General features: G+C 40.5%; 1 protein-coding gene across 1 annotated transcript; it reads left to right on the forward strand.

Annotated features, from left to right (window-relative positions):
- The first annotated feature begins 44,236 nt into the window (after positions 1–44,236).
- Positions 44,237–96,766, forward strand: FAM199X (family with sequence similarity 199, X-linked). The gene is made up of 6 exons (XM_081115341.1): positions 44,237–44,708; positions 56,477–56,696; positions 90,023–90,172; positions 90,418–90,579; positions 91,956–92,216; positions 94,261–96,766. Exons 1-6 carry the CDS (start codon positions 44,512–44,514, stop codon positions 94,429–94,431), a joined length of 1,161 nt encoding a protein of 386 aa, XP_080971467.1. The 5' UTR covers positions 44,237–44,511; the 3' UTR covers positions 94,432–96,766.
- Positions 96,767–144,179: the final 47,413 nt, after the last annotated feature.

A 144,179-nucleotide genomic window follows, 5' to 3' on the forward strand; every position in this document is an offset into this window, starting at 1 on the left:
GAGCTACACCTGGGTAGGTGAGGGTGAGGGCTATGGGATGTGGTGTGTCACACCTGGGCAGGTGTAGCTGAGGGCTATGGGATGTGGTGGGCCATACCTGGGCAGGTGCTGATGAGGGATCTGGGGTGTGATGGGCCACACCTGGGCAGGTCCCAGTGAGAGCTATGGGCTGGAGTTGGCCACACCTGGGTAATTTGATAACTTTGTATGGTGCAGGAATGTTATAAATATCACAGCCTTTTTCCTGTGTCAGTTACTGACTCTTATTCACTGCCTCATATTCATTGTGGAATATGGCACCTCAATTAATCTCCTCTTCTCCATCCCAAGTTTTTTCATTATTTTACATGACTTCAAGTTCCACATTTTTATTCATCCAACAACTGGCCTCTTATTCCCTTGATCATCTTATCTCCAATGACCTTCTTTCTTGGTCATACCTTGAACTTAGTAATCACCTATAACTCTTTACGCTTGAAACACTAAACTTTAGTCTACTACTGTCTCTCCAGCCCATTCTCTCTCTTATTCTCACTGCACCAACACTTCAACCTTATCAAGACCTCCTTGATCCTTCCATTTTTCTCCCAGCTCAGCTTCCTATTTAGTCTACAACTTCTAATTAATCACTTCAACCTCTCTGAGCAATATTCTCATCAAACCTCGTCCCCAAGATATCAGTTCTGAATCCACTCAAGTGTCACTGAATTCAAGGAGTTCACAGTTTGGGGTGTTCTATTAAAGAATGAGTCATAGTTATCATTAGGTGGTTTTATTTACTTGCAACCAGTAAAGGAGACAGGGTATTAACATCCAAAGTGTTGTTTCCCCATAGGAAGGTTCGGCCATTGCTTATATGCACTATTTGGTTAACTACATGTTGATTTCTTCTTTGCAATTGGCTAAACTTAAGTTGGGTTCTGGTCAAACTCATCTGATTACAACTGCATCTGCAGAATAGTACATTTTAACATTTGGCAAGAATAGCATTTAATAAGAACTGCCAAGACTCCTGTCCTCTCTAACAATTCCACCTGAGATTTTTCAGTCCTCATTCTTGAGGGAATGAGGATGAGGGGCATACTTCTGTAACTGCTTCCTGCTGAACATGGACAGCATACATCTTTGAGTTAGAGGAGTGAAATTATCTGGCTGTCTGGCTTAACGTCTTGGGATCCCCTGGTTCAGAAGTGGGGAATGTCCAGCCCTTGGATAAGGCCCGTGAAATCATTTGGACTGGCCCTGCCAAGGCATTAGGGGTAAGTTAATGTTTGACCAAATATAGCAGGATAATTTTTATTTGATAATTTTGTATGGCCCAGGAATGTTATATCCAAATGGCCTTTGGCAGAAAAAGGTTACCCACCCCTGACCTAGATTCTGAGATTCCTGAAAACAGAAGTGATATAGCATCTTGAGGTCAGACAGAGGTTCACAGCCAAGGCATTAGGGGCAAGTTAATGTTTGACCAAATATAGCAGGATAATTTTTATTTGATAATTTTGTATGGCCCAGGAATGTTATAAATATCCAAATGGCCTTTGGCAGAAAAAGGTTACCCACCCCTGACCTAGATTCTGAGATTCCTGAAAACAGAAGTAATATAGCATCTTGAGGTCAGACAGAGGTTCACAGTACTGTAAATTTGGTTCCTTGGTCTCACTGGATGATACAGCTGGCTTCACTTAAGAGTTTTGTATCCAGGAAGCTATATCTTGTAGTTTAAAAGAAGAATGAGTTTGCTAATAACACCAAATGAGGACCTATACATATTGGGTTCAGTTGATCTTGCAGGGATCCTGATTTCCAGGTTTTTAAATATACCCAGTTTCCTAGATTAATGAGTGTAGCTTAGTGTGAGCAAAATCATATTAGCATATTTATTTAAGTTTTCAGTTACCTTTCCTCATTGGATGCCAAAAATCACATGTAAGATTATAGCTGTGAGAGATCCTAGGAATGGGAAAAAACAAGTTATATTGGGGAGGGCCAATTTTACTGAGTTCCTCTTGCCAACCCCAAAATTGCCCCCATGATTTAAACTACTTCAGCAATATAAGTCCTATTCCTCTTTTCCCCTTCTTTATAATTGAGATATAGGCTTTGATTGGGGTGTTTCAGCAAAGATAGAAATAGTATTCTATATTGAGTTTGCTTAGGCCAAATCCAAAGGTTATTTTGCCCTCTTTTTAACATTATGTGTAAAGCAGTTCCTCTGGTATGGCAGCACCAGTTCCATTTTAAAGTGGCTCCAGTTATATTACTGCTTATATTTTTCCCTCTGTTGATCAAGATCTTTCCTTGAAATAATTGTTCCGTTCTCAGAAAGCAGTACCAGTTATTCACTTAACCAAAGTGACAACCAAAGATTTTGCAGACAAACACAGAAAGTCAAATAGTTGTTAAAGCTTAAACTTTAATTTTAGTAACAACCCCAAATCAAATTTATGAATCATTTTATAACTTCTAGAAATATAGTTTGATTGGCAAATATATTTTATAATTTTAGAAGCATGTATTTCCTTAATATAGCATAACACATTTTTATTAGCAGACCCAAACATCTTTAGTTTTTCTGAATTAAAAAGCCAAAGTAGCCCTAACCGGTTTGGCTCAGTGGATAGAGCACGCCAGCCTGTGGACTAAAGGATCCCAGGTTCGATTCCGGTCAAGGGCATGTACCTTGGTTTCAGGCACATCCCCAGTGGGGAGTATGCAGGAGGCAGCTGATCGATGTTTCTCTCTCATCGATGTTTCTAATTCTCTATCCCTCTCCCTTCCTCTCTGTAAAAAACCAATAATATATATATAAAATTAAATAAATAAAAAGCCAAAGTAGGTAACAGAGATAGTCATGAACTTATTTTTGTTAACTGAGTTAAAACCTGAGAAACTTAAATCAGTTTTTGCATTAACTAATTTCCTAGACCATGTGATCCTGAAAAAACATGTTATATTTCTTTTTGTTTTGTTTTGTTAATCCTCACCTGAGGATATTTTTCCATTGATTTTTAGAGAGTGGAAGGGAGGGGGAGAGACACAGAAAGAGGAACATCGATGTGAAAAAGACACATTGATTGGCTACATCCTGCATAAGCCCTGACCAGAGCCAGGGATTGAGCCTGAAACTGAGGTATGTGCCCTTGACCGGAATTGAACCTGGGACCCTTCAGTCCATGGGCCCACGCTCTATCCACTGAGCCAAACTCGCTAGGGCTATATTTCTTAATTTATGTAAGTGCTTAATTTCTTTAAGTCAAATAAACACAGCTCTTTTTATTAAAAAACACAATTTTAATAATTTCCTCTGGGGGTAGACAAACACACACAGACAGACAAAACCAGAGACCTGAAGTTTTCATTTAAAATTTCCTTTAGCCATGAGACAGGTATGGAAAAACCAGTTGGAATAAGTCAAGTCTATTTGCTAATCAAATCTAGTACCCAGCTCTAAATTGAGGCAAAACAAGTTTCAAGTGTTGTCACTGGTAAAGGGGTTCTTGCCCCACCTCACTTCAAGACATGCATCAAGAAAGGAAGCAAAACAGTTTCAAAGAAGAGCTTTACTGAAAACAAGGTAGAGGGAACAGAGAAAGGGAGGAAGCTTGATGCATCAAGGAAGCACACACTAATGAAAAATATGGCTCTCTGAACTGCTGCTGGTGTCTGGCTTATACAGGGCTGGGTTCTTCATGCCAGTGCAGAGGTTTCTTGGCTTTCCAGGTTCCTGCCATGGGCTGGTATCTACCGTGCAAGTGCAGAGTCTAGCTCTTTGCTTTCCAGGTTCCTGTGGTGGGCTGCTACCAACCAGCAGAAATGCAGAGTGGAGCTCTTTGGGGAGTGTCTGAAGAGAAACTTTAAACATATCTAGGAGAGGCTTAAAAAAAATAACTGAAGCCCTGGCTGGTTTTGCTCAGTGGATAGAGCGTCAGCCTGTGGACTGAAGGGTCCCAGGTTAGATTCCAGTTGAGGGCACATGCCCCAGTTGTGGGCTCGATCCTCAGTAGGGGGCATGCAAGGGGCAGCCCACAATGATTCCCTCTCATCACTGATGTTTTTTTTTTCTCTCTACCCCTCCCTTCCTCTCTGAAATCAATAAAAATATATTTAAAAAATAATTGAAGAACATTCCCATCCATTTAAGAGAGGGACAACCTGTCTCATTCCTCCGTGGGAGATTTGATCCTTCTTAATATTAAAGGATAAGGGCCAAAAGTCTCTTCTAAAATTACTTCCTGATGAGGAGTGCAGGTAGTCCTAAATCAGTTCAAGGTGCTGGCCTTTTAAGAGGAGCAGGTGGGTCTCTAGCAGCCTGTGTGTCACTCAGCCCCAATCCACACTGGTTTTTACAGTCTGTAGTTCGTATTGCCCATAGGGAATTCTTTCCCCAGCTTTGTGACCCTGGTCTGGGGTTTGGTGTGGGGCTGGGATCCCTAGCTCCTCCGGGCAGCCTCTACAGAGGCGATCTCCCTCCCAATTAAAAAAGCAGCACATCTGGGTGCCAGACCAGCCCATTCCACGCCTCTGCACCTCCTACCAGTCTCAGTGTGCTTTCTTCTTTACCTCTCTAGTTGTAGTACTTCCATTCAGCCAGATTTCTTGCGGTTCTGGATGGTAGTTGTTGTGTATTTTAGTTGTAATTTTGATGTGGTTGTGGGAGGCAGCAAGTACAGGCTATGCTGCCATCTTAGTTCTCTCTTAATTAGAAATCTTAACTCTTAGGAACCTTAATTTCTAGTGACAACTAAAAGGTAAGCAGTTAGTATTCTTTAGCTTGATACCTTCCAAACACATTGAATAATTTCTAAAAATATATTTCCACATAACACAATTTTTAATGTGGTGGTACAAGACATGTTTACTAATGGACTCAAATATCTCTAGTTTCTCTATAATACACAGAAAGTAGGTAAACCTATGTCCAGTAATTAATATTTCATTATTTCATCTTATTTGGAAATGGTCTAGATCAGGGGTGGGCAAACTTTTTGACTCGAGGGCCACAATGGGTTCTTAAACTGGACCAGAGGGCCGGAACAAAAGCATGGATGGAGTGTTTGTGTGAACTAATATAAATTCAAAGTAAACATCATTACATAAAAGGGTGTGGTCTTTTTTTTTTTTTAGTTTTATTCATTTCAAACGGGCCAGATCCGCCCCGCGGGCCGTAGTTTGCCCACGGCTGGTCTAGATACTCGATGAATATCCATTATTTCATTTAGCTAGCAAATCTTTATTTTTAAAATTTATTTTCTAAAATATATTTTTATTGATTTTAGAGAAGGAGGGAGAGGGAGAGAGAAATAGAAACATTAATGATGAGAGAATCATTGATTGGCTGGCTACCTCCCATATGACCCCCATTGGGGATCGAGCCCACAACCCCGGCATGTACCCTTGACCAGAACAGAGCCCGGGAACCTTCAGTCCACAGACCAACGCTCTATCCACTGAGCAATACTGGCTATGGCTAGATAACAAATCTTTAAAGTTTCAAGTTACCAAAGAAATTTATAAAAACCTCTTAAATACAATTATTGCTGGAGTTAACCTAAAAGAAACTTTTCATCCCACTTACATTTACTTAATTAACTTGCTCCTAACAAGTTTAGATTACTTATGAAAATTTTAGCATACCAAGTTATTTTTCTTGCTGACAAATTTTGTAACAAAGATAGCATGAACTCATTTAACAATTAAACTCAGGTAGAATAAAAGTATTATTTAATGCTGATTATTTTAAAGATATGTCTATTTAATTAAACCAAACTCAACCAGCTCAAATCATGTGATTCTGAAAAGCATTTGGGTTCGCCTACTTACTAATTTAAGATTTTGTTCAGATGACCAAAGTTTTATATGCTGCAAGAAGTTTTAAACGCCATGTAAAATATATAATCAATCATAGAATGCATTCCATTTGTTATCCATGCAGGGGAGCTTTTGGGGTGCTGCAAGGATAAGAATTTTCTGAGGGTCCCATGAGAGGATGGGGCTTTGTGGAAAGCTTTATTGATGACATAAAATTAAGGGGGTTCCCTTCAAGATCCCATCCATGTCCATCTTGCCATGGAAAAAGTCCAAACTTGTTTTCAGCAGGCCCAGAATTAAGGCCACTGCCCACAGTTCCTACTCTATATTAAAGTATAGTATAGTACAGCATGCAGATAACTTAGCTTCTGTTCCCAGCTGCAGTCCATTGCATGTGGGTTCCACATGGCCATGAGCCATGTAGCAGTTTAAGGCCACATGGCTATGGAGATAGAACAGGTGAACACACGGGTGAGTGGGGTCACGGAGCAAGAGAGAACCAAAGTGAACAAGCAAGCAAGAGGGAGAACAAGAGAGAGGGAACTCTTTGGGATTTTCTTTCCAATATTTTGCATGCTTCGATGAAGTGAACCCCCTAGCCCAGTGGTCGGCAAACTGCAGCTCACGAGCCACATGCGGCTCTTTGGCCCCCTGAGTGTGGCTCTTCCACAAAATACCACATGCGGGCACGCATGTACAGTGCAATTGAAACTTCGTGGCCCATGCGCAGAAGTCGGTATTTTGTGGAAGAGCCACACTCGAGGGGCCAAAGAGCCGCATGTAGCTTGTGAGCCACAGTTTGCGGACCACTGCCCTAGCCAATCCTTTGTTCCTTAGGCGACTGACAGGCACCTGGGACACCCTGACTTTACTGCACATGTCCTCATCTCCCCCTGCTCTCCAGACAAACCAGTACTAGAGGGGGGTTGGGAGGGGTATTAATCCCCTTGGAGGAACAATGCTGTGATTCCCTGGGGTGTGAAGCTGTGGCTTCCCCGTGAAACAAACAGGCTTATGGTTCCCAGGTAACCATGCTTACAATGTCTGACTTCCCCTTTGCTCTCTTCCTGTTATTAATATTAATAAACCAGGTAATTATGACAATAACACATTGTCTCCATGAGACCTGACAAACACACACAACAGAAAATGGAAAGTGGGTGTGCACATAAAGTTGAAAAGCTCAGAAGGCAAGAAGAGTGGCTTCAGAAAGCCTGAATTTAAGGTGGCAGATTTTCCTAGAGGAGGATGGCACTGGGACAGAGCCTGAGCAAAATAGGGCTGCTGCCAGGAGACAAAGAAGATGGGGAAGTGGAAGAAGCCTCAGATGTCATTTTACCCGTGCTTGATACTCAAATGGGGGCAAACTTGCAAAAAGGAGAGGGCTTCTTCCCCTTCAGGGTAGCTGCAGCAAATAAGTCATGGTAAGGAGATAGAAGGAAGCTAGGTAGATAGGGGTGGGGCCATGGGAAAGGAAGTTGAACCCAGAACCCAACTAGGTGAAGTTACTAAGGCACCCCAACTGGATGGGGAAGGAAGGGCACTCACGAGAGAGGGATGAACTTTAAAATGTATGGATATTGCTAAGACAGCCAGCATGCAGATAACCAATCACAAGGCAGTAAGGCATATAAACCAATCCAAAGGATATTGCTAAGACAGAATTCTTTGAAAAGACCAATTAGGAGTGAGCAAGACTACCTACCCCCTAAATAAAAGGCACACACTTCCTCTCGCTCTCTCTCTTCTCCCTGACATTCAAGGGGTTCCTGACATTCATTTCTGTGATGTGGGAGTACATCCCTGCATCCATATGGTTTATGGCCATGTGGGCCTCCACACATAGACTATTAGACTTTAATTAGCTTGGATACTAAACCACTCCCGACTGAAACATGGAAAGGAAGATCCAGACATTGGCCTGCTCTTGGAACCCCAGCTACATCTTTTCTAGGACTAGCTTCTTCCAATAAATTTTGCTCCCATTCATTGTTTTTGTCCATAGCTTCATTTTTCAATTTTTGCAAGACAAGAACTCATACGCAAACAACATCCACATTTTTTGGTATCAATAGGACAAGCTCTGACTGGGAACTGAACTTTGGCTGCTATAGTTAAATCATTTAAAACAAATATTATCACCAAACAACATATCTCACTCATAACCAAACATAGAACACTTTCAGATTTAATTTGCCAGCTCTAGGCCAAATTGAAAACCAGTTTAAAGTTAACAAAATTCCATGGTCAGGTTGAGATGAAGACTCAACAAATAACAGATACAATTCCAGTAATCAATTGCCTAATTTTCTCATTGTAAAATGAAAGCACTGCTGGTCAGTTATGCCTGGCCAGAGTTGAACACTGCAGATTCATCCCTGGAATAATCAGTCCAAACAGAACCTGGAGAGACAACCACTGGCCAGAGGTCACTGAACCATAGGTGGAAAGCTCACTCATAGCTAAACTACAGAAATTGTATCGCCATGTAAAATTTAAAGGGGGTGACTCGCCGCAGGGATGTAGGACTGGGAACAAAAACAGAAATGACCTGTGAGACAAAGGGGAGTTCCCTGTCCAAGGTCAGAAACTGGGAAGCTAGAAGAAATGGAAAGAATCAAGTGACTCCCAGACAGACAAGACAGCTTGAGGCAACAAGATGATCTGTAGCGCCAATGGGATAAGAAGATTTGAAAATCTGGCCCACTAAAAGGGGCTGGCTGGAAGGCTAATCGGAAATAGGAGAGCACTCCAACTAAGGGCAGAGTGTCAGGTGAAGGCTGCAGGGACAGAACAGAAGTGGGATGTTAGGGAGGCACCCCTAATTGCCCACAAGGTGCGCCACTGAGAGAAACCAGTCGGGTGAGGTCAGAGGAAAAGGGAATGGGATGACTAAGTCCATCCATTTCAGAGAGGCTCAGCCTGTCTCAGTGTAACCAAACTTATTAAGAGAATCTCTCAAAGCCTTTCCCCTAAGACAGTGGTCGGCAAACTGCGGCTCGCGAACCACATGCGGCTCTTTGGCCCCTTGAGTGTGGCTCTTCCACAAAATACCGACTTCTGCGCATGGGCCATGAAGTTTCAATCGCACTGTACATTCAGAGATTGTCACCTGAGGATGTCTTGGGTTGCCCTATAGGTGTTCCTCAACCCGCCAGCATTAAACCTAGGTCAGGCCCTGAATCTAGCTTCCCAAAGACACTTCCTGCCTGATCAACCTAATTAAAGTGACTACAGAGCCTGACTCACCTCCTTTCTGAAGTGCTCAATAAAACACGTTCAGGTGGCCATCACACTTCTGTCAAGTGTGCCAAGCAGCCATTCCAGTGGTCAATACCAACCTGGAGTTTCCTATAGAACAGATCCTCCCTCTAGTGGAGAAGCAGACAAGCAAGCCCACAAGGAAGTTGCTGCCACTGACAGTTTCACCAAGGGTCCATGCCAGGCAGAAAGTTCCTTTTAGGAGAGTCCCATATGAGTTTGCCAGATTAGTTACCAAAATCAAGGGAGCCGCTGCTTGGAGCCTTCTATTCAAGAATGAGAAGTGGTTATTGTTACATAGTTTTATTTACTTGAACTAGTTTGGGAATTCACATCCAGAGCTCTGTCTCCCTTAAGGGAGGTTTTAGCAATTGAATTTGAGTTTCCCATAGCTGACACATTTACATCTGAGACAAACAAGGCAAATATAGCAAGCTGCATCTGGTTGCTATATTTTAACATTTAGCAATAACAGAATTTAATAAGAACTGCCCAAACTCTTCTTATCTAACACAAAGATTGTCTTCTCTATCTTATGCCATGGCTTCTAAGCCTTAATAAAGAAAGCCTGACATTTTTAAAGATCCAGGGAGGGATGAAACTTTAGAGGTTGAAGTATCCCAGTACCCTTGTGTCCATTATCAGACCCTCCACTGAAGTTCTAGATCTCATCCCTTTCCTTTTCAGAGACTTCACACATCAGCCATCTCCCTCTCTCCCTTCCTTCTTTTTTAATAAATTTTTATTGATTTCAGAAAGGGAGAGGGAGAGAGAGATAAAAATATCAATGATGACAGAAAATCATTGATCGGCTGCCTCCTGCATGCCCCCAACTGGGGATTGAGCCCACAACCCAGGCATGTGCCCTAACTGGGAATCGAACCCTGACCTCCTGATTCATAGGTCCACTCAACCACTGAGCCATGCCAGCTGGGCAAGCCATCTCCTCTTTCTTCTGCATCTTCAACCTTCTTTCTCATAGCTCTTCCTCATTAGCATATAAACATTCTCAAGTCTTTACCATCTTTAAAGAAACCCTCCTTCAATCTTATGAGACCTTCCAGCTGCCATCTGATCTTTCCCTTTCCAAGCTTATTGGAAGTGTAACATACATTTACAGTCTCTATTACTTAAATGCCCAATGTTCCAGTTATTATTGCTATGTAATAAACTAGCCCAAAACTTGGGGCTGACAACAATAACCATTTTATTATATTCATGACTGCATTGGTGAAAAATTTGGGCAAGGCTCTCTGGACAATTCTTTTGTCCCATGTGGCATCTACTAGTAGTCACTCTAGGCCCGTGGTCGCCAAACTGCGGCTCTTTGGCCCCTTGAGTGTGGCTCTTCCTAAGCCTTAGGAGTACCCTAATTAAGTTAATAACAATGTACCTACCTATATAGTTTAAGTTTAAAAAATTTGGCTCTCAAAAGAAATTTCAATCGTTGTACTGTTGATATTTGGCTCTGTTGACTAATGAGTTTGCCGACCACTGCTCTAGGCTGATCTGGAGGGTCAAAGATGGTTTCCTTCATGTCTGAGACCTTAGTGGGGATGTCTAGAACAGTGGGTGTAGCTAGGCTGCTCTCCCTTTCCATGTCATCTCATGATCTCTCCATGTGGTCTCTCTAGCAGGTGATCAGATTTTTTTACATGATTGCTCAGGACTCCAAAAAAAAAAAAAAAAACCAAAAAAAAAAAAACAAACAAAAAAAACAAGGCAAAAGTTGCAAGGTAACTTGACTTCACTTCCCTGCATTCTATAAGTTAAACTTATTTACAGGGCCCACCATATTCAAGAATGGGGGCTACATAAGACATGATTATTGGGAGGAATGGTTAATAGGAGCCACATATTAAAGTCTATCACACCACGTACATATCAAACCACTGAATCTGGCAACACTCTTTGCTATTCCACTGAAATTACAATCTCTGAGGTAAAAACCTCTTAGTTGTTAAATCCAATGCATGCTTTTCAATGCTTACTTTGCTTGTTTTTTCTGCTGAATTGGACCCTATTAACCAATTCCTTGCTGAAACTCTCCTTTGGTGGCTTCTGTATACCAACTTTCCTGGTTTGTCTTTCACTTTTCTGGCTGCTTCTCAATATTCTAAGTGACTCATTTATTATGCTCTCCCCTTAACTACTGGGCTTTGTTATCAGTTCTATTCTTACTCTGTACACTTTGAACTTCGAGAAGGAATATATCTGCTAAGAAGGACTCCTCATGGTTAACTGGGCACAAATTCATAACTAGAGTCTAACAGCCATTGCTGACAGAGGCCTCTCACACACACTGCATATCAGGGGAAAGCCACAGACCAGTGGCCAAACCTCCTGCACTGACTTCCAGTTGAGCCAACCCTTATAAGGAGTTCCTGAAATTGTATTTTGCCAATAGGCTGAGATCTGCCTTGTCCAGTAGAGAAATGCATGATTATATCCTCATTTGTGTCTTTACTGACCAATAAGAGTAGCTTCAGAACCAACCAGGACACACAATTCTGACCAATAAGGACAGTACTATTTGAACCAATCAAACTGAAAATTTGGATTTATCATTTGCATAGAAATGTACCAATCAGGGACCATGATGGGCACTTCTCTATATAAGTGGGCCTCCCCTTTATCTCAGGGGAGAGCACTTTTGTTTTCCCCCATTTGCAAACTGTTCACCTGAATGAATTTTCTCCTTTTACTACATCCCAGACTGGGGACTCCTGTTGGCATTATATTGGTGACAGCAAACTTTTGCTGACATGCTATCTGGTTATATCATCTACACCTCATCTATCACTTATCTACGGTGATTCCTTGGTATAGATCTCCATCCAAGATCTTTCTCCAGTCATTCAGATTCATATGAACTGACTGGCTGTCCCACAGGTACCCAAACATGGCCACAGCTGAATTCATGTTCTCCCTTAAACTTGCTCTTTCTTATGTTCTCTATCCTGTACTGATCATCCTTCCAGATGCCGAGACAGAAACTTGGAAGTCATCCTTAACTCTACCCTCTCTCTAATCCGCCCCTCCCATATGTGTCACTAATCTCTGACAATTCAACCTGCTAAAAAGCTTTTCAATTTATCCAGTCCTGTCCATACCAGATACTAGGTCAGGAAGAAGACTGGTAGGGGTCTTGGCCTGTCATTCTAATCTATAAATTGTATAGAAATTACAGTTTGCTGTAATAAACACAAATAATGTCTTTTCTTAAAAAAAAGCAGAAGTGACCAAGAGATGACAAGATGAGGGATATTACACTGAAGCTCCTCATGAGAAGAGGCACTCAGGTTGGTGGCAGCAAAATTCTGCCTGTCCCAGAGTGAAGTTATATCAGCTCATGGGAAAGCCCAAGTGGGGGACTATTAAGCTTCTCATATCCACAAACTTGTCATCCTAAAACTACAGTACATTTAACTTATCTGTTCATAAAAACTGCCTTCCTCAAGCCACATCATCGGGAGCTGATGTCCAGATGCTGGGTAAATTTTCTTACTACCCTTACTAGAACATTCTTGCTACAATGGCCACAGGTTACATAATAGGGAATAGACAGGTTCTGGATTCCAGTAAATGACCAAGTAGCTTCTATCAAACTGACTTTCCTTCAAATATAGCAACAATATATTCTGTAAAAAAATACTTTTAAAAAACTACCTGAAAGTATTAACAAACAACCCGAAGCAGGCAGAAACTGGAAGAGAACCTACATGAAAAAACAGAATTAGAACTAGGTGAGAGTCCCATTTTTAAGGCAAGCCCCAATCAATGATGTGAAGGGTGGGTAAAACTGAATCTTTACCAAAGAACAGATTTCAGGGTTTCAGCTGCTGAAACATGTAGAGGGAAAATCCTGGAATGGAGAGATCCTGACAGGGGGAACCCTAAATTCTGTGTATAAACTGTCCAAATCTCTGGCCAACCTCTGTACTATACGTGCAGAGACCAGTCCCCAGGCAGCTCATATAAAACTGAAAGAACTGAACAGAAAGTTCAGCTGCTGCTTACCACAGGGCAGACTGAATATGGAATTTGAATTCTGTCAAGAATTCGAACAAACAAAAAAATCCATAATTTTCAGAGGGACATAATAGAATTCAGAATCTTTATAACATGTCCTCTACAATGTCCATGAGACAAATCAAAATGATTGGACATATCAGAAACAACAACAAAAAATGTCACCCATACAAAAGAAAAAACACAATCAATGAAGACTGGCCACATAATAACCTAGATTTTGGAAATAGCAGACAGGAGTTTTTTGTGTTTTTTTTTTAATATATATTTTTATTGATTTCAGAGAGGAAGGGAGAGGGCCAGAGAGATAGAAACACCAATGGTGAGAGAGAATCATAGATCGGCTGCTTCCTGCACACCCCACACCAGGAATTGAGCCTGCAACCTAGGCATATGGCCTGACCAGGAATCAAACCATTACCTCCTGGCTCATAGGTCGATGCTCAACCACTGAGCCACGCCAGCTGGGCAGCAGACAGGAGTTTTTAAGGAGCTATTATAAACCATGCCCAAGGTCATAAATGAAAATATGCTCATAATGACTAGTGACCAGTTGCATTCCATCCAGGTAAAGATGACCAGCCTATAGATATGGGCAACTGATTCAAGGTCTAAAAGACACATGGCAAGCCTAGCCAGGAGTTACAATACCTACTTACATTGCCTTAGTTCAGACTTTCAGTTTCTCATGTAGACTATTAAAAGTCTCATATATTGTATCCCTGCTTTGGCTTGGTATTTACTATTACCACCCACCAAACACACACACATTCAGACACTAAACTTATCTACTTTGATTCTAGAATTAACTTTTAGAACACAGCTTTAATCAGGACTTTATTTATTGCAAATAACAGAAATACAACTTTAATTTGAGCAAAAGAGGAAATTTATTGGAAGACTCACATAACATAGGAAGGGCAAGGATATAGTTGGGCCTCAAGAGCAAGTAAGGCCAGAGACTTAAACACCAACAGGAATATACTGCTCATCCTGCATAGTGACTGCATTATCTCAAATAAGCTTTCTTCTGTGGAAGGAAGCAGTTCCAGGCCACACATCTCCCAACTGTGCAACAAAAGTGGAACACAATATTCCTTCCAGTTAAGTTAGAAAAAAATTGAAAAGAAGGATTTTGATTGCTCTGATTTAGATCACATGTCCACATATCAACCAAAGAAATCCACTGTGGTTAGAGAGATGGGGTACTATAATTGAAAGCCCCCATTAGAACTACATGGCTGGACAGGAGAGAAGCCACACTCCCCAAAAAACAGAGGGTTTGTTACCATGCAAAAGGAAAGATGCTGGATAAACAAACAATAAAGGTCTAATAGATTTCATGTATTCTCTACCTCAATTAGTGGTGACCTCATCCTTCAGGCAATCACCCATCGCACAGCCCTAGAATTTCTCTTATTTTTTTTTAAATATATTTTATTGATTTTTTACAGAGAGGAAGGGAGAAAGATAGAGAGTCAGAAACATCGATGAGAGAGAAACATCGATCAGCTGCCTCCTGCACATCCCCCACTGGGGATGTGCCCGCAACCCAGGTACATGCCCTTGACTGGAATCGAACCTGGGACCCCCCAGTCCGCAAGCCGATGCTCTATCCACTGAGCCAAACCGGTTTCGGTATAGAATTTCTCTTAAAGCAGAGACTATTAGTTGCCCCCAATGTCTGTTTTCCTCTTCCCTCCACCTGGCATTTTGCTGCTTGGAGCACATATGTGATGGCTGGAGCTCTATCTTGTACCACAAGGACAAGTGTCACACTGTGGAGATGATAGGACATCTTAAGCTCTTCAGAGTTTTAACATGAAAGAGAAATAATTTTCTATCCTGTTTAATCCACTGTTATTCTGGATGTATGAAAACTCACAATTGAACCTAATCCTGACCCCGCCTTACTCCCCACCTCTAATCAAGGCAAAACAATAAGAGCGGCATTCAGTGAAACAGGTTACAATGGGTTAGAGCCAACCAACTGGGCTTGAATCTCGGCTCTGACACTTGAATCTAGCTTTGTGATTCTCAGCAAATTGCTTTTCCTCTTTTGTATCTGAGCTTCCTCATCCATTAAATGGTGATAATAATATTTATCTATCCTCTAGGTCAGTGGTCGGCAAACTGCGGCTCGCGAGCCACATGCAGCTCTTTGGCCCCTTGGGTATGGCTCTTCCACAAAATACCACATGCGGGTGCGCATGTACAGTGCAATTGAAACTTTGTGGCCCATGCGCAGAAGTCGGTATTTTGTGGAAGAGCCACACTCGAGGGGCCAAAGAGCCGCATGTGGCTCACGAGCCGCAGTTTGCCAACCACTGCTCTAGGTTGGTTGTGAGAATTTACATAAGATAATTCATGAAAGCACTGAGAAAATAGTGCCTGGCACATAATAAACGCTCAATGAGTGTTAGCTACCATTTTCAATGTCTGCCAATTTTATTACTAAAGACCTTGGTAGGCAGTCCCTACCTCCACAGCCCAAGTCCCACTTTATTCCACTCCAATTAGTCCTACCTTCAATCACATTCCTCCACAGCATTCTCCACAATGCCTCAGCCTGTGGCACCACACTCTCCTGATTTTCTTCCAATCTTCGGGCTCTTCCTTTTCCATTTTTTCTCATGGGCTTCTCATTCTCCAACCCCTTAGTAAGTGGCAAGGTTCCCTCCTTAATCCACTCCCTATTTCACTTCATGTCCAGTGATGGCATCTACTGGCAGGTTTTCAAGTTCCAACTACATGTTGTGACTCCCAGATAGTCACTGATGACCACTTGCCTGAGCTCTGGTCTCAAACATCCTGATGGATAGTACCTCCTGAAGACCACATACACACAACCTAGCATGTCCAAAATGGAACTCATCTTCTCCATCCCAAACTTGCTTCTCCTCTTTACTCTGAATCTATTGGTGGCACCACCATAACCCAAGCGAGAAACCTGGAACACTTTACTCTCTCTCATTCTCTACATCTAAGAAATTGCCAAATCCTGCCAAATTTACATCCTCAGTAGCTCTCCAATCTGTCTTCTCTCCATATGCACTGCCATTGCCCTGGTCTGGCTTTCTCATCTTCTATAACATAGTCATTCTTTCCACAATAGTCTCCTTTGCCTCCAGTCTGTCATGCCTACAACCTGAGTTAACCTATCTATAGTGCAAATCAGACCATGCCACTGCACTGCTTGAAACTCTTCACTGGTTTCCATTGCCTAGCCAGACAAAATTACTCCTTTCCCTATTGTTGTTAAATACCTCTCAAATACCAGGGACTATGCTAGGTATTAGGATTACAATCTTGACCATGAAATGGCCCCTGACTTTCAGGAATTTGTCATTTATCTGGGAAGACAGATACCTAACTACATACTAATAACATAATGTGATAGATCCTGTGATAGATATATTCACAGAGCATTACAGGAGCACAAGACTGAGTTCCTTGAGTGTCTTCCTAATCTTTGTATCCCCAACATCTGCTATCCAGTCTGATTCAATGGAGAATTGTTATTTAAAACAATGATGATCTTCTCTGATCCTTAGTTATTCTCTATGTAAAATGGCTCACAGCTCACTTATCAAATATGCCTTGTTTGAATTCTGAATTGAATAAACCAAATGTAGTTTTTAAAGATGAGTCAACCAGGTAAATTTGAACACTAGACATTTCATAACATTAAGGTATTACTGCTAGGGTTGTTTTTTTTTTAGTGTTATAATGATACTGTGGTGTGTTTAAAAAGTCCTTATCTTTTATAGGTATGTAAGAAAGTATGTAAAAGTAAAATGGTTCAGTGAAATATTACCTGGGATTTACCTGAAAACAATCCAGTGGTGTTGGGTGGGAGTATAGCTGAAACCAGACTGGGCACATCTATGTTATTAACTGCCAAAGCTGGATAATGAAGAAAATAATTGATAAAATTAATCTCTCAGAGTTTTGTGGCAATTCAATGTCATGATTACATACAACTAGAGGTCCAGTGCACAAATTTATGCACCCTGAAAGGAACTGTGGGCCATGAGCCTGTGGTGGGCACAGGGGCGGGTTTCAGCCCATCCTCCTCACCCCTGCCCGGCCTCTCCCACCATGGCCCCTGCTCCCGCCTCCGCAGCTCCCATGCACTGATAGCACAGAGGGATTGGGACCAGCACCAGCAGTGAGTGCTGGTGGCATCTGTTGCACTGATCACCTCTCAGGAGCAGGGGGAAGTGGAGAAGCCCTCAGGGGTGATCAGGGATGGCAGCACCCGATGCCGGGCGCTGGCATTGGGTACGAGCAGTGGCTCCCACGCCAGCTTCAGGTGTGAGTGGGGCTGTTGCTGGCAGCGGGTATAAGAGGTGGCTCCGGCCCCAATCGCCCCTCAGAAGCAGGGGGCAGTGGAGAAGCCCTGATCAGGGCTGGTAGCTGCCGTTCACACCCGGTGACAGCCACGATGCCCAGCAATCGGGGCCAGCACTGGGAGCTGGCAGTGAGTGTGAGTGGTGGGCAGGACCATGGCACATGGGAGCAATGAATTTTCAGTAACCACCAGAGACTTGCCCCGATGACAGTGACAGGTGCCCCACCTTGGTCTGGTGCCCCTGCTCACCTGCTCCACCATCCCACCGCGGCCGACGCCCGCCATGTTCCGCACTCTGCCACCTGCTGCCAACGCCTGCCATGTTCCGCGCGCACCACCTGCTGATCAGCACACATCATAACGACTGGTTGTTTGGTTGTTCCGGTGTTCTGCTGTTTGGTCTATTTGCATATTAGAGTTTGATATATATAGATTACTGATATAGTGTCTGTTATCTCAGAAATGTTAGTTTTGTTTCTCCCTTCATTCCTTTAACTCCAACCATGGAGACATAGCAAGAGAAACAGTAGGTCAGTGGTATGGGGATTAGAAGGCCACATAATGACCTGGTAAAGAGAGGGTAGCTAGAGTGCTACATGCATCGCAAGCAGCATTGGGTAGTGCTGGCAGTGCTCCAAGACCAGTGGTTAAAAGGAAAAGACGAGAAACCAGGATGGCGGCATAGGTAAACACCGGAAATTGCTGCCTCACACAACCACTTCAAAAATACAACTAAAAGACAAAACGGACATCATCCAGAACCACAGGAAGGCTGGCTGAGTGGAAATTCTACAACTAGAAGGAAAGAGAAAAGCACACTGAGACTCAGAGGAGGTGCGGAAGTAAAGTGCAGAGGTACGGAGGTGCACGTGGAAAGGGCTGGCAACTGAGGACATGGTTGTCTTTTTCAATCAGGAGGGAGTCTCAAGCTCCCGACTGCTCTGGACTCCAGTTCCGGGCGAGTCTCTGGGGACCCAGACTCATACGGGGAGAAACTGAACTGTCTGGCACCGTGCAGAACTCGAGGGCAGCTTTCTCTCAGAGGTGCTTGCAGCGATTACTGGGACACTGAGACAAGGGGCCTCTTAGGGTAGGGCTGAGGATCATCCATAGCTGTTTGCTCTGCCCTGTTGATTCCCTGAGACCCCACACCACCCAAGCTGTGCACAGAGGCTTTTGCATATGAAAGCCCTGGCCCTTTGCAATCTAAAATTACCTAACAAACTGCAGCTGGGTCAGAGAGACCCAGAACTTCCAAAAGAAGGTCCAAGGACCCACAGCAGCTTGCATGGTTTCACAGCTGGGCCTCATCTAGTTACCTCCAAACCCCAAACAAAGAAGAGGAATCTGCAGATCTCTCCATAGCTCCTGCTGGGTAGCCTCAGGAAGAGGCTAAATTAGCACCTCCTTAGAGATCCAAGAGCCAGAGTATCCAGTGGTCAGAGTGGGACCATCAGATTTCAACTCCTCAGGTCCATAAGGGACACACTCAGGGGGCAGACTCAGTGAGCACCAAAGCCCCAGTGAAGCAAGTCTTGCCCCAGAAGGGTGTCTCCAGCACAGAAGTTCTCCCACTGTAGAGACAGCTGATTCTCACTGCCAATTGGCCTGGAGGTCAATTCCTCCCAGTGATACCTACAACAATCAAGGCATAACTACAACAAGACTGTGCACAAAGCCCACAACAGGGTTCACCAAGAGTGTCCACCTCAGGTAATTGGGGCGGCTGAGCCACTGGGCCCTATAGGACACCTAGCACACAAAGCCACTCTATCAACACAGGGAAGCAGCCAAAATATGGAGACAAAGAAACAGGTCACAAATGACAGAAATGGAGGAAAGCAAACTACTGGATATAGAGTTCAAAATCACGGTTATAAGGTTTTTCAAGAATTTTCTAGAAACCGCCAATAAATTTAGTGAGACCCTCAAGAAATCTAGTGAGACCCTCGAGGATATGAAAAAGGATCAACTAGAAATTAAGCATACACTGACTGAAATAAAGAATATTATACAGAGTTCCAACAGCAGACTAGCGGATCGCAAGAATCAAGTCAAAGATTTGAAATACGAAGAAGCAAAAAACACCCAACCGGTAAAACAAAAAGCAAAAAGAATCCAAAAATATGAAGATAGTGTAAGGATCCTCTGGGACAACTTCAAGCGTACCAACATCCGAATTATGGGGGTGCCAGAAGAAGAGAGAGAACAAGATATTGAAAACCTATTTGAAGAAATAATGACAGAAAACTTCCTCTACCTGGTGAAAGAAATAGACTTACAAGTCCAGGAAGCACAGAGAACCCCAAACAAAAGGAATCCAAAGAGGACCACACCAAGACACATCATAATTAAAATGCCAAGAGCAAAAGACTGAGAATCTTAAAAGCAGCAAGAGAAAAAAAGTCAGTTACCTACAAGGGAGTACCCATACGACTGTCAGCTGATTTCTCAACAGAAACTATGCAGGCCAGAAGGGAGTGGCAAGAAATATTCAAAGTGATGAATAGCAAGAACCTACAACCAAGATTACTTTATCCAGCAAAGCTATCATTCAGAATTGAAGGTCAGATAAAGAGCTTCACGGATAAGAAAAAGCTAAAGGAGTTCATCACCACCAAACCAGTATTATATGAAATGCTGAAAGGTATCCTTTAGGAAGAGGAAGAAGAAGAAAAAGGTAAAGATACAAATTATGAACAACAAATACACATCTACCAACAAATGAATCTAAAAATCAAGTGAATAAATAATCTGATGAACAGAATAAACTGGTGAATATAATAGAATCAGGAGCATAGAAAGGGAGTGGACTGACTATTCTCAGGGTGTGGGGGAGGGGTGTGGGGGGAGGGGTGTGGGGGGTGCGGGAAGAGACTGGACAAAAATCGTGCACCTATGGATGAGGACAGTGTGTGGGGGGGTAAGGGCAGAGGGTGGGGTGGGAACCAGGTGGAGGGGAGCTATGAGGGGGAAAAAGCGGAACAACTGTAATAATCTGAACAATAAAGATTTAATTTTTTAAAAAAGAGAAAGACATCACAGCTTGACCTTTTGTGGAGAGGAAAGAAAAACTGCCTCAGACATAAATATGAACTCTTGACTGGAAAGGACTGGTCTTTTTCTGCTGCTTGAATCCCTTTGCAATACTTCCACCTGGTGACCTCTCTAGCATCACTTTACCTTGTTCTTGGATACAGTGTGATTTCAGTTCTGACTGCTTTGAGAGTTCTGGGAACAGCCCCTCTCAACAAAATGCTCCCTGAATTTCTCAAAGTTGACCATATCATATCATATTCCTCATGTCCTGCTAAGTGCCTCATACTCAAGCTCTGTTATAGCACCTCTCACTGTATTAGGATTGCATACCTGTGGGCATTCATTCATTCACCCAACAAACTCAATTTATGAGTGTTGTACCTAAGACAGACAGTGAGTTAGGCATGGGAAACACAACAGTGAACAAAACTAGCTAAACATATAAACAGAAAATTAAACATGTAAACAGAGAATTAAAATAGCTACCTTCCCACCCACTAGAAAAGAAGTCGTTATTATAATATTTAATATTTGGCCCAGCTGATGTGGCTCAATAGTTGAGCTTCAACCTATGAACCAGGAGGTCATGGTTTGATTCCTGGTCAGGGCACATGCCTGAGTTGTGGGCTTGATCCCCAGTGTGGGGCATGCAGGAGGCAGCCAATCAATAATTCTTTTTCATCATTGATGTTTCTATCTCTCCCTTCCTCTCTGAAATATATATATATTAGTAGCCCGGTGCACGAAATTTGTGCACATTAAAAGGGAATTAATTGCACTAACCAATTTTGCTCAGTGGATAGAGCCTGCGGATTTAAGGGCCTCAGGTTCAATTCCGGTCAAGGGCATATACCTTGGTTGTGGGGACATCCCCAGTGGGGAGGGTGCAGGAGGCAGCTGATCGATGTTTCTCTTTCATCGATGTTTCTAACTCTCTATCCCTCTCCCTTCCCAAAACAACCAATAAGAACATGTGAAGGTAACCAATCAGGACAGTGCTATCTGGACCAATCACACTGTGCTAATTTGAATTCCTCATTTACATAAAATAGACAAATCTGGGACCAAGGCAGGACTTCCTCAATAAAAAATGGACTTTTCCTTTGTCTCCATAGAGTGTACTTTTGGTTTCCACCAGAGGCTAATTTCCCAGGTTTGCAAACTGTTCATCTGAATAAAGTTTCTCCTTTTATCATACCCCAGACTGGGGACTCCTGTTGGCATTAGATTGGTGACAGTGACCTTTTGTTGACAGAGATTACTCTGATCAAGAACTTGACTCCATCTCTCTGAATATCACCTAGCCTTTGGGGAGTCTCTGCTGGATCCCTGCCTCTATTGCAACCATGAACCCTCTGCCCCCAAAGTGAGTGACCTCACTTTAATATTATGTCACAAATATAAACAAAAAACTCCATATGATTCTTTCTAACATGATGGATCCATGCTGGCATTTCTAAGAAGATGCTACCAAATTCTAAGTGTGCACAGAACAGAAATAAAGCAATTACAGGAAGTACTCAAAAACAGTTTCAATTATGACCGTGCCTACAAGGTTTCCAGGCTTTGTACATGTTGGTATCTGGATTTGTGGCTAGACTCACAGATTAAAAATATGGCTGCCCTGTGGTGAGTACTTACACTGTGCGAGGCACTGTGCTTGGCACTACTGGAGCATTATTTCATGTAATCTTCTCACCAAACCTGTGAGGCAGGTAGATTTTCCCATTTCACAGATAAAGATTATTGGGCCAGAGAGCTTAAGTAAAGTGCCCAGGGTCATACAGCTAATAAAAATATAAGCAGAAAATATGGGATTTGAACTTAAGTAGTTTGATATTAGAATCTGAGTTCTTGACCTTATAATATACTGCTTCCTCCATTATTATTTTTAATATATTTTTATTTATTTCAGAGATGAAGGGAGAGAGAGAGGGAGGGAGGGAGAGGGAGAGGGAGAGGGGGAGAGAGAGAGAGAGATTATGAGATAGAAACATCAATGATAGAGAAAATCATCAATCGGCCACCTCCTGCACACCCACTACTGGGGATTGAGCCCGCAACCCAGGCATGTGTCCTTAACCATCGAATCTGGGACTCTTCAGTTCACAGGCCGATGGTCTATCCACTGAGCCAAACCAACTAAGGCTCTCCCATTATTTTTTTTATCATTGCCTAGTCTCTGGCTTTCTGATAAGCCTGGCATTTATTTTTGCAGTGGCCAGTGAGAGAAATTAATTACAGATATCTCACTGGGTAGCGTTAAATGTAAATGCTTCCTACTCGCCACCTATTTTCTTTTCTTTTGTTAATCTTCACCAGAGAACATTTTTTTCCATTGATTTTTTTAGAGCGAATGGAAGGGAAGAGAAAGAAAGAGAAACATTGATGTGAGAGAGACACATTGACTGGTTGCCTCCCACATACGACCTAGCCTACAATCGAGATATGTGTCCTTGACCAGAATTGAACCCAAGACCTTCAGTCCACAGGCCAGTGCTCAAACCACTAGGGCTCACCACCAATTTTCTTCAACTAACCAATACATACACATTCTTGCAGGACCAGGTCAAATCCCATGCCTCTTACAGAAAGCTTTCCCTGATTTCTCAAGCCCACCACTCAATGGATCATTCAACAAATGTTTGTTTCCCCATCTATAATAATAAAAGCATAATATGCTAATTCGACCAGAAATCCTTCTGGATGAAGCTGGGGCTGTGAGGCAAGCCCAGATCCTGGGTGCCTGCCGGTGGCTGGATAGAAGCCCGGGTCCCCGGTGTCAGAGGGAAGCCAGTGCTGGCAGCCGAGGGAAAGAAGACCTACTCTTGCAAAAATTTCATGCCATAGGGCCTCTAGTTTTTAATATTGTTCTCTTCCAAATTCCTTCTAAAGCAAAGGTCCAAGTCCAACAGACTTTCTGGGGAATACATTGAACAGTAATGGGGAGCTGGTAGCCCTTTGCTGGAGAAGAAATTTGTCTCAAATATATCTCCAGGTTTTCAGGGGTCTATGAGCACAGAAAGAAATAGCCTAGTTAAGGAAACACAAAGAAACAAACAAAAACAAAAGACAAAACAAAACAACAATCAAAAAAACTCATGATCTCACTGTCTGCCTATACTAAAGTTGTCACCCACTGGCCTATTAATGATCACAGATCAGCCTCAGTTCCAGGACCATCTTTTAGAGTCCTGAAGACACAGGAATAAGCCACCTTCAGCATTTTCATTAGTCCAAATCCTGACCACTGCTAAGAAGTTCTGACCCAAATATCTGCACACCAGGGTTGTTATTTTATATGGTAATCTGATGGCACTCTAAATGGAATAAAAATATATGAGTAGGGGCTTTCAGAATGGAACAGTAAGAACCTCTGAAGATCTGCTCTTCCCAAACAGTAATGAAAACACAGGGAAAAAAGTGTTAAAATGTTTTCAGAACTTTGGGTAGGATCCAAGAGTTTGCAACAATCCAAGCAGTATTTACTAAGCAAAGATCTTGCTTAGATTTGTGGGGCCTTTTAACTTGCCCTATTCCCATTCCCCTCTCTTCTGCTCAGTGGTAGTCTTTAAAATCAACAGCCTAGTACCCATGGTAAACTATGAAAACCAGCCACCCAGCAGTCACTGGAGGAGACAGAAGAGCTTGGAACTCCTAAAAACCTCCCACCCCAGGGCACTGTCACTACATGATCTGTGAGCTCTCCAAACTTTGTTTTTAGTAAAATATTAAAACAACTAAAATAAAACTCCTGAAAACACTCTCCTAGGTAAAATTCCTTAATTTCCTCAGGTCTGTTCTCTAACACCTATTTGTTACACATGTGGGTGACATGAACATTTCCCCTCCAGACTTCTGATAGTGCATACACAAGGGTCTGTTTTTAAAAATGTAGTAATAATAACAACAACAGATATAATAATATCTAACATTGGAACAATACTTACTGTTTTCCAGGCACCACCCTAAGTGCTTTATCTGTATTAACTCTGTAAATCCCCCTAAAAACCCTCTATTTTACAGATGAGGAAGTTGAGGCACAGAGAACTTAAACAACTTTCTTAGGTTCATCAAAGCCTATAGCGTGTGGAGCCCAGACTACAACACAGGCAGTCTTGCTCCAGAGTCTGTGCTCTTGATCTGGGCAAGAGCCCCTTACCTCCTCAGGTGGAGGGGTTCTTATAAAGCATGTGACTTAGGACTAGCCTGAGGCTAAAGTGACTTTCCTACCCCCACTCCCTCTGCCCAAGATTTTAAATCTTAAAAACTGTACCTTCAGCCCTGGCAGGTGTGGTTCAGTTGGTTGGGCATTGTCCCATGCACCAAAGAGTTGCCAGTTTGATTCCTAGTCAGGGCACAAGCCCTGGTTTCAGGATCGATCCCTGCTTGGGGGGTGTGCAGGAGGCAGCAGATCAATGTCTCACTTTCACACAAATGTTTCTCTCTCTCTTTCCCTCTCCCTTTCTCTCTCTCTAAAAATCAATTTATTTTTTTCAGCCAAGTCTTTAACAAAATTTTTTATTAATATATATATTACATAATTATTATGTGTCCTCATCCCCCTACTACCCCCTAAACCCCCTACCTATGCCCTCACCCCCTTATTGTCTGTGTCCATTGGTTAGGCTTATATGCATGCATACAAGTCCTTTGGTTGATCTCTAAAAATCAATTTAAAAATCTTTCAAAAACAAAATGTATCTCAGGTTAATTTTCTTATACAGACATACCTTGAAGATATTGTGGGTTTGGTTCCAGACCACCACAGTAAAGCAAGTAGTAATGTTTTTGTTGGTGGGCCTTGCCTTCAGTTTGCAAAAATGCAACATCTGTGCAATGCAATAAAGTGAAGCATAATAAAGTGAGGTATGCCTGTATATATTTGTTCAAATCCCTTTGGCCCAGGGATGGGAGTCAGGAAGAAAGACTGGAGTGGAGCTAAAGAAAGGATATCTCCTTCACAACCCAATAAGGCAAGGGGGAAAAAGACCACCATGCTAAGGGAGAAACAATTCTTATGGGTGGGCAGGGAATTCCCTTAGTGAAGCCTGAGGTAGGAGTTACCAGGATGATGATCACAGGCCAGTGAGTCCAGGAGCTAAAAGCTATGTGGGCTTTTTCATCCTAATTCTTGTTTTTCAGCCACATCCATGGCCTCCATTACCTGGGGTCAACTGCACCAAGACAGCAGGGCCTCTTGGGCAAACTTAGACCCCAGGCACGGTGTCCTGTGTGATGCTAGAGAGCAATAAAAAGCCACTTTAGTAATGACCTCTGCTTTATTTTAATAAAACATTTTCCCAAGAAAGTTTTTACACAAAACAAAGACATTTCATGCCCAGCACATCACATTTTTCTTTTATCAGAACACTAATGCAAGAGTTCAGTGGGAGCTGCCTCACAATCCTCAGAACTGCTAGCAAGGAAGAAAAGTGGTACAAGAGAGCAGTGGAAAAACACAAGAAAACAAAACAAAACAGGGTTTTCTGGCTTTCTCCTTTCATGCATGGAGGGAATGCATGAAATAAGAACTTGTAATAAGTAAACAATATACACACTCCTAAAGGTGGTTGTTACCATCCTTGTGCATAAATGGCTATTTACATCCATCACTTATTGTTCCAATAATCATTTATTGAGTCCCTACTATGTGTCAGGCACTGTTCTAGGTACTGGGGATACAACAGTGAACCAAACAGATAAAATGTTTTGTCCTCATGAAATATACTACTTTCACCTGCTCTTTCTTTTTCTTCTTCCTCTCTTTTTTCTACTTTATCTGGTGGAGAACATCAAGCTGTGATAAAGGAGACTGTGCTCTGGCCAGTGTGGCTCAGTTCACCGGTTCAATTCCTGGTCAGGTCACATGCCCAGGTTGTGGGCTCGATCCCTGGTCAGGGTATGTGCGGGAGATAGCAGATAGATCTTTCTCTTTCTCTCTTTCTCTCTCTCTCTCTCTCTCTCTCTCTCTCTCTCTCTCTCTCTCCTCTCTCTCCCTCTCCTCCCTCCCTCCCTCCCTCCCTCCGTTTTCTTCTTTCTCTAAAAATCAATTAAAAAGGATGAAGCTCCTATTTCCAACACATTATTGGAAATATTATTGTGTTTTCCTCCAACCTCATACAATGAAATAGACTGCAGGGGTCCTCAAACTACGGCTCGTGGGCCACATGCAAATACAAATATTGTATTTGTTCCCATTTTGTTTTTTTACTTCAAAATAAGACATGTGCAGTGTGCACAGGAATTTGTTCATAGTTTTTTTTAAAACTATAGTCTGGCCCTCCAACGGTCTGAGGGACAGTGAACTGGCCCCCTGTTTAAAAAGTTTGAGGACCTCTGAAATAGAGGAGAGTAAACATCTCTAACTCTCTGGTTACTAAGTACTGTTACCAAGGAAGATTGAAGAGCTAACTGTCTTCACAGATAGTTTCAACACTTAACACCATCAGTGTCTTATGTAAACACCTCAAATAAGGCATAGTGAGGCAAGCCTTCATATAACCACAGTAAAGTAGAAATTATTTTTAATAAATAACTCAAGATAATTTACTGGAAATGATTAGCAGGATTTCCTCAAAGGATTGTTAGCATTGGCAACTGGAATATTAAATTTTGCTATTCACTGATTAATTTGCCAGTGTTAATATGACTACTTTTTCCTTAGAAAAAAACCACACTCCTATCAGTTTTAACCAAGATGTTCAGTTAAAGAAATAATTAAGTAGTTCAAGATCTTATTTTTAAAGAAAGTGTAATTACGTGCAAAAGTTTCATATAGTATACTAGGTGACTTCTCTTTCCACTCCTTCCTCTTCTGTCTACTTCTGTCCACATTGCAGTTTCTGGCACCAAAGAGCCCAGCAACATCAAAGCTAAATGCTTTGCACTAGCCTGTTTTTCCTTTACCAACTACTTGTCTTTCTGTTCCTATTACTCCATTCCTTTTGTGTTAATCAAACTTCCTACCTCTGTTTGGGCTACTATTGCTTTGTAATAAACCAGTCCCAAACTCAGTAGCATAAAACAGTCATTATACTTTGCTCTCAGGTTATGTGCTTCAGAAACTCAGACAGGGTATAGCAGGGATGGCTTGTGTCTGTCTGCTTCATGATGTCTGGAGCATCAGCTGGGAAGACTCAACAGCTGGGGACTTTAATCATCTAGAGCAGCGGTTGACAACCAGTGGTCTGTGGACCACTGGTGGTCCATGAGGTCCAAAAGGTTGGCGACCACTGATCTAGAGGTGTCTTCATTCACAGGTCTCCTGGTTGATGTTGGCTATTAGCTGGAACATCATCTAAGGCTGCTGTCCAGAGGACCTGGGATCTCTCAAATAGCAGCTTCAGGGTAGTCGGACTTCTTATATGGTAGCTCCAGACTTTAAAGGTCAATGTCCCTGTGAGAAGGCTAACCCGTATTTTGTATAACTACTGTTTGAAATTCTCTGCTATTTAGATAGTCCCTTATTCTGTAAAAGTCAACTCTGCTATTTTTTAAACAGCCCCTTATTCTGAAAAAATAACTTTGCTTTCTAGCCTGCTTGAGTAATAAGGAAGATAAACTTAGCTGTCTGACCTTGTAGGCCAGAGACTACATACACCCATACTCTCCTGCCATGCCAGATGTATTTTTTAATTGAATAGAACTGTACTGTTTTCAAGGCCACAAGCTTCCAGTGAGATAACTACTAAGCACACATAGGGCTGGTTCTTTAATAAAAAGAAAACTTCTGCTTTTTGCTCTACTCAGAATTTGAAAGACATTTTTCTCTGAGCCCACCGGTGTATAATAAAGTGGAACTCCATCTCTCTAAGCATTGCTTGGTTTTCTCCGGTCTTCTGCAACACCTGCAGATAAAACAGAAGCTGCACTGCCTCTTATGGTATAGCCTCAGAAGTCAGAGTCTCATTTCTCCCAAGATTTTAATACAACTAAAATCTTCTCAGATTCAAAGCAGAGGGGACATCAGCCACACTCCCCAGTGGAAGGGTGACAAGGTCACATGATAGAGAGTGTGGGATGAAAGATACTGTTGTCGCCATCTTTGAAAAATACAATCTGCTACATTATCCCATATACTTCTCTTGGCTTAAGGATACTCTGATCTGATTTTTAAAATGAAAAACAATCCCAGGAGAACACTATTTTTACTGAGGTTCCTAAGTTCTATTAGAGAGTAACCAGATGATTTCATCCACATCCAACCCCCAATATTTCCTGTTTAGCACATCTCACTATTTCTCTGCTATATATATGGCTTCTGGCAGAAAGGGAATTTGGTCTCCTATGGGCTATTAGACCCAGTATTGATCGCTCTGGGAAAAGCAGCCACTGACATATGGGAGCTTATCTGGTCCTCACAGTTAGGCCTTGGTGTTGGTGTTCTACTGATAAACATAAACAATTTCACAGACCATCAACATCAGACAAGGCCACTATGTGACCACAGTGACCAAGACAAAAGTAATACCACTGCACAGTCATATTTGAAAAGAGACAAAAGATAAACTTTGACCAAACCACAAAAATAACCAACCATCCTCCTATCCTGGCTAACAGATACTGCTGCTACTTTACCAATTAGCCCTCTTCTAGTCTATCTTCCTTCTAGATAAGATTCATGAAGATACCCAATCATAGAATTACCTCCTATGTATATTGTTATTTCCTAACAGAATCCAATCCAGAGCAAAGCCTTGCTTCTTTAAACCCTCTCCCAAATCACCTATATATGTCCCAACCCTATAATAAATCATTTCTAACACCTTTGAGATCCCCGACCCCCACCCCCACCCCCGCCAGTTCCCCATGGCGTGCATTCTCCTACATGCACTGAGTAATCTACCCTACTTGTTCAACCACAGGTATATGCCTAGTGGTCTTTGGTTAGAGGGCATTTAAAACTCCTCCAAGGACCTTGAAATTAGAGAACACATTTCTGCTGAGGTCAGTTCTGATCTCCCGAACTCAAACTTCCGGTCAGAGTTTGTGTTTGGCTCTTTCATAATGCAGTTTTGAAAGACAACTACATGAATTCCTTAGACCTCCAGAAGTTATTAAAGTACCCCTATTGTTAAATATATTTATATATACACATATATACATATTTATGTAACATTAGGTCTTCTAGGTTTCCTTATCACCTTAAGTGCAGACAGATTACTGTAATAACAGCGGCCATAGCTGCCCTGTCTCCAACATGGTCACAAGACCCAAGGGTAACCTGACTGTATGTATATAGGCACTTAAGTTTCTGCTGTGGGAAAAGCAATAGTTATGCACTAGACCAGTGGTCGGCAAACTGCAGCTCGCGAGCCACATGTGGCTCTTTGGCCCCTTGAGTGTGGCTCTTCCACAAAATACCACATGCGGGCGCACATGTACAGGGTGATCGAAACTTTGTGGCCCATGCACAGAAGTCAGTATTTTGTGGAAGAGCCACACTCAAGGGGCCAAAGAGCCGCATGTGGCTCGCAAGCCGCAGTTTGCTGACCACTGCACTAGACAACTGGCTCATAAGTTGCAGATACCATATGCCGGAATATATTTCTGCCTCCTCCTCCTAGAGCAGTGGTTCTCAACCTTCCTAATGCCGCGACCCTTTAATACAGTTCCTCATGTTGCGGTGACCCCCAACCATAAAATTATTTTTGTTGCTACTTCATAACTGTAATTTTGCTACTGTTATGAATCGTAATGTAAATATCTGATATACAGGATGTATTTTCATTGTTACAAATTGAACATAATTAAAGCATAGTGATTAATCACAAAAACAATATGTAATTATATATGTGTTTCCCGATGGTCTTAGGCGACCCCTGTGAAAGGGTCGTTCAACCCCCAAAGGGGTCACAACCCACAGGTTGAGAACTGCTGTCCTAAAGAGTTCTTCATTTTTCTCTAATCTTATTTGCAAAGAAAAAAAATGTGACATTATGATAATTACTCACTTTCCCTCTCCTTTACAGTTCTCACTCACTTGATGCAAGAACTCTCATCCTCAGAAAAACTGTTTCATAAGATATTATTGTTTATGTTCATCAGGAGAACATCATAGCCTTGTGGTTAGCTGCCAGGCCTGAAACCCCACTCTACTTCAAGTTAGAGCCACATACTGATCTAAAGCTGTTTAGAGAATCAGCTGTTGCAAGCAAGAACTGTGGATTGGAAACAATCCTGTCTGCATTTGAATTCTGGCGTGATAATGTGTTCGTTGCTCTGACACATATGGCCCCAAATTCTCTTTAGCATCCACCAGTTTGCTCTCAGGGTCTGTGAGTTATTGTGTTTTCATGCAAGAAAATTAAATCATTCCTACTTAGAAATCACTTAGTGATGAATAGTTCAAATATTGGTTTTCTTTCCTTTTATCTCCTCACAGTTCATATAAAATTATCCTGCTTGTAAGACTAAGGACAGATTAGGTAGAGATGAGGACTGGTATGGAGGAGAGGAATCAGAGCCCAAGTATAAGTGAGAGGCTCACCAACTTGCAAAATTTGATTAATATTCAAGTGTCATGTGTGGGAGTGTCAATGGGGTCAGGACATGCTATCCCAAAATATTAAACCTTGACATACTGAATATTTTAGGCTGAGGGAGTTTGAGAAAATGGCAGGAGCAGGAAGACCACCTGCCCTCATTCTCTCTTGAAACAGGTCATAAAACCTTCATATGAGAGTTGCCCTCCCTATACCTAGAAGAAAGGAGCATTTTATCTCTGTAGACAAAGGGACACCTAGATGAATCCTAACAAACAGGCCTTGCTAAGTTTTCTCCAGCTTACTACACTTGCCTCATATTCCTTTACCTCTCCTATTCCTCTCATGACTGTCTGTCCACTCTTCATCAAACCTAGCATAAAATAATCAGGTCTGTTTCTTTGAGTCTTTATTTCTTTATGAAGACTCCTGTGTCACATAAAACATTCAATACATCTGTTTTTCTCTCCTGTTAACCTGTCTTTGTCACTTTAATTTTCACATCCAAGTCTGGGACCCTAAGAATATCAAGGAAAATGTTTTCCTCCCCTATAGTGTTCTGCTGACTCCCTTGGAATGTGGATCTGACAGATCTTTAGATTTCTGAAACATCTAGAGCACTGGTCATCCTAGCATCTTGATGGTCCCTGAAAAGGCTCAAAATAGACCCAGACCAGTTTGTTTGAACTTTTTTGTGTGTGTGCTAATATCTGCATGTTTGTTTTTTGGGTTTTATTTGTTTTGTTTTGTAACTGGCCTGGAGAAAGATTTGAAATCCAACATTGACAGGGGTCTAGAATGATTAGTGACATTTCTGAAAATGTATCCTGGTCTTTTTTGGGTTTATGGAAGGCTTTGGAGGGTAGGTAGAACTGTGAACTGCCACTTTCCAGGAGACTGTTGAGGCTAATCCCTAAAGGAAGGCTCTGAGTTAAACCTTGGCACAGTAAGATTTCTGTTTTCCTCTGTGCTCTAAAGTTAATAAACCAATTATTTCTTCTGAGAAGGAGGGTTTTTATTGGAGGTGGAAAAAAACTACTCATCACACTTTCTCAATTCTAACTTCTTATACTAATTTTTCTTTGTCAAATAGATTTTCATAACTGTTTTACATTTTTAAATTTCAAACAATTTTTATCAGAAATGATAAATGACACAAGTGGGGTATGAGTTCCACTATAAACAACTAGCTACTTGTATATAACTGAGCAAGACATCTGAAAAGAAAATAGGTAATTTGTTTTTTAAACAATTTATGGTAGGAGGAACTCAGAAACCTATGAGTGAAGAAAAAAAAAACCCTGCCTTTTTTTTTTTTTTAGTTCAGGAAGTTTCATGTTTGCTCCTCCATTCAAAATATATAAAAAACAAAGCCATTTTATTTCATATCTACTGTGACTTAATTCAGGTACAGCTAACCTTTAAGAGTTTGCCTAGTCTTTAGAGATGTCCTTTCTAGTTTACTAATGTCAGTTGTGTTTAGACCAGTAGTCCCAGACCCAGTGGTATTAGCATCAACTGAGAACCTGTTTGAAATGTAAATCCGGGGGACTACCCAAACCTGTTGAATCAGCAACTTCGTGAGTAAGGCCCAGCAATGTTTTTAAACAAGCCCTCCAGCTGATTCTGATGCACAGGAAAATTTGAGAACCACTGACTTAGACTGTCTGCTACACTGTTGTTTCTCTGGTAAACACAGCAGCAGGTTTGATGATTCAGATGCTTGAAAATATTGCTTAGGGCCTAACCGGTTTGGCTCAGTGGATAGAGCGTCGGCCTGCGGACTGAAGGGTCCCAGGTTCGATTCCGGTCAAGGGCATGTACCTTGGTTGCGGGCACATACCCAGTAGGGGGTGTGCAGGAGGCAGCTGATCGATGTTTCTCTCTCATCGATGTTTCTAACTCTCTATCCCTCTCCCTTCTTCTCTGTTAAAAATCAATAAATTTTAAAAAAAGAAAATATTGCTTAGAATTCCAGGTGGATACACAATTCCCTGCTGTGAATTGAGTTTTCTGTAAAACCAAATAGTGGCACAGAAGTGTTTCAAATGCTTAAGCCAAAGAGTCCTTGGGTCCTACTCGGTAGAGCTTGTGGGTTCCATGCCAAGGGAAGGCCTTGCTCTCAAATAAGCCTCTTTTTTATATATATATATATATATATATATATATATATATATATATTAATTTCAAAGGGGAAGGGAGAGGGAGAGAGAGAGAGAAACATCAATGATGAGAATTACTGATTGGCTGCCTTCTGCATGCCCCCTACTGGGGATCAAGCCCACAACCTAAGTGAATGCTCAACCACTGAACCACCCTGGATGGGCAAGTCTGACTCTTTAGCAGGGGTCCTGGAGATGTCACTGTGGTGAACAAATACTCTCACTAGGAATAAACTAGTCTGGGCTACTCAGTTCTCCAGGTAACTGCACCTGAGCTAAGCAGGGAGAGAACATACCTGGGAGAAAATTGCACATAATTTTGCCCTGCTTATTTTATCTTCAAAATATATGTCAAATCACCCTATCAAAGACCATCCCAGAGCACACATTCAGATGACTTTGGCGGTCCCTGGTAGGTTTGTTAATGACACTTGATGTATTATCTCTATCTCCTTGCATTGTAATTGCCTGTTTCCAAATGCATGTAGTAACTAACAGGCTGTAAACGTCAAGGATAAAGGTTAATTTCTTTTCTCATCTAGTGCCTCTATTTCAGTACCCAGCACAGAGCAGGTATTTGGTAATTTGTTAAAGGGAATTAATCAATCCATCAAAGAGGGTGGTGGTGGTGGTGGTGGTAGAGGGATTGAGAAAAAAAGAAAAAACTCATGGACACGACAACAGTGTGGTGATTGCCCAGGGGGCGGGGGGGAGCGGGGAAGGTGCAGGAAGGTATAGAGCAGTGGTTCTCAACCTTGGCTGTACATTAGAATCACCTGGGAATCTTTTTAAAATTCTGATTTCTGGGCCTCATCCTCCGGAAATTCTGTTTCTTTGTTACTAATGTTGTGGCCCCACCTCATAACAAAGAAACAGAATTTCCGGAGGATGAGGCCCAGAAATCAGGACTTAAAAAAGATTCTCAGGTGATTCTAATGTGCAACCAAGGTTGAGAACCACTGGTATAGGGGGTATAAATAGTGATGAACGAGACTTGACTTGGAGTGGTAAACATACAATACAGTGTACAGATGTGTTGCTGAATTGGTACACGAAGCCTGTATAATTTTGTTAATCAGTGTCACCCCAATATGTGCAATTAATTTTTTTAAAAAAATTAAAAGAATCTTAAACCAAGGGCTCGATAAAATCATCCCATATAGTATGATTCATATGAACTGCTGCCCAACCGACAACATATTTTCACTCCCCTGACGTTACTCTTCATTTATCTGTTCGCTGCATCCCATATGCCCAAACAAGCAGAAAAGTCACAAATGTCAACAATACCTACACAACATAGTTGTATTCCCCATTCCGTCACCAACGTCATCAACTCTCGCCCTTAAGTCCTTCAGTCTGTCAGTTCCCAGTACTCCTCATCCCCTCTTACTTCCGTTCCCCTCTCCCCGCTCCGCTGGAGGAAAGAGGAGCTAATGGAGCTTACGCGTTCAAAGAAGTGCTACAAACCTCTGCCTCGACTGCTCTCTCAGCGGCTGCCCATAGCTCCTGTCTTGCGGCGACAGTGGCCAGACCCTAGCCTGCGGGTGAATTTTACTTAGGGTCGGTCATAATGGAGATGCACACCAGATAGTTCCCAGACGTCCACGTACAACGTAGCTCCCACAATCCTCTTCGCCTCAGCTCTCGAACACCCGGTATTAACCCCTTCACGCCCATCGACCTTGCATGCAGACTGCTTGGTGCAAAGATCCAGGTCACTCATCGGTTGAAAGACACAAAAGACCGTGGCTATCTTCTTAACCATAGCCACCTATTGAACCTTTCCTTTTCTCAATTGGCTTGTACGTTGACTAATCATTTTTAAATAGGAGCTTAATTTGTTACGTACATTAACATGAACAGTTCATAATGATGCCTTAAGCTTCCAGATCAAACCAAACTCTAAATTTGCAGTTTCTGACTGTTCACCTTGAACCTGTGCCTCTTCTACCCTCCATTCCCATCATCTTTTGGTTCCCGTCTATTTTACCGCATACATCAATGGTTAAGAGCAGACTTTGTAAACTTGACTTTCTGGGTTTGAATCTCTATCACTATTCAATTGTGGAATCTTAGGCAAGTGATTTAAGCATGTGATTCCTTGGCTTCTTCAGCTTCAAAGTTCCCGAATTGGTTCCTGACAAGTCCATTTGTATGCAAATAAAGAATCCAAGTCTGCATAGCCTGATTAACCTGAATAGCACTGTCCTGTTTGGTTGATTTTCCCGTTGTGATTGGTTATTATAGAGTCGCTCTGATTTTTTCAGTATAGATGCAAATGATGATATAGCTGCACAGTTTTGATTGGACAGGGCAGACCTCAGTCCTAATGGTTGAAATATAATACCAGTTACTCTTTTGTGTCACTTCAGCCAACAGATACAGGGTGCTGGAGGATGGCAGCTCAGTCAGTGGCCTTTCCCTGAAATGCAGTGTGCTTTTAAAAATTTACATGTGAGAAGTACCTAGGACATGGCCTGTCACAGAGTTAAGTAGTATATTGAAACAAATTATAATTATTGACTTCGATGGAGCTGTCTTCTCAGCTAAGACCTTTTAGATAATAAATAAATGATAATAATGGTTACCATTTTTGAGCACTATATTAAGTACTCTAAACCTATTTTTTGTAGTTGTTGTTGTTTTATCTTCACAATTACTGGTGGTAGTTACAAGTATTATCCTTCCCTCCCCTCCTGTCCTCTATTTTTCTAAAGCATCTAAGAAAATTCAGATCAGTCAGATAGCAGATAACTCAATAACTTGCTCATGGTTACAGAGCTAGTAACAAATAGAACCAAGACTTAAATGCAGCTATGTCTTGGCCCTTCTCAAATATCACTGACAAAACAGACATCAATTCTTTTCCATTGTGCTTTTTTCTAAGAGTTGCCCCATTATCCATGCAGGAAAGCGGAAGAAAGGCAGCAGGCAATAAAGTAAGGGTCTCTCTCCCTTGAAGGCTGGCAGCAACAGAGATGAATAAAATAGCAATCAAAATAACCAGCTCTTTATTGTGCCCCACTGTGCCACACAGGCCCCATTACTGCCTATATTGCCAAGGCCACCAGAGATGAAGGTGCAGGAGCCTCACCTCACCCCATCATTCTGCAGAGTTTGTATATTATCAAAGATTTTGCTAAAATTATTTTTGCTTGTTTTATAATAGCACCAAGAGACTCTTTAATATACTATCCCAACTCCAGCCAAAATGGTAGTAATTTCCACATTAACAGTCCATAGAATCAGGTATTTCTACCTCAGCCCAAGAGCAAAAGGAAATCTCCTCTTTCAAAGATTAAAATAAATAAAAAATAACTTCCTTTCCCTCAGAGCCTATAGTACCCAGGGTCTTGTTAGTCTTGCTGCAGAACCACATACTGCCACTTCCTAACTTATCCTCAGGCAATCCCCAATGGTGTTTTCAGGAGAAAGGCTGGTGATGGTAAACCAAGCACTGCTTTGTTCCCTGTATCACTTTTGTAGTTCCCTGATTGTTTTCACTTCCTCTCTGCACTTCAGAATACACTATCCTGCACACCTCTGGGCTTGAATTGCAGAAGAATCAACATCTTGTAACCCCCCATCCCCCAACAATAGCACACATGTCTGGGCTTGATCTTACTTTAAAGTGGATAAGCTAAAAAAGAAAAAGGAAAGATAAACATAAGAAGACTATTTACTTAATTTCCCCATATTTCTAGCTGTCAAACTTAGAAATGTCAACATAATGGTAGCTGTGAGAAGTTCAGTTCCAGAGGCCAGGAAAGATAAAAATCCTTGTGCAAAGCAAAAGTGTTGACAGAGGAAAAACAGCAGACATGAGTGTCTTTACCGCCAGTAGAAATAAACAAGGGGAAGGGAGGTTTGAGTGAAGATCTCAGACACAAACAAAAGATCCTGCCTTTACAGCTCCTTTCACCCTAAGCCCTTTATCGCCATTCCAAAGACTGGATCTGTCTAAATTCTCCCCACCAACCTGGTTCTTTCACTGATGGGCAAAAGTCATGGAAGCCACCACCAGCTGTTAATACTTAGCAAAAAAAGTAGGCGAAGAAAGAGGCTATTCCTAAATCCAATGTTAGAAAGGGAGCTGTGTTCCCAACATCCCTAGTTGCTTTCATAACATATTTTTAGAAAACAAATCACACATAATTTAAGTGTTGAAGTTCTGCAGTGCTTTCTATAGTATGCTTTGGTTTCTTAAGGGCTGATCTGGGGTCTTAATGCCCTTGATAGTGCTTCTCTACTGTAGTGTGCATACATTTCTGTACCCTGTTTAGGTCTCCTTTACAAGGCAGATAGACCCACCCCTCAGCAGATAGGAATGCTAGCTGCAAACTACAGCTACTCTCTTCTCTGGATAATTGTACTCTACAGACTAAGAGCTTTAGTTCTCTACAACATTCCCACTCCCCATACAGCCCTGCAACCTGCAATAGATGCCTGACTGATGATGAGGGTACATAATGCCAGCCAACTTGCCTCAGTGGACCAATTCTGTCATGCAAGTCCTACTCTAGCACTTCTTAGGTCAAGCTAAAGCTGGTCTCCAACTAGCTTAGTGTTTTTCCCCTGTTTCCCTCATTCCTCAAACATAGGACCCAAACATATCTTAAAACCAATTTTTGAGTATAGTATTTGAATACATTCCTTTTGTAATTATTCATTATTTTTATTTATTTACAAATAATTATTTGTATGTCATAATTTATTATTTTAATTATTTAAAAGCTGTTATCTAGCAGAATATATTGATTATATCTTCCCTCCCCCAAAAATCAGATTATAGAGGGTCTATTAATTGGTTGCTTTTGATTTCCCCAATGTAAGTGAAATACACATTCTCTATTTCATAAGAAAATATCATTAATTAAGTGTTTCTACTGATGTGAGAAATGTTGGTTGTTTCTGAAAAAAAAAACACACAACTTTTAACAGTCAAATAAATCACAATATTTATAGTTGTTGTGTGGTAATTTAGTTGCGTTCATGACTGTCAGTATTTGCTTAACACACATGTATACTGGAGAGGAGAAATTACTTTCCTAACTTATCTGTAACAATGGTTAAATGAAGGTTTAGTAAGAACAATTGAAGAATGGTGAATAATCTATTCATTTAAAAATTTAAAGTACTTAAACATTAGGATAGATAAAATTACACAGGGGAACATATACGTTATTTTCTTTTCAGAAATAAGAAGAAAATTATATGAGAGCAATATGTAAATTTTATTATAATAGAGATTGACATTTCTCAAAAATTTTTTTGGCCATGAGCCCTTAAGAGTTTTCATAGTCTCCTAAGACTAATGTCACATCATCCATTGCTAATCAAAAATGTTTTCTAAGTCCATGATCTATTTTTAAAAATTTACTATTTTGCCACAGAAATTATATGGAATTTCACTACTACAGTGTTTCATCTAAAATACGCATCTTGCCCTAGCTGATTTAGCTCAGTGGATAGAGCCTCAGTCTGCAGACTGAAGGGTCTTGGGTTCGATTCCAGTCAAGGGCACATTCTGGGGTTGTGGGCTTGATCCCCAGTAGGGGGCATGCATAAGGCAGCCAATCAATGATTCTCTCTCATCATTGATGTTTCTCTCTCTCTCTCTCTCTCTCTCTCTCTCTCTCTCTCCCTTCCTCTCTGAAATCAATAAAAATATATTAAAATATCCATATTTCCCAGCTTAGTAGATAGCTACTCATATTCTAAAAGCCCAGGTTAAATGTCACTCCCTTTGTGAATTTCACCACAACCGGCAGCACTCATCCTTTTCTTTTATGTGTGCTCGTACGTCTTTATAAATACCTCTTTTAGACCTCGTATCTCACTGTATTATAATTATATGTTGCATGGATTAGCAATTGTGTTTAGCTGTCATTAAGAACCCATTATTTTGCTATCACATACAAGAAATCCAAAAGTAGGCAATTCAACAATGTTATGGTGGCTTCTTTTATTTTTCTGCTGTTTTGCAAGATCAAGCTCTGCCTTCCTAGTTCAAGTTTTCCTCAGTGTAACATTATTGCTAAAGCTCTAGCCATCACATCCATACCTGGGGGAGAATGAGTAAGAAGGTAATGTAAAAGGGCCCCAGAGGAACCATTACTCCTACTCCCCCACACAAGTGCATGCATGTATACACACAGACAAAACTATGAAGCTTTCTAGGAAGCCCAACCCAACAACTACCACCCACATACCATTGTCATTTATTTATTTATTTATTTATTTATATCTTTTTAAAAAATCTTTAATTTCTTTATTGATTAAGGTACTACATATGTGACCTCATCCCCCCATAACTCCCACCACCACCACTCATGCTCTCATCCCCCTGTTGTTTGTGTCCATTGGTTGGGCTTATATGCATGCATACAAGTGCTTTGGTTGATCTCTCCCCCTTACCCCTACCCTCCCCTACTTTCCCTCTGAGGTTTGAAAGTATTACATATTAGAGGCCTGGTGCATGAGATTCATGCACTTGGGGGGGGGTGTCCTTCAGCCCAGCTTGTGCCCTCTCACTGTCCAGGACCCCTAGGGGGATGTCCGTCTGCCTGCAGTCAGACATCCCTCTCGCAGTTCAGGGCTCTGGCAGTCTGGGACCCCTTGCTCCTTAACGCCCGCCTGCAGCAGAGGGCTTCTTGCTGAGTGGCGCTCCCCCTGTGGGAGCACACTGACCACCAGGGGGCAGCTCCTGTGTTGAGCATCTGCCCCCTGGTGGTCAGTGCATGTAATAGCAACCGGTTGTTTCACCATTCTGTGGATTTGCACATTAGGCTTTTATTATAAAGGATGTCCCCCCTTTTCCCCATCAACCCCCTCTAGCCCACCCCACCCCCCACCCCAGGCCCTCACCACCTCATGGGTTATGCATATATGCATACAAGGTCTTTGGTTGATTACCTCCCACCCACCCACCCTCTACCACCTTCCCTTCAAGATTCCACACTCTGTTCCATGCTTCCATGTCTCTGGGTCCACTCTGTTCATCAGTTTATTTTGTTAATGAGATTCCACATATGAGTGAGATCATGGGATACTTGTCTCTCTCTGATTACATTGTCCTATATTTAGTCACACGGGCACCCTTATCTGAAAGGAAGGCTGGGAAATTATTGTTTTCATCTGGGTACATAGCTACCTCCCAATAAAATAAGGTTTTGTTACTTAGACATAACTGGGAGAAAGGGTATGTGATATTCAAACAACAATGCCTATCCTGCCCCACAACCCATTTTATCTGTTACTTTACTAAGACTATTAATTCCTGGAAGGTTTAGCATATGTCACATTCATTTTGTATTTCCAGGGTCTAGAATAGTACAAGACACTCAACGATTTGCTGTTTATTTCCTTTGCCTGCAATATGAAGGGTTAATCTGTGTAATCTGCCTAGATAAAAAAGATTCCATGTTTTATCACAATAATTTTCTGTGCTTTATGTTGACTTTATTATATCCTTAATTTAAAAAACACACACAAAACTTCCTCACTTACCAAAGAGCAATGGTTCTTGATCATCACGTTACCTTTTATTTTTAAATGTGTTGTTTCTTTCTGTAAATAGCGAGTTTCTCATCACCAACTGTCCTGTTTTAAGTGTTCAAATATCCTGACAATTTTTTATTATTTTTCCATCCTAAGATTGAATCCACATGTAAAAAGAAATTATTTTCAGGTTATCTTTGGCACCTAAAGCTATTTTTGAGGTTTTCCAGAGGTCCTGGAGAGCCTTTTCCTTCACCTTATAAAAAGAGAGGTACTAAACAGAACAGAATACCTAGAAATTGACCCAAACCATTATGTTCAATTAATATTTGACAAAGGAAGCAAGAGCATACAATGGAGTAAAGGCAGTCTCTTCAATAAATGGTATTGGGAAAACTGGACAGATACATGCAAAAAAATGAAACTAGACCACCAACTTACACCATACACAAAAATAAACTCAAAATGGATAAAGGACTTAAACGTAAGATGGGAAACCATAAAAATATTAGAGGAATCCACGGGCAGCAAAATCTCAGACATCTCTTGTAGCAATATGTTTACCGATACATCTCCTAGGACCTAGGACAGTGATGGCAAACCTATGACATGCGTGTCAGAGGTGACACACGAACTCATTTGTTTTGGTTGATTTTTCTTTGTTAAATGGCATTTTAATATATAAAATAAATATCAAAAATATAAGTCTTTGTTTTATTATGGTTGCAAATATCAAAAAAATTCTATATGTGACACGGCACCAGTGTTGTTAGGGTTTTTCAAAATGCTGACACGCTGAGCTCAAAAGGTTCGCCATCACTGACCTAGAACAATGGAAACTAAAGAGAAAATAAATAGGACTGCATGAAAATAAAAATCTTCTGCACAGCAAAAGAAACCATCAACAAAATAACAAGAGAGCCCACTTCATGGAAGAACATATTTGCCAATAATACATCCAATAAGGGGTTAATTTCCAGAATATATAGGGAACTTGTACAACTTAAAAGGAAGATAAACAATCCAATTAAAAATGGACAAAGGACCTAAATAGACACTTCTCCAAAGTGGACATACAGAGGCCAAGAGGCATATGAAAAAATGCTCAAAGTCACTAATTATTCAAGAGATACAAATCAAAATGACAATGAGATACCACCTCACACCTGTCAGAATGGCTATCAGTAACAAATCAACAAATGACAAGTGTTAGTGGATGTGGAGAAGAGGGAACCCTAGTACACTGCTGGTGGGAATGCAGACTGGTGCAGCCTTGTGGAAAACAGTATGGAGTTTCCTCAAAAAATTAAAAATGGAACTCCCATTTGATCCAGTGATCCCACTTCTAGGAATATATCCTAAGAAATCAGAAACACCAATCAGAAAGGATATATGCACCCCTATGTTCATAGCAGAGCAATTTACAATAGCTACGATTTGGAAATAGCCTAAGTGCCCATTAGCAGATGAGTGGATAAAAAAGTTGTTGTACATTTACACAACAGAATACTTCACAGATGTAAAAACAAAAGAACTCTTACCATTCGCAACAGCATGGATTGACCTGGAGAGCAGTATGCTAAGCGAAATAAGCCAGTTAGAGAAAGATAAGTATCACATGATCTCACTTATATGTGGAATATAATGAACAACACAAACTGATTAACAAAAATAGATCCAGAGACATAGAAGCATCAAACACAGTCGAATCTCAGCGGGAAGGAAGGGGAGGATGGGTGGGTGGGAAGAGATCAACCAATGAATTTGTGTGCATATATGAATAACCCATGGTGAAGACCTGGGGAGGGGGGCCAGCTGGAAGAGGTCAATGGGGGAAAAAGAGGACATATGTAATACTTTCAACAATAAAGATTTAAAAAGAGAGATACTAGAAACTGTGTTTATTCTGTTAGGTTGATGATTTGCATGGGAAGCTGTCCGATCAGAAGAAATGATCGGCCTTCCCGAGATTAAGTATATCTGATGATTTATTGAGAGATTATGTGTGCCCTTACTGTAAATGGATGGCCTCTGGCGCCATTTCAAACGCCAATAAGAATCCCAATTTGGGGTGTGGTGGAGAAGGAAACTTGATTTAGTGTGAACAGCTTGACAGTAACATAGCATGGCTGTGAAACAGCACTGCAGTAGAACGCCTCCATAACGTTACAGCGTGGCTGCTGTGAAAACAGCATGGCCTCTAAAGCCAGGGAGAAGTCTGTAGCGCTTCAGCTTCAGCAACTCAATTACAATCTTCAGTCTTCAGGGGAAAGCACTCTAAAGATCCTGGGGGGAGCTGGCTATACAGAAAGAAGTCCCGCCCTCTGGTCCCTGATTGGTCAAAATAGAGCTTCTCTGATTGGTCAAACTGCAAAGCTCTGATTGGATGGGGAAAGCCACAGTCCTATTGGTTGAAATAGGATTCCAGGAACTCCTTTATAAGGACTAGCTCAGCGGGCAGAAAGAAAGTGCAGGCAGGAAGTTTAGTGGTGCCCAGTCAGGCAGTGTAGCACAGAGCCTTCTCTGCGAAGTACAATTTGAGTGGGAGGCCCCTGTGCAGAAATGGCTGCGAGGCTCTGCTTAAAAAAAAAAAAAAAAGTCGTAGCCCAGATCACCATCAGGAGCCATTCTTAGATCTCAGGGTTCATACACTTTTATATGGAAATGTGCTTCTTTTTACAAAATAGATAATTTTGAAAATTGTGTTCAGTTGGCAAAATAAGAAATTGGCATCTTGTTTTTTCCTCTGAATATTTTTAAAAATGTATGCACCTAAGATCTGGAACCCCTTGTCTAGAATACAGATAAAAGGAAGAAAGAACAGTATGTTACACCTAGTAAATTGATTTGACTTTAACAAGGAAAGCGCCCTTTTTACGAGAACATTGGCAGGAATACCTGTCTCCTTTGAGAGTCAGGGAAGACTTCACAGAGAAGGTAACGATTTAGCTGGGGCTTTAAGGATTAACAAGGAAGAAATGGCAGGGCATTCCAAGCAGAATACATAATGCAAACCACAGCACAGAGCACAAAAGAGCTCTACGTGTTCAGCAGCTCTGAGTACCCTGGAGGCTGTTGCCTGTAATTCTCAGGGTTTGGTGAGAATATAGGCAGGGACGATTTTTCCCTGCTTAGCTCATTTTCCCTAAAGCGCATTGCACAGTGCTGGGCACACATCTGCAGGAGCTCAATAAATACTGTTGAATTGGGACAGGGTGATCGAGTGTGCTGGGAACCAGGGTATCAGGATTCTTTCTCACACAACCACAGTGTTACCTTGGCCAAGTCCCTTTTCGAAGGCCTGTGCCTGCGGGTGCCAAGTGGAGGAGGGCGTTGGCCTGAACTGCTGGGCCTTTTAGCGCCTGGAATCCCTGATTGGCCACAGGGAGGGCAGGGTGGGCAGTGCGGCTGCGGCTGTGACTGCGGCTGCGGTGCGGCTTGCGGAGGTTCAGTTCCTCCTCCGCTCCAGCAGGGGGCGCGGGGAGCGGCTTCCGGCTGCCCTTCTAGTCCCGGCCGGCGCTGGGCGGACTGCAGCAGTTAGGGGCGGCAAGCGCAGTGGGCGGGCCTGGCGGCGGCGGTGCTGCGCTGACGAGGCCGGGCTGAATAGCAGCGGCACCGGCGACTGAGGCGGCTGCGGAAGCCACAGGGGAACCGACTCGGGGGCCAGAGGGTTGTGGCCGGGAGCAGCCTCCTCGTGCGGCGCCGCACTCCCGGGGCAGCGGCGGGCGTTTAGCCCTCAGGTGAACTGCGGCGGGCACACCCAGGCGCGGCGGCGACGGCGGACAGTTTAGAGTGGGGGCAGGGGCGGACGTGGGAGCAGACCGGGACCAGAGAGGTAGCCCGCGCTCGGCCATCTCCAGCCATGTCTGACGAGGCGTCGGCCACCACTTCGTACGAGAAGTTTCTGACCCCTGAGGAACCCTTCCCGCTTCTGGGACCCCCTCGCGGGGTGGGCACCTGCCCGAGCGAGGAGCCGGGCTGCCTGGACATCAGTGACTTCGGCTGCCAGCTGTCCTCTTGCCATCGTACCGACCCGCTCCTCCGCTTCCACACTAACAGGTATGAACCACGGCCGGGGACAGGGTTGACTGCCCACATCCCTGCCTCAAGTCTGGGACCTCTGGTTCGCCCCCGAGCTTCGCGCTCCGCCCAGGGTCTGCACTTCCATTCGCCCCTCCCCCATCTTTCTCTGCGATTAGTGTGCTTGCCCGGGCCCCTTCCCGCTTCCCCTCCCGCTTTTCACCCCTGCCCTTCCGATTTTCCTTGGCCGGCATTTTACTCTCCCCATTCATCTTCTGATTGTAGCTGCTCCTCCTTCTCTCTCCCTCCCCCCCATCTGTCCCTTGAGAATCCCAGACCCCCACCTTTGATTTTTAGCTGCTCCCCTGTTTCCTTTCACCCGCAAACGTTTAACCCCTTCCATTTCTGACAAGTGGGTTTCAGGTTTCAGATGGCGCAAAATTAATCCCCGGATCTTTTGAAAGGTGGCACTTTTAAAGCTATCTTATTTTTCCCAATTTTCAACCTGTCTCACAACTATATTTCCCCCCACCCCCCATTTTGTAGTGAAGCTCTAGGAAACCAGACAGTTTTTTTCTCTCTCCTTTATGAACTCTTTGCCTTCGCGCTTTAGGCCCTTCCAAAATGTATAAGCTTAAATCTGGAAGATTCCTTCATGCAGCACACGCCTTGATTTGCTCCCCGGTGGAAGGATGGAACGAGGCTTTGGAAAGGCTTGCTTAATACAAATTTATTCAGGGGGTGCGTCCTTTAACTAGTTTTATTAGAAAAGAGTACTTTGGAGAATTCTCTAAAGCAAGCATTTAAGTATTATACGGAATGTGGGGGATTTGAAGATGTTTTACACGTGGCCCCGACCTTTGATATAGGTGGATGTTTGAGATACATACACAAAGGCCTGGGAGGGTGTGTGGAGAAAAAGGAGAGGAGTTCAGCTATAGAAAATACTGGAGTTGAATTAAGGAGTCTAGTTTTGATTTCTGATGCAGTTTATAATATGAGCATGAAAAATCCTTTCACATTTTAATGTCTTTTGTATGTTCCTGGCCATCTCTTAAAACAGTCTACAGATTTACTGAGCTTCTACCAGATACAAGGAATGTATTGGTATAAAACATGATTCTTACCTAAAAGAAAGTTATCTGGAAGCAGGGTACTATAGTTAAGCAATCATCCAGAACATCAGTACAACGTAATTGAAAAGGAAATGCTGGTAAACTGAGGCCCAGAGGGAAAAGACTGAGTTCAAGGTCATAAAACTGAGTTAGGCAAAACTAGGGTCACTCTTTTGGAGCCAGTGCTAAAACTTGGAACAGAGTTATTGGCTCCAGTGTAATAAATGGTTGTTAGAGTTTCTTAGACTAACTCACAGAAGCCTATTTAACCCATGCAGTAACTTTAACATTAATATCACATATGCATGAAATCTAGTGTGCTTAGAATTTTGGGCATTCTAAAATAGTGTGAAATAATACTTTTGGACATATTTGCATTTTGCAACATTGGATCAAGTTAAATACACGGAAAAGTGAAATGATTTCAGAATTATCTTGCTCTGATAATGAGGGCAAGGGAATGTAGGGACAGAGGCTGAGGGCAAGCACTGCCAAAATGGACTGGGGTGATGGGGGAGTGAAGCAAGGAGAACAGTACATTCCCTACAGCTTTCTCCTCCCCATTTTTTCCTTGTGTTTTTCTATCCCTTTTCTTAGAGACCATGGTAAAAGCAAGGTTGTTTTGCAGAATGGGGCAGTGAAGATGGAGGGGGAAGTTCCTGTTCAGCCCTACTTTTTCCAAATCAAGCATTTTTTTCCCTAGTTACTGCCTGCTTTTTAAAAACCTCCCTCTCATCCCCTGCTTTTTGCAAGGCTTGGAATGGCAGTAGGAGATCTAATATATCTTTCTCCGTATTCTTTTCAGCAGAGATTAGGGAAAGCAGAATTAGCAATACTTACAGCAGATGATGTTTCTGCCTTGGGCTACCTTACTTTTTAAATCTTTTCTCCTTCTTGAATGTTCTGCCTTCTTACCCCTCCCAATGATGGTGTTTGAGAGGACCATATGCTTCCAGTCATTTCTTTTCAGGGAGAAGCAAACAGCTAAATCATATAGATTGGTAAAGTTTAGGAAGTTCTTTTATTTTGGAGTTTTATGTGTCACTTTTTTTATTCTCATCACATCATTCACCAATTTGAGCAACAATCCAAAAAACATATCTGTATAGTTGAGTACAGATATTCTGCTTTGGGTTTAGTCATTATAAAAAAAATTTTATTGAAAGTAGAAAGCATGTCAGTGGGTAGACACTTGATTTACCTTTATTTTGCTTCTTTCTTGTCGCCTGATAAAAAAAACTGGAGAGTGTTTAAATAATGTTGTTGATAAGGGCCTTAGGATGATGACATTTCTACGCCTGTTCATTTATTGGATTCTGGGCACCATTACTTATGATCCCTAAGGTTGAATGTTTGTAGTGTTCATGTTAGAGTCACCTGTTATTTAGGTTCTTGTGTCACTGGTCTAAGTTTAGTGGAAAGTAACACATAAACACAGCCAGTTTCCTAAGAATTTATACTTTTCTAGTAGTATGTTAGGATTTTATGGCTAAGTGGGGTTTGTCTGGAATTTTGGGAGAATAAAATAAATTTCAAAAAACAAATATTTTTAAATCAAATGTCATGGAATACACACACACACACACACACACGTGTGTGTGTGTGTGTGTGTGTGTATATATATATATATATATATATATAGTGTTAAAGACATGTTTTTGGTTTTGGGGACAGCATTTTTCTGATGTAGTTGTGGGTTTTGTCTTAGCAGTTGTCCACCACAACCTCTACTATCAAAAAGGATGTCATTTAGCAAAGTACATTAGTACTTTGACATTGAGAATTTGTGAAAGGCCTGTGGGAGGACAGTGCCTCACATGCTATTGGCAGGATAGGAAATGAACTGTTGTATAAAGCAGTTATCAGTTATGTGAACTTAGAGCCTTGTTTTTAGTCACAGTAACCAGAAAAACCCCAAGACTACTGTGCACTTTTTGTATCACCCGTAGTTTTCCTATCTCAATATAGAAATAGAGGTGCAGAAGAGCTGTGAGTTGCAGGTGGGAGAACCATGTTCCATGAACAGAGAGAGGCAAGAGGAATTTGGTTTGGGGACTTGAGACAAGTTAAAAATGGGGCTAAGGCTTTAGAGAACTATCCAGGCCAGAAATGTAGATTTGGGAGCAATCAGAATAGAAATTCCAGTAGCGTGACACGAGTGGAACTGTGGGTTACAAAGGTTGAGACAGAAGATGAAACTTTTCAATAAATTTAGGGAAAGGAAGGAGAGGAGATTTGGTAATATTTGAAAGACTAAAGCGAAGATTTTTTTGGCTTTGTTTAGTTTTTCTTTTCCAGGAATAGAGATTTTAGCTCCTTAGGAGCAGCTCACAGGAAAGAGAAATTGAAAAGAAAAATGAGTATGGTAGGAGACGGATGAGATGAACTCAGAAGCCAAAGTGGAAGAAATAGCCCTAAAAATGACCTGGAATTTTTTTTATTTTCAAGACTGTAGAGGGGGTAGGAGGGATGTGTAATGATCCCAAGGCAATTGAGGTCACTTAGAGGAGAGTTAGGGGGGGTTGTACCATCTTCTCTAACTTGTGACTTGGGCTCCAGAGGAGTAGCCCAGGTCAGGGTTGCTCTATGGGGGATTCTGGCATGGAGTTAGTGATGAATACTCATTATATTAGGGGATTGTACCCTGGGAATGAATGGCATAGATTTGGAATGACTTTCATTAGCCTCACAGTAGGACTTACTCCACAGTGCTCATTGACTGGATTTTCATCCTGAGAGGTAATGATTAGGTCTACCTCTAAAATGTGTATATGGTTCACCTGCTTTTCTGAATTTTACCAAAATGCCATTGAAAGTCCTTTGTGTATTCTTAGTGAAAAAGTCTTGCAGATAAATTTTCTTGGCTTTATTGTTTTTTAAATTAAAAGTTGGGCAGCAAACCTAGTTGTTGAGTTAAATCCCATTTTATTGAGATTCTTTTCCACGTCTTTCTTTTACGGTGTGGAGAAAGTCTCCTTTGTGAATAATTTTATGGTTATAGGTAGGCTATCAGTTTTAGGTAGCTTTCTCTTGGAATAATGTAAAGGCTTTATAAACTTGAATGGTTCACTGCTGAGTGCATGCATACAGTGATCATTTGTTACACATTTAAAACTGACAGAACAGTCTTAAAGAATCACACAAATGTTTATTATGAAAGCTCATGATAGAAGATTGTGGGCATATACAAAACTGTATATAATACCTTTTGTAATACTTTAAGCAATAAAACAATTAAAAAAATAAATTAAATTAAAAAAAAAACCTATAGACCAGTGGCCGGCAAATTGTGGCTCGCGAGCCACATGAGGCTCTTTGGCCCCTTGAGTGTGGCTCTTCCACAAAATACCACGTGCGGGCACACATGTACAGTGCGATTGAAACTTCGTGGCCCATGCGCAGAAGTCGGTATTTTGTGGAAGAGCCACACTCAAGGGGCCAAAGCCGCATGTGGCTCGCGAGCCGCAGTTTGCAGACCACTGGTATAGACCATTTGTGATACTTTTCACTAAAGATAACTTAACATTTTGATGTGACTTTTAATGTTCTTTTTATGTACAAATATAATTTTTTATTTTTATTTTTTCTTTATTGATTAAGGTATTACATATGTGTCCTTATCCCCCCATTGCCCCCCCCCCCAAACCTGTTCATGCCCTCACCCCCCTGGTGTCTGTGTCCATTGGTTAGGCTTATATGCATGCATACAAGTCCTTTGGTTGATCTCTCCCCCTTACCCCCACCCTCCCCTACCTTTCCTCTGAGGTTTAAGCATCTGATTGATGCTTCTCTGTCTCTGGATCTGTTTTTGTTCATCAGTTTATGTTGTTCATTATAATCCACAAATGAATGAAATCATGTGATATTTATCTTTCTCTGACTTAGGATGAGGCCAAATATATCATTTGTGACCAGGTTATTTGCACTTATATTAATATATATATTTTTATTGATTTTTTACAGAGAGGAAGGGAGAGAGAGATAGTCAGAAACATCGATGAGAGAGAAACATCGATCAGCCGCCTCCTGCACACCCCCCACTGGGGATGTGCCCACAACCAACCTACATGTCCTTGACTGGAATCGAACCTGGGACCCTTCAGTCCGCAGGCCGACGCTCTATCCACAGAGCCAAACCGGTTACGGCTATTTGCAGTTATATTGTGAATGTTTTCCTTTTCAGTAAATAGTCGGAAAATAAGATTTTTTAATGGTTATAAAAACACCTATTTAATTGTTCACCATGCTTGGAGTAATTTATTTTCCCTTTTTTGGCTATTGTAATACTGTTTAGACATGTTTGCACATACATCTTGTTTCAAAATTTCTATTTGGGAAAGGGGATAGATTCCTAGATAACTGAGTCAAAAGGAATGACCATTTTTTCTTTTTTGAAATTAATTTCTTATTGCTTAAAGTACTCCATATGTCTCCTTTTCCCCCTATCATCCCCTCCCTGGCCACTCCCACCCCCCAGGATAAGCCCCCACTGCCCCAGTGTCCATGTCCATTGATTATGCTAATATGCGTGCATACAAGTCCTTTAGTTGATCTCTTACATCCCTCCCACACCCTCCCCTGCCTTCCCTCTGAGGTTGGACAGTACCTTCTGTGCTTCTCTGTCTCTGGATCCATTTTTGTTCATCAGTCTATGTTGTTCATCATATTCCACAAATGAGTGAGAAAATATATATATATATATATATTCTATCTCTGTTTCACTGATACAAAATGCTTTATCTTTAGCTCAGTGGAAAAGATGCCATAGAATTTGCTGGATTGCCTGAATTTTGTAAATTAAGAACTTTGGAATTAAGGTTAGTCATACAAAATAAGAGGGAGGAGTTAAAAAATGAAAAATACAATTCAAGAAAAAACTGGATTTAATGAATGAGAAACAACCTAATCAGAGGTAAATAACAGGCTTTTCTTCAGAAGTCATTATTTTAGTACCTTATTAGTATCTGATATACTAAACCATTATTTTAAGAATTAATTCCCTAGGGTGCTGCCAAAGCAATGAAGATTATCTCGTTACTAGTATACAGCTACTGGAAATTTACAAAACATATTTGTAGATTTCAAGACCCAAAAAGAAAAAAGAAAGAAATTATAACCCTGCAACAAATATTATTACAAAGGAAATGTGAATATCCTTAATGCATAAAGAACTCTTTAAAAAATCAATAAGGAAAACATTAACACAGAGAAAAACGCTGTAGCAAAATAGCTAATAAATATTTTTAATTTTGATCTTTCCAGTAATCAAAGAATTAAAAATTGATGTAAAAATATTTTCTCCCATCAGGTAAAAATTTTAAAAATGGAAATTCCAGTGCTGCTAAAGTTGTGGTAAAATGAACACTTTCATATACTGCTTTGGGGAATGTAAATCAGTGCAGCCTTTCAGAATGGTATTTAACTAAGTATACTATGGTCTTTAAAGTGTTTATATTCTGTGACTCAGTACTTTCCTTCCATGTAATCTATCCTGAGAGATTATATATTTGGTTAAATAATTATAAACAAAATGTTTTATCTCAGTATTATTTGTAATACCAAAAAAATGGAACAGCTTAAGTATATATTACTGAAGGAATAAGATTAAATAAACTATGATACATTTAATCAATGGGATATTGTATAGGCTCTCAAATGTTTTCAAGTAATATACATGGGGATATGTTCACTATATAATGTTAAGTGAAAGAAAGCTGGTTATTAAAATGTATGCAGAATGTTGACTCTGAAAAAAATATATATTCATGCAGAAAAAGTACCAAAATATTATGGACTAGAGCATCGGTGGGGTCCCTCGGCCTGGCCTGTGGGGATCAGGTCGAAACTGGCACTCCAACATCCTCTAAGGGGTCCCAGATTGCGAGAGAGCGGTTCTCAGGTGACATACCCTGGAATCGGGCTCCCTCCTCTCTGGTTCCAGGTCCATCACCCGAGAACCACAGTTGCCAAGTCACCGCAGTTCAGCAGCTCCTGCATTGAGCGTCTGCCCCCTGGTGATTATTGCTTATCATAGCTACGGGTTGGATAGTTGGGTGGTCGCTTAGGCTCTTAGACTAGAGGCCTGGTGCACAAAAATTTGTGCACTCGGGGGTGAGCGGGGGTCTCTCAGCCCGGCCTGTGCCCTCTTGCAGTCTGGGACCCCTCGGGAGATAACGACCTGCTGGCTTAGGCCTGCTCCCGGGTGGCAGAGGGCAGGCCTAATCCCTAGGTGCAGCCCCTGGTCGGGCTCAGAGCAGGGCCGATTGGGGAGTTGGGGCGCCGCCCCCTGTCTTGCACAGAGCAGGGCAGATTGGGAGGTTGCGATGCCACACTCAGTCACGCTCAGGGTAGGGCCAATTGGGGGGTTGGGGCACTGCCCCCTGTCACACTCAAGGCAGGGTGGATGGGGAGGTTGCGGCGCCACCCCCTGTCACGCACAGAGCAGGGCCAATCAGGGGGTTGGTGAGCTCCCCCCTGTCACGCACAGAGCAGGGTCGATCAGGGGGTTGGTGAGCTCCCCCCTGTCACGCACAGAGCAGGGCCCATCAGGGGGTTGAGGAGCTCCCCCCGTCACTCACAGAGTAGGGCCAAAAGGGGAGTTGTTGCACCGCCCCCTGTCACACACAGAGCAGGGCGGATCAGGGGGTTGGGGCGCCGCCCTCTATCACCCACAGAGCAGGGCCGATCAGAGGGTTGGAGCGCCGCCACTGCCACACTCAGGGCTGGGCCGATGGGGAGGTTATGGCTCTACCCCGTCACACACAGAGCAGGGCCCGTGGGGTGGGGGGGTTGGGGCGCCACACCCTGTCACACACAGAGCCGCAGGGCAATCAGGGGGTTGGGGAGCTCCCCCCTATCAGGCACAAAGCAGGGCCGATCAGGGGGTTGGGGTGCCTTCCCCTGTCAGGAACAGAGCAGGGCAGATAGGGAGGTTGTGGCCCCGCCCCCTGTCACACACAGTGCCACAGGGCTATCAGGGGGTTTGGGCGCTGCCCCGTCACGCTGATCCCGGTGCCGGGAGGCCTCGCGGCTCCACTGATCCTGGTGCTGGGAGGCATATTACCCTTTTACTATATAGGATAGAGGCCTGGTGCACGTGTGGGGGCCGGCTGGTTTGCCCTGAAGGGTGTCCTGGATCAGGGTGGGGGTCCCCACTGGGGTGCCTGTCCAGCCTGGGTGAGGGGATGATGGCTGTTTGCAGCTGGTCACACACCCTTCAGGGTGGGCGTCCCCACTGGGGTGCCTAGCCAGTCTGGGTGAGGGGCTGAGGGCTGTTTTCAGGCTGGCGGGTGACTGAAGCTCTCAACTGCTCCTTTTTTTCTTTTTTTTTTTTTTTTATTCTGGGCCAGCTTTAGCTCTGAGGTTCCAGCTCTTAGGCCTCTGCTGCTGAAAACAGGTATCTGGTTTGTTTCGGTTCTATACTCGAAACTCTGTATCAATTCCAGCTCTGAGATCCCGGCTCCCTGAAAGCAGGTTTCTGGGGTTTTGTTTAGCTTCTATATTTGTAACATAGTTGCTTAGAGTTGCAGCTCAGAGGCCAGCAAGGCAGGCGGGGAACGTTGGAGTCCTCCGTCACTGAAGCAAGCAAGCCTCATGTTCAGTTTAAGCTGCCTGGCTGCTGGCCGCCATCTTGGCTGGCAGTTAATTTGCATATCGCCCTGATTAGCCAATGGGAAGGGTAGCGGTCGTACGCCAATTACCATGTTTCTCTTTTATTAGATAGGATTAGTTAATGCTGGGTATTATCCTATATAATAAAAGCTTAATATGCTAATTGCTCAGTTGTTAGTTCAGCCAATCAAAGTGTAATATGCTAATAATATATTAAGGCTGCTCAGATGCTCCAACTGGTAGGTTAGCTTGCTGCTGGGGTCCGGCTGATCGGGACTGAGTGAGACAGGTCGGACATGCCCTGGAGCCCTGCCATGGTCCCTCTCCAGCTGGCCAACCTCCCGCATCCCTCCCCGCTCCAGTCGTGCACTAGTGGGATCCCTCGGCCTGGCCTGCACCCTCTCGCAATCTGGGACCCCTCGGGGGATGTTGGAGAGCCGGTTTTGGCCTGCTCCCGCAGGCCAGACTGAGGGACCCCACTGGTGTACGAATTCGTGCACCGGATCCCTAGCTGGTTATAAGCAACACTTTTTTAAAAAGACTTTTATAGATTTTAGAGAGGAAGGGAGAGGGAGAGAGATAGAAACATCAATGATGAGGGAGAATCATGGATTGGCTGCCTCCTGCATGCCCCCCACTGGGGATCAAACCCGAAACCTGGGCATGTGCCCTGACTGGGAATTGAACTGTGACCTCCTGGTTCATGGGTTGACTCTAAACCACTGAGCCACTCCGGCTAGGCATATAAGAAACACTTTTGAGCTTCTACCTGTGTACTTTGTTGGTGCTTTTCTCTGCCCTGCATTGGCTACCGTCTTCCTTTAATGATAATAATAGCTGCCATGTATTGAGCACTTTTTATGTCTGCTAAGCGTTTTGTATGCATTTTTCACCATAGCTGCATTTAAAAAATAAGGACACAGGCTTGGAGAGGGTGTGTTTTGCTTAAAATCAAACAGCAGGCAAGTGACAGAGCAAGAATTTAAACTCAGTTTGACTCCAGAGCTTACTCATAACCAGTATGCAATATGTTTTGCTTATGGATGAAGGTTTTACTTTATCCCTAACTTAAATGCATTTTTTCTTTTAAAATACTGTATTATAAAAATTTTCAGACAGATACATAGTTAGAGACTAATGTAATGTACCCAATATATCCATCACCCAGTGTAATAGTTATTCACATATGGCAGTGTGCTTTATCAATACACCTACTCATTTATCAATCCCTTCCTTATGTTGAGACAAATTCCTGACATATTTCATTCATAAATATTTTAATACTAGAGGCCCAGTGCACGAAATTAGTGCACTTGGGGGAGGGGCGTGTCCCTCAGCCCGGCCTGTGCCCTCTCACAGTCTGGGAGCCCCATGATTGATTGCCCCAAAGAGGTAGGCCTTGCCTACCTGGCCAGGGCTCCTTGATGGATTGCCCCAAAGAGGGAGGCCCTGCCCACCCGGACGGGACTCCGCAATGGATCACCCCCATAGAGGGCGGCCCTGGCCACCCATCACAGCGCCACCGTGGGGTAGCCTGGGCCTCCCTTTTTGGGGCGATTGATCGCGCCCCACAGAGGGAGGCCCCACCCACTTGCTGCAGCCCTCTGGTCAGTGGCCTGGGCCTCCCTCTTTGGGGCAATCGTGGAGCCCCCCGATTGATTGATCGCCCCACCCACCGGTGGCCTGGGCTTCCCTCTGCAGGGCGATCATGCGATCAATTGTGCCCCGCAGAGGGAAGCCCTGTTCACCTGCTGCAGCCAACCAGTCAGTGGCCTGGTCCCCCTCTTTGGGCGATCATGGAGCAATGGCCGGGCTCCTGACCAGTTGCATCACACCCACCTTGGCTGGCCTGTTTCCAGTGGGTGTCATAGCATGGTCATCTGGAAGGTTGTCCAGAGGGTTGTTCTGCTGTTCGGTTGTTTGGTCGATTTGCATATTATGCTTTTATTATAGACTAGAGGCCTGGTGCACGGAATTTGTGCACGGGAGGGGGGGGCGCGGGGAGGCGTCACTCAGCCCATCCTGCCCCTTCTCACAGTCTGGGAGCCCTCAGAGGATGTCCTACTGATGGCTTAAGCCCGTTCCCCACAGGGAGTGGGCCTAAGCCGCAGTCTGGCCTCCCTCTGCGGGAGGTGACCGGCCGATGAGAGGAAGGCACCGCCCCCATCATGCCTCTGCTGCTGCCACTGCCGGCCATGAGGCTGCCTGAGCTTTGGCCATCGCAGCCACTGCGGCTTGCCTGAGCCTCACCTGGCCCTCATTACCTGAGCCTCGGGCCCTCAAAATGGCAGTGGCCATCAGCGGCTTGCCTGAGCTCTGTGCCGGCCCTGGGCAAGCGGCAGTGGCCATTGGCAGCTTGCCTGAGCCACGGACTGGCCCTGGGCATGCGGCAGCAGCCATTGGGAGTGCTCATAGCCACTGCCGCCATGTGGGGAGTACAGGCAGCCCTCTGCCAGGCCCTGCCTTCCCCGCCCCCATCTCCACTGCTGCTTGCCTGAGCCCTGGGCCAGCCCTGGGCAAGCGGCAGTGGCCATCAGTGGCTTGCTGGAGCCCCAGGCTGGCCCTGGGCAAGCGGCAGCAGCCATCGGGAGTGCTTACAGCCGCTGCTGCCATGTGGGAAGTACAGGCCGCCCTCTGCCGGGTCCCACCTCCCCTGCTGCTGTCCCCACTGCCACTTGCCCAGGGCTGGCCCCGGGCAAATGGCAGCGGCTATTGGTGGCTTGCCAGAGCCCTGGGTCGGCCCTGGCAAGCGGCAGCAGCCATCGGCGGCTTGCCGGAGCCCCGGATCGGCCCTGGGCAAGTGGCAGCCACCATCGCATCCCCAATGCTGCAATCCCTGCCCACCCGCTGTGCACGCAGCCTGTTGATCGGTCGTTACTGTGATGACATCCCAACCAATTTGAATATTACCCTATTATTAAATAGATGCAGCCTTAAAAGATAAGGGCTCTTTTGAAAATAACCACAATGTCATTATCATACCTAAAATATACCCCCATTCCTCATAAATCTATTATTAATATCTTTAAATTGGGTAGATTCTGTAATTCCTGTTGTGATTTCTTTTGTTCCTTTTTTTAGGTGGAACTTAACTTCTTGTGGAACAAGTGTTGCCAGCTCAGAATGCAGTGAGGAGCTGTTTTCATCAGTTTCTGTTGGAGATCAAGATGATTGCTATTCCCTGTTAGATGATCAAGACTTCACTTCTTTTGATTTATTTCCTGAGGGGAGTGTCTGCAGTGATGTCTCTTCTTCTATTAGCACATACTGGGATTGGTCAGACAGTGAGTTTGAATGGCAGGTAGGTTTTTTTCCCCTTAAATTGCCATCATTACTTCCTAAGTAGAAGTATGAATTTCTGTTGTGATATTTTCATCTCTACCTCAAAACAAATTTCTCCAGTGTTTATCCAATCATACAGATTCTCTGACAACATTAAGAATTAGATAAAATATGTATCCTATATTTTTGCTGATGTACCTTTTAGGCTTCTGATGCTGCTAATATCCTTTTGTAGATTTTCAAGTAATTTAATACTTGTAAGATGTTCCCATTATTATGTATCTTCAGTACCTTTCTATGCATGAATCTAGCCAATTTACTCTTCCTACATTATAATAGCTTTCATGTCCTTATAGGCATAGTATCCTTATATCAGGGTCATGTTATATATCTAAGGTCACAAATCACTATTATCATAATACATAATTTTGAATCATGTTATCAGAAATATAATTTCTCATTTTGCATTCTCTTTGTAGAGTTGCTTTTTTCCTGGTAGTGTTTTTTTTTTTTTCTCCTTGTAAAATGGCTTTGTGGCAAATTGTTTGGAAATGATGCCTGTGATAATGAGTACAATCTATCAGAAAATGTAGGTTGTGCTATCGCAGCATCCATTTTCTGATTGTAAAAGACAATAATGTTTAAAGAAGCTTTCCTTACATACTGCACATGTTATATTCAACAGATAACTTGAATGCTTAATGTGTTTGAAAGCCATCTAAATACTTGAAGTTATTCCAAAGAGGAATGAAATATTACTTTTTTTCAAACAAATTTTTATTAAAATAATATAGGATGACATAAAATTAAAACTTAAGAGTTTCCAATTTCAATTCTGCTGTGGTTAGCACTTTTAAGAGCTTGTGCAGATACAAGTACGTTTGCATAGCATTAAATCATACTTCAGCCACTGTTTGAACCTGTGCTTTTTTCAACTAACATATATCAATCTTTCTGATAGCTGCATCATAATTTAATAAATTTCCTAATAATGGATATTTAGATTGGTTTCAGTTTTTTTGTTATAAAAAATGCTACATTGAAATTTAAGAATTTTTGAAGAGGACAGAAAAAATCCACAACTGTGTTTTTATGTTTTATACTAGAGGTCCAGTGCATGAAAATTCATGCACTGGAGTGGGGGTTCCTTCAGCCCGGCCTGCTCTCTCACAGCCCGGGAGCCCTCAGGGGCAGGAGGCAACCCGGCGATCAGGGGAAGGCAACGCCCCCATCACACCTCTGCTGCTACCACTGCCGGCAGTGCAAGCCTTAGCCAGCCCTGGTTACCTGAGCCTCGGGCGGCCGGGCAGCCGACATCTGAGGCTTATGTGCGCCTCGGCCGTTGGCTGGGAAGCCAACATCTGAGGTTTGTCTGCACTTCGGGCCGGTCTTGGGCAGCTGGGGGGCTGAGGGAACTGTAGGCCTCCGGAGGCATGCATGCGGCAAGGTCCTAGGGGGGCTGAGGGGACTGGGCGCTGCCATCTTTGAGGGCGTGACAGTCAATTAGCATTCCCTCCTTATTGGCTGTGGGTGCCACCATCTTTGAGGGTGGGGGAGTCAATTAACATATTCCCTCATTGGCTGTGGGTGTCACCATCTTTGCGACGGCATGAGGGTCAATTAGCATATTCCCTCTTTATTAGATAGGATAATTTCAAAGGCTTCTATTTTATATATATTTATAAGTGTGATTTGGATGAAAATTATAATTTTTTAAACTTAAAAATTGAGACAAAACTCACCATTTAAATAATTTACAGTGTGTATTTCAGCAATTTTTAATATATTCCCAATGTTTTGCAGTCATCACCACCAATTCTAGAACATTTCCATCACCCCAAAAAGAAATCCATACCTCTTAAGAGATTGTCCAATTCCCCCAGGCCTCATCACCTAGCATTCACTAATCTTTCTCTATGGACTTGCCTTTCTGAATATTTCATATAAATGGACTCAGATATGTAGCCTTTTGTTTCTGAATTCTTTTACTTACGTGTTTTCATGGTTCGTCCGTATTGTAGCATGTAACTACTTCATTTCTATCTTAGTCAGCTCAAGTTGCTATAACAAATACCATAGCCTGGGTGGCTTAAACAACAAACATTTATTTCTGCAGTTCTGGAGGCTAGAAGACTGAGATCAGAATGCCAACATAGTTAGGTTCTGGTGAGAGCCCTCTTTCTGGTTTGCAGATGGCTTCCTTTTTCTGTCTTCATGTGGTAGGGGGAGAGAGAAAAGCGTGTCAGAGCACAAGTAAGCTGTGATCTCTTTATCCCTTTATAAAGTCACCATTCCCATCATGGGCACTCCACCCTCGTGAATTATATAAACCTAGTTACTTCCCAAAACCCCACCTTCAAATAGTATCACATTTGTGATTAGGGCTTCAAGATACAGAGTTTGAGGGGAGGCACACAAACATTTAGTCCATAGCAATTTCTTTCTATGGTTGAATTTCTTTCTGTGGCTGATTGTATGGATATACCACATTTTGTTTATCCATTCATCAGCTGATGGACATTTGAGTTGTTTCTACATTTGGGCTGCTATGAACATTCAGATACAAGTTTTTATATTGATGTATATTTTTAATTCTCTTAGATATACACTTAGGAGTGCAGTTGCTGAGTCATGTGATGACTATGTTTAACTTTTTGAGGAACTGCCAAAATGTTTTCCAAAGTGGCTGTACTATTTTACATTTTTGCCAGTAATACATTCATGTCCCACTTGACAAGGATATGTTTTGAGAAATGCATTGTAAGGTGATTTTGTTGTGTGGACATCATAGAGTGCACTTACACAAACCTAGATGGACCTGGTATAACCTACTACACACCTAGGCCAATGGCTGGCAAACTGGGGCTCGCGAGCCACATGCGGCTCTTTGGCCCCTTGAGTGTGGCTCTTCCACAAAATACCACATGCAGACACGCACGTAGTGTGATTGAAACTTAGTGGCCCATGCACAGAAGTCAGTTTTCGGCCCGGGCGAGTTTATTTTGAAGAAGTGGGGGGTGTCAGTCCTTCGGGCGACGGGAGATGCCGCCGGCGCAGGCGAGCCTCGGGATATGCAGTGCAGGAGAGGCTTGTGCGATTCATGCATGAGTTGAATGAGCCAGTCAGTCATCAGTCTCATTGTGCAGTGGTTAGTGTTAGTTGTGTCCGCAAATTGTGCGCGGGTGACAAAAGTACCTACTCGAAGCATAAAGTCACCTGTATTTTTTCAACCAGCTGCAAATCCTACAGGTATTTTTGTCATCAATTTAAGAATAGACGAAACAAGTATACAAGACGAGTGTGGATGGGAGAGTTGGAAGGGGTCGACCTCAACGAACGTGCCTCAATCAGATTGAGGACGTTTTTAGCAAAGGCCAGCTTAGGAGTACCCTAATTAAGTTAATAACAATGTACCTACCTATATAGTTTAAGTTTAAAAAATTTGGCTCTCAAAAGAAATTTCAATCGTTGTACTGTTGATATTTGGCTCTGTTGACTAATGAGTTTGCTGACCACTGACCTAGGCTATGTGGGACAGCCTATTCCTCCTAGGCTACAAGCCTATAAAACATTTTACTTTATAAAACAACACAAGATTAAATCCACCAAAGACAAAATAATGCAATCAAGACGCATGATAGACACAAGATGATAGACACATATTACTGCTGCTGGAGTAATATGACACACTGTTTGACAGCACCCTTTTTTAAAAACTGTATAGTTTTTATTTATTTCAGAGAGGAAGGGACAAGGAGAGAGATAGAAATATCAATGATGAAAAAGAATCATCAAATGGCTGCCTCCTGCATGCCCCCCACTGGGGATCAAGCCCGCAGCCCTGGCATGTGCCCTGACTGGGAATCGAACCGGACTTCCTGGTTCATAGATTGACACTCAACCACTGAGCCCCGTGGGCTGGGCGACAACAAATTTTTTTTAACAAACTTTTTTTAATAAGTAGCAAGTACTCTAAAATTCTATATAATAAACGGCTAATATCCAAATCAACCAAACAGCGGGACAACTGGTTGCTATGATGCGCACTGACCATCAGGGGGAAGATGCTCAATGCAGGAGCTGTCCACTGGTGGTGAGTGCACTCCCACAGGGTGAACTTCACTCAGCCAGAAGCTGGGCTCACAGCTGGGAAGCTCAGCGGTGATGGCAGGAGCCTCTCCTGCCTCCATGGCAGTGCTAAGGATGGTCAGTGCGTGTCATAGCGACCAGTTGTTCTGCTGTTTGGTCGATTTGCATATTACCCTTTTATTATACAGGATGGGACTACCCTCACTGAAACATAATGTGGCACATGACTATATGAAAATTCCAATTTCTCTACATCCTTGGAGAAAACACTTGGTATTGTTTGTCTTTGGGTATAGCCATCCTATTGTAAAGTGGTATCTCATTGTGTTTTTTTTTAATATATTTTATTGTTTTTTTACAGAGAGGAAGGGAGAGAGATAGAGAGTTAGAAACATCGATCAGCTGCCTCCTGCACATCTCCTACTGCAGATGTGCCCGCAACCCAGGTACATGCCCTTCACCGGAATCGAACCTGAGACCTTTCAGTCCGTAGGCCGATGGTCTATCCACTGAGCCAAACCGGTTTCGGCTCTCATTGTGGTTTTAATTTGTATTTCCTTAATGACTAATGATGTTGAGCATCCTTTCATATGCTTATTGGCCATTTGTATATCTTTTTGGAAAAATGTATATGCAAACCTGTTGTCCTTTTTTAAATTTTTATTTTTTATTGTTTTATATAAAGTTTTACATATGTCTCCTTCCCCCCCCCCCCCCCCCCATTGACCCCTACTCAGCCATTCCCATCCCAAGCAAGCCCCCAGGGCCACAGTGTCTGTGTCCATTGGTTATGCTAATATGCATGCATACAATTCTTTTGGTTGCTCTCTAACTCCACCCACCTCCCCTGCCGTTTGTCTCTGGATCTATTTTTGTTCATCAAATTATGTTATCATTATATGCCACATATATGTCAGATCATGTATATTTATCTTTCTCCAACTGGTTTATTTTGCTTAGCATAATGCTTTCCAGTTCCATCCATGCTGTTGCAAATGGTAAAAGTTCCTTCTTTTTTATAGTGGGATAATATTCCATTGTGTACATGACCACAATTTTTTAATCCATTCATCTGCTGACGGGCACTTAGGTTGTTTCCAAATCTTAGCTATTGTAAATTGTGCTGCTATGAACATAGGGGTACATATATCCTTTATGATTGGTGTTTCTGGTTTCTTGGGATATATTCCTAGAAGTGGGATCACTGAGTTAAATGGGAGTTCCATTTTTAATTTTTGAGGAAACTCCATACTGCCTTCCACAGTGGCTTCCCCAGTCTGCATTCCCACCAGCAGTGCACAAGGATTCCTTTTTCTCCATATCCTGGCCAGCACTTGTTTGTTGATTTGTTGATGATAGCCATTCTGACAGGTGTGAGATGGTATCTCATTGTTGTTTTGATTTGCATCTCTCAGATGATTAGTGACTTTGAGCATGTTTTCCTATGTCTCTCTGCCTTCTGTATGTCCTCTTTTGAAAAATGTCTGTATAGATCAGCCGTGGGCAAACTATGGCCCGCAGGCTGGATCCGGCCCGTTTGAAATGAATAAAACTAAAAAAAAAAGACCTTACCCTTTTATGTAATGATGTTTACTTTGAATTTATATTAGTTCACACAAACACTCCATCCATACTTTTGTTCCGGCCCTCCGGTCCAGTTTAAGAACCCATTGTGGCCCTCGAGTCAAAAAGTTTGCCCACCCCTGGTATAGATCCTTTGCCCATTTTTTGATTGGATTGTTTACTTTCCTTTTGTTAAGTTGTATGAGTTCTCTGTAAATTTTGGAGATTAAACCATTATGTGAAATAGCATTAACAAATATGTTCTCCCATGCAGTGGGATTTCTTGTTGTTTTGTTGATCATTTCTTTCGCTGTGCAGAAGCTGTTTATTTTGATGTAGTCCAATTTGTTTATTTTCTCCTTAGTCTCTATTGCCCTAGGACAGTGATGGCGAACCTATGACACACGTGTCAGAGGTGACACATGAACTCATTTTTTTGGTTGATTTTTTTTTTTGTTAAATGGCATTTAAATATATAAAATAAATATCAAAATTGTAAATCTTTGTTTTACTATGGTTGCAAATATCAAAAAATTTCTATATGTGACACAGCACCAGAGTTAAGTTAGGGTTTTTCAAAATGCTGACACGCTGAGCTCAAAAGGTCGCCATCACTGCCCTAAGAGCTGTATCGGTAAAGATATTGCTACGACATATGTCTGCTATTTTGCTGCGTATGGAGTTTTGTAGGATTTTTATGGTTTCCTGTCTTACATTTAAGTCCTTTAGCCATTTTGAGTTTGTTTTTGTGTATGGTGTAATTTGGTGATCTAGTTTTATTTTTTTGCATGTATCTGACCAAATTTCCCAGCACCATTTATTGAAGAGACTATCTTTACTCCATTGTATGCTCTTGCTTCCTTTGTCAAATATTAATTGAGCATAATGGCTTGGGTCAATTTCTGGGTTCTCTGTTCTGCTCCATTGGTCTATATGTCTGTTCTTGTGCCAGCACCAGGCAGTTTCGAGAACCGTGATTTGGTAATATAGCTTGATATCTGGTAATGTGATCCCTCCAACTTTTTTCTTCTTAGGATTGCTGTGGCTATTCAGGGTCTTTTTTTTTTTATTCCCGATGAATTTTTGGATAGTTTATTCTAAATTTTTGAAATATGCAATTGGTATTTTAATAGGGATTGCATTGAATCTGTAGATTGCTTTGGGTAGTATGGACATTTTAATGATGTTGAGTCTACCAATCCCTGAACATAGTATGTTCTTCCATTTGTTTATGTCTTCCTCTATCTCTTTTTTCAATGTCCTGTAGTTTTCCGGGTACAGGTCTTTTACCTCCTTAGTTAAATTTATTCCGAGGTATCTTAATTTTTTTGGTGCTATGGTAAATAGGATTGTTTTTTAATTTTTCTTTCAGTAAGTTCATTATTGGTGTATAAAAAAGCTATAGGTTTCTCGGTGTGAATTTTGTATCCTGCTACATTGCCAAATTCATTTATTAGGTCTAGTAGTTTTTTGATGGAGTCTTTGGGTTTTTCTATGTATAGTATCATGTCATTTGCGAATAAGGACAATTTTACTTCTTTTCCAATTTGGATGCCTTTTGTGTCTTCTTGTTTGATCGCTCTGGCTACCACATCCAGTACTATATTGAATAGGAGTGGTGAGAGTGGGCATCCCTGTCTTGGTCTTAGGGGAAATGAATTTAATTTTTGCCCATTGAGTATGATGTTGGCTGTAGGTTTGTCATATAAGGCTTTTATTATGTTGAGGTATGATCCCTCTTTTCCCACTTTGCTGAGAGTTTTTATGAAGAAAACATGTTGGATTTTGTCATGCTTTTTCTGCATTGATTGATATGATTATGTGATCTTTGTCTCTCAATTTGTTTATGTGATGTATTACATTTATTGATTTGCGGATGTTGTACCATCCTTGCATCCCTGGGATAAATCCTACTTGGTCATGGTGTATGATCTTTCTAATGTAATCCTGAATTCGTTTTGCTAGAATTTTGTTGAGGATTTTAGCATCTATGTTCATCAAGGATATTGGCCTGTACTTCTCTTTTTTTGTGGTGTCTTTATCTGGTTTTAGGATTAGGGTACTGCTGGCTTCATAGAAAGAGCTTGGAAGTGTTCCTTCCTCTTGAATTTTTTGGAATAGTCTAAGGAGGATAGGTTTCAGTTCTTCTTGGAATGCATGGTAGAACTACCATGTAAAGCCGTCTGGACTAGGGCTTTTGCTTGCTGGAAGATTTTTGGTCACTGATTCAGTTTCTTTGGTAGTTATCAGCCTATTCAGGTTTTTTTTTAATTATTCTTGATTGAGTTTTGGGAGTTTGTATTTTTCTAAGAATATGTCCATTTCATCTATGTTGTCCATTTTGTTGGAATAGAGTTGTTGATAGTATTTTTTCATAATCGTTTGTATTTCTATGGGATCAGTTGTTAGTTCACCTCTTTCATTTCTGATTTTGTTTATTTGGGTCCTTTCTCTTTGCTTCTTGGTGAGCCTGGCTTGAGGTTCATCCATCTTGTTTATCCTTTCAAAGAACCAGCTCTCGGTTTTTGATCTTGTGTATTGTTTTTTTGGTCTCTGTTGTTTATTTCTGCTCTGATATTTATTATTTCCTTCCTTCTGCTTACTCTGGGTTTTTACTCTAGGCTTTTCTTGTTACTCTAACTCTTTGAGTTGTAGGGTTAGATAATTTATTACCATTTTTCCTTGTGTTTTTTGAGGTAGGCCTATAGAGCTATGAAATTCCCTCTCAAGACTGCTTTCACTGTGTCCCATAGATTTTGGATTGTTGTGTTTTCATTTTCATTTGTAGCCATGATGCTTTTTATTTCTTCTTTGATCTCTTTGATAACCCAATCATTGTTTAATAGCATGCTGTTTAGCCTCCTGGTGTTTGGTTTATTTCATAGTTTTTATTGTAGTTTATTTCTAATTTTATGCCATTGTGATCTGAGAAGATGCTTGATATGATTTTTGACTTCTTTAGTTTGAAGAGACTTTGCTTGTGTGCCAATATGCGGTTTATCTTTGAAAATGACCCATGTGGACTTGAGAAGAACGTATATTCTGTGGCTTTGGTGCTATGGTAAGCATCACATTCTGAAGATGTCAGTTATTCCATCTGATCTAGTGAGTCATTTAGGATTGATGTTTCTTTCTTGATTTTTTGTTTAGAGGATTTGTCCAGTGGTGTTAGTGGGCTATTACAGTCCCCTAGTATGACTGTATTACTGTCAATCTCCCCCTTGATATCTTCCAGAAGATTTTTTATGTATTTGTGCTCCTGTATTGCATGCATATATGTTTACCAGAGTTATATCTTCTTGTTGAATTATTTCTTTTAGCATTATGAAGTTTTCTTCCTTATCTCTTGTTATGGCCTTCACTTTGAGGTCTAATTTGTCAGATATAAGTATTGCTCCCCTGCTTTTTTTTTTCATTTCCATTTTCCTGATAAAAACCTTTCTCCATCCCTTCCCCATCTGTCTGTGTGAGTCCTTTGTTCTGAGGTGGGTCTCCTGTAGACGGAGGATATATGGGACAAGTTTTCCTATGCAATCAGCTACCCTATGTCTTTTGATTGGGGCATTTAATCCATTTACATTTAAAGTTATTGATAGGTACTTGTCGCCATTTTTATTCTTTATGCCTGTGTTCCTTTTTCCCTTCCTTTTATTCTTTTTATAACAGATCCTTTAGCATTTCTTGCATTGCTGGCTTGGTGGTAATAAACTCCCTTAGTCCTTTTTTTGTTTGTTTATGAAGCTGTTGATTTCACCCTCAACTTTGATTGATAGCCTTTCTGGGTACAGTGTTCTTTGATTCAGACCCTTCCTTTGCATGACTTTTTATATTTCATTCCATTCCCTTCTAGCCTGATGTGTTTCTGTTGAGAAATCCATCGCTAGTCTGATGGGAGATCCCTTGTAGGTAACTTTCTGTCTCTCTTTGGCAGCCTTTAGGATTCTTACTTTGTTGTTGGTGTTTACCAATGTAATTATGATGTGTCTTGTTGGCTTTTTTGGGTTCATCTTGATTGGGACTCTGGGCTTCTTGGACTTGTGTGAGTTTTTTCTTCCCTATATCAGAGAAGTTTTCAGTCATTATTTCTTCAAATAGGTTTTCTAATCCTTGTTCAGCTTCCTCTCCTTATGCCCCCCCTATTATGCAGATGTTGTTTCCTTTCATGTTGTCCCAAAGTTCTCTTCGGCTCTCCTCCTGTTTTTTAAGCTCAAATTGTTTATTTGAGATTATTCTTATTTCTTGAGGTAGCCTTGTATGCTATAAATTTGCCTCTTAGGACTGCTTTCACTTATCACATACATTTTGGGTTGTGTTTTCATTTTTATTTGTCTCAAGTTATCTTTTCATTTCTGTTTTGATCTCATTATTTACGCATTAATTGTTTATTACCATGTTATTTAGCCTCTTTGTATGTTTTTTAGGTTTATATTTTTTTCCTTGTCAATGAATTTTGTTTTTATACCATGGTGGTCAAAGAAGATGCTTGATATAATTTGTCTGTTTAAATTTATTGAAACTTTTGTTGCTTAACATGTGGTTTTTCCTGAAAAATATTTCATGTTCACCTGAAAGGGATGCATATTCTGTGGCTTTCAGGTGAAATGCTCTGAAAATTTCAATCAAATCTTAATATGTCATTTAAGGCTACTCTTTGATTGTTTTTTTTGATTTTGTTTTTGTTTAAATATATTTTATTGATTTTTTTACAGAGAGGAAGGGAGAGGGAAGGAGAGTTAGAAACATCGATGAGAGAGAAACATTGATCAGCTGCCTCCTGCACACCTCCTACTGGGGATGTGCCCGCAACCAAGGTACACGCCCTTGACTGGAATCGAACCTGGGACCTTTCAGTCCGCAGGCCGACGCGCTATCCACGGAGCCAAACTGGTTAGGGCTACGCTTTCATTGTTGGTGGTCAGTGCATGTCATAGCGAGCGTTTGAGCATCATTAGCATATCATAGGCATATTACGCTTTGATTGTTTGAACATCCGACTGGTCGACTGGACACTTAGCATATTAGGCTTTTATTATATAGGTAACCAGACAGGCATGAGGTGATATCTCATTGTGGTTTTAATCTACATCTCTCTGATGATTAGTGATGCTGAGCATTTTTTCATATGTCTATTGGCCATCGGTATGTTCTCTTTGGAGAAGTGTCTATTTAGGTCCTTTGCCCATTTTTTAATTGGATTGTTTGTCTTCCTTTTGTTGAGTAGTATAATACGTTCTTTATATATTTTGGAAATTAATACCTTATAAGATGTATCATTGGTAAATATAAGGTTTCCCCAAAAAATGTATACAAACTTTGATTACAAAGTCAGTGTTTAATAACATACAGTTGATTTTCAGAATTTAAGAGAATCTACAGAAATGAATAATTTTTTTGTCAATGCCTGTTTTCAAACTGATGACTGTTCTGGCCCAGGCACTGCTGATAATGTGAAGCAAACATCCAAAGCATTTTGTTTGGTATTTGTGCATCCTTAATTCTACCACTGTTTTGTACTATAAACTTTATCTTTTATGTACCCGCCCCCCTAAAAGTCTAGTGGATACATTTTCTGTGTTCAAATCTTAGTCTGGATTCACCTATTATTTCAAAACAGTCAAACCTAAAAAGTGAAAATCAAGTGAGTTATCAGCTATTAAAATGTATATATACTTTGCCAAAACCGGTTTGGCTCAGTGGATAGAGCATCGGCCTGCGGACTGAAGGGTCCCAGGTTCGATTCCGGTCAAGGGCATGTACCTTGGTTGCGGGCATATCCCAGGAAATGTGCAGGAGGCAGCTGGCCGATGTTTCTCTCTCATCGATGTTTCTAACTCTCTATCTCTGTCCCTTCCTCTCTGTAAAAAATCAATAAAATATACTTTAAAAAAACAACAACAACAACAAAAAAAACCTTTTAAAAATGTATATATACTTTGAATAAATATAAAGGCAGTGCTTGTACTTCAACTGCATTTTTGAACTTCCAGTAGCATTTTAGGATATATTCCTTTGTTCAAAGCTTATTCGGGCTGAAAAGAAAGAAACATCAGTTGAGCTACCAGCTGTTAAAGTGTGTATACAGATTTTTGGGTCACTGCTGTGACCTGCACGGCGAGGTTCAGGATCTGAAGGAGGGGCCGACACACAAATTAGAATTCTAAACAAAAATATGAATTATTAAGGGGTGGGGGACAGATGGAGCCTCTTTCTTGAAGTGACACACAGAGTCCTGGCTTAGTCCTCTTTTATTCAGTTTTAGATACACATCTCCTCAGGCAGGCACGTAGCAGACACACAGTCTCAAAGGTCAGTAAAGATCAGTAAGGTCCAGTAAACATTTACTTGGAGGCTATCAAATCAGGAAATTGCTTCGAGCCACGGCAGTGTCAACACAAACAATTGGTGCCTAGCGTAAGCCCTGCTAATGCTCAAGGTCCATTGGCCTCCCTCGTTCCTTGGTGCAGGCTCATGACAGTGTTGGCATGCAGTGGCTTCCCCACATCTCCCCCTTTTTGCTTTCTCAATAACTCTTGAAAAGTGTATGCTGTCTGTAGGGCTCAAGTCCTTCCAAGACTCTTTAATCCATATCTGCAGACATCCCCCACTTCATCTCCGGACTATTTGTCATCTGTCTTGTATTCCTTCCATTCCTTATCTTCAGCGTGTTGCTTGGGGCTACTGCTATCTGTGGCTGGAGTAGTAATCTGTCTGGGGCCACGGGTATAGGTTAAGGCTCCAGGTGTAAGGTCCTTATTAGTTTGGTTCATTTCCTTCCACGGCTCCACGTTGGAGCCCGATGTTCCTTGCAGGAATCCACACGGGCTTGGAGGAGTTTTCTGGAAATAAACAAGCATACTCTTGACCAAAGGTTAATAAAGGGTTGGGTTCTTTCCATAAACCAGACTCAGGATCCTTCCATTTGATCAAACCTTTTTCCTTTGGCTTACTATGTCACGAAATTTAAATTCCATTGGTGTCTTGCCATCACCGTTACAAGTAAAAATACTTAAGGTAATTAAGGCTTTGTGTAGTCTACCTACAGGAGATTTCTCCAGCATCACTATTCCCCCTTTTTTATTTTTCAAGTTGGGATTTAGCCACTGATGTTGGCATTCTATAATTGCTTATCCTTGGGAATTGTATGCTATTCCTGTAATGTGCTTAATTTTCCATATTTTACAGAATTGTTTGAAATGACAACTTGTGTATGCAGGTCCATTATCAGTTTTAACGAATTTTAGAATTCCCATGACTGCGAAAGCAGCTAGGCAATGATTGATGACCTATTTAACCATTTCTCCTGTAGATGCAGTGGCCCATAGGACCTTTGAAAAGGTATCTACAGAGACATGCAATGCCCTAGGGCGTCTAAAAGGAGTATAATGTGTTACATCCATTTGCCAGATATGGTCCCTTATCAATCCTCGACGGTTAATTCCTGTATTAGGCCCTTGAAGTAGATGTAACATACAAGTGGGACATTCCTTGATAATCTGTTTTGCCTGCTATTGAGTGATTGAAAATTGTTTAGACAACATTTTGGCAGGCTGATGTAAAAGCTGATGAGATTCTGTGGCCTATTGGAATAAAGCAACTAATTGATCGGCATATGCACTTCCTTTCGTTAAAGGACCAGGCAGGGTGGTATGAGCCCTAATGTGAGTAATATAAAAGCGATATTGTCTTTGCTGTACAATTTGCTATATACCTGTTTAAATAGCATAAGTAGACTTTGGTCACTGAGCCATTTTAATCGAGTAGTTTCAATTCTGTTTACCACGCAGGCAGCATAGGCAGAATCAGAAATAATATTAAGAGGCTTTTGGAAATCCTGCAGTGCAGCCTTGATAGCTTCTAATTCAATTCTTTGCACAGAAGTGTGACTGGTCTGGATGACAATCTGAATCCATTGCATGATAAGGCACTTTACCATTAGATGAACCATCAGTAAAAGCAGTTAGTGCTCCAGAAATAGGTTCCTGTCTAGTATTTTTTGGTATAACAATAGGGGTGTAATATAAAAACTATAGTAATTTGTTTATTAGTGGGTGACAACTAAGTTTCCCCAAATATTTATTTTAATTTGCCAATTCAAATAAGTTTGAAATGGGGTTTATTTTCTAACTTCATTGTGCTTGGGTATGGACAGTCTGCTATCAGTCTTCCTGAATACATTTACATAAGCTATTTACCCTCTGTTTCGAGAGGCAAAATGCAAATAATTTACTTTTAACACATTGCGTACCGCATAGAAATCTCTAAGACATACACCAGGGACCGGACGTTTTTGAGCAAACTGCACGTTATTTAAATCATAACTACAGATCATAATGCACTTTAGGTGTTGTTTTTCAATAATTATAACATTTTTATTTACAAAAACAATTAAGCAATTAAAGTTCCTAGTACTTTTTTAACGTATGGTACTGCGTAAAACATTTTCCTCTATGAAGAGGGACCAAACAAAATTTACATAAGTATCTAGATTCGCTCCTTTTTCCATGGGCGGCACAAACTCTGCAGGCTCTCGTAGGAAATTTTTTCTTTCCACTCGCTGGAATACACATAGGTTCATGCTGCTTCATATCACCTGACAACCTTTTGGGTGGATCTTTGCGAGGTGCTCTCCTTGCACCCTCAGGGGAAGGGCTGGACAGATTTGTCTCTGGTTCCGGAGAGCCTTCATTATTGTCATCCGTTATCCAGTCTCTCGCCACCGATAGCAGAAACTGTTTGTACTTAATTTTTGCTTGTGGATTGAGGACGTTGTACACTCTGAATGAATTGAAAAGTCCACAGTTTATAAGGTACAGCGCTGCTTTTTTTGTCCATTTTATCGTTTTCCTTAGAATGGAACAACACGAAAGGAATTGATCCGCACAGTCAACGCCTTTCATGTGGGCATTGTATTCCTTAATGCAGATAGGTTTTACAATATTCTCTCCTGTTTTTCTATTTTTTTTCCAGTTGTCAAGACAGAAATGTCATGGATTGTTGATATCATTTGGACAACCTGCTTGTCTTTCCATGCTAGGAGAAGAATATCGCCTTTTCTGGAAAATATTATGTCACCTTTCTTCATTCTTGATGTTTTCATTTTCACATTTGGCAGTAAACCTCTACTCTCCCTAATAGTCCCACAGACTCTAGTTTTGTTCTGTAGCAGCAATTCAGCAGTAGATGTAGCATTGTAATTATCCTGGTAAATATGGTGCCATATGCCAAGATAGGGTCCAAGGACTGAAAGAACAGTTTCTTGCAATTTCCTTCCTTCAGCAGTGTATATCTCCATATTGCAGATATAGCCAGTGTCACTCTCGCACACCATCCAAACAAGTAAACCGTATTTTGTTATTTTCACTGCGTTGTACGTGCAAAATTTTAAACGTCTTCTCCATGGAATCATTCCCTCGTCCAAAGACAACAGTTGCTTTGGTTTGTATATTGTTCGAAATTTATGCAGCAACTAATCCAGCACAGGTTGGATCTTGAAAAGTCTCCCCGAGAGACTGTCCATTTTGGCATTATCATTGAAATGCCAGAATGTCCATATTTGCTCAAATCTATGGCGACTCATTGTCTGTGGAAATATAGAGGTACATATCAAAGGATCTGTTGACCAATAATCTTTCAAGCTATCTTTTCTTGTTTGACCCATCAGAATAATTAGGCCAAGGAATTTCTGGATGTCCTTCTGTGTAACCGGAGACCACTTTAGTGTTCTAGAGGGTGTTTTGCGTTTCATTGCGGTTTGATCGTTGATAGTTGGACAGTTCTTTGCACAACATCTCAAACAATTCATCACCAAAAAAGAGATTGGTCACAGAGGGTACAGAGTCACACTGAGACGGAAATGTAGTGACCCCAGCATGACCTTCAAACATTTGTAAGCGTGGTGGTGTGTCAATTTCAGACCAACAATTACCAGTAGCTTCGTCAGTGTCGAATCACTTGAAAGTACCGCCACCTTGTGCTTCCTTACAGGTCTAATAATTTCACTGTCAGTAGAATCAGTAGAATCGTCTCCGGAATCATCAAAATAGTCATCCGCATCTTCGATCTCTCTAGGAATATCTGATAAATTATCGTTAAATACTTCCGGAAGTGTATCAGTTTCGTTGGTTTCCTTCCTTTTTCTGAGAGAGGGCATTTCTAAAAGCGCCAGGAACTTGAAGATGAAGACTATTCGAATGACCAAAATACAATGTAACTGCAATGCTTTATGGGTTTGTGCAATTATATAGTTTTTTGTAGATTGACCTGCACGGTTTCCACCAATGAGATCGCTTCATTCGATGTGGACTGTGCAGCGCCAGCACAGCCAAAGGGTGCCTCTGAGGGTGGGGGGGTGGTGGTGAAAGGATTAAGGAAAGACAGACAAGAGAATAATAGCTGGGTCTCAGTGGGACGCTGCTCCCTGAAGAGGAGACAACGCCAGCGCCCACAAGCCAGCGCCCACAAGCCGTGTCTTTATTTTATAGCAGATGCCACGAGGCAAAGTAGGGGCGTGATCACATTGTTACAGCATTCTCGTGAGTCTCAACCTCACTTAACTACATGCACCCGAACTCTATCACAAGGCACGTGGGGCTACGTGTTCGGACCATAGGTTCAATCTTAGAACCACAGCTGTTGGCTATGATTGTGCTAGGAGGGCCTTGCCCTCCAGCTAGGGCTTGCACGTGTCAGTGAGAGGACCCTGTCCTTTCATTAGTCCGAGGCTTGAACCTGGCCAAAACACTGTAACTGCGCCCCACAGTGGACAAGACAGTGTGTTGACATCTAAGGTCCATAACAGATGGCGTGCGAAACATGAGAAAACTCCTGAGCGGTAAGCAATGTGTTAAGTGTTCTTGATGTAGGGAAGATAGGATTTACTAGATGGCCCCACACTGCTTAGCATCTGTATTTTCTAGATGGTTGTAAATTGCTGTTTCATGCTGTATTTGCCATCTCACTGCTTGAGTGAGGCAAGCCACAAAGTCAGAAAATAATTCCGTAGGTCCCTGCATACACTTAGTAAAAGCTTTCTCAGGATTCCCTAAGTATATTAAAATAAGTTTTTAATTCTCCTGTAGAGATTTTTAGATAAGGTTTTAACCAATTAATTTCCCCTAATAATTTCTGAAAGTCATTCAGGATCTTAAGGCAATTTTTTTTTTGTATTTTATTTTTTGAGGCCTAATACATTGATATTCAATTATGGTTCCTAGATATTTGAAGGGCATTTCTTTCTGTACCTTTTCCAGAGCATTCTTTAAGCCCTATTTAGGGATTTTCTTTCCTAATTGGATAAACATTGCTAAAGTCTACTTTTCCTGTGGCTTGCCATAAGTCATTACATTAAAGACTTTATTTTTAAACAGAGCAACCAACTTGGTTGCCTTTCAGAAAAGCAGGTAGGAGAAAGACATGCTGGCCAATATTGCAATGCATACAACTCAAGTGAAAGTAACTTTCTTTTTACTTACGGTGTCTCATTAATGGTGAGATTTAATGCTTTAATAAAAATTCTTAATTTGTTTTGTAAGTAGTAGTGGAAGATATTTTTTCCACTTTTTCTCCTTTTTAAGCTAAATTTATTTCTAAACAGCATTTTTTTTTTGGCTAGTGCTCATTTGCATATATATGCAAATTTAATTTGGACTTTACTAGAACCAATTGCTCATAAAATATTGGCTTCTCATATAAATGAGTTTATATGAGACCTTGATTATATTGTGAAAAGCTAACTTATTAGGTAATTAAAGGAGACACCTTTATTGAAAAAGCAAAGTAAGCAAATTTATACATTTGACCCATGAAGTATAGATGCCACCTCACCCCCCCAGCTAATCTGAAGAGCAGGCTGGGTGGGGGTCTGAGGCATTATGTATGCTCCTGTCTTAAAAGTCCCCTGCTGAATATTCTGGTTTTGGTTAAGAAGTATTTAGCAACCTTCTCCTGCTAATCTTAGAGGCTGAAACCTCTATAACATTTAAAATAAATGTCTATAAATAGAACACAGTTATTAATTTTTATTTGACAAAGCTTCTTAAGTGATTTCAAGTATATTAGATCGGCCTAATTTAGTTAAAAAAAAACACGTGGGTTTTTTTTGTTTTGTTTTGTTTTTTTTTTTTTTAAGGAGAATAAAACCTTGAATCATTCCAGGGCCCTTGAAATGTCCCAAAGCTATCTCAACTTGGAAAGACTATCAAATATACATAACCCAAAGATTATATTACACACTTTTTGTAATTATTCTAAAAGACATCAGTTAAACATAAAACAGTTTTAATATTAAAAATTTGTTTTAGACTATAAAATTTGTTTTAGACTATAAAATTAATTCTCTTTTTTTAATGAGGCCAATAAAATATTATATCCTAGGGTGAAATTTTACCACATGTAGTACACAGATACACATACACATAAAGACTATATTTTCTTCCCTTGGTCACGTGCCTTCTCTTAAGCTAGCCCTTTTCTCTCCATGAACTATTAACTTTTTCAGAGAGAAAACAAGAATTATTTTCCTCAAAAGTGAATTTTCATACTTCATACATTTTGTTATTATAACCATGTAATTTCTCCCAACTTAATTTGAACTTTTAACTCTTAGAAGACTCAAATTTTAGGTGGCAAGTTAAATACTTAGCATTTCTCAGATTAGTAATATATTCATATTTTAAGAAATATTTTAAATAAAATACAAGACATATTCATTAATAGATTAAAATCTATCCTCTAGATTTTTCATATGAGGCAAACAGATTAATTAATGTTTCAGTATTCTGTCATTTCAAAATATCTAGATATTTAATAATTTGTATTATTTAATTTAGCAAACTCCAAAGTTTTAAGTTATCAAAGACTTTAGAAAACTATGTTTGGGCATATATAATTACCACTGAAAAAGCTTTATCATATATCCTTTATTTTATATTTATTTTGCCTTAACAACTTTGAGATTTTAAAGCCAATTATTATTATCCAAGGCATTTCCCTTGGCAAATTCTATAACAGACATAACTCACTGGCTTTCAGTGGCTTTAATGTTAAAGTACCGTTTTATTTTCTTTTTCTTCATAAAAACAGAAGAGCCCCAGGACCTGGGAGTCAACCTTGGAATGTGGTCCATTATTATTCAAGAACTGCCCATTATCATGGAAACATTAACCTTGTTTCCCAAATCTAGCCTGTATATTTTCCTGCTGTCATTTTTACCATCTTTCAAAGAAAAACTTTCTGGGGCGTGTTCTATAGCATTCCTGAAAAAATGGGGTTTAAGCCAAGAGGCCACCCAAAATCAGGAGGGGTGTGCCTTCTCTTAAGCTAGCCCTTTTCTCTTCATGGGTATAGAAGTCCCAGACTTGTCCCCAAATTGTGAAAAATGGCTCATCTATTTAAACTTCAAATGATGAACTGGGAAACAAAAACGTGGAGAATGAGACTTTTAAAAACGTTCACAAGAGTGGGCGCCCATTTTACAGTTACCCCCCTTAGGGGAATCTTTCTAGGACCTGTTCTATTGGCCAGTTCTACCACTCATATTCTTTCTTTCCCCACCCCCACATCCTGTTTGCTCTGGAGAAATTCAGTAATGGTCTGGCCACCTACTGTTTCTTTTTTTATGAAAATAAATCAGGGATGCTTAATAGACTAACAATAAACAAATTAAACCAAACAACAAAGACAGAAGACAGATAAAAACAACAATCAACAGACAAGCACACATAACACAGAGACAAGACTTAATAAATCAGGGTTCTTTTTTTTATCTTTAATTTCTTTATTGGTTAGGGTATTACAAATGTGTCCTACCCCCATTAACCCCCCCCCCCATGCTCTCATCCCCCTGTTGTCCCTGTAAATTGGTTTGGCTTATATGCATGCATACAAGTCCTTTAGTTGATCTCTTTCCCTTACCCCCACCCTCCCCTGCCTTCCCTCTGAGGATTGATAGTCTGATCTCTGTTTCTCTGTCTTTGGGTCTGTCCCTGTTCATCAGTCTGTTGTTCTCTATATTCCACAAATGAGTGAGATCATGTGGTATTTATCTTTCTCTGACTGGCTTATTTCACTTAGCATAATGCTCTCCAGTTCCATCCATGCTGTTGCAAATGGCAAGAGTTCCCTCTTTTTCACCGCAGCTTAGTATTCCATTGTGTAGATGTACCATAGTTTTTTAATCCACTCATCTGCAGATGGGCACTTAGGCTGTTTCCAAATCTTAGCTATGGTGAATTGAGCTGCTATGAACATAAGGGTGCATATATCCTTTCTGATTGGTGTTTCTGGTTTCTCAGGATATATTCCTAGAAGTGGGATCACAGGGTCAAATGGCAGTTCCATTTTTAGTTTTTTGAGGAAACTCCATACTGTCTTCCATAGTGGCTGCACCAGTCTGCATTCCCACCAGCAGTGCACGAGTGTTCCTTTTTCTCCACATCCTCTCCAACACTTGTTGTTTGTTGATTTGTTGATGATAGCCAGTCTGGCAGGTGTGAGATGATACCGCATTGTTGTTTTGATTTGTATCTCTCGTATAATTAGTGACTTTGAGCGTGTTTTCATATGTCTTTCGGCCTTCTGTATGTCCTCTTTCGAAAAGTGTCTATCTTTTGATTGGATTGTTTATCTTCCTATTGTTAAGTTGCATGAGTTCCCTGTAATTGTTGGAGATTAAACCCTTATCAGTGATATCATTGGCAAATATGTTCTCCCATGCAGTGGGCCTTCTTGGTTTTTTGTTGATGGTTTACTTTGCTGTGCAAAAGCTTTTTATTTTGATGTAGTCCCATTTGTTTATTTTCTCTTTAGTTTCCATTGCCCTAGGAGCAGTATCAGAGAAGAAATTCCTTCAGCATATGTTTGCGATTTCGCTGCCTGTGCATTCCTCTAGTATTTTTATGGTTTCCCGTCTTACGTTTAAGTCTTTTATCCATTTTGAGTTTATTTTTGTGTATGGTGTGAGTTGGTGGTCTAATTTCATCTTTTTGCATGTATCTGTCCAATTTTCCCAACACCATTTATTGAAGAGACTGTCTTGACTCCATTGTATGCTCTTGCCTCCTTTGTCGAATATTAATTGGGCATAGTGGTTTGGGTCGATTTCTGGGGTCTCTATTCTATTCCATTGATCTGTATGTCTGTTCTTGTGCCAGTACCAAGCTGTTTTAAGAACAGTGGCTTTGTAATACAGCTTGATATCTGGTATTGAGATCCCACCTACTTTGTTCTTCTTTCTCAGAATTGCTGCAGCTATTCGAGGTCTTTTTTTATTCCAGATGAATTTTTGGAAGGTTCGTTCTAGATCTGTGAAATATGCCGTTGGTAATTTAATGGGGATTGCATCGAATGTATAGATTCCTTTGGGTAGTATGGACAATTTGATGATGTTGATTCTACCTATCCATGAACGCGGTATGTTCTTCCATCTGTTTATGTCTTCCTCTATCTCTTTTTTCAGTGTCCTGTAGTTTTTCGCATATAAGTCTTTTACCTCCTTAGTCAAGTTTATTCCTAGGTATCTTAATTTTTTTGGTGCGATGTTAATGGGATTGTTTTTTTAGTCTCACTTTCTCTAAGTGCACTATTGGTGTAAAGAAATGTCATAGATTTCTTGGCATTAAATTTGTATCCTGCTACATTGCTGAATTCATTTATTAAGTCTAATAATTTTTGATGGTGTCTTTAGGGTTCTCTATGTACAGTATCATGTCATCTGCAAATAAGGACAGTTTTACTTCTTTTCCAATTTGGATTCCTTTTATTTCTTCTTCTTGTCTGATTGCAACAGCTAGTACTTCCAGTACTATGTTGAACAGGAGTGGTGAGAGGGGCATCCCTGTCTTGTTCCTGTTCTTAGGGGAAATGGTTTTAGTTTTTGCCCATTGATTATGATGTTGGCTGTGGGTTTCTCATATATGGCTTTTATTATGTTGAGGTATGATCCTTCTATTCCTACCTTGCTGAGAGTTTTTATCAAGAAAGGGTGTTGGATTTTGTCAAATGCTTTTTCTGCATCAATTGATATGACTATGTGGTTTTTATCTCTCAATTTGTTTATGTGATGTATTACGTTTATTGATTTGCGGATATTGTATCATCCTTGCATCCCTGGGATAAATCCTATTTGGTCATGGTGTATGATCTTTCTGATGTACTGCTGTATCCGATTTGCTAGGATTTTGTTGAGGATTTTGGCTTCTATGTTCATTAGGGATATTAGCCTGTAATTCTCTTTCATTGTGTTGTCTTTACCTGGTTTCGGTATTAGGGTGATGCTGGCTTCATAGAATGAGATTGGAAGTGTTCCTTCCTCTTGAACTTTTTGGAATAGTCTGAGGAGGATAGATTTTAGTTCTTCCTTGAATGTTTGGTAAAACTCCCCTGTGAAGCCGTCTGGCCCCGGGCTTTTGTTTGCTGGAAGCTTTTTGATTACTGCTTCAATTTCTTCCATAGTTATTTGCCTCTTGAGATTTTTAGATTCTTCCTGATTAGGTTTTGGAAGGTTGTATTTTTCTAGGAATATGTCCATTTCCTCCAGGTTGTCTAGTTTGTTGGAGTAGAGTTGTTCATAGTATTTTTTAACAATCCTTTGTATTTCTGTGGGGTCTGTTATTTCTCCTCTTTCATTTCTGATTTTGTTTATTTGGGTCCTCTCTCTTTGTTTCTTAGTGAGCCTGGCTAGAGGTGTATCAATCTTGTTTATCCTTTCAGAGAATCAGCTCTTGGTTTTGTTGATCTTTTGTGTTGTTTTTTTGGTCTCCATTTCATTTATCTCCACTCTGATCTTTATTATTTCCTTCCTTCTGCTTACACTGGGCTTTTCTTGTTGCTCTCTTTCTAAGTCTTTGAGTTGTAGGGTTAGGTAATTTATTATCATTGTTTCTTGTTTCTTGCAGTAGGCTTGTAGAGGTATGAACTTCCCTCTCAAGACTGCTTTTGCTGTGTCCCATAGGTTTTGGATTGTGGTGTATTCATTGTTGTTTGTTGCCATGATGTTTTTTTATTTCTTCTTTGATCTCTCTGGTAACCCAGTCATTGTTTAATAGCATGCCATTTAGTCTCCATGTGTTTGATTTTTTTGGATTGTTTTTATTGTAGTTGATTTCCAGTTTTATGCCATTGTGATCTGAGAAAATGCTAAACATGATTTCTATCTTCTTGATTTTGAAGAGACTTTGTCTGTGAGCCAATATATGGTCTATCTTTGAAAATGACCCATGTGCACTTGAGAAGAATGTATATTCTGTGGCTTTGGGGTGAAATGTTCTGAAGATGTCAATTAATTCCATCTGATCTAGCGAGTCATTTAGGATTGATGTTTCTTTGCTGATTTTCTGTTTAGAGGATTTGTCCAGTGGTGATAGTGGGGTGTTAAGGTCCCCTACTATGATTGTATTGCTGTCAATCTCTCCCTTGATCTCCTCCAGAAGTTTTCTTATGTATTTGGGTGCTCCCATATTGGGTGTGTATATGTTTACCAGAGTTATTTCTTCTTGTTGGATTGCTCCCTTTAGTATTATGAAGTGGCCTTCCTTATCTCTTTTTATGTCTTTCACTTTGAGATCTAATTTGTCAGACATAAGTATTGCTACCCCAGTTTTTTTTCATTCCCATTCGCCTGAGAAAGCTTTTTCCATCCCTTCACCATCAGTCTGTGTGCATATTTTTTTATGAGGTGGGTTTCCTGTAGACAGCAGATATATGGGTCATGTTTTCTTATCCACTCAGTTACCCTATGTCTTTTGATTGGGCATTTAAGCCATTTACATTTAAAGTTATTATTGATAGATACTTGTCGCCATTTTTATTCTTTACCCTTTTGTTCCTTCTTTGTTTCCTATTTTTTCTTTTTACAGCAGACCCTTTAGCATTTCTTGCATTGCTGGTTTGGTGGTAATAAACTCCTGTAGTCCTTTTTGTCTGCGAAGCTCTTGATTTCACCTTCAATTTTGATTGATAACCTTGCTGGGTACAGTATTCTTGGATTCAGACCCTTGCTTTGCATGACTTTGTATATTTTATTCCATTCCCTTCTTGCCTGTTGTGTTTCTGTTGAGAAATCCATCGCTAGTCTGATGGGAGATCCTTTGTAAGTAACTTTCTGTCTCTCTCTGGCCACTTTTAAGATTCTTGCTTTGTGGTTGGTGTTTGCCAGTTTAATTATAATGTGCCTTGGCATCGGTCTTTTGGGGTTCATTTTGTTTGGGACTCTGTGAGCTTCTTGGATTTGTGTGAGTTTTTTCTTCCCTATATCAGGGACGTTTTCTGTCATTATTTTTTCAAACAAGTTTTCTATTCCTTGCTCAGTTTCCTCTCCTTCTGGCACCCCTGTTATGTGGATGTTATTTCATTTCGTGTTGTCCCAAAGTTCTCTTAGACTCTCCTTCTGCTTTTTAATTTTTTTTTTCTAGAAGCTGCTCTGCTTGGGTATTTTTTCCTACCTTGTCTTCTAGCTCACTGATACGGTCCTCTGCTTCTTCTAGTCTACTGTTGATGCTTTCTATTGAGTTCTTTATAGCATTGATGTCATTTTTCATTCGTCTTGGTTCTTCTTCATTTCCTCTTGGCTCTTACACATATTGTTGAATTTGTCTTCCATTCTTTTCATCCACCTTATGACCATTTCTCTGAATTCTTTCTCTGACAGGTTGCTTGCCTCCATTGCTTCCATTTCGTTTACTTCCTTTTCTGGTGATGCCTGTTTTTCTTTCATATGCGGGCTGTTTCTTTGTCTCCCCATGATCTCTCTTCTCCAAGTGTTTGGTTATGTAGTTCTCTCTCTGCTTAACAAGACATAACCCAAAGGGAACAATGCATGAATGTACTCACGGCACCGAAATCCCCAATATAAGCAACCACCTGAGAAAAGATAATTAGGTCTCAGAGTTCTTTTCATAGATCTTTCAGATGTTTTACATTGCCTGGGACTTACAGTAAGAATGCAGCCCAGAGGGCTCCCAGGTGGGGTCCCAGTGAACACCCACAGCCTGTTATTTACAGGTCTTATCATATTCTGTTCTCCATAGCATTGACTGGCATCTAAAGTCGTTTTAGCTAAAATCTGCCAGTCACAAGGCATCATATGATAATTTTCAGACAAAGCATTGAGTCCTTTTGTAAACGGACTGTTAGCCCCATTTTCTCTAGTTGATGAGCCTTCCCACACCAGAGGTAGAAGATCGGGGGCCTTAGGTATTATAGGCTTTGTAGGCTCTACTTCAGGAGGAGGAGGGTGCGCTGGCAAATCCTCCTAGTGTTTTGTAGGCTTTTGATCCTCAATATGAAGTGGGCAATATACAGCTCAAACAAGAGCCCACATAGTTAAAGATGACAAGGGCACTTGTTTTCCTTGAGCCTGATTTTTCCTTAAATTCCTACCTACTTGTTTTCTGAGATCAAGGTCTGATGTTCTAGCATCAGGGAACCAAGGATTATACTCTATGATAATATGCAAAAACTGTAAGAAAATACTTTCTGATGCCTTAATTCCTTTATCCTTGAGCATGCAAGCTAGAAGTCTGCAATAATGTTTTCCCCTTTACTCGAATTCTTCCCCATTATAACCTGGCTAATTCCAGAAACATCCACGTCTACTGATGGTCTGGGACTCCGAAGCTGGCACAGGCTTTGTGTGCCAGTGAGTTTCCACTTTTTCTTTTTTACTTCGTTTTTCGCTCAGGTGAATCTTCTCCTTCACTTCCTGTTCAGGTGCCAATTGCTGTGACCTGCACGCCAAGGTTCAGGATCTGAAGTAGGGTCCTACACCCAAATTAGAATTCTAAATAAAAATATGAATTATTAAGGAGTGGGGGACAGATGAAGCCTCTTTCTTGAAGAGACACAGAGTCCTGGCTTAGTCCATTTTTATTCAGTTTTAGATACACATCTTGCCCTCAGGCAGGCATATATCAGGCACATAGTTTCAAAGGTCAGTAAAGATCAGTAAGGTCCAGTAAACACTTACTTGGAGGCTATCAAATCAGGAAATTGCTTCAAGCCACCGCAGTCTCAACACAAACAATTGGTGCCTAGCATAAGCCCTGCTAACGCTCAAGGTCCATTGGCCTCCCGCGTTCCTTGGGGCAGGCTCATGACAGTGTTGGCATGCGGTAGCTTCCCACAAGACATCCTGTATGTTCTGCCTTACAGTGAGTTCCCTTTTTATTTTGTTGATGGTTTCTTTTGCTGTGCAGAAGCTTTTAATTTGATGTAGTCCCATTTGTTTATTTTTTCCTTTGTTTTCCTTGCTCTTGGAGATGTATTGGAAAACATATTGCTACAAGAGATGTCTGAGATTTTGCTGCCCATTATTTCCATCATTTCCGGATGTACATTTAAGTCTGTTATCCGTTTTGAGTTTATTATTGTATACTAGAGGCCCGGTTCATGAAAATTCATGCACCGGAGGGGGTGTCCCTCAGCCCGGCCTGCCCCCTCTCACAGTCCCGGAGCCCTTGGGGGCGGGAGGCAACCCGGCGATCAGGGGAAGGCAATGCCTCCATCACACCTCTGCTGCTCCCACTGCTGGCAGCGCAAGCCTCGGCCGGCCCTGGTTACCTGAGCCTTGGGCTGGCCCTGGGCTTGCCTGTGCCTCGGGCTGGCCCTGGGCTGCTGGGGGGCTGAGGGGACTGGGGGACTCTGAAGGCAGGCACCCCAGCGGGACTGAGGGGACTGGGCACTGCCATCTTGTGGCTGTGGGCACCACCATCTTTGAGGATGTGGCAGTCAGTTAGCATATTCCCTCCCTATTGGCAGTGGACACTGCCATCTTTGTGATGGTGTGAGGGTCAATTAGCATATTCCCACTTTATTAGATAGGATGGTATAAGTTGGTCTCGTTTCATTTTTTGCATGTAACCTATCCAATTTTCCCACACAATTTATGGAAAAGACTGTCTACTCTATTGTATGCTCTTGTCACCTTGTCAAATGTTAATTGACCATAAAAGTGTGGATTTATTTCTGGGCTCTCTGTTCTGTTCCATTGGTCTATATGCCTTTTCTTATGCCAGTAGTAGGCTGTTTTGATTACAAAGTCTTGTAGTATAGTTTGATATTACGTATTGTGACACCTCCAACTGTCTTCTTCTTTCTCAAGATCACGCTGTGTTTAATCACCCTGGTTTTGTATAAGGTTTGAAATCAGGAAGTGTGAGTTCTCCCACTTTGTTCTTTTTTAACAACATTGTTTTGACTACTGGCGGTCCCTTTCGCAATTCCCTGTCAGTGTTAGGGTTATGTTGTCCATTTCTGCAAAAAGGGCAGCTTGAATTTTGATAGGAATTGCATTGAATCTGTAGATCAATTTGGGGGGGGTATTGCATTTTAATAGTATTAAATATTCCTGTCTATCGACATGGGATGGAATGTCTTATTTAGGTCTTCGTTAGTTTGTTACAATGCTGTTTTGTAGTTTTTCGTGTCCAAAACTTGTACTTCCTTGGTTCAGTTTATTCCTAAATATTTCATTCTTTTGATGTAGTTGTAAATGGATTTTTTCCTATTTTTAGATTGTTCATTTCTAACGTATAGAAATACAACTGAATTTTTGTTTTTATTTTATATCCTGCAACTTTGCTGAACTCATTTGTTAGCTTTAATAGTTTATTGTTTTCTCTGTAAATTCTTTAGGGTTTTCTATATTTTAGATCATGTCATCTGTGAATAGAGGTAGTTTTTCTTCCTTTCTAATCTGAATAGCTTTTTTTTTTCTCTTGCTTAATTGCCCTGGCTAGATCTCTAGTACAGTGTTGAATATTAGTAGCAAAAACTGGCATCCTTTTCTTTTTTCCAATCTTAGGGGAAAAGCTTTCAGTCATTTTTTCACCATTGAGTATAATGTTAACTATAGATTTTTCATAAATATCCTTTAACGTATTGAGAGATTTCTCTTTTGTTCCTGTTTGTTCAGTTTTTATCTGAAAGGGTATTAGATTTTTGTCAAATGCTTTTTTTTGCATCTATTGAAATGATCATGCAGTTTCTCTCCTTCATTCTATTAATATTATATAGAACATTGAGTGATTTTTATATGTTGACTCACACTTGCATTCCTGGAATTAATTCTAATTGGTCATGGTATTATAAATCTTTTAACATGCTGCTGGATTTTATTTGCTAGTATTTTGTTGAGGATTTTTGCATCTGTATTCATAGGGGACTGTAGTTTTCTTGTGATGGCGTTGGCCTTATAAAATGAGTTAGGAAGTGTTCCCTTTTCTTCTGCATAAAATATTGTAATAAGATTTTCTCATTTAACATATAAACTTTCTCATGATCTTAATAATGAGTTTTTTTTAATGACTACATAATATTCCTGGTACTAGATGTACCATTCCCCTGTGTACATGTGTTTAATTTTTTTTTTCTCTTAAGGTAACATAGAAGTGAGCATCTTTGTGTGGGTAACTTTTTATTCTTCATTTTTTTAGCTCACACTTTGTATTTAAAATTAGACTTTAAGGATTCTTAATAAAATGTCAGGTAGAGTCCTGATAATTCAGAGAAACAGTTTTCTGTTTATTTCATGTGACTTATTTAGAGTTCTTATAATGTTGCAAAGTGGTAAGCATTTTTAAATTGCTGACTTCTTCATTCATTTTGTTAGTTAGAGTTGAGATCTGTCCTCAATCACTCACTGTTAATGTACATGAATGACTAGAATGCTGGAACAAAATCAGGCCTGCCTTAGTAATGTGTTTTCCACTTATGAAATTGGAGTGTGGGTACTCTGTTTCCATGGATATTTGCTATTTAAATATGTTGAAAGGTTTAAACTGTTCTCTTGTTTTTGTAGGACTTCATAATGATGAGTAGTAAATTATCCAGGAAGATAATAAAAAATTATGTGTTAGGATTAATATAGACTAAAAATTGTTGACTGCAGTTTAAAAATTCGTGTTACTTCTGTTGTGATTAAAAACTGCCTCTGTTTAAATCTTTCTTTTAACAGATGTTTCAGTTACCATTAAAGTAAATATAAATGATTCATAGATTCTGGGAAGATAATGCTAACAACTTAATAAGGCATAATTTTAACCATGAATGAAGTAGCATCTTAGCATTTGAAATAGCCTCAAAGCATTCTGCTTTGCTGATTGTTTGCTTGCAGTCCTTTCATTATTAAAGACATATGTGATTAGTTTTAAAGAGTGTGTGATTCAGCTGTCACACTTGAAACCTGGAGATGCAATTTGAAATTACATATCAGCTATTACAGAAATGAGCTTACTGAAAAAATTTTGCTGCATACTACAATAAATAATGGCAGAAGTTTGATTTAATTCTTATGTGTCACAATTACTGATTATAATATAAATATATCAGATATTGTTGTCTATGGAAAATATGGGATGAGAATTACTAAGCATTTTTATCCTGAAACGTACTATCAGGTATAAAATGGAAAATTGATGACCTAATAAATATACAGAGCTCATACAATTCATTGTCATGTACATCTGCTGCTCTCATATCTCCAATTGATTACTCCACATTTCCACTTGGATGACATTATTTTTTTTTTTTTTTTACAGTCTGTTTGAGGCAGCTCTGCCTCTGTATCTATTTTTGTTCATAAGTTTATAATGGTCTTTATTATCCATAAATGAGTGAGATCATGTGGTATTTTTCCTTCATTGACTGGCTTATTTCACTTAGCATAATGCTCTCCAGTTTCATCCATGCCATTGCAAATGGTAAGAGTTCCTTCTTTTTTACAGCAGCATAGTATTCCATCGTGTAGATGTACCACAGTTTTCTAATCCATTCATCTACTGATGGGCACTTAGGCTGTTTCCAGATCTTAGCTATGGTGAATTGTGCTATGAACATATGGGTGCATATATCCTTTCTGATTGGTGTTTCTGGTTTCTTGGGATATATTCATTGCATGACATTATTTCATGCAAACCTGTTATCTGATGCTGAGCCCTTGATCAGTAATGAAACTTTCAATTATAGCATTTCTTTGGAAAAAAAGACTGTTTTGTGACCTGTTTTAGAGTGTAGTGAAAAATGACTATTATCATTTCAAAGGACACTTGTACTTACTTCTCTCATTATCACTGCACACTCTTCATATCTCAAATTGTATTCTCTCATCCTAAATACCTGCAAGGCAAGAGATCTTTGCATAATTGAAAGCACTGGACTTGTGTCCTACTCTGAACATCATTTTCCTTATTTGTAACTAGAAGATCTATAACATTGCTTCAGGTGTCTCACTCTAAAAATTGAGGTGTTTAAGAACATCACCCTGTATGGGTGGTATGCCAATTTTCTTTTCTCACATTGGTCATCTATTATCCTAGTCCATTTAATTGTAAACAGCCTTGTAAGTAGTTTTTTATTTGAAATTTTCTGTTCTAATTTTTCTTTCCATTTTAAAAATATATATATTTTATTGATTTTTTTACAGAGAGGAAGGAAGAGGGATAGAAAGTTAGAAACATCGATGAGAGAGAAACATCGATCAGCTACCTCCTGCACACCCCTTACTGGGGATGTGCCCGTAACCAAGGTACATGCCCTTGACTGGAATCGAACCTGGGACCCTTGAGTCCGCAGGCCGACTTTCTATCCACCTGAGCCAAACCGGTTAGGGCTCTTTCCATTTTTGCTAATCTTAGTCCAGGCATAGGTCAAACAAGAGCTTATTTCCAGTCTTTCTTCATTTTGTTTTATCCCCATGTTGCTTTATGACTTATCTTCCCTCAAGTCCAGTTTCATCAAGTTACTTTAAAAAAAAAAAATCTTTATTGTTGAAAGTATTACATATGTCCCTCTTTTTCCCCCATTAACCCCCTCCATCATCAATTTCTATTTAGAAAGTGTTTTTGGCTTAATTCCACATATCATACAAGTTTCTGTTTATTCTAGTAACTTTCAGATCCCTAGCACAATTTTCTGTTTTAATCATATTGGTGTCCTTAACCTCATCCCATGTTCTTTCCATCTGTTTTACTAAATTATTCTCCTTACCTGAATGCCTTTTTTTTTTAACCCCTTCTGCCATTCTGAGAGATTAGCTTGTGAAACTTAACTTGGCCACTTCAGTAGTATATGGTATTCTCTGAGGGTTTGTGTAAACTTTGAACAATCCTTGAGATAGTGGCATTAATCATAACTTACAAAGAAGATTCTGAGGCTAGTGAGCAGTGGAACTGGGATTTGAATTTTGTTTGGGATGTTTTTACTTCTCCTTAAAAAAATGGCCAAAGAACCCCAACAAACACATAAACAGAGTTAATGACACAGATTTAAGTGCTCAACATAATCTGGCACCTAGCATGTACCAGTATTTGTTAAATATTTAGATGGACATTTTTCTTAACGTTTGAGAGTTCCTTGCTCTACTTAATTTATCAAAGGAGCTTGAAGTAGGGAAGCCCTTCATCTGACAAGCGTCTCATTTTTGTTTAGGAACCCTGGGGAGATCTTTCATGAAATATTTCAAAGGGATAATAGTAAAACATTTTTTTTTTACATTAAAGGCTGAAAAAGAGATGGCCTTTGTGTGTATGTTCAGTAATCATCCGTTCATGATAGTGAATAGATATTTTTAGGGCTAAGACTGAGCAATACAAGCAGTGTTAATGAGATTTTAAAGGACATCATACTAGTTGTTGGAAGTTACTCATGCACTTGGATTATCAATGACTGTCAAAGTGAAAATGTGGTTTTTAAGAGTAGTAGCTAATAGACAGTTTCCTTATAAAAATCGAGGTCACTGTGCATAGTGATCAACCCTATTTTTTGGCTTCATTCCCCTCTTTTATGTGATTGACTCCCCAGTGCTTAACCCCCTTGTAGCTCTCTTTAATCCTGCAACTTCAACTCACTGCTAGATCTTTCCATTGGTGACCTGTCATCTCAAACCTCACATTCATAATTTGCTATGTTTTATAATTGTATGTATAATTGTGTGTTTATGTTATTGTATTATGTTCACAAGCATAAAGTTCTTGTGTGAGGATCATAGCTTACATTCCTTTGAATCCCCTGTACCTATTATAGTGCTTTGGGTACAATAGGAAACCAAATGCATGTGATTACAGTAATTTCATGGCAAGAGTAGCTTTTTTCTTTTGGTAACTTCAAAAACCTGGTTGGTATTCATCCAGAGTTCAGATATAATTGCAAAGTCTATAGAATCAGACAATAACAAGAAGGTTCTGTTTTGTATCTTGTAAAAACAAGAGCATTATCTTTGAAAGTTATATACTCCTTGTAGAAAATTTTTTTATCTGTTTAATGAATGACTTAAACACATTTATTTAAAATTAAATCCTTTCTTAGTTTTGGAGGTAATGGATATATGTTTATTACCTTGATTGTGTGATAGTTTCAGGCTATATGCATATGTCCAAACTCATCAAATTGTATACATTAAATATGTTACACTTCTTTGTATATTAGTTATAAATCAATAAAGCTTTTAAAATTCATTTTAACTGACTTTTAATAGGCAATACAAAATTATAGCACTTATTTTTGCTGTTCATCTCACTTTAAACTGGTTTGATTTTCTGTGTATTAGGCTTGCTTGCATTTCTCCTTTACCTACACATTATCTCTGACCTTTTTATCCCCCCTAATTTTTCTTTTATAATACTTCTGATTTTTACTTTTTTAAAAATATATTTTATTGATTTTTTTACAGAGAGGAAGGGAGAGGCATAGAGAGTTAGAAACATCGATGAGAGAAAAACATCGATCAGCTGCCTTCTGCACACCCGCTACTGGGGATGTGCCCGCAACCAAGGTACATGCCCTTGACCGGAATTGAGCCTGGGGACCCTTCAGTCTGCAGGCCGACGCTCTATCCACTGAGCCAAACCGGTTAGGGCAATACTTCTGGTTTTTAAAGTGTTCTGCTTTATATTAAGGGCATATTTTAATTGTTTTGAGGTTGTTAATACAGACTTGAGGACAAGGACCGACCATAATTTATTTGTCTTTATATTGGCACTGTGTCTAGCACAGTATCTGGCAAAGAGCCATTTAATGGCAGATCACTCAGGTCTCCTGAGATATGGAGACCAGTGCTCCTTTCTCATTATGCTATGTGGACCATAGCCTACATTCACATTCTGAATTAAAAACCTTAATGATGATTGACTCTTAAGTTAGCACTTTGACAGGTCTTGATTATGATTTTAAACTTTTGGAAAATATCATTAAGTGACTATATACAAAGAATATATTGATGTTGCTGGTATCTTCTAAGTATAGTCTTTACTGCTCTTTTTCGCTGGCACATAGCTAAATAAATACTTATGTTCTACTTTTTTTGACATTTATCGTTATTTATGAAACATTTTTCTCATTTCAGTATTTCTCTCAACAAACATTATAATGTTCTATGTTCAATCCCCTTTTTCATTAGTATGGTAAATTGATACCTTGCATTTGAAGGCAGCTACTGTGTGCCCCTAGCTAAGATTTATGAAACACCCTAATATTAGATATACTTAGCAATTTACTTAAATCATCTCTAGTGGAAATCTTTTAAAAAATCTCATCTGCCCTGCTGGTCTAAAATAGGAGTGAATCAGAATTAATGTCTTCTGATTCTGTATTTGTCATGACTTTGATTAAAGTAATTTTTAATAAAGATAAAATATGTTGTGGTATTTAAAATGTATTTTTAAAATATTTTGCTTTCTCTACCCCCTTCTTCTTATTTTTATAAAGTTACCGGGAAGTGACATTGCCAGTGGGAGTGATGTGCTTTCTGATGTCATACCCAGTATTCCAAGTTCACCTTGCCTGCTTCCTAAAAAGAAAAACAAGCACAGGAATTTAGACGAACTTCCTTGGAGTTCAATGTCAAATGATGAACAGGTAGAGATCTTGGCATTTTAATTAAAAGCATATATGTGGAGACTATATGAAGCTCAATTTATTGCCTGTTTAAAGTCACAGGGTAAATATGGATTGCATAGTGAATCTGAATTTTAGCTATAGCTAATTGTTTTTTAGGGAACAAATTAACATTAAGTGCTTTGATATTTAAAATATAATAAATGACATACTAGACAATCAGGTTTTGACATTGATCTTGTTTATTATAATTTTTTATCACATAGGTGGAATATATTGAGTATCTGAGTCGCAAAGTCAGTACTGAGATGGGTCTTCGGGAGCAACTTGATATTATTAAAATAATTGATCCTTCTGCTCAAATCTCCCCTACAGACAGTGAGTTTATTATTGAACTTAACTGTCTCACAGATGAAAAACTGAAGCAGGTATGTAAAAAAAAATATAGATTGTTCAGCTATAGAAAATATCATTGTTTTGTAGCATGTATACATGAATAATATGTAAATGCATAGATAATTAGCTAAAAATCATTATTTTCATTATATATGAAAATTGTTGAGAGTTATACTTGCATGAACATCTGAATGAAGGATTTGAGTAGTCTTATGGAGTAATTGAGCTTGGCTAGGGTAAAACATAATTAATTTTCCTTTATGCTATTTTGAAATACACATTTCTGGTATCTTCTAAGTATAGTCTTTACTGCTCTTTTTCGCTGGCACATAGCTAAATGAATACTTCTGTTCTACTTTTTTTGACATTTATCATTATTTATGAAACATTTTTCTCATTTCAGTATTTCTCTCAACAAACATAATGTTCTATGTTCAATCCCCTTTTTCATTAGTATGGTAAATTGATACCTTGCATTTGAAGGCAGCTACTGTGTGCCCCTAGCTAAGATTTATGAAACACCCTAATATTAGATATACTTAGCAATTTACTTAAATCATCTCTAGTGGAAATCTTTTAAAAAATCTCATCTGCCCTACTGGTGTTGCTCAGTGGTTGAGCATTGACCCAGGAACCAAGAAGTCACCAGGTAGATTCCAGGTAGACCACATGCCCCAGTTATGGGCTCTATCCCCAGTAGGAGTCATGCAGGAGGCAGCCTATCAATGATGTTACTCTTTCATCAATGTTTCCATTTCTCGATCCCTATCCCTTCCTCCCTCTAAAAAATAAATCAATAATAGCATACTTTAAAAAAATATCTTTTATTTTACTGTTAGTTTCTGTCTCTTAAGTATTATGATCCTAAATTCTGGATGCAAGTAGCCTTCCATTTATTGATTATATAGGGTGTCCCAAAAACGTATACACACTTTTATATAGATTCGTTTAAATTTTGAAAATTAACTGTATGTTAATAAACATGGACTTTATAATCATTAAAAGTGTGTATACATTTTTTTGGGGCACCCTTTATTTCATGTGCTTTGAAAATCTAACTCCATAATATATATTCTAGAATTTTGAACATTGTTAAGAAGTTTCTTTTTGTCCTTATATTCTACCTACAGTGGGGCCTTGACTTAGGAGTTTAATTCGTTCCGAGATCGAGCTCGTTAAGGAGCTCGTTAACTCAAATTACTCTATCAACTCAATGCAAAAAATCGGCCCAGAGACAGCTGGTATCTCAAAAAACTCATTAGTCGGGACATTCGTAAGTCAAGGCCCCACTGTATGTATATCTGTAACACTTTTGACAGTTTTTTAAGTACACCATTCTATTCTCGAGTATTTTGAGGGTAGAACGTCAAGTAACAACACTAACTAGTTTTTATCTGTGTGTTCCAAGGTCAGAAACTATATCAAGGAGCATAGCCCTCGCCAACGGCCTGTAAGAGAGGCCTGGAAGAGAAGCAACTTTAGTTGTGCAAGCACCAGTGGAGTGAGCGGTGCCAGTGCCAGCAGCAGCAGTGCCAGCATGGTCAGTTCAGCAAGCAGCAGCGGGTCCAGTGTTGGAAACTCTGCTTCAAACTCCAGTGCCAACATGAGTCGAGCACACAGTGACAGCAACTTGTCTGCAAGTGCAGCAGAGCGGATTCGGGATTCTAAAGTAAAACATCTAATCAATACAAAACTTTACCTTTCAATATTAACATTAGTACTCCCTCATATAAATTTCTTGAAGAGTTAAATGTATCTTGCTATCTAGATGCCTGGTGGTTGTGGTTTTAATTTTTTTTTGTCTTACATTCTTTTATTATGCATATGCATATGCAGATCTGTTTTTTGTACAGTATTTGGTTCTATCAAATAATCATACCAAGGCATTCTATTTGTATTTTTCCCCCAAGTCTACAGTGATTTCATGAGGAGGTGGGGTTGGCAAGCAGCTGGTTCTGGTTCAATTGAACAAAGCCCTCTAGGTTGAATCCTTTGAAATACTGTTGTGACCCACAGCCATAACACTCAAATTTATCTGATTTTTGTCTCTTTTTAAAAAATATATTTTATTGATTTTTTACAGAGAGGAAGGGAGAGGGATAGAAAGTTAGAAACATCGATGAGAGAGAAACATCGATCAGCTGCCTCCTGCTCACTCCCCACTGGGAATGTACCCGCAACCAAGGTACATGCCCTTGACCAGAATCAAACCCGGGACCCTTGAGTCCACAGGCCAATGCTCTATCCACTGAGCCAAACCGGTTAGGGCGATTTTTGTGTCTCTTTTAAGTAAGATAAATTGATGGAAACAATGAGTGAATCTCAGGATTGCAATATTGACTATAACTCACTACTGAGTGTGTCTCCCTATATCACTGATGTTACTGTCTATTAGCTCTCAAGAATATTCTGTCTTTTGTGTATGTTAAATGTTTTTTTAATGTTTTAGTCTTAAGTGTTTCATCTTAGCCCTTTTATAAAAATATAATAATGCTTTCTCTAATTTATTTCTACTGTTTTCACAGTTGAAAAAAATCTGTGTAATATTATTGAGCATATACAAAATAGGAAATATAAGTATACTAGAGGCCCGGAGCACAAAATTCATGCACAGGTAGCGTCCCTATGCCTGGCTGGAGATTGGGGCCGATCAGGTTCCCCGCCTCCCCACCTCCTCCTTCCCTCGCCACCCATGTGCCACCACTGCGTGGTTCCGCTGCCTCCCTGCCTCCCCGCCTCTCCACCTCCTCCTTCCCTTGCTCCTTCAGCTCCCTGCTGCCACCACTGGTCGCCCGCCATGTTCCATGCCGCCCCCAGGTGATCAGCACATGTCATAGCAAGCAATCGAACTCCTGTTCTCTCAGTAGAACTCCTTAGGGGAACACTTTGCATATTAGCCATAGATATAGATATAGATATATAGATATGGATATAGATATATATAGATAGATATAGCTAGACATATATATAGATGTATGGTTCTATGATGCTTAGCAGGGGAGTTCAACTCTTACAGTGGTGACAGTCTGGAGCCAACTTAAGGATGATAAGGGTATCTTTCTAACTCTTTGGGAACCCAATGGTGACTAGAAGATACACAGTGATTTTTTTCCTCTGACTTTTACCATACAGAAACATAGTCAGCTTTGTTGGTTGCCAAGGGATTCCTCTGGATATGTGGTCATTCCTTTTTAGCATTAGTTCACCAGTGACAAGGAATAGAGTACCCAATGGGTTTCTAATGGGCTTTTAAGATGGTATTTGCCTAATACGGAAATACATGATTCTTTTCCAGTCGTGGTAAAATTGCTAGTGCTTTTGGATGAAAGACAACTTAAAAGCATAAGCATTAGAGATGTTCTTTGCATTTGTGTTCAGTATTGTTCACTATGTGTTCACTCTGCACTGACACCAGTGTACCTTAATTTCATTTCTAAATCTTTTTAATGATTGGTTATCCATAACTAGTTAAAATGATCAAATTTCATCCCCTCCTTATCAGAAGGTTCACTGGTCAAATACATAAAAATAGATTCTTGAGGAAGCATTTTCAAGTCTAAGCCAGTGGCTCACTTACTGGAACCAGGATCATACTGCAGAGGAATTTGAACATCTATAGAAATTCTGAGAATAAAAAATTTGATCCATAAAATACTTTGAAGTGGATATGCCAAAACTAAACTTTACTGATTTAGAAAATTTTATTTTGACAGAAGCGATCCAAGCAGCGGAAGTTGCAGCAGAAGGCCTTACGCAAGAGGCAGCTGAAAGAGCAGAGGCAGGCTCGGAAGGAGCGGCTCAGTGGGCTCTTTCTTAACGAAGAAGTGCTGTCCTTGAAAGTGACTGAGGAAGACCATGAAGCAGATGTAGATGTTTTGATGTAAAAAGGGTGAAGTTATCAACGTTCTTTGCAAGCATTATTTGTTTACATGCATCTTGACCAAGCTTTTGGTTAGGGCTGTGCTGATGTACCATTAATAATTTAGGCCAGTGGTTCTCAGCAGGTGGTCCCTGGATCATCGTCTTCAGCATCACTTGAGAAGTTGTTAGAAATGCATACTATGGGGCCCCACCCCAAACCTAGCGAATCAGAAACCCTGTGGGAGAGGCCTAGCATTGTATTGTAACAAGCACCAGGTTATTTTATCCTGCATGCTAGCTTTAAGAACCACTGATTTAGTAAATGTTGTTTTGACTATTTAAACTTTAGGTTGGTTAAGTAGGCTTTTTCAAATATTAGTAATTTTAAAGTTTAGAAGATTTCAAGGTACTGGTGACAAGTAGTTTATTATGTCTGTATATGTATATGTGTAGAGATCATAATTCAGTTTCCTTAATGTTATAATTTCTTAGTTTATATTTTCTAAAGGGCCATAGCATAATTCTCAATTTCTTGTGGAAGTCTTTTTGAGGTTTTGGGGATGGAATGTGGATTGCTATCTACAATAGTGCCTTCATTAGGTTTATTTCTATCTGTTTTCATTCATTGTTAACTCAAAAGTGTAAAACCAGGCCCTATTATCTTTCTTGTTAGGTTTGTTTTTTTCTTTTCACTTTATGTACATTTGGTATCCTTTTTGTAAGTGATGACTACTGAGGAAATAGTGTTATTAACAGCTGAATTTTAGACTTGATGCTATGTTCATTAATATTCAAATGAGAAAGCAATGAACAAAAATAACCCATTCTACTCTTTCACTGCTTTCTAAAGTTTTAGGCTGTGAAACTGTCTGAAAGGCAGAAAATATCTTCTAAGTTCTTTTTGTGGGTCATTTTTTTTTTCCAGCACAGCTCTAATTTTTAAATAGTTGGTATAACAGCTTCTGGCATGTGAACAGGTTAATGTTCAAAATTAACTAAAGGAAACCCTTACAGTTCTGTTAACCTTCCCTATAAATCTTTAAAATACATAGAGCAGTGAGATAATAGGAAAAACCTTAGCTTGTTGGCGGTTAAAATAGAACTAATTTTAAATGTGAAATTATAGTTTCTTTAATGCTTTTATGGAGAGTTTGTTATGAACATTCGCAGTAGTGTGACTCCTTTACTTCTACCACACATCTTTAATCATTCATATGGATTAAAGAAGTTGGAAACTAATACTACTGACAATCAAGCTGCTTTCTGACCTTCATAATTTTTATTTTATTGTAGATAACTTTTGAAAGGTAATTGTGATACTATAGGAGTTGCAGTCCATATCTTTAAAGCTAGAGTCAGAGGTTGATGGGAATTTCTACTTTTTTTTAACTTATTATACCAAGTAACTTGTTAAGATAAAGATTAATGGCTTAAATTCTTAATTTAAAGTTCTTAATCTAAATATAAAGGCATAACCTTTGCTTACAGTCATGTGTTTTGAAAATTTGATTTCATTTTGGTTCCTTGAAGGTTAAAGAATTGAAACTGAGGATAAAAATTGATATATTGCAGCTTTGCTGAGGCCTGTAACATTTTGAAGACCATTAAATTCATACTTTAAAATGTTACTAAAATTTAAGAAGTGTATATGTGTACTAGTATATGTTTATCAGTTGGAATAGTCTTTCTGACTTTCCTCTTACCTCCTCTTTGGTGCTCCTAACCAGCCGAGAGGGCCCAACGAGAGCCTGGGGATAGACCCAACAATACTCTGAGGAAGGTGGAAGGGTCAACCTCCTTGTGTTTTCCTTTTCAAGTATCGGGAGAGTAAATGGAGAGAAGAATAAATACAGCTGAATTCTCTATTTGCTCTTAGCAAAAAGAAATTTCAGAGAATGATTGTTCTCTTCACTCTTCAAGGAAAACAGGCCCGTTTTGGAGAGCGCAGAGCAGACTTGATCTGTTAAATACTTGGAAACATTTTACTTGACAGTGACCAGTAAAAGAAAATCCTAAACAGGGTTGTTATGTAATAAGACCAATTCCTCTACTCTCCCAACAATCACATAGTCTTATTACCTCAGATTTAACGTAGGTCACTATTAAACAAGTTTACCAAAGCACCACAAAGCCAATTTTAAAAGTATATAAAGGTTTGAGAGTTTATGGTAAAGTGTGCCATGAAATTTTGTGTAGATCTGGATGGACTGTCTTTACAGTACTATAAATTAAAGATAACTCATAAAGTTGGTTTGAAGGAGATTGAAATACTTCCTCTGATTAAAATGAAAAAAAGTAACACAACTTGGGTTTGCTTATGATTAAAGAGGGAGATTACAGTGTTCTCCATCCCCCTTCAAAAAAACTCGGGAGAAAAAGACAAAAAGTCTTTGTTAACATGCTATTTTCTTATTCTGTTTTAATGCCTTATGTAGATAATGTAAGTTTGAATTACTTCTTTCTTGGAATAAGTAATAATTTATTCAATCTGGTATATCTCTGAGATCAAATCAAAAGAAACCCAGCTCTGTTTTGTTTTTTTTTTTGTTTTTTTCTTTTAAGCCCTAACTAAGCCTTGTTAATGGAGAACATGATAAAGTCCCCTCAGATTTATCTGGAAACATTTTATTAGATATCTTGTATGTATGTCATTATATCTCGATAAAATGGAAAAAAGAGAAGTCTGTCAGTCCCCACTACAGCTTTTTAAAGTATGAATCTTGAGTTAAACAAAATGGCATGTCTTTTTCTACAGTATTTCAATGGAATTAAAGTAAGGTGGTATAGTTTAAGACATAGTGGAGTGTAAAGGGCTAGTTCATTCTGTCCCAATAAGAACTTAAAGTAACACCTTTTTGCTTTCATAAGACTTGTCTCATTTTTTGTTAAGCTGTGGTGGTTTTGTCCATTTCCTCAGTCTTTATCATTAAGTTAATATTGCTGATGAATTAATCACTTAAACTGACCTATCATTTATGGATTCGGTGGACATCTCATTTTATAGTTTTTAAATGTGCTAAATCCCCTCATAAAGAAAAAATTCAAAGAACCTATAGTATAAAGGTATCCAGATTCTGATGAGCTTTAAAAACTGTGAAATTTATCAAATGTGTTAATATTTAGGCTAAAAATGTTAGTTACTAGTAACTAACAAATATAGAAGTCTTGTTTCTAGATTCTCTAGCAGAGATTTTTGTTCATGGCTCACTCTATATAGCCTCATGTGCCTTAAAGGTGAACTCTACTTTTTTGTCAATATCAAGCTTTTCCAAACTAAGAAATAATCTGAATGTTATAATTAATTTTATAAAATGCCCATGCTGTTGGATATCAGTAAGCAAAGCCATTAAATTGAACCAATAAATTGGTAATAACGTGTATAAAAAAAAACACCTTCAGATTTTAAATTTCATTTGCCTAACTTTTTTTTGGCCCATCTAGGTCATTGAAGAATATTGAAAGTTATCTAAAACATAGCTTAATGTATTCTTTTATTGCCCCCACTCCCACCCCCTGAGGAATGTCATAAGCCAAAATACTTTTTAAAACCAGATAATTCTTTAATATCTGGAAAGATAATTTTTAATGCAAAAGTACTTCCAGAACAGAGATTATATAGCAAGTTTATTCTTTTGTTAACTTTAGGGATTCTTTGCATTTATTTGTGTAATAGCCTGAACACTCCTCTCTCCTTTAACAAATCACCTTTTAGCACTCCTATCTCCAAGAAAAATGTTTGTTTGGAATTGGAAGGGAGTTATTTAAAGTTAGTTTATAGTTTTAGAGGGTTATTAGGAAAATTCCAAGTTGCATTTAAATAATAGTATTAATGGTAAGCACACTGACATTCAACATGTCTAAACTTATAGGTAAATTTAATCCTTAAAAAGACTATTAGTTAGAAAATAAGTATTTGTGTATACAGGGACTGTGGTAACTTTGGATTTGTTTTAAGTCTGACAAAGTAAGATAAATTTTGTCTTTATAATGAAATTATGTTAAATGGGTAAGAAGCATCTGAGAGGTATTTAGACCTAGGCATCTCTGTCAGCATACTATCTGGAGCATACCTCCTTAGAACGCTTAATTCTTATTTCTTTGGAAAATAATTTACTTATTCCAAAAGGTGTAGAAGGAACTCAAATTCCTCTAATTAGCTGGATATTAAGAGTAAGGAAGTTGCATGGTATAGCTGAAGATCTGAGTTCATTCACTGACAGTTTATTTTCATTTTTTTCTAATAACATTATTCTCAGCCCCCTCACAATTATATTTTAAATTAAGGTTATTAATGTTTTAACCTAGTTCACGTTATGGTAAATTAATTTTTAATTGACATTCATATTGAACTCAGAAAAACTGGTTTGGTCTTCTCAGACTTTAATATGTAGTACTTTTTCTTTATTGTCAAGTTTCGATGTTGCATCTTTGGTCAGTGGAATCTATGGAAATATGTGTTCTTTCGTTGTGGTAAGGGATGCGAGTGGAAAAGAGGAGAATTGCTCTAATTATACTTAGACATTTTGACTATATAAAGATAGTTGTAGACTTAATCTGTATAAATGACAAGTTAATATTTACATATTCTGAATTGTTCTAAGGAACAGTGGCCTGAAACCATGGCTTGTTTTGTGGAGCTGCTTGATCTTTAATGGTAGTTGACCAGTTGGATTTAAGTTGAAGTTTTGGGGTACGTTATCTAGCTCAGGCTTTTAGGAATAGAGCAGACCAGGTCTGCTTCTGTAGTGGATCAATTTAATTTCCTTTTTAAGTACTCTAATTTAGATATAGGTATTATCCATTCTGAATCTTTGTGTTGGGAGTTTTATAAGACTGTTGTCAAAAGCTATTAAGGATAAACACAAGTATATGTGAAGCATTTCACAGATAGTTAAAATTTTCCTTTTTTTGGTTTCAAAGGTTAGTTCTATAGCGTCAATATCATAACCAAAGCAAGTAGTAATTTGACTCATTTGGAGACTCTTCAAGTAGTCTTAAATGGTGTAATATATCAGATTGTTAACCAGGATTTTTTTTCCTGTGTTTCTGCTAAATGTATTATTATATTAATGCACTTTTGTATATAACTGTCTTCTGTACGTTCTGTACTTATTACAGTGGACATAAGATTTTTCCTGAAGCTGTGAGGGAAAAACAATAGGTGTAACACAAGTCATTTCAATTTTGAATTTCTTCTTGTACTTGAAATTAGTAGTTCAGTATTTAAATCTAAATGAGTATGTATGGTTGTAATGAAAACTGGCAATGTGACAGAACTGTCTTTTGAAACAATATCAGAATGAAAAGCGTTGTTTTGGTTATTAAGAACTCTTGTAATATGTTAATTTTTTATGTACCATGAGTTTTTACAAATTCCATTGCTGCTGAATCCACTCCTTGTCATATTCCATCCCAGTACACTTATCAAGAGAGAAGAACTGCTCTCAATTTATTTTGCTCACAGTTTGGTTAAGGGTTCATAAACTTGTGTTTTGTAAAAGCCTCAATTTCTCAAATTTCATTGGCAAATTATTTTCTTCCGGAAAGATCAAATTTCTATAGAGATTAGCATTCATAGTAAGTGAAAATTAGGTCTAACTTTTATTTACAAAAAAATCAGATCTATTTTCCTTATATATTGATCTAGAATCTTTTAAAGTTATAATTATATAAAAGAAATGGCTGTGAGCAGTTTTATATATAGATACAGAAGCAGTTCGGCTTTTCAACAGCAACTTTCTCTCTTGCCACTAGAGGGAGGTGGTTGCTCGCTCCTTCAGAAACGTCTTAGCTGCTTTTCTTTTGTTTTTAATTTTAGAGGTTGAAATCAACCTCAGTCTCAAAACTCCTTTTGTGATATTAAATTCTTTCATTTCTTAGTCCAAGGTGAGTTAATTAAGCTTGTGTAATAAAGCCTGTCTTATTCATGCTTTTCCATAATCTTCAGTGTTTAATAAATGTTAGATATTACTTGAAACTTTTGTGTGGGTGTGTTTTTTTTGGTATGTGTGGGGTTTTTTTTTTTTTTAGGTATTTTAGAGCTGTGTTGTCCATTATGGTAATTACTAGCTACATGTGGCTATTTAAATAAATTAAAATTTAAAGTTTAGTTCTTTGGTCCCGTTAACAGCACTTCAAGTACCAAATAGCCACATACAGTAAGAGGCTACTACTATAGAGACATATCATCATACCTCCATCATCAAAGATGGTTTATATAGTGACTTTGTTATAATGCAGATTTTAATTCAGTAGGTCAGGGGTCATAGTCTAATATTCTGTAGTTTTAACAGCTATTCAAGTGATATGAATGCTGCTGATCCATGAACAACATTTTGAGTAGTGAGGGTCAGAACAAAGTCCAGACAATCTACAACACATGAGCCTCCATGCTCTGATGGGCCCCAATCTACTTTCCAGTTTCATCTTCTATGAATTTCTTTCTTTACCCCACACTCAAACCAACTCAATACTATATTTATAGTATTTACCTTATGTGACCCTCAAGGATCGTGGTGATTCAAGCCTTTGTTCAGGCCCCTTCCTTTGGGCGTGGACTGGACCTAGTGATTTACTTCTGTTAGAATACAGCAAAAGTGATGGGATGTCACTTCTGTCATTAAATTACAGAAAACTATGACAGCTATCTTGCTTGTACTTGTACTCTCGTCTTCTCAGTTACTCTGACGAAATAAGCTGCCATCCTGTGACATTCTCTGTGGAGAGAGGCCCACTTGGCAAGGAAGTGAGAGACAACAGTCCATGGTATGACAGCCCATGAGGAATTGAATCCTGCCTGCAATTCTTAGTGAGCTAGAAAGTGGATCCTTCCCAGTGGAGCCTGTAGATGACTGCAACCTGGTGAGAGATCTTGAGCTCAAGCACCCCATCTAAGTCATGTACAGATTCCTGAACCACAGAAACTGAAATAATCAATGTGTATTGTTTTAAGTTGCTAAAGTTTGTCATAAATTATCATGCAGCAATAGATAAGTAATACATTATTTACTAAATATACCATGAAATGACTTCCTGTTATATCCTTCTCATCAAGCAAAAGAAAACTCAGATGCTGCTTCTTCATTCAGCATTATTTGCTGGATGCCTACTCTATGCGAGGAACACTGTGTTAAGTACGAGGGGATACACAGTAAATAAACAGGCATAGTCTTTGCCATCACACAGCTTATATTCTTTGGCATTGGTTTTCAGCATTTCACAAAAGAGAGAACCAAGAAGTGTTTCATTAAAGGAGAGCTATTTTTAATGCCAAGAAAGAAAAAAATAGCCAAAACCGGTTTGGCTCAGTGGATGGAGCGTCGGCCTGCGGACTGAAGGGTCCCAGGTTCGATTCCGGTCAAGGGCATGTACCTGGGTTGCGGGCACATCCCCAGTAGGAGATGTGCAGGAGGCGGCTGATCAATGTTTCTCTCTCATCGATGTTTCTAACTATCTCTCTCCCTTCCTCTCTGTAAAAAATCAATAAAATATATTTTAAAAAAAAAAGAAAGAAAAAAATAATATAAAGTAATATATGAAAAGCCTTTCCACCTACCTGAGTAGGTATAACTGTTTACAGTAGTATTATACAGCAGAAAAGACTAGAAGGATGCTGGGCGAGAGGGGTGGAGTCATGGATGGAGCTGAAAACGGGCAGGACTGGAGTGCCCTCTCATTCCAAAGCCCACACTTTTAACCTCTCATAGTAAGTTACATTTTTGCTCATACTGTTGCCTTTTTCTGCCATCTCTGCCTGGAGGAAATCCTGTCCTATCTCACAAGGCACATTTCAAGTGCAGCCTCCTTTGTGACACCTTCCCTGATTTCATGCTCTCCTTGTCTAACAGATGACAGCCCTCCTGTTGCTGAGATTGGAGATAAGGAAGAACCAGGCCTCTGAGAGGTCACAGCAGTGAATTCAAATTTTAACCACATAGAAACCACATTTGGGAGGACATGGGGACACCTCACTGAATAGGAAAAGGGTCTTTTTTATCCAGAAACTATGGACAATAGGCCACCCTCTAACTGAGCATGTGCAGTTGGAAGTGTTCCATGACATAATGGCTGGGGAGCAGTGTAGAGGGAAGGTGGCAAGAATTCCAGAAAGGCAAAGTCATCTGAGAAGCTTGTTTTAAAGATAAGCTGGTAGTTCACAGTCCCAGATATTGTTGACTGACACTTGCAGTGGAGTCTAGGAATCTGCCCTTTAAACTAAAGTGCCTCAAGTATTTCTGATGTAGGTGGTCTATGGAGCACTCAGAAATATGGCTCAAAGTAAGGTGATCTGGATCACCTTGGCTACATGTCACCTAGACACTTCTAAAACTAACAATGGACAAGCCCCACCCAGGACCAAAAAAATCAGAATTGTTGGGGAGTGAACCCAGGCAGTAGAGTTTAAAACTCCTCATATTGTTCCAATATGCAGCCAGGGTTGAGAGCCAGTGATCTGAATAACAGGAAGTCCTTTTCCTGGGGCCAGGGAGAAGGGAGATTCTGAGAGGCTGAAAATTAAATACATTAAAAATATATATTTCATTGTGATTTTTTCACTTTAATATAATTTATACTTTCATGTTAATTTTTCTTAAGCAATACCTTTGAATCCTTCCGCTATTTGAGGAACTATGAGCAGAATTTAGATCAATTCAATAAACATGCATTACTTGGCAACCATGGATGCTCTCTGGTCCCTGCAGTAACTACAAAGATGATCCTAGTAATGACACTTCCTTGTGTGCTAAGCTGCATGTAAAGCTCATTACTCATATTTTCTCATCTATCTTCACTGCAACCCTATGAGGTAAGTACTATATTGTTCCCATTTTACCGATACATGCAGAGAGGCACAGAGAGGTTAAGCAATTAGTTCAGAACACATAGCTAACAGCCACAGAACGGGGATTTGAGCCCCTGCAGTAAGATTCCTGAACTTCCATGGACAGTGTGGTAGCCACTATCCACATGGGGCTATTGAGCACTTGAAATGTAGTCAGTACAAATTGAGATGTTCTGTAAATTTAAAAACACCTGGTTTCAAAAACAGTATGAAAGAATAAAAATATCTCAATAATATATTATTCATGCAGAAAAGCTAATGTTTTGATATGAGTTAAAATATATGATTACGATTTATTTTATCTGTGTCTTTTTACTTTTTTAACATGGCTACCAGAGAATTTAAAATCACTCGCCGAAACCGGTTTGGCTCGGTGGATAGAGCGTCGGCTTGCGGACTGAAGGGTCCCAGGTTCGATTCCGGTCAAGGGCATGTACCTGGGTTGCGGGCACATCCCCAGTAGGAGATGTGCAGGAGGCAGCTGATCGATGTTCCTCTCTCATCGATGTTTCTAACTCTCTATCTCTCTCCCTTCCTCTCTGTAAAAAATCAATAAAATATATTAAAAAAATAAAATAAAATCACTTATGTGGATCACATTGTATTTTCACTGCACAGATCTGCTCCAGTGGCTGCATGCTAAACCACAATTTTTGCTTAAATCACAGATTAAACAGATAGTTCACACTATAAAGAAGCTTAAAATTCGAGTAGAAACAATATACAAATCAAATATTTCTAAAATTGTATTATAATTAAGTGCTACGAAAGAGAAAGGAGAAGACTTTCTAGTGTGTTATGTGGCAGCGAAACTTTTAAACTGGTCCTGAGAAATATTAATAGTGAAGGGGAGGATAAGTGAAAATATGGGTTCATTTGGGAAAAGGCTAGTAATCTAATTTGGAACATATGGTATGCAAGGAGAATAGAAGACAAGGCTGAATAAATAAGTGAGGACCAATTCCTAGCAGGCCTTGAATACCAGGCCAGGAAGCTGGGACACTTGGTTGTCATAGGGATCCATTGACAGGTTTCAAGCAGAGGTGTCATGAAATGACATGGTTTTCAGAATGATTAATACAAGAATAAACTGTTTCATGTACTCACAACTGTAAACCTACTTTTTCCTCACCCTGTGTTTTGCTGCCCAAGAAGATACAATGAGTAAGATACAAAGGGAAAAATATAACTTGACTACATGGAATTATTGAACCAAAAGTGATTAGCATCAGCTTAAAGCTTTTAGCCCTTATTGATTCTCAACAGAATAAATCTGTAAATGATAATAGTGCTCAATTTTAATTACAGCAAGTGCCACTTTTCAGGGCCTATCAGACATCATGCTGCTCTTTCAACTGCACTTGACATGTACAAAGCAAATCAATGTGGATAGAAAACAGTTGTAATTTAGTCCAGTTTACTAGTGTATCTTTTCACTGCATACAATTGTCCTGGATTTAAGTGGTCTTCATTACATATATCATATACAGAAAACCATGTAGATAGCCCTGCTAAAAAAGAAAGATGATCCCAATAGCAGGCACTGCTCTGGCTCTTTCAGAGAAGGTATAGGCCAGGAAGGTGGAGAAGCACAAGCAAATAAGATTTCAGCAGGGAGTGTTCCACAAAATACCTCTTCATTTGGGAATTCAACATGTCTCAATACAGAGCCAGTCCTTATCCAAACTGTCAAGTGGGCAGCATGAGAAAAGGGAGGAAGCCTGGAATAGAATGGTGTCATGGGAGGCAGGTGCAGAGAAAGTTTGAAGAAGAGTGTGTCTTTGTGGACTAGGATGCTATAAACAGATGACCCTGTAGCTGGAGCACTAGGAAACAGGGTCATTATTCAATGACCTTAGAGCAAAATTAGGCTGCCATATTCATAATGTCTTATAACCGTTTCTACAGTATTTATCCAGAAATTTAATGGAGTCCAGAAACCACCTGCATCAGTATCAGGGAATGAGGGAAAGTGTATTTTTTAAAATGGATTCCCCAACTCCCCGGCCTCACTGCAGACCTACTGAGTTAGAATTTTTTGGAGGTAGGGCCTAGAAAATATGCATTTGAACAGGCTCTCAGATAATTTGGATGCATACAAAAGTTTGAAAACTCTTGCCTCACTAGAGCAGAAATACTTATGTATAGTGCTTGGCACAGTGATGCTTAGTGAAGTATTGCAAAATTTATGAATAATATGAGAGTGATAGACTGAGAAAACTGGGCATACATAAGTAGAGAACATTACCTCATTCACAGAGAAAATTGAGATGTAGTTTCAAGTCTCTCAACTTCCTCCTTGCCTTGTTCCCATTCTAAAGTGGAAGACATTCACTGTATTACCATTACAATATTACCTGTATATTTTTCATAGTTTTCCTTTGACAGATTAAGGAAATTTATGTCTATTGCTAAGAGGTTTTGGGGTTTTTGTTTTTTTGTAAATTAGGAATGGCGGTTGGATTTTTGTCAAATGCCTTTTCTGTATTCATTGAAATGATGAAATGTTTTTCTTTTTTAGATGTTAATATGGTGATTACACTGATTTTTGATTGCTTAAACTCTGTGTTTCAGCAACTCATAGAGGAACCCAAAAGTTTGCACTGGATAGTCTCAACCAGAGATAATGGCCTAGCTTTGGTCCTAATTTATTTGTTGAGATTATCTCAAAAGTTAAATATTTTAATATTTGTTTTATTGTTGTTTTTGATTTTTAAAAACTGTTTTTTGCTACTAATAGAATCTGGAAAAAAAACTGATTTGGGACAGTATAAAAACAAGTTTTTGGGGGAACTGTTTGCTATACATCTTATAATATGTATCTATTGTATTTCCATTTTGTTAACTCTATGTAAAAGTGAGATTGTCATGTCCATTTTCTGTTAGACTCAGCTTTATTTGTCTGTGCTACAGGAGACAGGTGATTTTCAGACCAAAAGAAATTATCTCAATAAATTACTCCTAACTGTTACTAAATTCTAGGTACCATGCCCATTTACCATCTAACTACTAGTATTTAGGGAGATAACATCACAATTTATTTGATTTATCCTTTGCTTGTAGGTGACAGCCAGCTCTTCTTAGCCAAGTGATAAGATGTTAGACATACCAGATCAGCTGCTCATGGAAAGTGTACTTAATTATGTAGTATGTGTCTTGCTATACAGTACCTGATGTCAGTTTGCTCACTCTGTTAAATGGCTCTTCTTTTCCATGATTGATTGGACTTTAATTTTAGACTAATGAGTAAAGCTACCAGTGAGGAGAGTTTTAGAGTCGCTCCTCCCACTGAAAAAAGACTCCACTGGTGAACTTATTTTTTAAATTACCAGGCTTGCTTGTCTTACTATTTTCCATTCCTCTCCTAAGGTCTCCTGTTTATTTAATGCATTGCCAAGGGGAGGATATTTGGCAATGTGTTGCTGTAAATACCCAGTATTATCCTATATAATAAAAACCTAATATGCAAATTGTACCCTCAGGCAGTTGTTCAACCGAGAGTTCAACCACTCGCTATGATGTGTGCTGACCACCAGGGGGCAGTGCATAACATGGCGGCCATTGGCAATGTGCTGCGACCTCTCGCCGGCTACTTGGGGATGGGGGTGACAGGGACAGAGATGCAGTGAGAATGCGGGGTGTCTGCTGAGCTCACTCTCACTCCCCCTGCTAACCTCCCCCGGGATGCCAGGGCTCACACGGCGGGGAAGCCCCCGCACTCAGGTGCTGGGAACCTGCAAGGAGCCCGCCCCAGACCCGCGTGGCCTCTTCTGGGTGAGCTGGGCCATAGTCCCTGGGACTGCAGGGGCTGGTCAGGTTTCTGTGGTCGGTCTGCACTGGAGCCAGTCTGTGAGGTCAGCCGGGAGAGCGTACACTGCCTTCTGTGCGGCACCGCTGGGTGGCCCAGAGGTTCACACTGTGCCCCAGCACAACTGCGCCTCACTGCATCTCCGCGTTGGGACTCAGGCACCATGACTCAGGCAGAGGGGGGGTCTCACTGGTCCGGGGGGCCAGGTGCTGCCCAGGGCCCAGAGGTCAGCTGGGACATGCCCTTCCACACCAGACGCTCATGCTTCGGTTGCCAGCCAGGCCTAAGGACTGCACCCATGCATGAATTTCATGCACTGGGTCTCTAGTCTAATAATAAAGAATAATTTTAAAATTATTTAACAATTTTGTATTTTTCTAGATTGGTAGAAATGTCCTAGAGCTCTTAGTGGTAAGAGCAAAGGAGGAAAATGTACTATAGTTTTCTTATCCAGTTTTTTTTTGTAGGGTAGAAGTGGTAAGTCATAAGGGTGGATGGACAGAAGGGAAACATAACTAAGTACTAATAGTAATAGGATTATAATAAGTAGATACATTACTATTATATATTTAGATGACTTAAAATATCTATTATAGAATTACTTTTAATTTTCAGGCACTTCTTAAAAGGAAATACTAACAGTGTAATAATAAGTGTGAGATGAGATCATTCAAAAGGTACCTAGGTACCTGTTAGAGGTGTTCCTAGGGGTAGACAATATATTCTTGTTTTATTTTAGGAGGCAGAGGGGAGGTAGGAGGCAAAAATTGCTATCATCAGTTCTATATAGATGTTGCCATTCATAATTAGGAATGTCACCTATTTTTCTTCCCTCCAGTATAATCAAGTATTGATGAATAACAACCAAGCACAAAATCTCATTGGGACACAATAATAAGTATTTATTTTTATATGTCAACTAGAGGCCCATTGCACAAATTTGTGCATGGGTACGGTTCAGCCAGCCTGATCAGGGCCTGATCAGGGCTGGGCCAGTGGAGGGTGGGGCCATGGGAGGTTGGCAGGCCCTGCCCCTGATGGGGGTGGGGGGGGGCCACGAGAGTTTGGCCAGCTGGCCCCGCCCTCGATCAGGCCTGTTGGCCAGCCACAGTGGGCATCATAGCAACCAGTCATTCCGATCTCTCCCGTCATTCTGGTCATTCTGGTCGCTTAGCTTTTATATATATAGATTAGGGTTGTCTGATCTAGAAAGGTGGATTGGGAAGCTATGCTTCAAGCTATGAATCTGATGGGGATTGGTTCACCACTGATGATTGGTTCTGATCTGCTCCAGGTATGTTCATTCTGGGGCTCAGGATGAAGATGCACTGGCTACCCAGGGTAGGCTGTTCTCCTGGCCACGGCATAGGCACAAGAGGTAAGTGGACAAAGGATCTGTATAAACATTTCTACCCAGATGATCTATAAATCCTCAATAAGGACATGAAAAGTTAACATTATTATTCATTAGGGAAATACAAATCAAATCCACAGTGAGATACTAGTTCACACACACTGGGATTGTTATAATAAAAAAAGTGTTGGTAAAGATGTGAAAAATAGCGCACTGCTAGTGGGAATGTGAAATTGTATAGCCACTTTAGAAAATAGCTTCGCAGTTCCTCAAATGGTTAAATGGGGAGTTACCATATGACCCAGCAATTTCACTCAAGATGTATACCTAAGAGACTTAAACATATATCTACACAAAATCTTTTATACAAATGTTCATAGCAGTATTATTCATTATAACTGTGGAAACCCAAATGTCTATCAACTGACAAATGGACAAATCAAATGTAGTATATCACATAATGGAATATTATCTATACTAATAAAAGACTAATATGCTAATTAGACCAGATAGACCAGACATCTTCCGGAGATCCTTCGAGACAAAGCCATGGTAGCTGCAAGGGCCAAGGGCCGGCAGCACAGGAGAGGTAGAGGCATGAGAGGGGCCTTGGCAAGGGCCAGTCGAGCACCACGGGCCCTTTCGCAGAGGCAGCGCAGGAGAGGCAATGGTGTGGGAGATTCCATGGCGCTGGCCAGTCCAGCTCTGTGGCCCCTTCTGTAGAGGCAGTGGGAGAGGGGGCTGTGTGGTCCCAGTCCCAGTGCTGACCCTTCCACAGAGGCAGCCACAGAGGCAGTAGCACAGGCCCGGTCCCAGCACCATGCCCCCAGAGAGGCTGGATGGGGTGCGACCTTCTGTGCCTCAATCTCCCACAGCCCCTCCCCCAGCTGGCCTGGCCACAGATTGCCCCCCACCCACCAGTGGGAGGAGAGTGGAGCTAGTGCTAAGAAGTGAGAGCCAAAGGCTGGCAGCCATGGTGGCCAGCAGTGGCAGCAGCAGTGGGGTGATGGGGGCAGCACCTTCCCCTGATCGGCCTGGTGACCTCCCTCAGAAGGAGGCCAGACTTCAGTTTAGACCCACTTCCCTTAGGGAACAGGCCTAATCCATCAGTAGGACAACCACTGAGGGCTCCTAGACTGTGAAAGGGGGCAGACCAGGCTGAGGGACCCACGCCCAGTGCACGAATTTTCATGCACCGGGCCTCTAGTAGTAATATAGTCAAGCTCATAATCATAAAATGGAAATCATGGGGTGAGGGTCCCCGCTGGGGGGCTTGGCCAGCCTGCAAACAGCCATCAGCCCCTCACCCAGGCTGGCCAGGCACCCCAGTGGGGAACCCCACCCTGAAGGGGCTGTGGCCAGCCTGAAAACAGCCATCAGCCCCTCACCCAGGCTGGCCAGGCACCCCAGTGGGGAACCCCACCCTGAAAGGGCTGTGGACAGCCTGCAAACAACCATCAGCCCCTCATCCAGGCTGGCCACACCCTCATGGGGTGAAGGTCCCTGCTGGGGGGCTTGGCCAGCCTGCAAACAGCCATCACCCACTCACCCAGGCTGGCCAGGCACCCCAGCAGGATCCACCTCCCTGAAGGGGGTGTGGCCAGCCTGAAAACGGCCCTCAGCCCCTCACCCAGGCTGGCCAGGCATCTCAGCGGGACCCCCACCCTAATCTGGGACACCCTTCAGGGCAAACCAGCTGGCCCCTACCCATGCACCGGGCCTCTATCCTATATAATAAAAGGGTAATATGCAAATTGACCCTAACAACAGAACGACTAGGAATGACTGGTCACTATGACACACACTGACCACCAGGGGGCAGACGATCAATGCAGGAGATGCCCCCTGGTGGACAGTGCGCTCCCACAGAGGGATTTCTGCTCAGTCACAAGCTAGGCTGATGGCTGCCAGTACAGCAGTGGTGGTGGGAGCCTCTCCTGCCTCCTCAGTAGCACTAAGGATGTTCGACTGCAGTTTAGGCCTGCTCCCCGCTGGCAAGTGGACACCCCCCAAGGGCTCCCAGGCTGCCAGAGGGATGTCTGACTGCCAATTTATTCCCAATCCCCCAGAGAGCGGGCCTAATCCAGCAGTTGGTCATATCCTGAGAGGTCCCAGACTGCGAGAGGGCACAGGCTGGGCTGAGGGACACCCCCGAGTGCACACATTTTTGTGCACCGGGCCTCTAGTCCTATATAATGAAAGGCTAATATGCAAATCGACCAAATGGTGGAATGGCCAGTCACTATGACGCTCACTGACCACCAGGTGGCAGGCACTCAACACAGGAGCTGTCCTCTGATCGTCAGTGTACTCCCACAGGAGGAGCGCTGCTCAGTCAGAAGCCAGGCTCATGGCTGGTGAGAACAGTGGCAGTGGCGGGAGCCTCTCCCACCTCTACTGCAGGTAGGTGGTAAGGAGAGAGGGGTCCCGGACTGTGAGAGAGATGCCTGACTGGTGGCTTAGGCCCAATCCCAGCAGGCAGACATCCCCTGAGGGGTCCTGGACTACAAGAGGGCACAGGCTGGGCTGAGGCCCCCCGCCCCCCCAGTGCATGAATCTCATGTACCGAACCTCTAGTATGTAAATAAGAGAGGGGGGAGGAGGAAGAGAGAGAGAGAGAGAGAGAGAGAGAGAGAGAGAGAGAGAGAGAGAAATGCACTGTCTTTTAAAGTCTAAGCTCAGAACTGGCACACTGTCACTTCATGAAAGCAAGTCACACGGCTAGGCCCAAAGTCAAGGAGTGGTGAAGGACACTTGGCTTTTACTAGGAGGAACTGCAAAATCTCATTACAAAGGATATGGATACAAGGTGGAATAAAGGATTTGTGTCAGTAATTTAATCTACTTCCCCTCCCTAACTTTTATTCCTTTTCTTCTTATTCATATTTATTCATATTCTAGGGCTAATTCAAAGACTTTAGAACAGGGGTCCTCAAACTACGGCCCGCGGGCCACATGCAAATACAAATATTGTATTTGTTCCCGTTTTGTTTTTTTACTTCAAAATAAGATATGTGCAATGTGCATAAGAATTTGTTCATATTTTTTTAAACTATAGTCTGGCCCTCCAATGGTCTGAGGGACAGTGAACTGGCCCCCTGTTTAAAAAGTTGGAGGACCCCTGCTTTAGAACAAACTGGCCATTACTGTTACTGTATTGTGATAACACAGATACCTGAAAACAACACCTAGATCAAACTTCACATCTTTTTCCTTCCTTTTAAAAATTACATAAAGATCTATGCTCTTTAAATTTTTTTTTATTTGAATGGTATTTTCCTATACTTGGGTTTTCTCTGCAACATCTGGTTAAAATGGGTTAGAATTTTCATTTTTAAAAAGGATAATGTTCTCAAGACACATCCTCTAGTACAGTGGTTCTCAACCTGTGGGTCGCGACCCCTTTGGCGGTCAAATGACCCTTTCACAGGGGTCACCTAAGACCATCCTGCATATCAGATATTTACATTATGATTCATAACAGTAGCAACATTACAGTTATGAAGTAGCAATGAAAATAATTTTATGGTTGGATCACAACATGAGGAACTGTATTTAAAGGGCCAGAAGGTTGAGAACCACTGCTCTAGTACAATACCAGTTTTTAAGAAATGAAAATAAGTGGTAGTTACCTGCTATACAATATTTTGGACAACTTGGTTGACCCTAATATTTTTCACTATATGAGTTCCACTGGAACTTTAATTGACAAGGCTCTTCCCTACTACTTTAGCCATATCTTTATCCATTCTTCTATTTTCTACAGCTACACTGAATTTCTGTAAATTTTTCAAAAGTGTCAAGTGTTTTCCTACATTGGGAATTTTGCCCACACTGTCCTCTCTGCCCGAAATGCTTTTCCATCTATTCTCAGATGTTTAACCCCTGCTCTTCCTTCTCATCTCAACTTAAAACATCGCATCTATAGGAAGCCTCTCAAAGAAAAACATTATACCCCACCAGACATCTCATAAGCTTATAGTCATGGAAGAAGGAATGAATGGAGAGTGGGGATCTCAAAACAGACCCATAAGCGCCCTCTACCATTATGATTAGGAAATACACACTAATTGCCTGCTCTCTGGACTATCAGTGAGAAGTGACTACTTTGGGTTTCAAGGATAACACAATACCTGCTCCTTTCTTAGGATGCCCTGCCCTTCCTAGTCTTTTGCCCATTACTCCTTGAGGTGTAATGGTTCTTAAGACTTTCCTAAGATAGCTGCTTATCATTAAGAAGAGCAGCAAAATGTGCCAGAAAGCAGGGTCAGGTCAGTTTGATTTGTTATTGTGAGGTCTCTTGTCTTGGAAACTCTTGATGTCTTGCTCCTTAGTAGTCAGGGATTTGAGATAACTAGGTAATAAGAGTAAAGAATAATGTTAGAGAAATGCAAATAGGGATGAGGGGTGGAGAGCAAAGCACATATGGGAGCAGGACTTGTAATGAGGAAGATCAGGGCATTCTAATTCTGTTGATTTTGGAAGAACTTTCCATTACTTTCTACTGCTTCCAAGTTGTGAAAATTGCCTCAAATTAGCCTTTCAGGTAGAGGTTACAAATTGGCAGTTGCAGGCTGAACCTGGTTCTCAGACTTGTTTTAGTGTTTACAGTGTCAGTAAAACATATTTTAATTAATTGCCAACATTTAAGGATTATATGATTTCATTTACAATTTTTTGAAATTTCTGGATTCTCTTGAAAAAACTGGAAAATTTGGCCGCCCAGCCCCACATTCCCATCCAGCAAGTCAGCTGGAGCTGAATACCCTTTGGATGAGACATACAGTAATCCTCTCTCCTTATACTCAGGGGATATGTTCCAAGAACACCAGTGGATGCCTGAAATTGTGGATAGTACTGAACCCTTATATACTATGTTTTTTTCCTGTACATATGTATCTTTTCACTGAAAGGAAGCACTTTATGACTTCTCTTTGGCATATCTGAATTGCCAGCATCACTACTCCTATACTTAGGGCAATTATTAAGTAAAATAAAGGTTACTTGAACACAAGCACTGTGATACCACAACAGTTGATCTGATAACAGAAAGGGCTACTAAATGACTAATGGGAAGGTAGTGTATACAACGTGGATAAGCTGGACAAAGGAATGAATCACGTCCTAAATGAAACAAAGCAAAAATAACTAGATTTCATCACACTACTCAGAATGGCACACAATTTAAAAATTATGCATTGCTTATTTCTGGAATTTTCCACTTAATATTTTCAGACTGCAGTTGACTGAAATTGTTGGGGAAAAAACAGAGGATAAAGGGAGACTACTGTATTCTTTCTAGGTTCTCCATAGTCCCCATCCATTTTGTTTCCTTCATTTATGTTACCTGCTGGCTCTGTTGGCTTTTGAGTTTGCAACCCTTGATTTTTTTTAAGTTTTATTATGGGAAATATAAAACATATACAAAAGTGGAATCATAAAATAAACCCCATGCATACATCACTCAGTTTCAACAATTGTCATTCTTAGCCAATCTTGTTATATGAATGCCCTCACCCATTCTCTAACACACCACTCCCCAACCCATGGATTATTTTAAAGAAAATTCAGACATCTTGCCAATGTATCCATATTTCAGTATATATCTCTAAAAGATATATCTTTTTAAATAAACAGAACCACAGTATCATTTTACAACCAAAACATGACCAATTCTTTATTGTCATCAATCTTCTCCATGTAATTCACCTAATCTAATTTCTGTTCTCTTTCACTTGGGAGAAATAAGAAATGGGAAGGGTTAGTCTTAGAAAGAGAAATAGGAGTAGAAATATAAACAAGATATTCTGATCTCTACCAAGTAACAGAAGGAACAACTCCTTAGATCTGTATAACACCTTTGCCCCTTTATACTTTTCTGATTTAAAAAAAAAATGTATTATTTGATTTGGTCCCTAGAAAAACTTTGTATACATGGGGCAGGGTTTTGCTCTTATGATTTTATATGAATCAACATAGATACAGCAGATTAAGTGGCTTGTTTAAATTTCAGAGATGGTAAATAGAGCTTAAACAAGAACCCAGAATGCCTGAGTCTTAATCAGGTCTCTTTCCATTGTGCCACATGTAAAGGGTGGCATGACAAATTATAATGTGACTAGAGGCCCAGAACATGAAATTCGTGCATGAGTACAGTCCCTAGGTCTGGCCTGTGATCAGGGCCATCTTCCCTGGCTGCTGGCAGCTGACCCTCCTCCTGCCATCACTCACCCTGGTTCCCCGTTTGCCATTGGGCAATCGGGTGTGCATGCCAGGGTGGAGAGACTGAGAGGTTGGCTGCTCCCGCCTGCTTGCCAGTCCCACCTTGCCCCCTGCCTCAGGTTGCCCTCTGTGTGTGGAGCAACTGGGGCGAGGGCCTTGGCCTGGCACCACCCATGTCTGCCACCACCCACCCCTGGTTCCTTGTTCCCCATGGGTGATTAGAGCCTGCCCTCTGGGGGAAGGGACTGAGAGGTTGGCAGGCAGGCCCGGATCAGGCAATGAGGGCCTGCCGGCTAGGAGCAGCTCCTGCATTGAGCATCTGCCCCCTGGTGGTCAGTGCTCATCATAGCAACTAGTCGTTCTGCCGTTAGGTCAATTTGCACATTATCCTTTTAGTATATAGGATGATAGTAGGTAGTATGGAGTAATAGTGAGCATTTCCTGAGTGCTTACTCTGTGGCTAGAGCTTATAGTAGGTCCATAAATTGTTACATTGTTTATTCTTCTAGTCAGTTCTCTATTCCAATCTTACAGAGAATGGTGCTAAAGACATAGAATTTATGTAACTTTCCAAGAACAAATAGCTGAGAGATGGCAGAGCTAGGATTGAAAGCCAGATTACACTAACACTGACATCTCATTGCTTTAACACTGTATTAAACTTGACAGAACAAGGGTTTTGTAGTCAGACAGACTTGACTTTAAATCTTAGCTTTTATATACTTTGTGACAATGGGCAACAACTTCCTCCTCTTTAAATGGGAATAACTGCACCCAATTCTTAGGGTTAAAGTGAGAATTTAATAATGTCATCTATTTAAATTATTTAGAAAATCACTTGGCACAAAGTAAAGACTCAAGAAATGAGAGCTACCCAAATTGGGGCAGTTTATAGTAACACTATCTCCATCAATGTACCCTTGCAAAAGGAAATTTTATTCCTTCTCTGACCAGCCCCTTAGACTAGTTCTGTCTCATGTTATCCTCGCAATATATGGCTCATGATCACTGTTCCTATATATTTTATGCATGAAATAAAATGAAAGTATCTTTTATATTTTGAAATAAAAGAGCAGTCTAATTCCCATTCTAAAGATTTTAAATATCAAAGGCACAATAGGTTTTCTGTGGAATTTCAAAATTCAGCCAGCCACACAAGCTGTATGGTCTCTTGGTTTTTCATCCTATGAGCTAATTTATCAAACACTTAAAAACTAGTACCTCGCATAAACAAATTGAGAGTTCAGCTCTACTCACCGCCTCACTCTGCGGCTCCCGCTGGCCCCGGAAGCTCCAGGTCTGTAAGGGTAACTCAAATTAAGTCTGGACTATTTGGATAATTTAGAGAATAAAATGAAAGAGTAATCTAATGACCAGTGAAGTTCAGTAAATGTCCTGATGCATCGCTTTGCTACCATGCTACACAGAGGAGTTCATTTAAAATGTTACATAACATCAGGACATCTTCTTCAGCAACTTCAAACAGCTTTCTAATACTCTCCCACAGTGTGGCATTGAACAAGCTTGAAGGGTGCCGTGGAACAAAGTGATCCCAGTTCCAAGGAACATTACGGTCAACCCTGAGTATCTCTTCCCTTTGGTTCAAGAAACCAAGAATAAAAGAGGCAGAATAGGAAGATGGCGGCGGTATAGGCAGACGCGTCCCAGGTCGTGTCCTGGAGCAAATGGAGTGAGCAGCTGAAACTAGTAACATCCACCCCGAATTGGCGAAACTGCTCAGCTGGTGAGACGGTTTGCAGCCGGGAAGAGCAGAACTCCCCTGGAAAGCAGATCCAAGCAACAGCAACCTCCTGAGCACCAACACCCTCTGCTGAGGAACAGCAGCTGTACGTGAAACCTCGCCCCACCAGCCAGAAGAGCCACCAGAGCTGTGAACAGCACCCACCAGAGGAGCTGCTGCCAACTGAAGAGCAGCTGCTACCGCAACCGCCCGAAGAGCAGCTGCTACCGCAACAGCCCGAAGAGCAACCACAGACCAAGGAGTCACTGCCACCAAGGGAGCAACCACTGAATGACTCAATGTCTAGATATGTCAGTGAGATCAAACATGGGTAGACAAAGAAACCCCCAAAGGAAAGAAAAGGAGGACTCTCCAGAAAAGCAGCTAAGTGATACAGAGGCATGCAACATGACAGAAAAAGAATTCAGAATAAGAGTCCTAGAGTGCATAAACCGGATGGAGGAAAAAATCGACAACCTCTGCAAGAAGCTAGAAGAAACAGATGAAAAAATCAACAACTTAAGTAAGACCCAAGAAGAAATGAAGCGTGATATAGCTGCAATGAAAAACTCCATTGAAAGTATCAACAGTAGACTAGGAGAAGCAGAGGACCGAATTAGTGAATTAGAAGACAAGGAAGCAAAACACACCCAAACTGAACTGCAATTGGAGAAAAAAATTAAAAGACAGGAGGAGAGCCTAAGGGAGCTTTGGGACAACATGAAACGAAACAACATACGAATAATAGGGGTACCAGAACAACAGAAGGATGAACAAGGATTAGAAAACCTATTAGAAGAAATAATATCAGAAAACTTCCCTGAGGTGGGGAAGAAAAAAGTCACACAAGCCCAGAGAGTCCCAAACAAGGTGAACCCGAAAAGACCCACACCAAGACACATCATAATTACCATGGCAAATGTTCAGGACAAAGAGAGAATCTTACAGGCTGCAAGAGAGAGACAGAAAGTTACATACAAGGGATCTCCCATTAGATTGTCAAATGATTTCTCAACAGAAACACATCAGGCCAGAAAAGAATGGACAGAAATTTACAAAGTGATGCAAAGCAAAGGACTGAATCCAAGAATACTCTATCCAGCAAGGCTATCATTCAAACTTGAAGGGGAAATAAGAAGCTTCACAGACAAAAAAGGGCTAAGGGAGTTTATCACCAACAAGCCAGCAATGCAAGGAATGCTAAAGGGACTGGTATAAAAATAAGAAATAAAAACCTCAGAAAGAAAACAGCCACACAAAAACAGAAATGGCTACAAACAAGTACCTTTCAATAATAACTTTAAACGTAAACGGACTAAATGCTCCAAACAAAAGACATCGAGTGGCTGAATGGGTAAAAAAACATGACCCATACATCTGCTGTCTACAAGAAACCCACCTCATTAGAAGGGACTCACACAGACTGAAAGTGAAAGGATGGAAAAATATCTTTCAGGCAAGTGGAAAGGAAAAGAAAGCTGGGGTAGCAATACTTATATCGGACAAAATAGACCTCAAAGTGAAGGCCATAACAAGAGATAAGGAAGGCCACTTCATAATACTAAAGGGATCAATACAACAAGAAGATATAACTCTGGTAAACATATATGCACCCAATGCAGGAGCACCCAAATTCATAAAAAAACTCCTGGAAGATATCAAAGGAGAGATCGACAACAATACAATCATAGTAGGGGACTTTAATACACCACTGACAACACTGGATAAGCCCTCTAGACAAACAATCAGCAAAGATACAGCAATCCTAAATGACTCACTAGATCAGATGGACTTAATAGACATCTTCAGAACACTTCACCCCAAAGCCAGGGAATATACATTCTACTCAAATGCTCAAAAGACATATTCAAAAATAGACCATATATTGGGTCACAAGCAAAGTATCCACAAATTCAAGAAGATTGAAATCATAAAAAGTGTCTTTGCAGACCATGATGGCATAATATTAGAAATAAACTACAATAAAAAAAACCCAAAATACTCAAACACCTGGAAGCTGAATAGCATGCTATTAAATATTGATTGGGTTACCAATGAAATCAAAGAAGAAATTCGAAACATCCTGGAAACTAATGACAATGAAAACACAACAACCCAAAACCTATGGGACACAATGAAAGCAGTCCTGAGAGGGAAGTTTATAGCTCTACAGGCCTATCTCAAAAAACAAGAAAAAATGGTAGTAAATCATCTAACTCTACAACTCAAAGAATTAGAAAGAGAGCAACAAGAAAACCCCAGAGTGAGCAGAAGGAAGGAGATAATAAAGATTAGAGCAGAAATAAATGACATAGAGACCAAAAAAACAATACATGAAATCAATGAAACCAAGAGCAGGTTCTTTGAAAGGATAAACAAGATTGACAAACCTCTAGCCAGACTCACCAAGAAGCAAAGAGAGAGGACCCAAATAAACAAAATCAGAAACGATAGAGGCGAAATAACAACAGACCCCACAGAAATACAAATGATTGTTAAAAAATACTATGGACAGCTCTACTCCAACAAACTAGACAACCTGGAGGAAATGGACAAATTGCTAGAAAAATACAACATTCCAAAACTCAATCAGGAAGAATCTAAAAATCTCAACAGGCCAATAACTATGGAAGAACTTGAAGCAGTCATCAAAAAGCTTCCAGCAAACAAAACCCCAGGACTAGACGGCTTCACAGGAGAGTTTTACCAAACATTCAAGGAAGAACTAAAACCTATCCTCCTCAGACTACTACAAAAAATTCAAGAGGAACGAACACTTCCAAGCTCATTCTATGAAGCCAGCATCACCCTAATACCAAAACCAGGTAAAGACCGCACAATGAAAGAGAATTACAGGCTAATATCCCTCATGAACATAGATGCCAAAATCCTCAACAAAATCTTAGCAAATCGGATCCAGCAGTACATCAGAAAGATCATACACCATGACCATGTAGGATTTATCCCAGGGATGCAAGGATGGTACAATATCCACAAATCAATAAACGTGATACATCACATAAACAAATTGAAAGAAAAAAACCACATGGTCATATCCATTGATGCAGAAAAAGCATTTGACAAAATTCAACACCCATTTTTGATAAAAGCTCTCAGCAAGGTGGGAGTAGAAGGATCATACCTCAACATAATAAAAGCCATATATGACAGGCCCACAGCCAACATCATACTCAATGGACAAAAACTAACACCATTTCCCCTAAGAACAGGAACAAGACAGGGATGCCCCCTCTCACCACTCCTGTTCAACATAGTACTGGAAGTGTTAGCCATTGCAATTCGGCAAGAAGAAGAAATAAAAGGCATCCAAATTGGAAAAGAGGAAGTAAAAGTGTCCTTATTTGCTGACGACATGATATTATACATACAAAACCCTAGAGATTCCATCAAAAAGCTACTAGACTTAATACATGAATTTGGCAATGTAGCAGGATACAAAATTAACCCCAAGAAATCTGAGGCATTTCTATACACCAATAGTGAACTTTCAGAAAGAGAGATTATAAAAACAATCCCGTTTACCATCACACCAAAAAAATTAAGCTACCTAGGAATCAACTTAACTAAAGAGGTAAAAGACCTCTACTCAGAAAACTACAGGACGTTGAAAAAAGATATAGAGGAAGACATAAACAGATGGAAGAACATACCGTGTTCATGGATTGGTAGAATCAACATCATTAAAATGTCCATACTACCCAAAGCAATCTATAAATTCAACGCACTTCCCATTAAAATACCAATGGCATACTTCAGAGATCTAGAACGAACTCTCCAAAAATTCATCTGGAATAAAAAAAGACCCCGAATAGCTGCAGCAATCCTGAAAAAGACCAAAGTAGGTGGGATCTTAATACCAGATATCAAGTTGTATTACAAAGCCACTGTTCTCAAAACTGCCTGGTACTGGCACAAGAATAGGCATATAGATCAATGGAATAGAATAGAGAGCCCAGAAATCGACCCAAACCAATATGCTCAATTAATATTTGACAAAGGAGGCAAGAACATACAATGGAGTCAAGACAGGCTCTTCAATAAATGGTGTTGGGAAAATTGGACAGATAAATGCAAGAAAATGAAACTAGACCACCAACTTACACCATACACAAAAATAAACTCAAAATGGATAAAGGACTTAAATGTACGACAGGAAACCATAAAAATTCTAGAAGAATTCAAAGGCAACAAAATCTCAGACATATGCCGAAGCAATTTCTTCACTGATACAGCTCCTAGGGCAGTTGAAACTAAAGAGAAAATGAACAAATGGGACTACATCAAAATAAAAAGCTTCTGCACAGCAAAAGAAACCATCAACAAAACAACGAGAAAACCCACTGTGTGGGAAAACGTATTTGCCAATGTCATATCTGATAAGGGCCTAATCTCCAAAATTTATAGGGAACTCATACAACTCAACAAAAGGAAGATAAACAATCCAATCAAAAAAGGGGCAAAGGACCTAAATAGACACCTTTCAAAAGAGGACATTCCGAAAGCCAAGAGACTTATGAAAACATGCTCAAAGTCACTAATCATCCGAGAGATGCAAATTAAAACAACAATGAGGTACCATCTCACACCTGTCAGACTGGCTATCATCAACAAATCAACAAACGACAAGTGCTGGAGAGGATGTGGAGAAAAAGGAACACTTGTGCACTGCTGGTGGGAATGCAGACTGGTGCAGCCACTATGGAAGACAGTATGGAGTTTCCTTAAAAAACTGAAAATGGAACTCCCATTTGACCCTGTGATCCCACTTCTAGGAATATATCCCAAGAAACCAGAAACACCAATCAGAAAGGATATATGCACCCCTATGTTCATAGCAGCACAATTCACCATAGCTAAGATCTGGAAACAGCCTAAGTGCCCATCAGTAGATGAATGGATTAGAAAACTGTGGTACATCTACACGATGGAATACTATGCTGCTCTAAAAAGGAAGGAACTCTTACCATTTGCAACGTCATGGATGGAACTGGAGAGCATTATGCTAAGTGAAATAAGCCAGTCAATGAAGGAAAAATACCACATGATCTCACTCATTCATGGATAATAGAGACCATTATAAACTTTTGAACAATAATAGATACAGAGGCAGAGCTGCCTCAAACAGATTGTCAAATGCAGCGGGAAGGCCGGGGAGGGTTGGGGGGCAGGAGGTAGGGGGGTAAGAGATCAACTAAAGGACTTGTATGCATGCATATAAGCATAACCAGTGGACATAAGACATTGGGGGATAGGGGAGGCTAGGGGACTGTCTAGGGCGGGGGGATAAAATGGACACATATGTAATACCCTTTGTAATACTGTAAGCAATAAATTTAAAAAAAAACAAACAAACAAAAAAAAAACAAACAAATTGAGAGATTAAAATCACGTAATCATATCAATTGATGCAGAAAAAGCATTTGACAAAATCCAACACCCTTTCTTGATAAAAACCCTCAGCAAAGTGATAATAGAGGAATAATATCTCAACATAGTAAAAGCTTAAATGACAAACCTACAGCCAACATCATACTTTATGAGCAAAAACTAAAACCATTTCCCCTAAGAACAGGAACAAGACAGGGATGCCCACTCTTACAACTCCTGTTCGACATAGTACTGGAAATGCTAGCCATAGCAATTAGACAAAAAAAAGAATTAAAAGTCATCCAAATTGCAAAAGAAGAAGTAAAACTGTCATTCACAGATGACATGCTATTGTACATAGAAAACCCTAAATACTCAATCAAAAAACTATTAAACTTAATAAATGAATTAGGCAATGTAGCAGGATACAAAATTAACACGAAAAAATCTATGGAGAAACCAAGATGGCGGCATAGGTAAACACCGGAATTTGCTGCCTCAAACAACCACTTCAAAAATACAACCAAAAGAAGGAACGGACATCATCCAGAACCACAGGAAGGCTGGCTGAGTGGAAATTCTACAACTAGAAGGAAAGAGAAAAGCATACTGAGACGCAGAGGAGGCACAGTGCAGAAGTAAAATACTAAGTTGCGGAGGCGCATGCGGAGAGGGCTGGTGGCTGAGGGCACAGTTGTCGTTTTCAATTAGGAGGGAGTCTCAGGCTCTGAGCTCCAGTTCCAGGCGAGTCTCTGGGGACCCAGACTCATACAGGAGAAGCAGGACTGCCTGCCATCAGTTGAAACTCAAGGGCAGCTTTCTCTTGGAGGGACTTGCAGTGATTACTGGGACATTGAGAAGCAGAGCCTCTGAGAGCAGCCATAACTGCTAGCCCCGCCCTGTTGATCCTGTGGGACCTGCCCTGCCCAAGCCCTGCAGGGAGGCTTTTGCTGGATAGCCTAAGGCAGAGGCTAGATTAGCACCTCCCTAGAGATCCAGGAGCCAATGTACCCAGAGGTCAGAGTGGGACCATCCAGTTTGCAGCTCCATGGAACCATAAAGGACGTACTCAGGGGGCAGACTCAGTGACCACCAAAGTCCCATTGAAGCAAGTCTTGCCCAGGAGGGGTGTCTCCAGCACAGAAGTTCTCCCACTGCAGACACAGCTGATTCTAACAGCCAATTGGCCTGGAGGTCAATTCCTCCCAGTGATACCAACAACAATCAAGGCTTAACTACAACAAGACTGTGCACAAAGACCACAAGGGAGTGCACCAAGAGTGTCCTCCTCAGGTAACTGGGGAGGCTGAACCACTGGGCCCTAGTGGACACTTAGCACAGAAAACCACTTTATCAACACAGGGAAGCATAAAAAAATGCAGAGACATAGCCAGTTTGGCTCAGTGGATAGAGTGTCGGCCTGCGGACTCAAGGGTCCTGGGTTCGATTCTGGTCAGGGGCATGTGCCTTGGTTACGGGCACATCCCCAGTGGGGGGTGTGCAGGAGGCAGCTGATTGATATTTCTCTCTCATTGATGTTTCTAGTTCTCTATCCCTTTCCCTTCCCCTCTGTAAAAAATAAATAAAATATATTTTTAAAAAATGCGGAGACAAAGAAAAAGGACACAAATGACAGAAATGGAGGAAAGCAAACTACTGGATATAGAGTTCAAAACCACACTTTTAAGGTTTTTCAAGAATTTTCTAGAAACTGCCGATAAACTTAATGAGACCTACAAGAAATCTAATGAGACCCTCGAGGTTTTGATAAAGGACCAACTAGAAATTAAGCATACACTGACTGAAATAAAGAATATTATACAGAAACCCAACAGCAGACTAGAGGATTGCAAGAATCAAGTCAACAATTTGAAATACGAAGAAGCAAAAAACACCCAACTGGAAAAGCAAAATGAAAAAAGAATCCAAAAGTATGAAGATAGTGTAAGGAGCCTCTGGGACAGCTTCAAGCGTACCAACATCCGAATTATAGGGGTGCCAGAAGAAGAGAGAGAGCAAGATACTGAAAACCTATTTGAAGAAATAATAACAGAAAACTTCCCCTACCTACCTGGTGAAAGAAATATTCTTACAAGTCCAGGAAGCGCAGAGAACCCCAAACAAAAGGAATCCAAAGAGGACCACACCAAGACACATCATAATTAAAATGCCAAGAGTAAAAGACAAAGAGAGAATCTTAAAAGCAGCAAGAGAAAGAAAGTCAGTTACCTACAAGGGAATACCCATACAACTGTCAGCTGATTTCTCAACAGAAACTTTGCAGGCCAGAAGGGAGTGGCAAGAAATATTCAAAGTGATGAATTCCAAGAACCTACAACCAAGATTACTTTATCCAGCAAAGCTATCATTCAGAATTAAAAGTCAGATAAAGAGCTTCACAGCTAAGAAAAAGCTAAAGGAGTTCATCACCACCAAACCAGTATTATATGAAATGCTGAAAGGTATCCTTTAAGAAGAGGAAGAAGAAGAAAAAGGTAAAGATACAAATTATGAACAACAAATACACATCTATCAACAAGTGAACCTGTAAATCAGGTGAATAATCTGATGAACAGAATGAACTGGTGATTATAATAGAATCAGGGGCATAGAAAAGGAGTGGACTGACTATTCTAGCGGGGGGAAAGGGTTGAGGGGGATGCAGGAAGAGACTGTACAAAAATTGTGCACCTATGGATGAGGACAGTGGGTGGGGAGTAAGGGAGGAGGGTGGGGTGGGAACTGGGTGGAGGGGAGTTATGTGGGGAAAAAAGGGGAACAAATGTAATAATCTGAACAATAAAGATTTAACTAATAAAAAAAAGAGAAATCTATGGCTTTTTTTATACACCAATAATGAACTTACTGAAAGAATAATTTAAAAAACAATCCCATTTATGATTGCACCAAAAAAATTAAGATACCTAGGAATAAACTTAACTAAGGAGGTAAAAGACCTGTACTCAGAAAACTACAGGACGTTGAAAAAAGAGATAGAGGAAGACATAAACAAATGGAAGAATATACCATGTTCATGGATTGGTAGATTCAACACCAAGAAAATGTCCATACTACCCAAAGCAATCTACAGAGTCAGGGCAATCCCCATTAAAATATAAGTGGCATATTTCACAGACCTAGAACAAAATCTCCAAAAATTCATTTCGAATAATAATAATAATAATAATAATAAAAACCCCGAATAGCAACAGCAATACTGAGAAAGAAAAACAAAGTAGGAGGGATCTCAGTACCAGATATCAAGCTATATTACCAAGCCACTGTTCTCAAAACTGCCTGGTACTGGCACAAGAACAGACATATAGATCAATGGTACAGAACATAGAACCCAGAAATCGACCCAAGCCATTATGCTCAATTAATGTTTGACAAAGGAGGCAAGAACATACAATGGAGTCAAGACAGGCTCTTCAATAAATGGTGTTGGGAAAATTGGACAGATAAATGCAAAAAAAAAAAAATGAAACTAGACCACTAACTTACACCATGCACAAAAATAAACTCAAAATAGGTAAAGGACTTAAAGGTAAGACAGAAAACCATAAAAATCTTAGAGGAATCCGCAGGCAGCAAAATATGAGACATATGTCGTAGCGATATTTTTACCGATACAGCTCCCAGTCTAGCGTATCTAAGTGCTTGTGGATGTCTCTGGTGTTTGGATTAAACCAGTGACTGATTTATTGACCCGCAACTTCCACGATGAGTTTCAGCAGTAGGTCTCCTTTGTTGAGATCTTTCCAGTGGTGGTGTTGGGCTACATCAACTGGAGTGAAATACCAACGCTGGAAATACTCGAAGTCTGGCCCAGTGCTGCAAGGCTCTTGCTCTATTGGTTGCCGGCTCCATTAAGTGGCTTTCTCACTTCTCAGCATGCACTCAGTACCACTTCCTCTTTTGTACCAGAGCTACAGGGAGAGCATTTATTCCTGCCATGAAATCTATTGTCCTGTTCCAGCCACCGTCCACAGAGATCAACCTGTGTGGGCGAAGAGGCCCGTGGGCTCATGGGAAATGTAGTCTGATTCCCGCTTTCAATTAGCTAGCTAGGTGCTTCCTCAGGAGTTCTGAGGTGAAAGCCAGCACACTGTTTTAATTTTGAGTGGTCTGGGCTACAGGCGACATTTAGGACAGACTTTCTCGCCAGGTAGGAAAACAAGTGGGAGTTCTATGATTATGAAAAAATATATTCTTCTCATGGTTTTAAAACAGAAAGAAAGGAATAAAATGCTTCCCTTTCTCTCTATTTTATATCATGGACTGCTTTCATTTTAGAAGGGAGAATTTGATCAACATACAAGAGGTGCTGCAGAATTCCATGATCACCAACAGACCCTCACTACCAAATCCAATGAAAAAGACTATACATGAGCTACTTGTTACCATTCAATTTGTTACAGCACAGAGGGAGGGAAGAGAAAATAAACTTTAGAATAAGAAAAATATACCATATCATTTTACTACAGTGAAAGGATTTTGAGTATTGGCTATTTGAACACCTTGTTGTCATGATTACATCTCTAGATTGGAATGTACAGCTGTTCCAGACAATCACAATAACACCCATTAACATTAAGTAGATCCACTTCTGTGTTAGCAAAGTTCTTGAATCAGAGTCAGCATTGCCAGAATTGTGAGGGAAACCAGCTCAGGTATGATTTTATACATTCACTTAAACATGAGAAATCCTTTGATAAAGGCCCAAATTTAGAGATTAAAAGGGAATTTCCACTCGAACTGGCAGTAAAGGGATGAAAAAAGTTATTTCATGGAAATTTAAAAAAACAATGCTTATACCAGTCATTTCCCAGCATGACTATGTTCATAACATTACTGTGTATTGCTAGAGATTGAGCAAAAGCCAAAGTTCTACTGAAAATAATGTTTTAAAACTAATAGGCCTGGACTCCTCTTCCCACCTGCTGGTTTTTCTTTCTCTCCTAGCAATTTTACATGAAGACAGCATGAAAGCAAAGGTCTGCTTCTGTTCAATAACTGCTTATTCTGGAACAGTTCAGGGGGTCATCTCTTGGATGTTGAAGGTGCCAAATGCACTTGATGTCTGACTGTCCACCTCTGTGCTGGGGAGGCTATAATAATAGGTTCGCTTGGCCTGGAGGTATGAAAATAAAGAGCCTTTTTCTCATCTTAATGTAGTCTCTGAACCAGAATGGTTCCTATTCTATCACCTCCACAACATAGAGGGCAGTGATAGAATTTGGAGAGTATGGATGTATGTTTGACCACCACTTTCCCTTAAAATCTCGTGAGTAGACTCTTAGAAAGTTTCCCTTAGAGTCCATGGCTGTTGAATCCTTGGCATGAAAAGAACATGGCCTTGCCTGGAAATAGTTTTTTTTCACTGGAGACTCACCCTTCCTCATCTTGTACATGTATGTGCTCCCAATGGAGCAGGGTGGGAGTGAAGATGTTGGGAGGAGGAGATGTGGAAGTAAAATTTGTGGTCAGTGTAAACCTGCCATGGTTACTTGGAGAACTTTGTGATGTGCATAGCCTATTGATCACTCAAGGCTATGTATGACATGAAAGGAGGTCTCCTTCTGCTTGAATGGCATTCCCTTAGCTATTTCCATGCATACTTTACTTATCCCACTTGTCACTCACAACCAATATATTGTTAACTTGTGTTTTTATTGAAAATGCAATTAACTTACAATAACAATAGGCACTGAAATTTTCATTTACTAAGTTCGTTTAACAAATTATTTTTGATGTGCTATGCAGTTTATATAAGGCAGAAAAAATACTTTGGAAAACTGTCTTGAACATCATACTTCAGTGAAAGGGACCTGGGAAATTACCACCAACAACAGGGGCCCATGCCACATCTACTGGAGCAAGAGCAATGGGAGCCACAGGTTGTGGGTGTAGCACAGGCATCATGGGTGGCCCATGTGGCAGGGGTGGCCCATGTGGCAGGGGTGGCCCATGTGGCAGGGGTGGCCCATGTGGCAGGGGTGGCCCATGTGGCAGGGGTGGCCCTGGTTGCATAATTGGAAACGGCACCAGAGGAACATATCTCAATGCAGGTTCTAAAACAGCGATGGCCGCATAGGGCCCATTATAGATTGCCCCCCCACGGGGGGCCATGGCGTTGCGGACCATATTTCTGTACATCATTTCCCTGTATTCTCTTCTCCACTTGGTCCTTCGATTCCGAAACCAAACCTTGAGTGAGAGGGAAAAAAGGGATTGATTTAGTATATTGAACAGTTAATATCATAATAGAAAACACACAACATGCAACTCTGCCATTGAGATTTTACACTGCATCAGGAGAAGCTATTTATTGCTAAAATAACTCAGGGAAGTAAACAGCACACCTTCTCCTTCAGCTAACTCTTAATGAGCCTTGCCTGGTCCAAAACTTGGCACATTGCTTTTCTCTCTTCTCTTTAGTATTTGTCTCTCTTCTTTTTAGTATTCCTTAGTGGTTTTTTTCTAGGTCTTTGATACAGATATAACTGATGAACTGCACCAGGGTTCTGCTGTTAATGCTGTTTGGTAATGGGGTAAAGAAACACTGGACCATCAGCTGTCCAGCTGCCTCCACCCTCTTCTCACCAGGAATAGTGTCACCCTGGTTGAAGTAGAGGAGGGTGAAGCTCAGCATGACATAAAGGTGTCATGCTGATTAAAGTCATACGTAGGGAAACCATTTCCTATTCAAAAAGTCCATCTTCAGTCTGGGCTGCTTTTCTGTACATCACTGACAGATGTGCAGCATGTTTCCATCACTGCACTCATGCATGCACAAGCTACTAAGCCATCTGAATACACACACACACACACACACACACACACACACACACACACACTGCCCTTTTAGACAGAAGTGTTCTTTCAATGATGTTTAAGGGATCATTCTTTCTCTGACACCTCTTAAGAATTAAATAGGTGGTATGTAAGGGAGGCTTGATCATGGGGTCCTAGGGACTTTGTGGCTTGTCTTGCTGGGACTTGAGAGTTGCTAAACACTGCCTTGATATTTTAGCCATTAGTGTTAAGGAAAAGTTTAGCCTAACTGAATCCAAATTCACTAAACTCAAAATCCATTTCCCCAGATAAGAGATTGGGCATCTCATGGTCACCACTGCCAATTTTGTATACTACAATCTGCCCTACCTTCCAGTCACTCCTAGGCTCATGCCAAGGTCAGCTCATTTGGCTCTAGGTATAGTTTCAGGATCTTAGATGGGCAGGGGCTGCTGTTACCCAGACTGATGCGGTGCCCTAGGCTCTACCAGTTCCATTTCTTAACCAGGGCATCCTGATTCCCATCATTCCAATTATGCATTTTAGGAAGATATTAATCAACAATGTGGGGTTAGAGATCACAAGAGGCTCCTCCCTAAGTGCTAGCCAACTATTAAGAAATAAACAGACCAAAAGCTGACAGACTTTACTGTCCTTTTAGCATACTAGTTGATGGGGTTTCCAGCGCATTTAATTTTTTTGGAAGTTCCCAAGCTGCAAAATTTAAGTGAGACAAAGGGCTTCTTCTCTCCACCTAATGCCACCTTTTCTCTCTCCCACCTTAGGATTTGGATCCCTTTGTTGCATGAATGTATAGTCTGAAGGCCAGTGTAATAATGCTCACTTTGAAATGATTCAAAAGTACCTGCTGTCAAACCTTTCTAAACATAAGCAAAGCCCACATCTGGCAAATTCTGGTATGGGTTGCTATTAGGTCCATATTCCCAATATTAGTTTCATAAAACAGGTTACTCTATTTGAATAAAAAAGAGCAGGACAGTGTCTATTAAGTTTCTTGAGGGAAATTCATGTCACAGAGTTTGGAATTATATGAGAACAGATTTTTTTCCTTATTTGTGTTTCTTGGATCATTTTTTTCTTCATAAATTCATTGAGAGGACTTGTGAACACAGGGAGGGAGAAAAGCAACCCACCGAGCCTTGTCTTCCTTTTTCCCAGAGTTTACTTTGCCTGAGGAAGTGGAAGATTCATCCTCCCTACCTGAGAGCCTGAGTGATAGTCCAGCCTGTGGTACTAGGATGCCAGCACTCGGTGGCTCGGTGGGGCCTGATTTGCTGGGCTGCTTTTCTGTACATCACTGACAGATGTGCAGCATGTTTCCATGCATGCACAAGCTACTAAACCATTTGTATACACACAGTGAATAATTATAAAGGCAGTGTTTATTAAAATACATTTCATTTTCCAAATTGAGTTATCAACCGTTAAAGAGTGTATACATTTTTTGTATATATATATAGTTTTTTGATGTAGCTATGGTTTTCTCTGACCTCAAATAGTTGCTTTTTTTGATCCCATGACCTACACATTAGTAATCACTGCCTGAGTAAATGAAAAAATATTTTAAATTAATACAGGTAAGAATCTGGACTGAAGTGAGAGCACCCTACAACCAATAAAATTCCAGAAAACCCACCTCTACCTTTTCAAAATAATACCACCAAAAAGGAAAAAAAAATCTTATATGTTAAAACTTTCTTACTTCTGCATTTGGTAGTTTCATAAACTTGAATTTGTGTAGCATCTGCAATGCATATATTTGAATGTATACAATTCTTCTCTACCTTTTCACTCCTTCTTAGGCCACTGGAACTTTGTTCAAAATTGTTCTTTTTCAAAAAAATAGATGAACAAACAAAACTGAAACAGACTCATAGACACTGAGAGCAAACTCGGGGTTGCCAGAGGGGAGCGGGGTTGGGGGAGTGGGTGAAAAAGGTGAAGGGACTAAGGACAACAAATTGATATTTCAAAGTAGTCATGGAGATGTAAGTAAAGCATAGAAAATATAGTCAATAATATTGTGATAATTATGGTGCCAGTTGGGGTACTGGAAATGTCAGGGGGGAACACTTTGTAAAGTATATGATTGTCTAACCCCTAAGCTGTACACCTGAAACTAGTACAAAATAAAATTGAAAGAAAGAATTATAACAAAAAATTTTATGGGAAATATATTTTTATTACTAAACATGAATGTTATAAACCTGGCAAATGAAAAATAATCATAGTGTAACTTTTAAAAATCAGGAAACAAAAGAAGTGATAGGAGAAAATGCATAAATGTTAATACGCTCATCTTTCTTAGTAAGAATTAATTCTACTAGCTAAAAACTATAACATGTAGCTTTTAAAAATCTCCAGCCACTTAATTCTCATTCTCTCTCTCTCCCTTCCTCCCTCCCACCCTCCCTTCCCTGTCTTTTCTTTGTTCTTAAAGGAATATTTTATTATATTTCGTGGTAAAGACACATTTATTTAAAATTCAACAATTCTTCCCATTTCACAATAATTTTTTTGTTTTGAATTCAAATAAAAGTAAATTATTAAATGGAATATGTTTTAATATAAAGAGCATCTCATTTTTACAAAATATTTATAGCTATCCCTTAACTGTATACATATACACAATATAATACAGAATAAAATATGTACATATATACATAAAAATTAAAAATTATTTATTTTTTGTTTTCTTTTTAAAGATAGTTTTCTAAAGCTTGCAAACCTTTTCCCATTACCAAAATAATTACTGTATTTTGGCAATGTTTTCAGGCTAACATTAAAGTCTTCCAAAAAATTAAAATTTAAGGCTGACTCTTTACACTGTTTTGAAAAAAAAAAACACACTTAAAAACAATGGCAGGAGGACTAGTTACTTGTACTTTTAAGCTACACACCCTCCCCATCTCAGTTTAAATATACATTAGTTACATAGTATGTTCTGTGTGTGAATTACTCTCTCATGCCAATGTCTAAATATTTATAAATCCACTCATTTAGCCTGGTTTTAAATATTTTTTATTATTTTTTTGTTTTTTGTTATTCCTCACCCAAGGATATTTTTCCATTGGATTTTAGGGAGATTGGAAGAGAGAGGGAAAGACAGAGAGAAACATCAATTTGAGAGAAACACATCGATTGGTTGCCTCCTACAGGAGCCCCGACCAGGAAGGGCAATGCTCTATCCACTGAGCCAAACCGGCTAGGGCTGGTTTTAAATATTTTAAATAATTTATTACAGTTGAAACTTCTTATAACCTAGCTCTTCAGCGCATTAATTTTAATATTTCCCAGGTGGGACTGAGCCCAATATGATTCTACACAGAAATATTTCTTTTGGGAGGGCTAACATCCTTCCTAAAGGATACCAGTGTTAGAAGGTGAACTTTATTACAGTTGAAACTTCTTATAACCTAGCTCTTCAGTGCATTAATTTTAATATTTCCCAGGTGGGACTGAGCCCAATATGATTCTACACAGAAATATTTCTTTAGGGAGGGCTAACATCCTTCCTAAAGGATACCAGTGTTAGAAGGTGAACTTTATTTATTGGTGTGTGTGTGTAGATGAGAGAGAGGGTGTGTGTGTGTGTGTGTGTTATTTCCCCCCTTTAGGAAATTATTTTCTCTGTTAATGAGCAATTTTCATAAACTCGAGCTTACTTATCCCATTTTTAGTCCTCAAAGCGCTCAATGTTCAGGACTTATTTGCTAAAATAGAAAAGAACAAAAAACACCAACTTGAGAATTAATGTACAGGACAAAACCTAAAGCATGTTTGAGAACGGCTGCCCTGCCAACTGTTTTTGTAAGATTGACTGACCTGCACTCTCTTTGCAGTCAAATTCAGGTGTCCCGCAATCTGCTCTCTGTGGGGGAAAATTGCAAATGTTCAGTATTTGGAGTTGTGGATAAAATAAAATATATCATGTACATTATTTCTATCCCCTCCGCCCAGTGCAATTGTCTCTAATGCAGCTTCAGGCTTGCTTTAAGGAGAATTTTCCCATGGATGACTTGTCTGTTAAATAAGATAGGAAAAGGGAATATAATAGTGTGTTTTTTAGTTAAATATAACTCAATCAATTTTTCTGTTTGTGGAACAGCAGAAAACAACCCTGGAAATCTTCTCATGGGAAGTCCCTCGGTAAAAATAAAAACAACACCTTTAAAGTGGCGTTTTTAACCAGATTATTTGTTTACTATAAAAGGGAGCCTAAACTCTCAAGGAGAAACTCCAAAGCATTTCCCGGGAGCATCAAGAGAAATTCTATTTTGCTCTTTGGTGGACGAAGGCTGAATACAGAGGCAGGCAGTGGCGCGCTCTCCTCTCGTGTAACAAAATATAAGGATGCAAAAAACAAAAGTTATCACGATAAATACTTTCATGCAATATTCAAATTATAAAAATTACGCAAAAATCAATGATAAGCAAAATACCAAAATTTTAAATAAAAGCAGGATTAATTAGATTCCGCCTCTCTTCACTCAAGTACTGCTCCGGTTTCCACAACCCCGAAAGCCTTGTAGACAACGGACCAACACCAGAAAGCAAGGGTAGACCCCAGCACCCATGAGCCCCTTAAGTGGCTTTTGGTTCAGAAGAGGTGGGAAAGGGTCCTGAGGAAGAGCCTAAGGTTCCTCAGTATAAGCCCGAGCCCCCCCTGGAGAACAGTGCCTCCGGAACAAGCCACTCACCTTGCGAAAATGTCGGGATACTGACAGTGACGGAAAAAGTTCTCCAGCTCTCGCAGCTGCAACACGGTGAACACGGTTCGGTAGCGGCGCGGATTCCTCCCCGCGACTTGTGGACCAGCCTCGGCTGGGGGGGCAGGCTCCATTTGCTGCTGCTGGAACTCCTGGCCGCCGCCGGCGACTCCGCCGCCGCCGCCGCCGACTCCCCCGCCGCCGCCGCCGACTCCCCCGCCGCCGCCGCCGACTCCCCCGCCGCCGCCGACGCCCTCACCATCGCCCCCTCCGCCGCCCGGACGGGCTTCGTGGTTCAAGAGCCTGGGCTCTCCCACGCCAAGGTTGTTCTGTGCTGCGGCTCCACGCTCAGGTTCAGACCCTGTTCCCCCCTGGTCTCCCCCTCCTTCGGTAGGCGGCACATCTAAGGAGGGGTGTAAGCAAAAGGGAGTGACCAGGGTGTTGGCGCCCACGGTTGTGGGCTGGCGGCGGCAAGGGGCCGCTGTGGAGGAGTAGTGGCGGCTGCCTCGCAGCACCCTGCCCACGTCCCGCCCAGGGAAATCCCTCTCCTCGAGTTCACAGAACGGTTTTTCCTTCTAGGCACTCACCACGCAGTTCTTCGTCAGCTCCTAGGTTGCGGTAGCTGGCATCACAGTAATTGCTCCCTAAATAAGATCTCATGTCTAGAGAGCTGTCGATGAAGTCTCGAGCTTCTGCAGAGTCTGCGTTGGTGCTCGTACGATCCCCGGGTCCAAATGAAGTTCTAGCCGCAGCGTCTAGTCGTGAGCTGGCGTGCCTTTAAAAGGTACATTGTTGCCTTCTGAAAGTTCAAAGTGTTTGCGCTCGCGCCATCCAGACTCTGTACCTCTCTCGGTAATTGTGGAAACAGAGGGGTAGCCCTCGAAGACCGGGTGTTTAAGTAAAATAGGCCGGCGAGAGTGTACTAGAGTGGTGCTGGTGTGCTTGAGTAAGGAACGGCGATTCCAATTTGCAGCTTAACTGACTACTTCAACTCAGACCAAGTGTTTCATCGGAGGAATGGGCTCGCTGGACTGTGAAAGCCGTGTTGTGAGGCGGGAGGAGGGAAAGAATTCGCATTAGTTTTCGGAGCTCTTGGAGAAGTGTCTAGTGAATATTCCTCCGCCCACCCCTCCAAGTGGTGCAGCCAGCGAACGCGCGCGCGGGACTACCTTGCTTTCGGAAAAGAGAAGTAAGGTGGAGGAAAGCGTGGAGCCCTCAGCAGCCAAGTACGCTGAAGCGAAGTTATTAGTAAATTTTGTACTGGGCTCTAGCGCGGCTCTCCCCTCCCAGAAACTGGTGAGCCATTTATAGGACTGTCTGGGCTGAAAAACCGCGCCCAACTCGCATATCGAGCTAGTGGTTAAGATGAAATGATTAGCTTGGAGGCTGATGGCACAGGGTTTTTAAAATCAGTTTCCGTGCATTTTGGGAGCCAGAGTTTGGGGGTGGGTTTGGAGGAGCAGATGCGTGTTGCAGGAAACCCCACGTGCCTCCCGAGAAAGCTACAAGGACTTCAGATTTTTAGTAATGAACCCTCGTCAGAATGCGAGTGTAGAAACCTGCCAAATGCTTAGTGCATCCAAGAATGTATGCTGCACGGTGGGGTGGGGGGTGGGGAGGGCGCTTTCAACCTGGCGCATGTAACATTTGCTGAGCTAGATCGCTGCGCTCTTTACTGCACGGTGCAGTAAAGTAGACCTGGAAAGCGTTTTCGCCTTCTCCACTACCACCTCTTCCCCTCCCTTTCCCTTTTTGTAGAATTATTTACTGAATAAAATAAAAGCCAGGCTACCATTGAAGACTCCTAAGGTTCTTCAATGCCCTTCATATTATAAGAATAACTTCTAATAATGGGCCCTCTGCTTGGCACTGTAAATAATTTCTTTTACCTTTGTCTTTTAAATCACCATTATTTTCATTCTCCTCCCCGCCCCCCGCCCCCCCCCTTTTACCCACACACGCAAAACTGAGCTCCAGGAAAGTCTGGCAACTTGCCCATGGCCATAATTTTTTAAAATTATATTTTACAACTGTGTTGGTATAAAGGTAAATATAATCTGGGCTTCATTATATTATTTTTTATTTTGATTTCAAAAGAAATTAACAAATGTTCATGGGTTCCTAAAAGTCGTAGTTACTGACTACTGTGCCTAATGGAGAAGTCCAGAGGGCGGTGAGTAGGAAAGTAGCAAATAGATGGTTGGATGACCAATTCACTTTATTTCTTATTTTTTAAATTTATCTTTATTGTTGAAAGTATTACAGATGTTCTCCTTTTCTCCCATATTGACCCTCTCCACCCCCCCACCCCTACCCCCAGGCCCATGGCATTTTATACACCAATAATGAACTCTCAAAAGGGGGAAACTAAAAAAAACCCAAAACAATCCCATTTACCATTGCAACCAATTCACTTTTAAAAAGATGTAAACCCCACAGCACCTCTCTGACTTTAATCAAGATGTTTCTGCAGACTGGCTCTTGCTGAGTTCCACAGGTTTCCCTCTCCTTTTGGCTAGATACCTGGTGAACAATTTTGACCTGGATTGAGATATTACATAAGAGAATCATGCAGGTTTTAAGCATGGTGTGCAGTGGCCAGCTAGTACGTTGGTAACAGCTCAGGTGTGTTCTGTCACATCTTAGATTTCCATGGTTTATGTACTGTACTGTTTTGTAAGTCTCAGTCAGTCATGTCTCCCTCACAAACCTGGATACCAGCCATGGTAATGTTTACTTAACATATTTACTTAAATTGATTCACTTTTTGAAAACCTTAAATACCTAACTGAACCTCATCCTAGACAAAACTAGCTATGAATTCAAGGGTTTGACAAATGATATACCAGATTTATATGAGGTAGAGCATGGCAATAGTTGAGAGCGGGGACTCTGAAGCCAGACTGCTGGTGACTAAATCCTTGCTAGCTGGCTAATCTGGTGAGTTGTTTATTCTCCCTGAGCCTTAGTTTTCTCATCTGTAAAATGGGAATAACTATTGCTAACTACTTAATGGGGTTGTTGTGAGGATTAATTGAAATTATTACTATAGCTAACATTTGGCTAATTCTTACTATGTGTCAAATATTGTTCATAGTGCGGTCTATATATTAACACATTTAATTTGATAATAGCCCTATGGAGGTAGATACTGCTACTGGTATTATCCTCATTTTATGGATGACCTTATTGAGTCACAGAGAGGTTAAGTAACTTGCCTAAAGGTACCCAGCTAGTAAGTGTTGGGCCTAGGATTTGAATCTTTCTAGAATGATGCTTTGTTGAGAGAACATGCTCAATAATGGTAGCTATTATGATTTTTAAAAACTAAATATACTATATTGCCAGTTCTAGTATATTCACAATGTTGTGCTGCCATCACTGTTATCTAATTCCAGAACATTTTCATCATCCTATAAAGAAAGTCTGTACCCATTAGCAGTCATTTCCTAGTCCTCCTCACTTCTTACAGCCACTGGTAAACACTAATGTACTTTTTATCTTTGTGGAATTACATGTTCTGGATATTTCATATAATTGGAATCATGGAACATATGGCCACTTGTGTCTGATTTCTTTCACTTAGCATTGTGGTTTTGAGGTTCATCCATGTTCTACCAGTACCTCATTCCTTTATATGGCTGAATAATATTCCATTGTACAGGTATACCGTGTTTTGTTTATCCATTCATCAGCTGATGGGCATTTTAGTTATTTATACTGTTTGGTGATTGCTTTGAACATTCAAAAAAGTTTTGTCTGAATATGGTTTTAATTCTTTTGGGTATGTATTAGGAATGGAGTTACTGGATCATTTGCTAATTCTATGTTTAATTTTTTTGTGGAACCGCCAAACTGTTTTCCACAGCAGATATATATACCATTTTACATTCCTATCAGCAATGTATGAGGATTCCAATTTATCTACATTCTTGCCAACACTTATTTTCTATATTTTAAAAAAATTATAGCCATCTTGATAAGTGTCAAGTGTTATCATTGTGGTATTCATTTGCATTTTTCTAATGACCATTGATATTGAGTATCTTTTAATTTGTTTGTTGATCATTTGTATATTTTTTGAGGAATGTCTGTTCAAATATTTTCCCCAGTTATTAATTGGGTGTTTGTTTTTTTGTTATAGAGTTGTAAGAGTTCTTTTTATATTCTGGATACTAGACTCTTTATGATTTACAAATAGTCCCTTCCATTCTGTAAGTTTTCTTTTCACTTTCTTTTTTTTCTTTTGATCTTTATTGTTGAAAGTGCTACATAGGTCCTCCTTTCCCCCCCCTTAATCTCTTCCAGCCCACTCCCATTCCCCCAACCTACCCCAGGCCGTCACCATCCCATTGTCTGTGTCCAGGAGTTATGCATATATGTATACAAGTTCATTGATTGATCTCTTCCCACCCACCCTTCCCTGCCTCCCCTCGTTTCACTTTCTTAATAGTGTCCCTTTATGTTTACAATCACAAGCCTACCCTTATGTGGCTTTGGAGTTCAAATGAACACTATCAGCATAGTCCAATTCAGTCCTGGTAGCAAACCCAGACTTGTGGCAAAAGCAAATCTCATCCTTTCCTTTCTGGAGGGGTCTCACAGTTAAAGTCCTATCAATTTAAAAGCCACATTAGCACAAACAAAAAATAAATCTGTATATCTCTACAGACTTATTATCAGATGCAAACTATTTTAAAATGTGTTTACCATGTTTAAATAAATAAGAGGATATACAAACACAAGGGATACATAACTAAATATCAATAAGAAACAAAGGATTTCTAGAAACGGAACTAAAAGATTAATTCATTTTTTTCTTTTTTATTGTGGCAAAATACACATAATGTGAAATTTACCATAATAACTATTTAAAGTGTATAATTCAGTGGCATTTAGTACAATGATATGTAATCATCCCCACTATCTAGTTCCAGAACATTTTCATCATTTCAAAAGGTAACTTTTACCCATTAAATTAATGGAATTATACAATATGTGTGTTTTTTTTGTGTGTCTAGCTTCTTTCACTTTGCATAATGTTGTCTAAGTTCATCCACATTGTGGCATAAATCAGTACTTCATTTCCACTTACTTGGAGGCATTAGGTACCAGCCTCCAGGAGCTAAGTGCCAGGATAATCTGGAGCTGATGTTTCACACAGAGGCTTAGAGTACCCTAGTTGTGGCTTTGGCATTGCCAACACCAAGATGGCACACTTACCTTCCTTCTCCTTGCTGAAGGCCAACTGGCTGATGTAGGCTTAGACCTGAGGAGTCCTGCAAGGCAACGATCCCTTTGTGAAGGAGCTAATAATTTATAAACTGAAGCAATCTTCAGATGGTTTTTAAGGATCTTTGGAGTCAAGAGAGCTGTAATATTATGGAAGTTTCATTCTTATTTATTTATTTAGTATTTTTTTAATATATTTTATTGAGTTTTTACAGAGAGGAAGGGAGAGAGATAGAGAGTTAGAAACATGGATGAGAGAGAAACATCGATCAGCTGCCTCCTGCACATCTCCTACTGGGGATGTGCCCGCAACCCAGGTACATGCCCTTGACCGGAATCGAACCTGGGACCTTTCAGTCTGCAGGCCGACGCTCTATCCACTGAGCCAAACCGGTTTCGGCTATTTAGTATTTTTTAATATGACTTTTTAAAATCTTTATTGTTGAAAGTATTACATAGGTCCTCCTTTTTCTCTCATTAATCTCTTCCAGCCTGCTCCCGTTCTCCACCTCCTCCCACCCTCACCACCCCATTGTCTGTATCCATGGGTTATGCATATATGCATACAAGTTCATTGGTTGATCTCTTCCCACCGACCCTCTCTTGTCTTCTTTCTGAGGTTCAACAGTCTGTTCATGCCTCTATGACTCTGGGTCTATTTTTGATTATCAGTTTACTTGGTTTATTAGATTCCACATATGAGTGAGATCATGTGATACTTATCTTTCTCTGCCTGGGCTTATTTCACTCAGCATAATACTCTCCAGGTCCATCCATGCTATTGCAAATAGTAAGAGTTCTGTCTTTTTTTTTATTGCCGTGTAGTATTCCATTGTGTAAATATACCATAGATTTTTTTTATCCACTCATCTGCTGATGGGCACTTAGGCTGTTTCCAAATCTTAGCTATGGTAAATTGTGCTGCTATGAACATAGGGGTGCATATTCGTTCTTATAGATTAATTTTGACTGCAAGTAAGGGTCACTTTTCCCAGGTGTTGCCAGTGGTGAGAAAGGAGTGGAGGGGCTTTCTGGTCATTAAGACTGATATGAAGAGTGTGGTGGCTTTTGATGAAATGCCAGTGAGGAGATGTCTGTTTTTGTTAACTAGCATTAATAAGTTATTCATTCATGTCAGAAGCCAAAACTTGGGTTTTTTAAAAATTAGGCATTACTTCTTAAAGATGTAAGGGGCATATCGTGGCTTCTTATACTTACCTTTGGGAGGACTATAGGCTCTTGAGACTGTGTCTTCACTGACAAAGTGAGAGGAAAACTCACTGAAGCTATTTGCATACCTAGTTCTAGCATTTAGAGAGGACAGGAGGGAAGGAAAGACAGCTTATAAATATCTGCAACTGCTGGTGATTTTATGTGGCAATAAAGTGACTGATTTTTTGCATTTCATATTCTATCTTAGAATACCACAGACCCTTCAGGTTTATTTCATGAGACTAAATCATTTGTACACAAAATCCCATCCAGAGTCTGGGCCTCTTTGCATAACCGGAAGTCAAGGATAAAATTCCATGATTTTTTCTTTCGATTCTGCCTAGTATCTTTGCACATCATGACCAAAAAACTTATAGAATGACTGTTGTTAATAGCTACAAGTGAAGATGCAGGAATCCAACACCACTCCTAAGGATTTCTTTAATCTATATAGGGCAGCCTGGGCTCAAGTCTGGGCTCCTACAGAGGGAAACCTTTCATGATCTTTTTGATACTTGCTATGATCTGGGAAAGTAATTTGCTTTTGGTCCACCTTATGATGAAAGAAAATTGCAATGTGCCCATTACCATTGACTTCCAGCTATTTCAAGTTCTAGTTCAATTCCCACCATTTATAGGCTGTCTTCCCATCCCACCCAACCTGTACTATTCTCATTATCTTCCAAGCTCTTACGGCACTTGCAGTTTGAAGTATTCATTTGATTCTCATTACCTGAGTGTGCATTACCTTTAATTTATGCAGTTACGAATGCACGAATGTGTTGGTATGCATATGTTTCGATATCTCAACTAGATTGTAAAATCCTTACATTTAATACATTTCTTAGTGTTCCCCCAATCAATTCTGAGTACATAGTGGGAATTCAGTAAGGATTTGTTGAATGGTTATTAAATATGAAGAATATGAATAGGGGTGGCTAGTCTTGCCCAAGGCCAAGACTCAGCAGACTTTTACTAGCTTAGCCTGTTCAGTGTAGCCTCCATCCTCTCATTTGCCTCCCAGCACATCTGGCATTTCCAAGGGACAAACCCTGAGGTGGAAAAGTTCTTCCTAGGAAGGGTCTGAGACTTACCTGATGGTCTTAGATGTGGTTTGAGAAACTAGTCTGCACCACACTCTCTCTGTCTAGAGCACTGTCTGAGGAGGCCTTCAGAACTCTTATCTCTTTAGAGAAAGCTTTTCCATCCTGTCCCTTTATCCTTCTTTTTTTTTTTTTTGTTTTGTTTTGTTAACCCTCACCCGAGGGTATTTTTCCACTGATTTTTAGAGAGAGTGGGAGGGAGGGGTAGACACAGAGAGAAATATTGATGTGAGAGAGACACATCAATTGGTTGCCTCCTGCATGCACCCTGACCAGGGCCAAGGATTGAGCCTGCAACCAAGGTACATGCCCTTGACTGGAATTGAACCCGCGACCCTTCAGTTCATGGGCTGACATTCTACCCAGTGAGCCATACTGACTAGGGCTCTTTATCCTTTTTCACTGTTATCTTTTTCTTTCATACCATCTCTGTGTATGTGAGTGTGTATGTGAGTGTATGAGTGTGTTTAACTCAGCCAAGTAATGCATACAAGGACAACAGGGGTGAACAAGACATGGAGAGAAAGAAAATATAGGATATTTAAAATAATATGTTTGTATTGATTTAGAGAGAGAGGAAAGGGTAATAGATCAGTGGGTGCCAGGAATTAGAGAATTATGAAAGGGTAATACCAACCAGTTTCTTTGGGGTGACAGAACAGCTTTGTATCTGGATTGTCACAATGATTACATGGATCTATATAAGTGAAAAAATGTCATAGAACTACACACACACGCACGCGCGTGCACACACACACACAAACACACACACTCTGAATCCGATTAAGTTCTTAACGCAGTGTTTGACAACCATAGGTGATTTTGCTCCCACTCAAGAGGACATTTGGCAATGTCTGGAGATATCTTTAATTGTGAAAACTGAGGGGAAGTGGTGCTACTGGCATGCAGTGGTTAGAGATCAGGGAAGCTACTAAGCAGCCTATAATGCAAAGCACAGCCCCCCCCATGCCTGCAACAAAGACTTATTCCATTAAAAATAATAATAGTGCCAAGATTGAGAAACCCTAAGTTCGTCAAACTATTTTTTAAAAAAATATATATTTTATTGATTTTTCACAGAGAGGAAGGGAGAGAGATAGAGAGTTAGAAACATCGATGAGAGAGAAACATCGACCAGCTGCCTCCTGCACATCTCCTACTGGGGATGTGCCCGCAACCCAGGTACATGCCCTTGACCGGAATCGAACCTGGGACCTCTCAGTCCGCAGGCCGACGCTCTAGCCACTGAGCCAAACCGGTTTCGGCCGTCAAACTATTTAATAATAAAAAGTTATACTAATTACTACTACTGCTATGATGACAACTATTATTACTATTGCTGCTGCTGCTACTACTACTACAACCTTTCAATGACTTCCCATTGCTCTGAAAATAAAACTCAAACTCCTACACATATATTTCAAAACTCAATTTTATTTTCACAACTTAGTAGCTGTGCAAACTTGGGTAACTTAATCTCTCTAATTCTCAGTTTTCTCATTTATAAATTGGAAAAAATAATGCTGAAATAATTACATAAACTAATGTTTATGAAAGCATTCTTTAAATTAGGAACTGCTATACCAATGTGAAAAATTATTATCACTTTTCAGTTCTGGTTCCCATATCTTCCATAGCTTGTCTCCAGCCAAACAACTATTTGCTGGCCCGCAAATATGCTCTTTCTGTCTCATCTTCATTTGGTGATATCTTCCTAGACTCTCTCCCCCATCTCTGAACTCTACCCATTGAAATTATTCCCATAAATAATTCGTGCACAAAAATGCACTGATTATAAAATAGAGGGGAAAATATTATGTTTAACATTAGAGAAAGTGGTCAAGAAAATTGTTATAGATCTAGCATAGTGCCTGAAACCTATTCATTCATTCATTCATTCATTCACTCATTCAACTAATATTTATTGAGCATCCAATAAGTGTCAGGCACTTTGCTTGACACTGAAACACAATAGTGTATATGGTTGGCAATAAGTATTGGTAGAATGATTGAATGAAAGAATGGATGAACAAATAACAGACTAGTATTGGACAATCATTTGCAAAGCTTAAACTTTTTTTAAAGGTAAGAAATACTTGTGACATAATAATAGACGAGTAGAATAAAATATCAGATAGTTAAAATGGAATGTAGTACTTGTAAAAATATAGAAAAATTAAAGTAATCATTATTATCTCTGGAGGATAAACAAAGTTATGGGTGAGCTTATTTTATTTTATATTAATTTTGGCTTATTTTACTTTCCAAATTTATAAACTTCCTGGTTTGTAAACCAACAATCTTTCATTGCCTTTGTAATTAGAAGAGAAAGGTATTTATTTTTAAAAGTAAAAAACAACTCATAACAATATTTCAAATTATCTCACATTTCACCTCCTTTATGTTTCCATATTTGTCCTGAATGTGACTTAACTCTCCTTTTAGCTTCCATATGATTACTTTGATCTCCTCTCTTCTGGCATTTGCCTTGTTCCATTTTATATTAAAATATCATATATTTTTGCCCTGGTCAGTGTGGTTCAGTTGGTTGAATGCACTGAAAGGTCGCCTGTTTGATTCCTGGTCAGAGCACATGTCCAGGTTGCGGGCTCAGGGTGCATGTGGGAAGCAGCCGATAGATGTTTCTCTCTCACATCCATGTTTCTCTCACTATAATTTTGTCACTTAAGAAAGTTATGTGAATGGAATCCTATATAATAAAGAACTAATATGCAAATGGTCATCACACCCTCATGCCTCACTCTGTGACGGCTCAGACACTCAACACTGGGGAGAGAGGTTTGGGGACTACTCAGGCAAAAATGGGCTCACGAGAGGAATGGGGACCAGCCAGGCTGCAGTCTGGGAGAGGGAGAAGCCACCCGCCCCGTGGCCCCGGGTGCAAGCACCTAGGGCTGCACCTGCGGCCCAGGAGAGGGACAAGCCACACACCCTATGGTCCCAGGCGCCAGAAGCTGTGCCTGCACCTGTGGCCCGGGAGAGGGGCAAGCTGCCTGCCCTGCAGTCTCAGGTGCCTGCAACTGTGGCCCAGATGAAGCCGCCCACCCATGGTCCCCTGCGGCTGCGGATAGCCCGGGTGAAGCTGGCCCTGGTCCTGGGTGCCTGCAACTGGCTGGAGGAGGGAATCCTGGGTCCTGGGTGTGGGGCAAGGCAATGGCAGTTAGGGGCGATCAGGCCAGCAGGGGATCAGTTGAGGGGAGATTGGGCTGGTAGGGGAGCAGTTAGGGGTGATCAGGCAGGCAGGCAGGCAAGTAATTAGGAGCCAGTGGCTCCGGATTGCAAGAGGCAGTCGGACATCCACTGAGGGGTCCCGGATTGGA

Source organism: Myotis nattereri, assembly GCF_964212035.1.
Source record: "Myotis nattereri genome assembly, chromosome: X".
In the NCBI taxonomy this organism is placed as follows: Eukaryota; Metazoa; Chordata; class Mammalia; order Chiroptera; family Vespertilionidae; genus Myotis; species Myotis nattereri.

What these genes read in the sequence shown, in the direction of transcription:
- FAM199X (XM_081115341.1), top strand. Translation starts at nt 44,512, where the DNA reads ATGTCTGACGAGGCGTCGGCCACCACTTCGTACGAGAAGTTTCTGACC. An exon ending in ACAGTGAGTTTGAATGGCAG is followed by an intron (nt 56,697 to 90,022) that starts GTAGGTTTTTTT and finishes ATTTTTATAAAG; the next exon opens with TTACCGGGAAGTGACATTGC. An exon ending in CAATGTCAAATGATGAACAG is followed by an intron (nt 90,173 to 90,417) that starts GTAGAGATCTTG and finishes TTTATCACATAG; the next exon opens with GTGGAATATATTGAGTATCT.